At 37.7% G+C, this 144,179-nt stretch overlaps 7 protein-coding genes, 1 long non-coding RNA gene and 1 other non-coding gene across 11 annotated transcripts; 1 reads left to right on the top strand and 8 right to left on the bottom strand.

Annotated features, from left to right (window-relative positions):
• Positions 1 to 624: 624 nt before the first annotated feature.
• On the bottom strand, positions 625 to 750 carry LOC140613654 (small nucleolar RNA SNORA18). The gene has a single exon (XR_012014556.1). It is a non-coding gene; the product is annotated as a small nucleolar RNA SNORA18 (small nucleolar RNA).
• Positions 751 to 3,049: 2,299 nt separating this feature from the next.
• On the bottom strand, positions 3,050 to 3,982 carry LOC140613359 (olfactory receptor 4C16-like). The gene has a single exon (XM_072791890.1). The coding sequence runs from the start codon at positions 3,980 to 3,982 to the stop codon at positions 3,050 to 3,052; it is 933 nt and encodes a 310-aa protein (XP_072647991.1).
• A 16,999-nt stretch (positions 3,983 to 20,981) lies between these two features.
• Positions 20,982 to 36,081, bottom strand: LOC140613358 (uncharacterized). The gene is made up of 3 exons (XR_012014473.1): positions 35,886 to 36,081; positions 34,318 to 34,399; positions 20,982 to 23,370 (listed from the first exon to the last, which is right to left on the bottom strand). It is a non-coding gene; the product is annotated as an uncharacterized lncRNA (long non-coding RNA).
• Positions 23,755 to 24,680, top strand: LOC140613564 (olfactory receptor 4C6-like). The gene is given in 2 exon segments (XM_072792014.1): positions 23,755 to 24,193; positions 24,196 to 24,680. Coding segments are annotated over 2 exon segments (924 nt in total).
• On the bottom strand, positions 32,059 to 33,017 carry LOC140613357 (olfactory receptor 4C11-like). Its single transcript, XM_072791889.1, has one exon. The coding sequence runs from the start codon at positions 33,015 to 33,017 to the stop codon at positions 32,103 to 32,105; it is 915 nt and encodes a 304-aa protein (XP_072647990.1). The 3' UTR covers positions 32,059 to 32,102.
• A 14,381-nt stretch (positions 36,082 to 50,462) lies between the features above and the next one.
• LOC140613356 (olfactory receptor 4C11-like) lies at positions 50,463 to 51,377 on the bottom strand. Its single transcript, XM_072791888.1, has one exon. The coding sequence runs from the start codon at positions 51,375 to 51,377 to the stop codon at positions 50,463 to 50,465; it is 915 nt and encodes a 304-aa protein (XP_072647989.1).
• A 1,619-nt stretch (positions 51,378 to 52,996) lies between these two features.
• Positions 52,997 to 139,519, bottom strand: LOC140613355 (olfactory receptor 4C11-like). Of its 3 annotated transcripts, none has more exons than XR_012014472.1 (3): positions 139,135 to 139,515; positions 54,564 to 54,718; positions 52,997 to 53,078 (listed from the first exon to the last, which is right to left on the bottom strand). XR_012014472.1 is itself a non-coding variant. In XM_072791887.1 (2 exons), the coding sequence occupies exon 2, from the start codon at positions 135,457 to 135,459 to the stop codon at positions 134,545 to 134,547; it is 915 nt and encodes a 304-aa protein (XP_072647988.1). In that variant the 5' UTR covers positions 135,460 to 135,500; positions 139,135 to 139,519; the 3' UTR covers positions 134,453 to 134,544. The 3 variants fall into 3 exon arrangements, 1 of the variants encoding a protein (XP_072647988.1); XR_012014471.1 differs by lacking the exon at positions 139,135 to 139,515 and adding an exon at positions 74,933 to 75,032; XM_072791887.1 differs by lacking the exons at positions 52,997 to 53,078; positions 54,564 to 54,718 and adding an exon at positions 134,453 to 135,500 and having other exon boundaries at positions 139,135 to 139,519.
• LOC140613353 (olfactory receptor 4C11-like) lies at positions 69,261 to 70,293 on the bottom strand. Its single transcript, XM_072791886.1, has one exon. The coding sequence runs from the start codon at positions 70,291 to 70,293 to the stop codon at positions 69,379 to 69,381; it is 915 nt and encodes a 304-aa protein (XP_072647987.1). The 3' UTR covers positions 69,261 to 69,378.
• Positions 98,494 to 99,408, bottom strand: LOC140613352 (olfactory receptor 4C11-like). The gene has a single exon (XM_072791885.1). It carries the CDS (start codon positions 99,406 to 99,408, stop codon positions 98,494 to 98,496), a length of 915 nt encoding a protein of 304 aa, XP_072647986.1.
• Positions 139,520 to 144,179: the final 4,660 nt, after the last annotated feature.

Genomic DNA, 144,179 nt, shown 5'->3' with positions numbered 1-144,179 from the left:
AGTAAATGGAAGTTATTCCATTCTTCAATACAGGTGGAGAAGTGTTTAAAAGCATTTGTAATAAAGATGTTTCTGGGGCCCCTGGGTGGTTCAGTTGGTTAAACGTCTGTCTTCAGCTCAGATCATGATCCCAGGGTGCTGGGATTGAGCCCCATGTCAGGCTCCCTGCTCAGTGGAGAGTATGCTTCTCCCTCTACCACTCCCCCTGCTTGTGTGCTCTCTATCAAATAAATAGAAATCTTTTAAAAAATTTAAAAATTTAATAAAGAAGATTCTAAGAATGCTAAAAAGCAAAAATTAAAAATAATATATGCGTGCATGCATATATACCCTATATTCAATCCTCAGTTGTCATGTCAAGCTGTGATTCTGTTAGTTGGGCTTATTATTTCTCCATTTGAAAATGGACACACTGATGACTTCCTGAGAGCATATTTTTCTACCTAGAAACTTTGGGATCTAATTTCTTTAAGTAATTTACTTTAGGACTCTCTGAGTATGAATTGAGTTTAAATCATATTCACTCCTAAACTAGCACATCCAAGAATAAAACAGAATTTGAGGACATGCTAATACCTAAGATTAAAATAAAAAGCACTATTAGGTCTTTCATACTTTTGGTAGCTCTGTCTTATAGTTCTATTCAAAAGATCTAATAGTTCTGTGAGTAAAGTGAACAACATAGTTATTTGATGATGCATCTCCAGTAATGTAGGTCTGCAGAAAAAGCCAATTGGGATAGACCTCAACTCTAAACTTCTATTCTACTACACTGTAATAATACACACCCCCCAATAGGAAGTGTTCCCCTAGGTCACACTTGTACATAGTGGCCATAGATTCCTGATTCTCTTATGTATGACATATCCTCCTAGAGCAAGACTGGACTTTCCTGCTTGGCCTTCCTTGTGACTTGTACCTAGTTACATGTTTGGAAGCAAAGAAGGGTATAGGAGGAAGCTCATGAGAAAACCAAATATCATTGTCTGACTTGTTCAAAGGAGGTAATCACAAGGTGTCTAAGCAAGGGAAGACTGTTATTGTCCTCTTTCAAGGGAGAGGGACCTACTTACGACAACCAAGAAGATGTAAGATCATCTGTGAGTTCAGAGTTCTCCCTCTTCCCCACACAAATGTGTCTCCTTTACATATCAGAGTCCTAATCTGTATCAAAATTCTGACTTCAGAAAGAAAATCCTGGTGAAGTTGCATATTCTATCACCTTTGCAGTTCCACTATCTTTATTAAAAAATTCTGAACTGGAATTAGATCATAATTTCTGTTGGCAAAAGACACGGTGACAGCAGCCTTGGGAATTCCATATTGGAAGCATGTCCAGAAGACATGTTGGATAGTGTTTCTGGGGAGGTACCTAAATTAGATCCAACATACTCCCCTTTTCATATATGCCTTGTCTTGAAATTGAAGAGGACTTCAAATAAAACGCTGCCAACTGAGATTTACTGAAGTGCGACCATTGCAAGAGGAAAATCAGCAGCTATTATCATTGATAAACTGCTTGAGATGAATAAATTCTGAATCTGAAAAAAAAAGTGATCTATATATGTCACTAGTGTTCATTGTGGAATTGACAGTATTTCTTTCCCAAGCAGTACAGAGAATAGATGATTTTTTTTTTCAAGCTAAGTTCTTTTTTTCTTTTTAAATTTTTATTTTATGTAGACTCCACACCAAACATGGGGCTTGAACTCAGCTCTGAGATCAAGAGTCACATGCTCTACCAAATGAGCCAGTCAGGTGCTCCTCAAGCTAAGAAGTTCTGAGGTTCCTGGTACGAAAAAGTTAATACAGATTTCATAATTTTAACATAATTTAGTAATTTGTAAATAAAAATAAGTACAAAATAAAAATACTCATGTTAAATTTTCTATATGGATAAAAATACAAATAAGAAAACAAACTGAAATCAGAAAGATTCTTAGTGATCACGTATTTCAATACCATGATGTTGATGGATGATAACAAAGGGTGATATCCCTCTTTACTGCATAAATGCAGTTTTAATCCAATAAATTTCTCATGTTACCCTCTTTTCTAGATTATATTAAAACTCACTAAGACAATTCATATCTACAATTTAACTATTTCCGTTTCAAAGCCTAAAAAGAGTCCTCTGAGTTCTAACATTCTTAATCAGTTATTATATTCAAATTCCCCATTTCAGCAATTGGTTGCTGGTATGCTTTACCTCTAGCCCTCATGAATATATCTACTTAATTTGGGCCATCTATGCTTCAATCATAATAACCCAATAGTATAATTTTTTTTTATAACTTGTATGACCTAAGAAAAACTTAAAGCTTCCTCCAAGTTAGGAGTGATCAATGTAGAAGCAAAAAGTAGTTTTTACAAAAAGAATAATATGAGTACTACCCCAACTCTCAGAACCTTCCTAAGGTAAAAAGATTCCTTCAAAAGGGTGATATTCACAATATGTTCTAGAAGGATATAAATAAATGAGAAGAATTTGATGTATAACTCCAAAAACAGAAGGGAGATTGCTTAGATTATAGATTGTCCCTTAAAATATGAAGGTTTTACAATTATTTGAATCTGGTGCTTTCTGCTCAATCACAAAAAAAAAACATCCAAGTTGACAGTCCATGATCAAATATGATATGACTGAAGTGTCTAATACAAAGGAAGCCATTTGAAAGAGGAAAAGCCAGCCAGGCTGTGGATACAAGCATACAAAAGTGTAACTATAAAGAGAATACCAGAAGTCAACATGAAAAAGGGCAGGGAAAACACTAAATTAAGACTACAGTGATACTAGGCAGGCAAGAGGAGACACAGTAGTGAACATCTAAAGCACTTGTCATGACATGGCTGTTTGTACCTGATGCTGTCTCTTCCTCTGCTCCCTAGGCTGCATGAAACTGACTCAACACTAACCGGTTTATATGTTCATTCTTGAAGAAATGAATTCTCAAGCCCCCAGATTATGCTAACACCACAATAAAAAGATAACATTCTCTGTGGACTTCTAGGCAAATCCAAACTGTGAAGAAAAATTTGAAACTCCTATTCATCTTTTGTCATCTGAAATCAACTTCTTCCTCCATAACTTCTTCATGGCATTTTTCACTTCTGCATTCCTAAGTGTGTAAATCAGAGGATTGATCAAAGGTGTTCCAAGTGTATAAAATACAGCTATCATCTTATCCATGGGAAAGGTGGTTGCAGGGCGTGTGTATAGAAATATGCAAGGACCAAAGAACAAGACGACTACAATGATGTGGGAGATGCAGGTGGAGAGGGCTTTCCTCCTCCCTTCAGCACTGTGATTTCTCAGAGAATACAAGATGACAACATAGGAGCACATCAGCATGACAAAACTCAGTGTACAAATGGCCCCACTATTGGATACCAACAGTAGATTGATCACATAGGTATCTGCACAGGCAAGTTTCAACAAGGGCTGCAAGTCACAAAGATAGTGATCGATCACATTGGGACCACAGAAAGGTAAACTCAGGGCCAGAAAAATCTGAGCTAAAGAATGCACACAGGACCCCACCCAGGCAATAGCCACCAGCACAGCACAGACCTGTCGACTCATGATGGTTGTGTAGTGCAGGGGCTTACAGATGGCCACATAGCGGTCAGCAGCCATGAGGATAAGGATGAAGATCTCCAGGCAGCCAAAGAAGTGGAATGAAAAGACTTGTATCATGCACTCCCTGAAAGAGATTGTGGCCCTTTTCAAAAGTGCATCAACAATCATTCTAGGGGCTATGGAAGTACAGAAGCAGGTGTCAGACAAGGATAGGTGGAAAAGGAAGAAGTACATTGGACTCCCTAGTGTCTGGCTGGTCTTGATAGTAGTAATAATCAGAAAGTTACCCAGCAATGTCCCCAAATAGAAAAACAAAAAAGTGACAAACACTATTTTTTTTCTAACAGGATCCTGGGTCAATCCAAGCAGAATGAACTCAGTCACATTATTATTCAGGTGCATGATTTCACGAATGAGGAGAAGGTTGAGTGTGAAGTTACTGATCTGTAAAAAATAAAGGAATTAATTCATGGTGTGATATGTGGTTTTATGGAATATTTTAAGAAAAATAAATATTTCTCATCATGGATGTATTAGGGATACTTTCCTACAAGTCACTTCAACCATTCATTTGTCCCTCTGTTTATTTATTTTATTTTTTTAAAGATTTTATTTATTTATTCATGAGAGACTCAGAGAAAAGGCAGAGACATTGGCAGAGGGAGAAGCAGGCTCCTCGCAGGGAGCCCGATGTGGGACTCGATCCCAGAACAGGGGGATCACACGCTGAGCCAAAGGCAGATGCTCAACTGCTGAGCCACCCAGGCATTCCTGTTCCTCTATTTATAATGACCATTTCATAGGGTCATTATGAGTCTCAACAAGTTTATGAAGATTATATTCTCCTAAGGCCCTCTTCAGATACAATCTTGTAGCATTTAAATGATTCTGATTAATTTTGACAATTTAATGAATATAAAGCTAAAAGATATGGCTCCATTTTATTATCAACTTCATTATTTCTTCATATTTAATAAACCTTTGGGCCCGTGTTTTGATGGGGTATTACTTGGCATTTTGGTTATATTTAACTGCCCTTGGAGGTTCATGATATAAACGTAAAATCACACCTCATTTTGCCCCATAAATACTGACTTCTTTATGCATATATTTATCACCATATATTTGTTATACATATTAAAGAGAATGTTTATTTTTATAAATGTATAATATGACTTTCTTCACTGAACACCTGCTCCCAGATATTACGGCTTGAAAAGAGGAACAGGAAATACTGATAACTTATTCTTTTTTAAGATTTTATTTACTTATTCACAAGATGCATAGAGACAGAGAGACAGAGACATAGGCAGAGGGAGAAGCAGGCTCCCTGCAGGGAGTCCAGTGTGGGACTGGATCCCAGGACTCCGGGATCATGACCTGAGACGAAGGCAAACACTCAACCACTGAGCTACCCAGTGCCCCTTATAACTTCTAAATAATATTCTATTTCCTTCAAACATATTTATGATATTTAGTATTTGACATAAACTAATGTAGATAAGTGAATGAATGTTCTTTGATAGTTGATAATATCTCAAATATTGCATTTCTAATTTTCTCCTTCCCATTTCTGAAAAGCACTCCTTAGGAGACCCAAAATCCCTGACGTTACATACAAATGAAAAGGAAGTATTATTACTCAATAGCTCATGTTTTCAGTAATCCAAATTTTAGTTTAAGCACTTTGATTCTGAGCTCATTTGGGGAGATACCACCAGGCAGTTCATGTAGGACAAATCATGATTGTAATCCCCAATAGGGTTTTTATTTTCCAGGTACCAAAAAAATCCCACATGCTTGTAACAGCAGATTCAGAAGAGGTGAGCAGGTACAGTTTTAGACAAGAGGAATAGTAAATAGTCAGAACTGACTTCATTCCAGGGCACCTGTGTGGCTCAGCGGTTGAGCATCTGCCTTTGGCTCAGGTTATGATCCTGGGGTTCCGGGATCCAGTCCTACACTGGGCTTCCTGCAGGGAGCCTGTTTCTCCCCCTGCCTATGTCTCTGCCTCTCTCTGTGTATCTCTCATGAGTAAATAAATAAAATCTTAAAAAAAAAAAAAAAAAAAGAACTTCATTCCATTTGTTTTCTATCCTGGCAAAGTCAATAATCATTCAGCATTGAAATTTCACTCCTTTCAAATGAAGATTTCCTTTTTCAAATCTGAAAAATAAACGATTACCACTGAGTTCACTTCCAAAAACAAAATATTTTCTCCCGACCTTTCTTCTCAAAGATCTGTGTTGAGAGGGACACTGCATGCAAATAAAAGTATAAACTCAAATGTGATGATATATTGAAATACAATTTGGAAGACTAACTTATTCCATTGTGTTCCTTCCCAAACTCATCATACCTTCAATATCTGTCTTGAAAGTTGTGTCCGTAGCACAGATAGACTAAACAGACAGAAAATTTCCCTTATATATACTTTACTCTCCCTCGGTAAAGTTTCTTCTCCCCAGCATACTTGAAATGTACCTTATCTTCCTCCAAAACAAAAACCACTCTTGGGAAAGTGTCTAATGATGTTATTTACTTTAGAATTCCAGTTTGTTGTTGTTTTTTAAATCTCATTCAAATGTGTAATCTTTGGCAAAGATTTTAAACCACAAAAAAAAAAATGAGTCTTGGTGTCATAATCAGTACAATAAGCTCATTCTTTCCTTATTCATTCAAAAGAGTGATCCACTGTAAAATATTCGTACTTGAAAAATATAGCCTATGACTGTAACCACTCTTTCAAGTGTGTGGTTTCGGTTTGTATGTTATCAATCCCTTTAGACTGTCCATTTATAAAACAAAATTATTTACACATGTGGACATATATTTTTAAATAAATTAAGAAGCATAAATATATATGGTTTCATTAACTTGTTAATAACAATGATTCCTCATCAAATACTTAACCATCAGCTTAATCCTTAATCTCCTTCCGACCAGGAATATCATTTCATTTCTACCTACTTCAATTGTCTCAAAACTTCAGGACCCAAATTCTAAGAACCTTCCTCTGGAGATCTTCAGTAATTATTTTGTGATAAAAGAAATCCGCCCCACCCCCACCCCTTGTTCTCCAATGACATCCTTTATAGTTTTTCTTATAATATTACATTCTATGCTTAAAGTCAATTACATGAGTGCTTTGTTTAACTTCTTTTTTGGAATAAGAATCTTTGAAAACTATTTATTCTCAAGATTTTATTCTCCACAGATCCAACCCCAATGCCTTGTACCATGTAGATACTTAGCATTTTTAAATTACATTTTCTCAATTATCTCTTAACATATAATATTTATCTGATTGTTTTATTAATATTCTGATTATAAAACACATCCACATCATTAGTCTACAGTGGCCTTCTAACTGTTGTCTATAGCAGCCAGACAAACATGCTCCCAATTTATAAATCCGGGAAGTAAGCTGAGATCAATTTTCAACAATGTAGTAAACATGGAATAGATGTTGTATTCTGAAGAGCACCACACAGCCATGTCAGATTGTGAGACTCTGACATCCATAAAAAATGATCATCTTAAACATTAACATTTTTTACATGAATCCTTAATTCACAAAGAATGCAAGGAAAGCCTTGATATTTTTCATATCTTCCTGCAACTGAGGCATGTTTTTGCCCATGTCTTTGTGGATGACCATATGTCCATTTTTTCCAAAGACACATCAACATCTTTCATCTGGTTCTCCAAGGAATCTGATACAAAGGTGAGATGCAATGACCTGGAGACAAATAGCACTAGTAAAATAGCTAGTCTTCTAATAAGTACTGTACCTACCTAGACTTTTCAAACAAGTTTAGCCAACTTTTGAATGGTTCAATTTGTCAGCAGAGTAATGAACAAATTGCATGTTGCGTTTGGAGATAAAAAGAGGAGCTGAAAGAAAAACACAGAAAAAAAAGTGGAGGATAGATGAAGGTGGAATAAAAAGTATCAAGCGGATCATTCTGACCTAAAAATCTGTTTTACTGCAACAGCCATGGTGAGAACCACTGCTTTCCCTGAGGACTTTCTTCAACTAGCCAACCTTCCTTGATTCGGTTACACTACATTTCTAACTTTGAGAGAATCCCTACACTCATTTCTATGCAAAATCCACCATTCTCTGTGGAAAGGTTAATAGACTGCCCCCAGATTCTTTACCCTTAAAAGCCCAAATTGAAGAAGGATTAAAAAAGAAACCCTCCAACATATATGGTGCATTACCTTTCATTTTCATAATACTGCATTGTCTCCACATCGCCATGTTTCCTCTGAACTTTTCATGAGAAGTAGTTATTCAGGTCTCGGACTAAATCTCAGATGTGTGTCAACTGCAAATTAAATTCTTATGATATTATTTTGGAAACATGTGAAGAACACTAATTCCATATTGGAGTTAGTTGCACAACTTTCTATTTACTTTTTAGATTTATTTATTTGTTTATTTTAGAAAGAAAGAGAGAGAAAGCAGGGGAGGGGAGAGGCAGAGGGAGAGAAAGAAAGAGAATCTCAAGAAAACTCCCCACTGAGCATGGAGCCCAAAGTAGGGCTTGATTCCAGGACCCTGACATCACAACCTGAGCTGAAATCAAAGGTCAGTTGCTCAACAGACTGAGACACCCAGACACTTCACAACTTTCTATCTAAAACTGTCACTTAGAGATGGGATAGCTGGTATTCTCCAAAAGCTGTCAAGGTCACTGCCTCAATTGACCTTTTCTCTAATTTCTCACCAGCCATAAATAAGCTATTCTAACTTTTGATGTCCAGACTGAGGACTTATCCTCCTCAGCTACCTTATGGGAAAAGCATTTGTGAACTTTTCTACAATCAACCACCTCAAGAAACTATAACAAACCTTAGGACATGAAACTCATCCTCCTATCTCCACACAACAATGGGAAGCCACACAAAGGCTTTCACATGCCTGGTACTCATAAAATACTTGCTGAGTTCAAAGATTACTTTATTCCCAAACTTATATTTCATTTTATTTCTTTACTATATTAACAGTAAATTAAAAAAATATTCTCTTTTTTTCTGTTCCCTTCTCAGACGAAGTGGAAGGAATAGTCACAAGATATATGGAAATATATTTTTAAATCTGTTGGATTATTCTATAATGATGCCTCAAGTACAAAGATGTGAGCAATCTGTCACTTACCTGTCAGAACACTACATGTAAGTTAGTGCCAAATAGTTCCAACCCTTTTTGAAAGCAGCCTTCCCATAGATCACCAGAAAAAAATGTCCATTCTGCATCCCAGAGAGGATATTTTAAGACATAATGAAATAAAATATTACCACCCTAGAGAATATGATTCCCTAAAGTTTTCCCTTCTTTGTTAATCAGAAACATCTCAGATGTTGTAATACATTTAACTTTTGATTCACTCATTTAGCCCATAGTAGAATAAGTTAGCCCTCCTCAGACTCAGGAACCAAATACACATAAGAGTTTGGTGATATTAGGTGCCTCAGGCTGACCAAAGATACAGAGAAAAAAAAAAAGGAAAATACAAATGAATAGTGCTAGAGAACAGGAAGAAGAAAAATCTATCCTTGGCAAAAGAGAATCTGAGCCTCCAAGAAATTACTCTGATCCCACTCAATGTCCTAAGTTGCCCTTCTGCTCTTTAGGAAACAAGCTTCTCTATATCTAATAATTTATTCAAAAGTACAATCTAGGGAAGACAGTATGGTGTCCTAAAACTAGAGGTTCTGTTTTGTGTGCTATAGCCAACCCCCACCAAAGAACCAGAGATCTGGAGCAAGTGATTTGAGTATTAGTATGTATACCGAAAAATATCTCATATTTTTTCAAATACATTTCCATTTGTTTTGCTAACTAATATTAGTACAAAGATACTTGTTAAGGAATTCATTTTATTGAAATAATTTTATTTCACCAAATATTTATTAAATGTCTTTTATATACTACCTTTTATCATTTTATATAAGTCATATCTTTTCACTTACATAACTATTTTATGAAGTAGGTGTTAACAATGAAATTTCACATGAAAAATACTTAAAATTCACAGAAGTTAAGCAGCTTGTCAGGATGCACATCTATTAAGTTCAGCATGGAGATCTGTATCAATAATTCTCTTTTTTTCATCATTTTTCCTCAGTATATATATTTTCCTGACAGTAGCCTAAGTTGAAAACCAGGAAGTACTAGAAAATGATGATGAAGGAAATTTCTAATGGCTAGTATTGGTATCTAGGTTGAGGAGTTTAGGATTAATAACAAAGCAATAAGATTAGTTTGAACACAGGTAGGTAGCCATATAATATATGAGTGAAAATTTTCAGTAAGCACTTGGATTTTTCTTAAGTATAAATTTCAAGATAGGAATGTAAAACTAGATTTTGATATTACTGCTTGTAAATGATAAATTAAATCAAGAAATTGGGTAAGGTCACCCTGCACAACCAAAAAAAAAAAAAAAAAAAGGTAGGTAGTATGGAGAAGTGAGGCAACAATAAAATATAAGGTTACATCAACATATAAAAGAATGCCTGAAAACTCTTAAGAAGCATGTTCAAAGATCATGAGTAAAATCACAAGAGGACGATGACTTGGAATCCAAAGGAAGAGACTTTCAGCATGAAAGCACCTAAGCACTAATGCCTAAAATTCAGATGTATACAAATTCTGATTGAAACGCTCAGTCTTAGAAAATTAAAAATAGGAAAATGTTGCATGAGAACCAGAAACCAAGAATTCTGATTTTATTCCTCAATTCTTTGTAAGTTCCATAAGTTTAAATACTCATTCAGGGTGTGGATCACCACTATCTTATTTTTTACCATATCTACTAGCAAGCATTTACAAACAGCAGTTCATATTGTGCATTAAATTACCTGTTGGTTACTAAGTGAATGAATGAATTAAATAAGTAAACCAAATTGAAAAAAAGAATTTGAGTGATAATTTATAATTACTTCTGAAAAATTACCCACATGATGATAGATGAAATAAGTTGAAGACATTCTTTCTGAACTGCTCTAAATCTACTAATTTAGAAAGACAGCAGATAGAAGTGAGGTCAGGTCTTGGGAAACAACTAGGAGTCCCTTCATTGATGTGCCTCAGTAGCATTTAGGATCAATAGCACTGAGACATTGGATCCCACTGATGATCAAAAAGGGCCTTGAAACTGTCAGGTTATCCTCATAATAGAGTGTGATATTTTTCATAAAGTGGTGTAGAATGTAGCATCAATAAGGAGGACCTTTGATGGACATTTGCTGTTTGGAAGAAACATATCTAACACTTCAGCAGATACACCTTTCCTGCCTCACAAAGATGCTAAAGATGAACTATAAAATCTGTCTTAATGAGCCCTGATTGATTTGAAATCAGAAGTTATGAGTAGTGTTATGCCCCAAAGGTGAGAATATGACACCTATGCTGATCAGAAAGCATTTCCCCCAGTTGCAATGATTAGGTCAGGGATCTATTAGCAAATGAGATACAAACTTAAAATTTTTGTTTGGACTCTTGAAGAAAAGCATTATTTTTTTTCCTAAAGGAGTTTCTGGAGTAGAGACCTGGAACTCTTGCTATAAGTAGAAAGACCCTGATCTAAAATGGAGCTAACACAAAAGGAAGAAGAGCCACCAGGCAAGCAGAAGAAACTCATTCTTATCATAAAATTTTAACTGTAGAATCCAGTCATTTCCAACTGTTTTACCATCTTTTACTTTATTCATTTTCTATTATTCTCTTACATTTATTTAAATAATATACTTGTAAACTTAAACCTATCCCAAAAATAAAATACTACCAATAATTAAATCCATTTTAGCCCCTTCCTTATCTTGTTTGCTGCTTCACCCAAAGGAAATCAACATTCTGAATTTTGAATGTATAATTACCTTGCTTCCTAAAAATAAAATATCTTTATCATATAAACACTTGTTCGGTTTGCCTAGTTTTGAATTTTAAAGAATTTAGCAGACTATATGCAGACTTCTGGGAATTGCTGCTATTTTTTCATTCAACATTATATATGTTACAAAGTTTTATATTGGCTTTTGAATTTAGTTGTAAATTCATTTTTGCTAACCTAACATTCTCTATTGTATGATTATTTCAAAATGTGTTTACCCATTATCCTGTCAATGAATATTTAAGTACTATGAACAATAACTGTGAACATTTATAAACATGTCTCCTATGAGTGTAACTGGTAGTTTGCAGGATGTGGAAATATTCAGCTTTACAAGACAATACCATACATTTCCACAAGCAGTCCAGGAAATGCAGTTGACCTATGTGCCAAAAAATATTCTAGTCTCTTTATAAACAGATCTAATACCTCCACTTGATGAGCAAAGAATTAAGTTTTAAAATGTTCTACTTTGCTGTTGTTTTAATTAAAAACATGGATAAACTTGTAATCCACAAAACAATTGGGTCTATAGGTTTTACTGTCAATTTAAAAATGTGAATTGTTCACAATGTAATGGGGTAGATGGTAGCTATATTTGTGGTGAACACAGCATAATGTATAAAATTGTCAAATCACTAAGTTGTACACCTGAAATTAACATTGTGTGTCAACTCACCCAAATTTTTAAAATGCCAATACTTAGCTACTTTATGTGTGTCATATTTAGAATAAAATTTTGGAGCACTAAAATAGACTGATGTCATGTGAATGGAAGAGAGTTTCTTTGAAGCAGAAAATTTCCCCTTACTAAATATTATTAAAATAGGTGATCTAGAAAGTTATATTTGAGGTATATGAATGTGTTTCCATTAACAAGAAGCATATGTATGAAAATATTTTCAGCCATTCCTACAGCCTATATTATTTTAAGATGACTCACAGAGGTTAGGAGAAGCATGGTAATGAATCAGAGAATTGCATGTTATCATAAAGTTCTTTGTTATCTAGAATTATAGCCTAGGCTCAAAAGCCTAGTCAAGTAGAATAAGATCTTCTGTTTGAAAAATGATAATGAAATACCATCTTTACTGTCTCATTGATAGGGTACAGAGTTCTGTAAATAAATGAACGTCCAGAACCTAAGTGGACCTGGTACCTTCTAACAGACCACCTGCAGGTATTTTATTTAGCCTGTAAAGAACTTCTTAAAAGTGAAAAATTCAAAACTATAGCTTAATTAAAGTAGATTTACTTTCAGCCTATTTCATAATTTAAAAACCCAATTTGAAGATGTAGTGGAGGGAGATGAATAGGTGAAGCCCAGAGGATCTTTAGGGCAGTAGAACTATCCACACATACTATGATGATGGGTACATGTCATTATTATCCATTTGCCCAAACCTACAGAATGCACAAGAGTGAACCCTAAGGTAAACTACGGACCATGGGTGATTATGATTTGTCAATGTCAATTCAATTACAACAAACATATGACTCTGGTAAGGGGACGCTGATAATGAGGAGGCTGTTCTTATGGGGCAGGCAATACATGAGAAATTTCTGTGCCTTCCTTTTTAAATTTTGCTATGAATATAAATGTGCTCTAAAAAATAGTCTTTAATAAAATGATTTACTAGCTGCCATATAGACTTTTATACACATACACCAGTTCTTTTTTTTTTCCATAAGGTGTAATTTATTGGGGTCATGATCTATCCTGAGGCTATGACAGTATGTATTCTTTAGGTTAGCCTTACTTACGGATCCCTTGGAACTCCAGCCCCTGCCTTTGGCTCATGACACAGGAAAGGAAAAATGGATTCCCTGAGGTATACAGCAAACTGTGGTCAATATCTCCTTCCAACATGGTCTCTTGGTCTCCAAGGCTGATGCAATGCTTTAATTATCAGAATGATTTGTGCCAAAACCACTTCCACACTAACAGGCACTTTTGTTGATCAACTCCCCAGTGACAACTTCTTCTAGAAGCCAATGGTTTCTTGGCAAGAAGCTTTGGAGCCAAATCCTACTATTGAACTGCTGAAAAGACTCCTACTAGCAGGCCCCAATTCCCCCAACATAATAAAAGATTCTCTGAAGACATTACATCAGCCACCTTGAATGGTGCTTCTGTCTCCAATGCTCTGCCCAGTCATGAATGGCAACTGAGGCCTCCTGTCTTTCTCCCTATTCGTGAGCTCATGCCAACTCCCTTCATTTACATGGAACATCTTCCTAAAATCACTCTTCTCCTGCTTCCTGTCACTCAGAACGTGGGCACAATGCCATTTACACATTCAAGACTTGTATGATCCATTGAAGTGTCCACTGTTTACACACATGGCACCTAAGTGTACCTTGATAATGTGTAGACCATTGTTTCTCAAAATTGCAGAAGACTTTTAAATAGGGATGCTCTGAAGCTCAGCTTCAGCCTTGATATTCAGCCACAATAATTTATTCGTTTAGATTTCAGCATTTGAAGGGCTGAAGAGACAAAGGCTTGCATCAGTGCCATTTCTGATTGTCTCTGCCCTTTAGGGCTATGACTGCATAGGTTACTGCTGTCTTCAATCTACATAATGGTACCACTACAGATTAGTCATGGCATTCATATTCACTGCTGGTATGCAAATATTTACTCTCAAATGTTAATGAACATTTTAAGTGGAACTTGGAGAAAATACCTCATCTGTTGTTTTTTTTTCACTTCAGTTTTCTTTCAGATGTGAAATATTTTGGATGTGATTTGGATAATCATTCTTTTAATATTAATAATTAGAGTACTAATGTCTTTCCCAAAATGTGAGCACACTCATGAGAGCCACAGCTGCAACTGATAACAAATCATTTCAGGAACAGGCACAAATAGAATCACAAAGCAAATTAAATTACACAAGTTCTTTTTCCATTTTTTTAACCTAAATCCTCATTGATAAAGGAATTCTATTTTTTATTCTTGCCTCAAATTTATTAGCAAAATTATCTAATATGGCTAGCACAGTCTGGTAATATTTAAATTATGATACTCAATTATGAAATGTTTAAGTCTCTTAAAGAATGAAATTTATCTTTCAAAAATATTTTTACTTTTTTCTTTGGCTTGGATATTGGTAGAGAATGAGGACCATTGCAAAGGGTCTTGAGGAATTCCTCCAATGAGATATTGAAGAAAGTTTCCTGAATAGGGCAGAAAGGAGGAAAAGAAAGAAATGTTAAGATAAAGAATATTGAGTCAAGTTAGAAACACAGTCTTTGAAAGGAAGGAAAATCTGCGTTTCATGAAACCATCTGGGAATGGTAAATGCTCTAAATACCACTTCTGGTACCCACAAAGATCTCCAAAATAATCTCTCAGGATGGCTTCCCAGCAGGGCATGCTACAACAGAAACTGACCCATTGTTCCCAGCTACTAAAAGAAAACTGGAGAACTAACAATTGCTAAGATTTTTATTCTTGCTGTGTTTTGACAAATTTGGAGCATAAAAGGTATAATAAATAAATTCTCAAACACATTGGATCATGAGAAGCTGAGCTCTTCTGAGAACATAAGACTGGATTTTCTCATTCATATCTTTCCACAAACGCTCCTAAGATTAGAAAAGATTCCCCAAATATAAAGCACAGGTCCGGGATCCCTGGGTGGCGCAGCGGTTTGGCGCCTGCCTTTGGCCCAGGGCGTGATCCTGGAGACCCGGGATCGAATCCCACGTCGGGCTCCCGGTGCATGGAGCCTGCTTCTCCCTCTGCCTGTGTCTCTGCCTCTCTCTCTCTCTCTGTGACTATCATAAATAAATGTAAAAATAAATAAATAAAGTACAGGTCCTTCTTTTCCTTGTAATTTTAAGAAAATTATCATTTTTACTGTTTTTTTCTTCTCATTTCTCCTCAATCCTTAAATTCCCTTATTCTTATTTTATTAGGATAGACACTTACTTAATGTTAGTCTTATTAGGAGTCTTAATCTGCTTAATCTTATTAGGAAAGCCTCTCACTTCCAACTTCCCTTGCATCATTATTAGAAAAGCCTTCTCTACCACAGAGCTGCAGCACACTTTTGCCATAATTTTCTTTACTACACCAACAAGTATCTTCTATTTAAATTTTTAACTATTTTTATTTTCCATGGCATAAAGAATATTTTTCCAGGTAGCTACACACACACTTGTCTTAACAATCTTTTTAATCACTCATTTGTTCCCAGTAATTTAAATATCACATTAACCTTATTCCAAAAGCTGATGCCTATTCAAAGATTCATGTTCAGCTTCAGTAATTAGTCTATTCCAATGCTCTTACCACACATTTGTAATTATTTGTAGCTGGGTGCTATATTTTATTTGAGAGACTTTTCCCCCAATTTTTTGTTCAAATTACCCACCTGTGTTTTGCATATTTATTTTTCAAGAGGAACCAGTTTGTCTAGTTAAAAATATATATGATTAGTGGTTTTACTGGAAAGCTCTTTAATGTGTAGGTTAACTCATGGAGAGTTGAGATTTTTAGGATGTTGTGCATCTTTAGGACATTAGGCAGAATTAGAGAAAGCAATCTCTGGCACACACACAGGACCTGAAATAGTTTGGGTTTCCCAACCATCAAACTATAAAACTTCATAATTCATAAAGCACCAGATAAAGTATTCAAAAGTTCATTGCCTCAATAGGGAAGAAACATTCATCATGGACTAAACACTGTTCTGGTCTTATTTAACAAAGTTCAAAAACAGTTATAGAAATGCAAAATATCCAGCAACCAAGGTTAAAGTCATAATGTCTAAGATGCAATAAAAAATTATGAAGCACGTAAAGAGGCAGGAATACATCATCCATAATATGAGGGGATAAACGATCCAACTCTCCCACACAGAAACACACACACACACACACACACACACACAAAATGACAATGATTATAGATTTAATAAATGAGTACATTAAAATTATTATTATCACTGCATTAAATATTTTCAAGAAAGTAGAGAAAAGATTGCATATGGTAAGTAGAGACATGGAAAACACAAAAAAGACCCAAGTTAAAATTCCAGTGATTAATAATATAATAACTGATATGAGAATAACAGATTAACAGATCGGACACTGCAGCAAAAAAGGTTAGTAAACTTGAAGACATAACCATAGAAACTATCAAATAGAAACTATCAAAGTGAAAACAAAGGAAAAAGGGACTGAAAAACAAATACATAGAGCATCCATGAGCTAAAAAAGAACTTCAAATAGCCTAATGTATGGATAATCGGAATCTTCAAACAGCAGGATGGGAGAAAGAACAGAAAACAGAAATGATGGCCATATTATTTCCGAATTTAATGAAAACTACAAATTCACAGATCCATATCATACAAGGCACAAAATCATGAAGTACACCACACTACGATATACATCATTAGAAATTGGTCAAAAACACTGATAAAGTGAAAATGCTAAAAGTAGCCACAAGAAAAGACACTCTCTGTACAGCAGAATAAAGATAAAAATCACAGCAAACTTCTCACCAGAAACATGGTAAATCAGTGGAGCAGAAGAGAATAGAGCAACATCATTAAAATACTCAAACAAAAATTGTCCACCTAGAATCCAATCCTCACTAAAAACATCTTTAACAACAAAGCTGAAGTAAAGACTTTCAGGATGCACAAAATTCAAGAAATTCATCAGCACTTAGCCATTGCTACAAGGAGAATTAAGGAAATTCTAGTGGGCAGTTAAATCCGACCAACTGGGAATTCAGATCTGAAAAATGTGAAGACCAACAGAAGTGGTAAATGTACATGCAAATACAAATAATAAGATATCTGTATCAGCAAAACCCACACAACTAATTTTTTCACTCTAGAATGTGAGTTTTGTCACAAATAAGAAAATTTCCATTTTCTTGGAATGAAGTTTATACTTTCTCATCCAGGTACCACATGTTAAGAACCTAAATTTAAATGTCCTCTTGATATAGCCACAACTTGCTTTCTAAATCCTCTGAACGTTAAGAGGCTTCCCATAAAACGGCCCCAAATCATGCTAAAAAGCTGAATGTGGTACAATTATTAAACTCTTCTGGGGCTGTGAGAAATGTCAGAAATGTATCAAAAATGTTCTCAACTTCAAAAAAGAACCAGGAGATTTTAAAGATGGTTCTATATTGTAATAATTCTCCTTTGTCAGGTATCTATGAACTTAGATGACCTCCTGCCCTGAGATTGGAAAAAGTCATCCAAAGAGCAGAAGCATAATGAGCCAGCCCTTTAGTCCTGGAATTGTATGCTTTAGGGGGAAATGAAACTGTATAAGTGACTTGAATAATCTATCCTATGAAAACTGATTTGAACAACATTTATAATAATAGATATGATGAAGTGGAAGGCTCTTGCTGATTATAAAAGTAGCTACACATATCTGGGATAAAATCGGCAATTGATGACACTCTCCAGATTGCAGCTGGGTAGGAATACCAGAGTTTACATCGGGCTTGCTGCCAGCTTTGAGGTGTTTTAAAATCTGTCTGAAGAAGAGGCCAAATAGACCATTTACAGGACTAAATGATCTTAACTAGTTAACTCTTAACTAAAGCACATCAATGTTCATTTCTTTCAGGGAAAAATAGACAAGATTCTAAACCTTGAGGAAAAAGGAAAGGCTAATTACTCAAAAAAATTGACATTTTTTTAAGGGGGAGAACTTGTCCCACCCGTGGACAGATAAGCTAAGCCAATGTTATGATAAGTCCCAGATAAAGAACTGCTTTCCAGGACAATTTCCTAAACAGATAAAGGAAAAAGCTACATACCACCCTGTTCAGATGAGGGCAACCTGGTTTGACGGTAATTTCTGTGGCTTCTACAACCCTTTGGTTAATTTGACTCTTACGCAAGAGTTCCACAAGGTGGCGCCCAAGTCAAGTAGTAGGTTTAAATTCGGGCTCCAAATTTCACCTAATCCTAAAGGATTTGCACTTTGTCCACTCAGTTTCCTATTTACCGTGGTTTCTTGATTGTCTTTCTACTTTGCAGGTCACCTTTCATACTCCTGTTGATTCTGCTTTTTCTCTGACTTCTAAGGTTGTAGGTCCTAGGTCCTCTTTTCCTCTGTCAATACACACTGCTTCAATAAATGTACCCAATCCCATGGCTCTAAATGTTACCTAGCTGCTGACTATTCACACTTACATCTGCATCCCAGATCACGCTTCCTAATTCCACACCTGTATATCTAATCGCCTGTCCAAATCTCTACTTTGTTGTCTAATAAAATCTCAAATTCAAGAGGTAAAAAAAAGGAAAAAAAAATGAACTCCTGATTCCTCAGCCACTCACTGTTCCCCACCCTCCCACCATCATCATGCTCCTCTCTCAGAGTCTTTGTCTTCTCAAGTGATGGCAAGTCCATTCCAGCAAATTCTCCTGTCAAGCTCTTTAAATCACTCTTCGCTTTTCTCTTCATACCTTACATCCAATCAGATACAGAATTCTGCTAGTTCAATGTTTTGCGTACTAAAATATAGTTCTATTTGGTGTGTAAGTTCTTATAGATAATTTTTGTTAATTAAACTTCAATTACACCTTCAGTCATTAGAAAGCAATTTGACTTGTAGGCCACCTGCGTGGCTCAGTCAGGTAAGCATCTGGGTATTTCAGCTCAGGTCATTATCTCAGGGTCATTGGATCCAGCCTCATATCCTAGGAGATGAGCATGGAGCTTCCTTAAGATTCTTTCTCTTTTCTTCTCCCTCTGCTTCTCCACATCCCACATTCTCTCTCTTCCTCTTTCATTCTCTCTCTTTCTCTCTCTCTCCCTCCCAAAATTTGAAAAAAATAGTACTCTGACTTACTAGTAGGAAAATTATGGCAAAGTTGTCATCACACTTCATCACCTGTAACTTTTAGCAATAATGTTCCTCCATGAAAATGCAAAATACACACCAGAGAAACGTGTAAAGATTCTCTGAATATGATAGTTTATGTTAAATTTTCAATATAGCTTTCTTTTCCCAAAAACTTGTGCATCCTTCAATCTTCCTCCCTCTTTGAATCAGTTGAAGATCTGTTAACTCTAGAGCTCAACATTCCCACTGCTGGGCTACTGCAGTTCTAAGGACTGCCTTGCTTATTCAATTTTTGAACAACTACACTTGCTTCCAAAAAGGCTAATTCCTGGAGAATATTACACACAATGCTTAACTACTAAAAATGACAAAAATTGCCATTTTTGCTGAAATTTAGAAGTAGTGGAAATTTGAATAATAATAAAAGACTCTTGGCTGCTTTTTGACATCTGATAGCCAGGTCCTGCCTGGAAGGCTGAAATATACTCAAGGACAAGGGTCAGGAAAAATACTGAAAAAATACCATTTTATCCAAGACATAGTATTTAAGTAATATCAAAACTAGTCAATGGGAGTCTGATTGAAAGGCACCAAGAACTCAGCGAGGGAGGTGCTAAAATGGTTATGAATGAGGCCGCAAAATTAAAAATTGGTAACAGTAAATTGGCAAATAATTGGACCAAGGAGGTAATGTAAGTCAGGTTGACTTCTCATGGTAGAGAATCTTGACAGGATAGACCTTCTTTTAAAGAACCAAGTCTTGCTTTCCACTTATGTAGTGGAGTTGCTCAAGGATGCCAATTGCCATTGACTAACTTCTTGAGATTTAAAAAGTGATTATGCCAAAGGGAGAGAAAAATGCCTGTTGAGAAGCATATGGCTCTGTTGGATGATAACACCTGTGGCCACTCTGGAACTCTGATACAGATCACCGTGCAGAAACAAATAATTAGATAGTTCCTACTGATATAGACTTCTGCTCTGGAGCAGAATGTTGGTCTGGCCCATGTGAGGTTCTTGTCTCCCAGGGGACACCCTATTATTATAGTGGATGGGTGCAAATTCACTAGGTCAGGGATTAGCACCTCCATCAGTGGAGGACCAGACTCAGGGGATGAAACTAGCATGATATAGTCTGTGGCATAACACCTGTGCTCAAACAGGCACTTTGCGCTCCTATAGCCCAGTCCATCGCCAAAAGGAGAACATTAATTTCATAATGTAACTTCCAAGAAGATGAATGAGAGCCTTTTCTATTCGATCTAAGAATACAATCAATTAGCATTTAAAAAGACACCTGAATAATTTGGTAAACAGTGGAGTTGGATATCTTACAGCAATCATCCTTAATTGGAGGGAATGTAAATCCCTTGGTAAACCAGAAGGGCTATTCCCTTCTCAGGAACATGAATACTTAAGTCTTTACTGTTTTAAATCTCTCTCTGAGAGCAATAAAAATCCTAGTTCTTCAAATTTGATCAAGATGTAATAATTGGATGACTTTTTCCTTGTTTATGTTCCTTGTGGTGCTTGACCCCACAGTCAGAAAAAACAAGTTAGAAAAATTTCACCTGGTTCTTGGACTCTCTGAAGTTACTTCACATGACCAAATCTTGAGTCTGGTAAGATCTTGGGTGAAATGAACTTAGAGTCTGTATTTACATGACTTTCCTTTTTTTAATTTCCTTTTTGTTCTAAGTTCAATTTGCTAACATATAACACCCAGTGCTCATCTCATCAAGTCAGAGCAAATGATAGGTATTCGTACAACTTTCCATTCTTGACCAAATGTAAAAACTCCATTCTACAAATCACCTCTATGATTTGGTTAATCACTCTATTATTTGGTTTAAGTATTTCATATGTAGATTTTAATTATTGCATAGAATTATGCCTTAGAAATTATTTTTGAAATATAACATTAATTAAACTAATTACATAGAATAAGTCATCACATACCTATTACTTTTGAAGTATGTCAATAATTTACGCTTGATACCTGTTTGCTTATCTACTCATGAGGTGGGAAACCTGAGTTCTAACTTGAGTTAGATTATTTAGCTTGATGTAATTTTGTGTGCTTTTGAGGACATTTTTCAAAACTAAATGAATGTTATACACAACTGATGAATTATTGAAAAGTACCTCTGAAACAAATTTATAAAAAAGAAAACTAAATGATGTCTACTTAGAAATGAGAATTGGTAAATAAAATGTGTAGATTTCTAAAAAGTGCCCAAAGGCAACAAGGGATGGATAATGTATCTACAAAGATTTACTAGGAAATTCCTTGATGAACTCTTTACCAATTTAACTTCTCACTTTCCTCCCTTCTTTCCTTCCTTCCTTCTCTATCATCTATCTCCCTTTCTCCTTCCCTCTGCCTGCTTTCTCTCTGTCCCTTCTCTTATCCTGTGGGTATGCATCTGTGTTTCTCTTGTACTAATTGTGCTACTGCAGAAATTGAGGCTTTACAGATGCTGAGATCATTAAGCCAGCAAGTGACATGGCTGTGACTTAGTGGTAGGTTTGCTGCATCTGGATCCAGTGACATCCCCCTGCAAAGAGAAAGGCGCTGCAGAAAGAAATGCTAGAAATCTGACAGGAAGCAGAGGGGATGACAGTGGAATAAAGTGAGAAAAACAGAGAAATAAAGTTAAATCAGTAAGGGGCTTGCTGGTGACAGGATTGAATGTTAGGTCAAAAATTCAATTCCGCATTATATCAATAGGGAGCCACGCAAGCTCCAAGCCATAAGATAGATGGAGCATTAAATATTACTTAGAAAAATGAGTTTCAGCTTTTTTACATGAAATGAATCACTTCTCTAAAAATCCCTACCCAGAGGCCTAAACAATCAATGCAATTGAGAAATGGATGCTTTGTTTGAAGAGGACTGAGTTGTTACTTCTCTAATGAGCCATCCTTGTACTGCAAATGAGGACCCTGGGACCCAGAGGTGCCAGCTATATGCCCCAGTAGCACACCACATTAGTGACACAGCCTGAATAAAGCCCGCTTCTCATTTCCTGACTCTGGAGTCAGGGTTCCTTGTAATTCACCATGGTCCTTACAAGTTCTTGGGTCATGAGGGAGAGGCTGAGGTTAAATGGTGGGAATAAAGGACATTTGCATGGTCTGCCCTGGAAGATCTGCATTTTATGTATGGGGTGGGATGGGAGTGAGGCTGCTGAATCATAACAATGAATTCTCAGCCTTCCCAAGGTGGTATAGTCCACTATCAATTGAAGCTGCGCTCCAGAAAATTCCTAAGATAGGCCAGTCACCCTCTGCTTAAAAGTTCCAAGTACTAACACAAAGCATGTTTTCACAGTAGCATTTCTTCTGGGTTGCAATAGTAACTCTCTTGAAACATCACATCATCAGCTCTCTTCTGCAGTGGTAGAACAGAGGAGTTCACAGTTTGAGCTGTGTGATCAAAAGGCCAGTCCACAGCACACTAGTTATATATTCTTTTGGGAGGGGTATGCTTGATATTTTTTAAACTTTATCATATCTAATTTCAATCAATTAACATACAATGTACTATTGGTTTCAGAGGTAGAGATCTGTGACTTATCAGTCTTATACAATACCTAGTGCTCATTACATCATGTGCCCTCCTTAATGTCCATCACCCAGTTACCCCATCCCCCCACTCCCTCCCTTACGGTGACGCTCAGTTTTTCTATGCTTAAGAGTCTCTTATGGTTTGTTTTCCTCTCTGATTTCATCTTGTTTTATTTATTCCTCTCTTCCCCTGTGATCTTCTGTTTTGTTATTTAAAATCCATATGAGTGAGATCATATAATTGTCTTTCTCTGATTGTCTTATTTCACTTAGAATAACATCCTCTAGTTCAATCCACATCATTACAAAATGGAAAGATTTCATTTTTTATTGCTGAGTAGTATTCCATTGTATGGAGATACCACATCTTCTTCATCCATTCATCTGGGGTCTTTCCATAATTTGGATATGGTGGACATTGGTGCTATAAACATTAGTTTAGTTAGTTTCCTAAACTCGAAGTTCTGCTCCATCATCTGTAAAAAAAAAAAAAAAAAAAAAAAAAAAAAGTCACTCATAGTATTATTCCAGTACTCAGAGTAGGGTAGGTGCTCAAAAAAGTTAGCTAGTAATATTAATAAAGGAAGGAAAACTATATTTCACTTGGAAGAACAATTAAAAGAAAGAGGAGAAATGTCCTGGGAGAAGCTAGCATTAATGAAGTGTCTACCTTTTAAGCTCTTTATTTAATATATTATTAAGATCCAAATTCTTTAATGGTGAAGAGATGAATAAAGATGAATAACACAGTCTGTGAGGTCCTGGAAAGACATGAGGCCAAATAATCATTACTTAAATATCACTTGTTGCTTTTTTAGGTTTTCCAGATCTCCAATGGAGCCCGTATCAGCACCTAATATATGGAGAATCCAAAAAATGTGACTGAATTCATTCTTTTGGGCATTACAGAGAACCCAGAGCTGCGGAAAATGCTCTCTGCTGTGTTTCTAATCATGTATGTGTCCACGGTTTTGGGAAACCTAGTAATTGTGGTAACTGTGATCACAAGTCAGAGTCTGAGATCACCTATGTATTTTTTCCTTACTTTCTTATCCCTTTTGGATGTTACCTACTCTTCTGTCATTGCCCCCAAGATGATTGTGGACTCCCTCTCCAAGAGCACTGTCATCTCCTTAGAAGGTTGCATGGCGCAGCTCTTTGCAGAGCATTTCTTTGGTGGTGTGGGGATCATCCTTCTCATCGTGATGGCCTATGACCGCTACGTGGCCATCTGTAAGCCCCTGCACTACTCGACCATCATGAGCCCTCGGATGTGCTGCCTGCTGCTGGGAGGGGCCTGGGTGGGGGATTTATCCATGCAGCAATACAGCTTCTCTTCATGTATCAAATACCCTTCTGTGGCCCCAATGTCATTGATCATTTTATATGCGATTTGTTTCCCTTGTTGAAACTGGCCTGCATGGACACCCACACCCTGGGTCTCCTAGTCATCCTCAACAGTGGGGTGATGTGTATGACCATCTTCCTTATTCTCATTGCCTCCTACGTGGTCATCCTCTGCTCTCTGAAGTCTTGCAGCTCTGAAGGGCGGCGCAAAGCCTTCTCCACCTGTGGCTCCCACCTCACCGTGGTTGTCTTGTTCTTTGTGCCATGCATTTTCCTGTACGTGCGGCCTGTGGCCACCTACCCCATTGACAAGGCAATGGCTGTGTCTGATTCCATCATCACACCCATGTTAAATCCCTTGATCTACACCCTGAGGAATTCAGAGGTGAAAAATGCCATGAGGAAACTGGGGAAACAAAGGAGTTTTGTTGGCAAGTGATGGTCATGCTAAGACATCATGTTTCCCATTAAGGGAGATTCTTTCTGAAAGGTGAGAGAAATAAGCTATTCATCACCACTACAGCATAGAGAGTTTTGAAAAATATAAACCTGGTTGGGGCCCCTCGGTGGCTCAGTCAGTTAAATACCTGCCTTTTGCTCAGGTCATGATCCCAGGGTCCTTGCTCAGTGATTCTCCCTCTCCTTTTCCCTCTGGGGAGAAGGGTTCGTGCTTGTTCTCATTCTCTCTCTCATATATATAAGTAGAATCTTTTAAAAGTGTATATCTGTTTGGGGCACCTAAGTGACACAGTCTGTTAAGCATCTGACTCTTGATTTAGGTTCAGATCACAATCTCAGTGTCCTGGATTAAGACCCTCATCAGGCTTCAGGCTCAGGGGAGAGACTGCTTGAGAGCTCTCACCTTCTGCTTCTGCCCCTCCTCCTTTCACCCTTGCATATTCTCTCTCTCTCTCTTTCAAATAAATAAATAAGTCTTTAAAAATATGTAAACCTGCTTTGTGATTTAGGATTTAAGGATTATGGACTTGTTAAAGGATCATAATACTTTACTGCTTTATACACTTCCTTGGCTTCCCATTGCCTTTGGAAACATCTGGACTTTGTGGTAAAATTCCCTGATTGATCTTCCTACTGCCTCTAAGTCTCCCACCCCATCTGGCGCACCTCACTTACTCCTTTACTGTGCATCAGCAGGTGTTGGCTATTTTCATCTGCCCCCAGAGCTCTTTGCGACTTTCTCACCTCGGTGCTTTTGCTTTTCTCTTTCTGAAAGCAAGTCCCATCTTCTTCAATTGGTTGCTTCCTCATAACCTATAGTCTTGGAAAAGAAATTAACTGGCCTTACCTCAGAGAGCTTCCCCCATGATTCTTTTAAAGACTTTTTCACTCTTTACAAAATTCCCTATGTCAAGATCATCTTTATTTTCTTTATAAAAATAATTACAAGTATGATTACTTTTGCATAATCATTTAAGTTTTGCTCCTTGCCTTCTCTCTAATATACCAGACATCCTGACAGATAGACTTTTGTCTTATTTATGCTTGGCATCTGTTAGATTTCCATAAAGATCTGTTGAATGATTATAGAATGCAAGAGACTTTTCTCCCTAAAAAACTAGCCTAATTTGGATGGTGAGATGAAAAAAGGAGACGATCAAAAAATATCAAAAATAAACAAGCAGGAAAGATGCTATATTTTGTCCAATGTTTTTTTGTTTTTGTTGTTTTGCATCAATTGAGAGGATCATGTGGTTCTTGTCTTTTCTTTTATCAATGTGATGTATCACACTGACTGATTTGCAGATGTCGAACCACCCTTGCAGCCCAGGAATAAATCCCACTTGGTCTTGGAGAATAATCCTTTTAATGTACTGTTGGAACCTATGGCTAGTATTTTTGTGAGAGTTTTGACATTCATGCTCCAAAGGCATGAATGAAGCAAAAGCAAAAATGAACTATTGTTACTTCATCAACATAACAAGGTTTTGCACAACAAAGAAAATAGTCAATTGGGATCCCTGGATGGCGCAGTGGTTTGGCGCCTGCCTTTGGCCCAGGGCGCGATCCTGGAGACCCAGGATCGAATCCCACATCAGGCTCCCGGTGCATGGAGCCTGCTTCTCCCTCTGCCTGTGTCTTTGCCTCTCTCTCTCTCTCTCTGTGTGTGACTATCATAAATAATAAAAAAAAAGAAAATAGTCTAATAAAACTAAAAGGCAATCTGCAGAATGGGAGAAGATATTTATAAATGACAAATAAAGGGCTAGTATCCAAGATGTATAAAGAACTTTCAAAAGCAACACCCAAAAAACAAACAATCATGATAAGAAATGGTCAGAAGACATGAACAGACATTTCTCCAAAGAAGGCATACAAATGGCCAACAGATATATGAAAAAATGTTCAATGTCACTTGGCATCAGGGAAATACAAATCAAAACCACAATGAGTTACCATCTCCTATCAATCAGAACAACTAAAATTAATGTCAGGAAACAACAAATGTTGGCAAGGATACAGAGAAAGGAGAATTCTCTCAAAGTGTTGGTGGGAATGAAAGCTCGTGCAGCCACTCTGGAAAGCACTACCGAGGATCCTCCAGAAGTTAAAAATAGAGCTATCTGGTGACCTAGCAACTTCACTAATATTTACCCCAAAGGAAAAATGTAGTGATCCAAAGGAGTGCCTGTAACCCAATGTTTATAGCAATAATGTCCACAATAGCCAAACTGTGGAAAGAGCCAGACATCCACCCACAGATGAATGAATAAAGAAGATCTGATTTTATATATATATAAAACCATATATAACTATAAAATATATATATTATAATATATAACACCATATATATTATTTATATATAAATATAATGGAATATTACTCAGGTATTAGAAAAAATGAAATATAATTTACATTGATGTGGATAGAACTGGAGGATATTATACTGAATGAAATAAGTTAATCAGAGAAAGACAATTATCATATGGTTTCACTCATATGAGGAATATAGAACTAGCACAGAGGATCACAGGGGAAGGAAGAGAAAACAGAATGGGAAGAAATCAGAGAGGGAAGCAAACCACGAGAGACTCTTACCTACAAGAAAGAAACTGAAGGTTACTGGAGAGGAAGTGGATGGGAAGATGGGATAATTGGATGACAGGAATTAAGAAGGGCATGTGATATGATAAGCACTAGGTTTTATAGGTAACTGATGGATTACTGAATTCTACATCTGAAAATAATGCACAGTTTCTGGGCTAATTAAATTTAAATAAAACAAACAAACAGAAGAGACAGAGTGAAAATGAGAATGGAATCAGTAGAAATAGAGGGCTCTGGTTATTTTATAGAGGGTACCTCATAATATGCAGACAGAGAAGGATTCTATCAGCAGTTAACATTTCAGCTTATTTTAAATTCTTTTGAGATTTTTGGAGGAAAAGTGCTAAAACATATCAATCAATATGTTTAATGATGATGAGCACCAATAAATAACAAAAATGATCAGGTTTGGAAACAGCCATGTGAGGATTAGTGAGGCGAAAATTCTAGAAAAAGAGACTAATGCAGAACTACTGTGATTTTTCCAAGGAACCATGAAAGACCAGGAGCATAATGGTCCAGATTGAGAGTGGCAAGAAGCAAGTAATACACACCTGTGTACCTCAGATTATGTAGTGCCGAGACCACTAAATCTCCCTGAAGCTGCAAAGAACATAAATGTTGTTATTATCTTTTAAAAATGACCCAGACTCAAAAATTCTTCAGGAATGGTGACTGACTCTCACTTTTGTACTATAGAGGAGTTAGGGAATAGGATTGAAAAGTACTTGATAAGGGGCAAAGAACTAATGTTATATTAGCTTTAGGTTTATGATTCTTACTCTCTTTTTAAAAAGATTTTATTTAAAAAAATAAAAAATAAAATAAAAGATTTTATTTATTCATGAGAGAAACAAAGAGAGAGGCAGAGCCATAGCCAGATGGAGAGGCAGGCTCCCCATGGGGAGTCTGATATGGACTCAAACCTGGGATCCAAGCATCATGACCCAAGTCAAAGGCAGATGCTCAACCACTGAGCCACCCAGGTACCCCTGATTCTATTAATGAGAGCTTTTTATGACTGTGGCATCCTATAATTGAGGGTCAACTACCAGTTTGTTCACATCTCTTCATAGATGATTAAATTAGTCTCAGGAAACAGCATGCCTCCATTGATCTTAAATACATTTTAGCAGATAAGGCCTGAAATATTTTACATATTCTGCTTTCCAACACAATCCTTAGTTTGCTGATTACTGCTACCAGAATTTTCTAATAATCTTATTATATTGTTTTAAAAAAGACTAATTCCAGGAGGCTAACATGGGATTTGACAATATTTTTCTGAATTATAATTAAAGCACAGGAAGCTAAAAGTAAATGAGTTTAACGTGAAAAAGGGTATGTTCCAGAAACTTAAAGAAAATGTCACAGTTAATTCTAAGAGAGATCCTTTAAATTCAGGAATAAGGCCACCTTTTAAAACTGCCATTATTATATAATTTATTGAGTTTTAATGCCCAGTTCTCAACCTCATATACTTATTTGAATCAGGAAGATAATAAAAATTGAATAAAGCCAAACTATGGAAAAACATTTAAGAACAATTTTAAGACCTTTGCTCCCCGTAGAAAAGGAGCAAATCTTGACCGCTTTAAAAGCCAGGACTAAACTCTGGTGTGTCGTTGCCTAATGAGGGGCACATATCCAAATTTGTCCCAAACTCAACTTTTCAAGAGAAATCAGGTATTCATATTTAATATGTATTTTAATGATTTGAATATACTGATGACCGATTACACTTATAAAATCTTTTATGCTAAACAATAATCTTTGGATTAAACAAATTTACAGTTTTTCAGGTAAATTTGGTCTAGCAGCCTGTCACTTTGGAAAGTTTGTATCAACCAATGAAATAAGAGGAAAAGGAAATATAGTAGTCAGAACCAAACACAAGTCATTGTTGGCTGATGTATTCATCTAGTTTGCCAAACCAAGACAATCAACTGAGAGATTACAGTGTTTATTAAAAGAGCTCACTCAAAAATCAGCATAATAATACTTCTAAATGTAAGTATAATAGACAAATATAAAACAAAATAAATCTTCTTCACAATAACAATAAAATTAAGAGATGCAACAGAAATGTGAACAGTCTTCATGAAGAACACTAAACCTCATCACAAAAGACATGTTAAAACTGAGTCAGGTGAATTACACAATTTGAGATGGAAGTAACTCACAAGTTAAAGTTGTTAATTTTTCCCAATTAATTGACATACTGAGTGAATTTCTAAACAAAATCTCTGGAGGAGATTTGCATGGAAATGGAGGGAATTATTCTAAACTCCACATGTTTAAATATATAGAAGAAAAGACTCAAAGATTTTGGAGAGGATGAGGAGAAGAACCAAGTGCAAATATGTCATAAAGCTATAGTAATTTTTCAAATCGAGTATGCTCACAGAATAAACAAATATATTAAGAGGACAGAGTATCATGCAAAGAAATTCAACCATATATATATTTGGTAATTTAATATAGGATTAGGTTGAAAGTATTAACATGAAAATAAATTATATTAAGAGAAATGACTATCAATTTGGGAAAAAAAGTTAAAACGTATATCAAAAACTCAATAAAAAGCATTCCCAACAGGAGTCGATGTGTATGGGAGACATTAAAAACATAGGGGGAAAGGATGCAGAATAAGATAAAAATACATTTTAAATCGAGTTACAGCAGGAATGGGGACATGGGAGATGGGATGCAGGGAAAGTGTACTCATTTCTTTTATTCATAACTCATAATTATTTTTAATAATATAAAAACAAACCCGATTCAAACAAATGTAGTGTTTTAAATTTCTGGACGTAATGCAGTCACTGAACTTCCCCTTTGCTGAAAGTAGCTAGATGCTGCACAAAATACTGGGCACATCGTATTCAGTTTTGGATAACTGGCAACATACTCCTGGGACCCCTTACAAAAAGGAGACAGATCAGGTGAGTGCTAGGACAGACTCAGGCTGACCAAGAGACCTCCAACCCCTTGTAGAGGTGAGGAGAACGGCAAAAGGCTCCCCTCACCCTTGACATCACAAAATGGTTTTCTAAGAGCTCTCTTGGATCTTGAATGAATTAATTTTCTCTTTTTTCCCCCTGAACACTCAAGGATTGATTTTCAGACTTCCTTTCCTTTCTCCTCTTCCAATACTTGGAGTGATTCCTTGTCCCCTTTCCTCATGACTACTTCCTCATGTCAATCCCCACCCAATTCACTTTGAAGTATTCCCCATTGGCAGATACGGTTTAATTATACCAATTTGTTCATGAAAATGTATCTTTTCTGTGAGTGCAAACAAATATTTCTCTAATGTCCTCATTTGTTACCTGATAAATGTCCTCTTTGGGACTTAAATAACTAGTCCAGCACCACCTCCTATATAAGAATACTAAGCATCTTTGGTGAGACATGATAATATTGGCAGAAACTTCTCACATACTTATGAAATTCATTGTATTCTTTTCTCATTAGCTTATATCAATTAAAGTAATACTTCCTGGTGCCAATTTGATGGGAATTATAAACTTAGGTACTGAAAGAGTATCACATGACAGTGCTTGATTATAGATTATGATGTGGTGGTGGTGGTGGCAGGTGTGTATTATACATATCAGTTGGGTGATCTTCAAAGGTGAAAATATGTATTTTAAAACATTCTCATATAAAAACAAAAGACCATAATTGAAAAGCACTAAAAGGGTCTTTCCAATCCTGGGTTCACCCAAAGAATCTGGATTTTAATTTTTTGGACGCTAAGGACACACCACCTGTCAATGAAAAAAGCACTTTTTCCTAACACCTGAAAAAACATGGCAGTCAAGGAAGTTAACCTACACTAATTCAATGATATAAACATCCTAGGAAACTTTATTTTTTCCCTGTGTGCTCATATACCTGGAATTAATTCTCAAAATATAAGAAAAGTTCCCATTTTTCTTTCCTGTTTCTTGCTCTTCAACATGCGTTGTTCTTTAGCCTCCTTCTCCAATTTAGCCTCCCTTCTGTTTATTTCCTTCTTCATATTTCTGCTGCCAACCCCCCCAACCCCGCCTCTTCCCTCTCCCTCGTGAAGAGTAATGGGAAGGACCTTGCCTATGGCAGCTGACTGGCTGATACCACCAATCACAGTCCAGTATTAGACTTTCCTTCTTTCACCACTCACAGAACTTTGAGAAGTTCTCCAGACACAGTACAGGTTTTCAATGAGATATCAAGCTTTTCTTGGAAGTTGAAGATCCCTCCGTGTGGATTCCCCAGTGAGGCAAAGTCAGGCACAGATTCCAGAGCAGAATTCTCTTAGAAAGCCATCTCCAAATCCCAGGTCGTCAAGACAGTCACCTACACTCTCTAAGTTCCAGGTCCATATGGGTTAGCTCTTATGACCACATTCATAAAAATAGACTACAATTTAAATAAAGAATTGGTGTGTGTTCACACACACAATCATTCTGTCACTAATTAGTACATTTTTTTTTCTGAAGACAAATTGGTCCAGGAAACTAAATTATCATGTGAATATGACCAGATGTCAATACCACTCAACTAAGGGCCAGGATGAGTTGCTCAAAATGGTTTTCGACTATATAAATAACCTTATTCTAAGCAATCCGTTCAGAATAAGGAGTCTACATATTTATTAATATGAAAATAAATATAAAAAGTATTGGTTAAAATTACTTAATTGGATTTCATCCCAAAAGGAATATTTTATCTTTTCTGTTCATGAAGCAAAACCAAGGTGTTAAGGAAGTATACAATAGAATCCCTGAATATCACGTATCAACATAAATCATACTTTGCTACACCATAACTTTTTCATGGCATTTTTCACTTCCGCATTCCTCAGTGTATAGATCAGAGGGTTGAGCAAGGGTGCCCCAATGGTATAAAACACAGCCACCACCTTGTCTACTGGAAATGTGGTTGCTGGGCGTGTATATATGAATATACATGGGCCAAAAAATAGGACAACCACAATAAAATGGGAGGTGCAGGTCGAAAGGGCTTTTCGCCTTCCTTCTGCACTGTAGTTTCTCAGAGAGTACAAGATGATAACATAGGAGATAAGCAGGATTATGAAACTCACCGTGCATATGGCTCCACTGTTAGAAACAACTAGCAAATTTATTACATAAGTGTCCATGCAAGCAAGTTTCAACAAGGGCTGCAAGTCACAGAAATAGTGATCAATCACATTGGGACCACAGAAAGGCAATCTCGAAGCCAGGAAAATTTGTGCTGAAGAGTGGATACAGGATCCCACCCAACCCAGAATCACCAGCACACTGCAGACATGCCTGTTCATGATGGTTGTGTATCGCAAGGGCTTACAAATGGCTACATAGCGATCAAAAGCCATGAGGATCAGCACGAAGATTTCCATGCATCCAAAGAAGTGGGCTGAAAAGACTTGAGTCATGCACTCATTGTAGGAAATGGTCTTCCTCTGAGAAATGGCATCCACAATCAATCTGGGGGCAATGGTTGTAGAGAGGCAAGCATCAGTAAAAGACAGGTAAAATAGGAAGAAGTACATGGGACTCCCAAGGGTCCTGCTTCTTTTAATAGTCACTACAATGAGAAAGTTTCCCAACAGTGTGGCAAGGTAAAACATCAAGAAGACCCCAAATACTGCTTTCTGTTTTCTTGGATCCTGTGTCAAGCCAAACAGAATGAATTCATTCACAGTGCTATTCATCACCATTTTGTTGGTTGCAGGTAAGGTGACCTTGATAAGACCCTAAGCTGCAAAGCGAAGAAGAAGTCACATTATGGAGAGATCAGTAGGTTGAACTCTGTATTCCTCATCTGCTCCATGTTACTCCAACTTCCTTTAATTTCCTATGAATCTTTGTAAATCTGCAGAAGTCCATGCCTTTCCAAGATCAATCTATTGATTCAGAAACTAACCCAATTGGATCAAAGCCTTTGCATTTGGAGAATAAAAAGTCAATATCCTTCAAAATTTTTGAATTCTACAAAGATTGAAAATGGCAGAAATTGTACTTTCCTGGGCAAATGAATTAGCTGCCTTAACATTTAGCCTTAATCTGAAAAATTGAAATCTGTCTACACTAGAGATTTCATGTGGGAAAGTCATAGTGGAAAAACATGGAAAAGCAAGTTTTCCTTCCAGCCAAAGCCATGAAAACCAGGATATGAAATTGGAATATATTTCTGTGGTCAAATATAAAATTTGGAGACATACAAATTTAGCCCAACTGGAATTTGAGCCTATCTATAATAAAGTGCCCACCTCCTAAGAAGTGAGAGTTGCACTGAAAACATTCATCTTTGTATCTGCTGCACTGAGAAACAGTGGAAAGCATACAAGTACATCCGTTGTGGCCCCAACAAAGCAAATCAGTGGTGGCTTCAGATCTGTCACTTGCTCTCTCACAGAAGGACCAGAATTGCTCACTCTCAGTTGTTTCTCTGGGAGTGGATGAAGGGGGCTGTGTAGCAAAATTACACACCTCTCGTCGGCTTTAATAGGATCATTTTGTCATTGCTCCTTACGCTTTTGTTGTTATTGTTAAGATTTATTATTTTTAGAATAGTGTTAGATTCATATCAAAACTGAGAGAAAGGCACAAAGAGTCCCCATATAGCTCTGCCCCCACAAAATATCACCCCTGCCATTATCAACACTTCTGCCAGGATGGCACACTTGTCACAACTGATGAGCCAACCATAACCCACCATCAGCAACCAGAGGCAGAGTTAACCTTAGGTCCACTCTTCCTGTGGTACAATCTACGGATTTAAATAAATGCTAAGGACATGCATTCATCATTATAATATCATACAGAGCATTTTCACTACCCTAAAAGCAGAATCATTTAGATTCCCAGAATATAGAAAATAATAATTCTTTTCACATAGTGTCTAATATTCATTAAATTCTGAATAAAACCTCTTACATCATTTTGTTGGGAAAAATAGCAGATTGAATGAGATACCCATATGAATTTGCACTGTGAGAATTATTAGTTCATACATACCAAAAAATCAAGCTGGTATTTCACAAAGATCAGTATTACAAATGGCCAATCCCAGTATTCATTAAGTGGACACTCCATGTTTCTAAACAGAAAGAAAGGACACAATTTCAGATATTCTCTCTTGTCCTCATCCTCTATCCTCTACTTCTTTTTATTGCTTTGCTATATCTTGTAAAGGACAGTATAAAAATATGATGAATCATGAAAATGATAAAATGGTTACTATGGCTTTCTAATGCATTAGCTGAAATACTCACCATGAGTTTGAAAGCCCTCAAACACTGCCATAACCTTGCCGACCACTTTCCTTTCCCGCTTCTGGGCATGTGTGCTCCAACCACACCTGTTATTACTATCCTTCATAAATATACCCACATACCATCTCATTCACTAAATTTTCAGGATTTCTTAGTGACAAAGACCTTCCTCTCACTGTGCACACAGAACCCAGTTCAGATGCCATCTTCTCAGAAAACCTTCTTGCTAACGACTTTCCAATGGTAAAAACTGTGTGTGTGTGTGTGTGTGTGTGTGTCTGTGTGTCTGTGTGTAGTGAATCTATCCTTAATTATAGCCTTCTTCATTTTTGTTTTAATATCTGTGTTCATTTGATTTTATGTTCCATAAAGCAAGCTCATTTTGTTCTATTTGGGTAATTCAGGATAGGCTGGCAGGCAATTTACTGGAGATCAGTCAAAAAGAAACCAGTACCAGAACGCTAGCCTTTGTGCTCCATGGCAACCTCTCCTTCTTGGACACTCCACTCACTACTGCCATGAGAAGCATCAGACACCAGCCACTCGAGTAGAGCCAGCATAAAGCCAGAAACCATACATACGTAAGGAACAAAACCATGGACACATCCAGTACATGTCCTGACTAGCAAATGGATGGAAAATCCTGATGAGTCAGAAAAAAAAAAAAGAGAGAGAGAGACCAGCATTTATATTTATACTTAAATGTAAATACACAGTGCAAGGCTGAGCAAAGAATTTTGCAAGGGACAAAGGAGCACTTCATCCTAGGATTTCACTAGAGTTTTCTTCTCATTCCTCCACTCTGGAGAACATCTCTCACTCCAACACCAGAAAGAAAATGTAATTCTTAGGTATCAGTGGGTTTGGGCAGCCAACATTACAGTCATTAATATCAGAGCAAGGAGTATCATAGTGCCATAGAATCGTGGTAACAACACTTTCTATGAATACTGATTGCCATGGTCAGTATACAGCCTTTCCTTTTCCTGACCTTAAGCTTTGCAAGTAAGAAATCCACCTGTGTAGGATACTATTCCTCTACACCCTTCAATGTACCCCTCATTCGATAAGAATTGGTCCTGAGACAGTGCTGCATCAAGGACAGTGAAAGGCAGAAACCCTGACATATCAGAATCTTCTCATTACTGAGAGAAATAAGCTTCCTGGCACGTCATGCTTCTCAAAGATTGAAAGAATTACATAATGGCAACTATCAGAAACTTCAGTACTGAATGGGAATCAAGAGAATGAATGTAGTTTACTAAAAAAAAAAAAAAAAAAAAAGTAAATTACTTGGGTTTTTAAACTTACCCTATTTCTTGTACAGAAGGAGATGAGATCCAATAGAGAGCCCATAGTTTTTTCTCTTGCAAATCTGATTTATCTTGAAGATGAATCATATGCAGTGTGTTTGAAACATGTAATCTGTACTTCGAATACTTCTACTCAGCTTTCCACTGCAGGATCTATGTGGAGAGAAGATACACCACAGGTAGCCAATCTTTCCTAGAGGCTTGGGTTAGAGTCTTCAATGAGGTCTGTAATATCAGCAGAACATTTCTTATTTCTACTGTTAGAACTTTCTAGAATATAAAGGAATTATTCCCACAATCCTATGATAGAAAAATCTCTAAAGGCAGCTCTATGCCCAAAACAATTCCTTGGCAGAGCGTATGGATTAAACATTTGTTCGTCCTCCAATAGATATCCAATAGATATATAGAGATTTCATAGAAGTTCACAAATACCCAGCCTTTGGAGGAATAAGGGCTGTGCCCTTCCCACCCAACCCCAGAGGATTTGCTCTACAAACTACTTAGCTCAGTCCCTCCTGGATCAATGCAAACCACGGGGCCAAGTAATCCCAGACAGGCTATCATCTGACAGATCCTGTCCACAGAATCCATCTCTCCTCCTAGACTCCCAAAGGGACCCATCCCATTTCAGTGACCAACTGCTCCACTGGTGTCCCTGGTCTAAGGAGAAAGTATGCCTTTCAAGTCACAATGAAGTAGAGACTAATAAAAGTTCCCAAAGACTTTTCTCTTTAAGTGAAATCTTTTCTAACAGCACACGAACCTCTGAGCCCAGGTACATTTTCCAACACATGTGATATGATTGAGTTTTATTTTCATAATAAACGTCTCTATGACTTTGAGCAACCTCTTAACTTCTCTCATTTTCCTATCTGTAATGATAGTAAAATGATACTGTAGATATAATAATTATTTTCAATCTTAATAATACTGGTAAAATATAATTACGGTGAAAACTACTAATTACGATTTCTATAATTTCTATAATACTTTGAAGTTATTCAGGCAAATGTAAAGAAAAGATAGAAAATTGGAATTGAAAATGCTTTTACTGATTTTTTGTTTGTTTTTAAAGCAACTTAAGGAGGAATGCCTTCCTGCTTCAGTGGTTGAGCATCTCCTCTGGCTCAGGATGTGATCCCAGGGTGCCAGATTTTCTCCCACATCTGGCTCCCTGTAAGGACCTGCTTCTCCTTCTTCCTGTATCTCTGCCTCTTTCACTATGTGTCTCTAATGAATAAATAAATAAAATATTAAAAAAATAAAGCCGCGTAAGTTATAATTTACCTACAAAACATGCACATATTTTTGATTGAACAATTCTATACATTATCGGTGCTCAACACGACAGGTGTTCTCTCAATTACATTCACCCTTTTATCCTAACTGCCCACCTTCCCTCTGGTAACCACCATTTTATTCTCCATATTTTAAGAATCTGAGTTTTTTTGTTTGTGACCTTTTTTCTTTGCTCATTTGTCTTCTTTCTGAAATCTACATAGATAGTAGTGAATTCATATGGTATTTGTCTTAGTCTGTCTGAATTTCACTTATGTTTAGACTGACTCAATCCATTCATGTTGTTGCAAAAATATATTTGGATAAATAATAGTGGAATTACTGGATCACATGGCAATTCTATTTTTCTATTTTTCATTTTTGAGGAACTTCCATCCTGATTTCTACAGTGGCCGCACCAGTTTATATTCCCACCAGAGGGTATGAGGGTACATTTTATTCCACATCCTTGCCAACACTCTTTATTTCTTGTTTTTTTTTTCTTTTTATTTTAGTCATTCTGACTGGTGTGAAGTGACATCCCACTGTGATTTTGATTTTCATTTCCCTGATGATGAGTGACATTGAACATCTTTTCATGTGTTAAATTGTTATTTCTCTATCTTCTTAGAAAAATGTCTATTCAGGTTCTCTGTCCATTTTTTAAGTAAGATTTTTAGTCTTTGTGGTGGTGAGTTATGTACATTCTTTACATCTTTTAGATATTAACACCTTAACATTTTCATCTGTCTCCATGAATATTTTGATTTCCCGTTTGATTATTTGTTTGACCTATTTAATGTTTAGGAGTAGGATTCTTTGCTTCATGTATTTGTGTTCTTTCTAGATTTCTTCTTGTGAGTACTTCAACTTTTATACGACTGTGACCAAAAACGGTGTGTAATATGATTTCAGACTTTTTTATTTTGTTAAGTCTTGTTTGTTTTGTACCCTAATTGAGATCTATTCAAGATAATGTCCCCTGTGAACTTGAAAAGAATGTCTTCTGCTCTATTGGGATATAATGTTCTGAATATCTTAGGCCCATTTGGTCAAATATGTCATTCAAAGCCACTCTTTCTAGTTTATTTCTTTTTTTTGTCTGGATGATCTGTCTATTGGTGGAGCTGAGGTATAAGAATTCCCTACTGTTATTGCAGTACTGCAAATTTCTTCTTTTGTGCCTGTTAGTAGTTGTTTAATTCATTTAGGTGAAAACATGTGTGGTCCCAGTAATTGCAATAGTTATATCCTTTTGTTGAACTCACTTCAGAACTAAGACACGGAGAGGTGGAAAGAGACAGGCTGGAAAAACATTTACCATGCAAATAGAAGCAAAAGGAAAGCTAAGGCAGAAATACTAATATCAGACAAAATAGGTGAGTCATGTCTCGTCTCTTCTCTGATCAAAGTTCTCCAATGGTGCTCCACTTCATTTCATCAAAAAGGAAGACATGTAATGCAACCTACAAGGCTCTATGTGATCTAGACCCAACAATTCCTCTTTGATCTCACCTAGTACTCTCAAGGATCCCATCTCATTAGCCTCATACCCTCCAAGACATTACTGTAGTGTATATCCACATGACTGACTCCTTCACCACCTTCAAGTATTTATTCCAAAGTGATGTCTGCCATGAAGACTTCTGTGACCACCTATTTAAAGCTGCAGAATGGGGAGAGACTTAACATGGCAGAGGAGTAGGGGACCTTCATCTTCTCTCGTCTCTGGAAATCAGCTGGATACCTAACAAATCATACCGAACAACTGCAAAATCAACTGGCGATCTGAGAAAAAGTTGCTACAATTCTACAAATAGAAAAATAACCACTTTTTGCAATGGAGGGTGTATAGAGAAATGAATCTGAGGCCATCTATCAGAGAATAAACCATGGGCATTGAAGCCTCCATTATTCAAGTACCAGATGATGGTGTAAGCAGTGGAGTGCAAAATTGGGACTTTTACAAGTTTGCCTGAAGGGTGGTCAGGAGGTGAAGAAAGACAGAATCCTGGGTTTGACAGCATGGTCTCAGGATTCCTGGCATCACAAAAAGAATGGGGGTACCAGAGTGCAGCAGAGTGTTCCCAGGCACTGGGGCAGAGTACCTTATTGCAGACAGTCAGCCCAGGACCAACATTCAACTCAGTCTTGCCATAAACAGGGAACGTCAGCAAGGTAGGGTGACTGCTCTCTGCGGAGGGGCCCAGAAAGTGACAGAAACACTGAGAGGCCCCCACTTCTCCAGGAGGTGTATTACTGCTGAGTGCCACAGAAGTCTTTAAAACTTGGATTCTTGAAACGAGATCACATGCACTGGGTCACAGGCTGGTTTAGCACTGAATGTGAACTGAAACCAGGGGGATAAGAGTGATAGACTGCTTTTACCTGAGCACTCACTGAAGAATAAGGGACATGAACTTTCAGCGTGAGGGCTGGAGATGGAGGTGCAGCTCTGATTTTCCTTCTCAACCCCTATAATGGTACGGAAAGCCTTAAGGCAACAAAAGTCACATAGAGAAATCTGGAGCTGTATATTTAGCCTGGCTCCCTGCAAAGGGCAGAGCAATAAAATCCACGACAAGAAACCTGAGAGTCACTGCACCAGGCACCTCGCCCAGAAGATCTGCAGGGACATCTGCTAAGACCAAGGTAACCAATGATAGAGAACTGCCAAACTCCAGCACTAGGGGAAAATAGTATATAGAATTTAAGGTTTTTTCTCATATTTCTTCACTCTTTCACATTAATCTTTTTGTTGCTTTTCAAATAATTTCTTATTTTATCAACTCTTTTAAAGTCTCTTTGATTTTCATTTTATAGTTCTATTTTAACCGGTCATTGAATCCAATTAATTGTTTTGATTATATATAAATTTGCCTTTCTTTACAATTTGAGATCTAATTTCTTCAAAGGAGCCAACCAAAATACACCCAGGATCTAGTGTAGCGCTCCGTCTGTTCAGAATTTGGTTATATTCTCTCTCTTTCTTTAATTATTTTTCTTTTTTTTAAGATTTTATTTTATTTACTCATGAGAGATACAGAGCAAGTGAGACAGAGGCAGAGGGAGAAGGGGCTCCACGCAGGGAGCCCGATGTGGGACTCGATCTGGTCTCCAGGATCAGTCCCCGGGCTGCAGGCAGAGTTAAACCGCTGTGCCACCGGGGCTGCCCATCTTTAATTCTTTTTCTGTTGCTTCTGATTTTTTTCATGTATATTTCTCTGGAATCACTGTTGCCATTTTAGTATTTTGTTCTCTTTCATGTTCTTCTATGGTCAGAATGACAATACAGAAGAACTCACTTCAAAAGAGTACACAAGGCAGTATTCACTGCCAAGGACCTAATCAGTAGAGATAGAAGCAACATGTTGGAAGTAGATTCAGAATAAAAATTATAAAGATACTACCTGGGCTGAAAAAAAGCGTAGAAGACACTAGAGAGTCCCTTTCTGGCAAAATAAAAGAACTAAAATCTAAGGAGGTCAAAACTAAAAAGGCTACTATTCCTGAGATGCAATAAAAAATGGAGGCTCTAACTGCTGGGGAAAAAATGAGATGGAAGAGAGGATGAGTGATATAGAAAACAAATTGAGAAGAATAAGAAAACTGAAGTTAAAAAAAAAGAGATAAACAACTACGGAATCACAAGGGAAAAATTTGAGAGATAAGTGATACCATAAGATGAAACAATATTAGCATAATTGGGGTCCCAAAAGAAGAGGAAAAAGTAAGAGAGAAAGTGGGGAAGAAGGTATATAAAAGCATATTATAGCTGAAAATTCTTCTAATCTGAGGAAGGAGACAGGCATTCAGATTCAGAAGGAACAAAGGATCCCCCTCAAAATCAATACAAAAGTAGTCTAACACCTCAACATATAACAGTGGAGCTTGCAAATTTCAGAGACAGAGAGAAAACTCTGAAAGCAGCTCAGGACAAGAGGTCCTGAATCTATGAGGGTAGGAAAATAAGAGTCCCACTGTCTTATCCACAGAGACCTAGAAGGCTGGAAAGGACTGGCATGATATATTCAGGATGCTAAATGAAAACAGTATGCAGACAAGGATACTATATCCAGCAAGGCTGTCATTCAGAATAGGAGAGATAAAGAGATCCAGGAAAAAGAGAAACTGAAAGAACTTGTGATCACTAAACCAGCCCACCAGGAAATATTAAAGAGGATCCTGGAAGTGAAAAGAGAGCCCAAAAGTAACATAAACCAGAAATGAACAGAGATAATATACAGAAATAGTGACTTTACAGGTCAAGCAATGACAATGGATTCGTATCGCTCAATGTTCACTCTAAATATGAATGGGATAAATACTAGAATCATAAGTCATAGGTTCAATTTGGATAAAAAAAAAGCATGACACTTTGATATGTCGTCTACAATCGGCACAATTTAGACCGAAAGACACTTCCAGATCAAAAGCGAGGAGGACGAGAACCATCTATCATGCTAGTGGACATAAAACAAAAACAAAAACAAAAACGTTTAGGGGAATCTTTATAACAGACACATTAGTTTCTAACCTGAAGACAGTCATAAGAGATGAGGAAGGACAATGTATCATAATTAAGTGGTCCATCAAACAAGAAGAATTAAAACTGCAATTATTTAGACTCTAATAGAGGAGCAGCCAAATATATAAAGCAAATAACAACAGAATTAAGAAACACTTTGACAATAATACAGTAATAGTGGGCATCTTTAACACAACATTCACAAAAATGCACAGATCATCAAAGCAGAATTTCAGTAAGGAAACAAGGGCTTTGAATGACACACTGGTCCAGACGGACATTACAGACATATTCAGAGCATGCCTTCCTAAAGCAAAAGACTACATATTCTTCTTGAGTGAATACAGATCATTTTCCATTATCGATCGCAGCTGAATCAAAAATCAGGTCTCAACTGAATTCAAAAGATTGGGATTATTCCCTGCAATTTTTCTGACTATAATGATTGGAATTTTGAACTCAATCACAACAGGAAATTTAGGAGGGACAAAATTCATTCGGGTTAAAGCATCCTACTAAAGAATGAATGGGTCAAAGAAGAAACTAAAGAAGAATCTTTAAATATTCATGAAATGAAATAAAAGGAAAACACAACAGTTCAGATGAAGCAAAGGCAGTCTTAAGAGAGAAGTATACAGTGATACAAGCTGTTCTCAACACAGGAAAGGTCTCAACTACACAACTTAACCTTACACCTAAAGGAGCTAAATGTCGCAAGAGAAGAGAAATAATAAAGATTATAGCAGAAATTGATGAAATACAAACTAAAAGAACAGTAGACTAGAACAACAAAACTAGAAGCTGGTTACTTTGAAAGAATTAATAAGATCAAGAAACCACTAGACTGACCTATCAAAAACAAAAGATCAAGGACCTGAATAAATAAAACCATAAATGAAGAGGTGAGATCACTACCAACACCAAGGAAATACAAACAATTTCATAGATTGCTATGTGCAATTATATGCCAACCAATTAGGCAATCTAGAAGAAATGAAAGCATTCCTGGAAACACATGACCTACCAAAACTGAAGCAAGAAGAAATAGAAAGCCTGAACAGAATCAAAACCAGCAAAGACATTGAAGCAATAATCAAAGATCACCTAACAAACTACAACTCAAGACCAGATGACTTCCTAGGGGAATTCTACCAAACATTTAGGGAAGAACTAATACCTATTTTTGGAAGCTATATCAAAAAAATAGAAATGGAAGGAATACTTCCAAACTTATTCTATAAGACCAGCATTACCTTGATCTCAAAACCAGACAAAGATTCCACCAAAAGGAAAAATACAGAACAATATCCCGAATAAACAAGGATGCAAAAATTCTCAGGAGACAGCCATTAGGATCCAAAAGCACATCAAAAGGATTAATCACCATGACCAAGTGGGATTTCTTTCTGGGCTTCAAGGGTGGTTCAACATCTACAAATCAATCAGAGTGACACATCCATTAATAAAAGAAAGGATGAGAGCCACAGGATCCTCTCAGTTGATGCAGAAAAAGCATTCGACAAAATACAGCATCCTTTCCTGATTAAAACTCTCCAGAGTGTAGGGATATAGGGAGCTTATCTCAATATCATAAAAGCTCTATATATACATATAAAAATAAAACACACAAACAACAACCCACAGAGAATATCATTCTCAATCAATGGTCAGGAACACAGCAGGGATACCGACTCACCACTGCTGTTCAAAATAGTACGAGACATTTTAACCTCAGCAAGGAGACAAAAAAGAGAAAAAGAGGAATAAAAGGCATCCAAATCAGCAAAGAAGCCATCGAACTCTCACTCTTTACAGATGACATGATACTATATGTGGAAAATCCAAAAGACTCCACTCAAATATTGCTAGATCTCATATAAGTATTCAGCAACATGGCAGCATATGAAATCATTGCACAGAAATAAGTTGCCTTTCTATACAGTAACAGTAAGACTGAAGAAAGTGACATTACGGGATTAATCCTATTGACGATTGCACCAAAAATCAAAAATACCTACGAACAAACCTAACCAAAGTGGTAAAAAAAGATCTGTACTCTGAAAACATAGAATACGTATTAAAGAAATTAAAGAAATGAAGGGTGACAGAATTTATTGGAAAAAAATACCATGCTCATGACTGGAACAACAAATACTGTGAAAATGTCTATGCTACCCAGAGCAATCTACACATTCAATGCAATCTCTATCAAAGTATAATCGGTAGTTTTCACTGAGCTGGAACTAATAATCCTAGATTTGTATGGAACCAGAACAGACCCCAGGTAGACTGAGGAAAGTTGAAAAAGAAAACTAAAACTGGTGGCATCACAATTCTGGACCTCAAGCTGTATTACAAAGCTGTAAGCATCAGAGAATATGCTCCTGGCACAAAAGCAAACACAGAGATCAATAGAATAGAGGTCCCAGAAATGAACCCTCATCATGATGGTCCACTAATATTCAAATCTTCAACAAACCAGGGAGGAATATCCAATGGAAAATAGTCTCTTCAACAAATGGTGTGGGATAATTGGACAGCCACATTGCAGAAGAATGGAACTGGATCATTTTCTTATACCAACACAAAAAGTGACCCAAAAGTTGGTGATAGACCTGTGAGACAAGAATCCATCAAAGTCCTAGAGGAGGGCACATGCTGAAACATCTTTCACCTCAGCCACAGCAACTTCTTGCTAGACACAGCTCTCCAGGCAAGGGAAAGAAAAGCAAAAATGAACTATCTGGATTCATCAAGATATAAAGCTTTCGCAAAGGAAAGGAAATAGTCAACAAAAAGAAAAGGCAACCTACAGAATAGAGAAGATATTTGCAAATGATGTATCAGGCTAGTATTCAAGATCTCCTAAGAAACTTATTTAACTCAATACCCCCCAAAACATTGCTGTCAGGAAATAAAAGAGTTGAGCAGACGTTTCTCAAAGTAGACCTACAAATGGCCAACAGACACATGAAAAATGCTCCACATGCCTTGACATCAGGGAAATACAACTCAAAACCACAATGAGATACCATCTCACACCAGTCAGAATGGCTAAAATTGACAAGTCAGGAAACGACAAATGTCGGTGAGGATGCAGAGAAAGAGGACGCTCTCACAATACTAGTGAGCATGCATGCTGATGCAGCCACTCTGGAAAACAGTATGGAGGTCCCCAAGAGGTTGAAAATAGAGCTACCCTACAATGCAGCAATTGAACTACTAGGAATTTACTCCAAAGATACAAATATATGGAATCAAAGGACCACCTGTACCCCAATGTTCACAGCAGGAATATGCAAGATAGACAGACTGTGGAAAGGTCCCGATGTCCAACCACAGATGAATGCATAAAGATGTGGTGGATAATACAATGGACTATTATGCAGCCATCAGAAGGATTAAGCCTTACCATTTACATCAACATGGATGGAATCAGAGGATATGATTCTGAGAAAAAGAAGTCAATTAGAGGAAAAAAAAATCATATGGTTTCACTCATGTGTGGAATTTAAGAAACAAAACAGAGGATCATGGAAAAGGGGAGGGAAATTGAAATAGGATGAAATCAGAGAGGGAGACATATGAGAGACTCTTAACTATGTGAAAGAAACTGAGGGCTGCTGGAGAGGAGATTGGTGGTGGAATGCGGTAACCAGATTGCAGGCTTTAAGGAGGACACATGAGGTGATAAGTACTGGGTATTATAGCAACTGATGAATTACTAAATTCTACATCTGAAATTAATGATATAATATATCAACGATAATTAAATTTAAATGAAGCAAACAAAAGACAGGTAGTGATCATTAGAACATAATCATTGGAAGCAGAGGGGTCCGGTTATTCTATGGAGGGTACCTCATCCTGGGAAGGAGGAGAAAGATTCTATCAGCAGATAATGTTTCAACTGTGTTTGAATTTTCTTCAGATTTCATGAGGGTAATTGCAGAAACATATCAATCAATATTTTAATGATGATAAGAACCAATAAATAACAAAAAGGATCAGGTGGAAATAGCCATGTGAAAATTACTGGGGTGAAAATTCTAGAAAGGGAGACTCTAATACAGCACTCCTGGGGTATATTCAAGGAGCTGTGAAAGACCAGGAACATAATGGTCCAGGAAGAGAGTTGCAAGAAGCAAGAACAGAAATACACACAGGGTCAGACTATAGTGCTGAGACCACTAACTGTTCCTCAAACCACAAAGAATATGAATGTTGTTATTGTCTCTTAAAAATGACACAGACTCCAAAATTTTCAGGAGCAATGACTCACTTTTGTGCTATAAGGAGTTGGGGGAATAGTTGTGAAAAGATTTTGCAGCTAGCTTCTATTTGTCCTTTAAGTTTTGATCGTAGAAGGAACTTTACAAATGCGTTAGAAAACATTTCACCATAAAATACTTCTCTTAGCTTTATATTTTACAATTTCTATTGTGTTCAATACAGAAGAAAAAGTCCATACCGTATGATGACCTTCATCTTACAAAAACCCTTAGGATGATCTTTATTTTATTATGATCCCATAGTACAAACACTGGGAAGGACCTCAGAATGAGGTCCATGTCTTTATATCTGTGAAATGTATAAGGTTTTAGAACTTGATAAAGGTCAATCAAATAAATAATGTCATGCTAGATTTACTTTATGTTTCTCATTCTATTATTGAGAACTCATGAGACTGTGCCATCCTATAATTAGTAGTCAGGTAACAGCATGCCTCTATCTCTCAGTAAATACATTTTAGCAGACAAGGCCTGGAATTTTTTTACGTATTCTGCTTTCCAACACAATCCTAAGTTTGCTGATTTCTGTTGCCAGGATTTCCTGATAATCAACTTCTATTAATAAAACAAAAAGAACTATTTCTGAGATGCCAACATGGGATTTTCTAACATTTAGTCTGGATTATAATTAAATTAATTACAGCAAACTGAAAGTAAAATGAGTCTCGTTAACTTGATCAAAGAATATGTTCCAGAAGTCTAAAGGAAGTGTTACCTTTAATTTTAAGAGAGTTCCATTAAATTCAGGAACAAGATAAGGCCACCTTTTATAGCTGTCATTATTATGTACTGCACTGGCTTTTAATACCAGGTCCTTAACCCCATATTCTAACAGAGATCAAAAGATTTAAAACATTGAATGAAGCCACACTGTGCAAAGATATTTAAGAAGGATTTTAAGCCCTTACACCCTATAGAAATGGAACAAATCTTTTCCCCTTTAGAGTCTACCAGGACTAAGTTCTTGTGTGTGGTTGCCTAATGAGGGGCATATATCCAAATTTGTCCCTCACCCAGATTTTTAAGAGAAATAAGGCACCCATATTTCATATGCATGTTAATTATTTGAATATACTGATGACCTATTATAAAATCTTATGTTAAACAATTTTTGGATTAAACAAATTTGCAAATTTTCAGGTAAATTCAGTCTAGCAGCCTGTCACTTTGGAAATTCTGTTTCAAACAATGAATGGAAAAGGAAATAAAGTAGTTGAAGCAACACAAAACAACACAAGTCATTACTGGCTGATGTTTTCATCTACTTCTCCAAACCAAGACAATCAGCTTGCAGATTAAACTACTTATTAAAAGAGCTTACTCGAAAACCAGCATAATAATACTTCCAAATGTAAGTATAATAGACAATTATAAAATGGAATAAATCTCCACTAGAATAAAAATAAAATTATGAGATGTAACAGAAACATGAATAGTCTTATCGAAGAACAATAAAACTAAACAAAAAGAAATACAACAACTGAATCAGCTAAATTATACAATTTGGAAGTGAATGAACTGCCTCTTTAAAGTTGTTCATTTTTCCCAATTAATTGACACACTGAGTGAATTCCTAAACATAATTACTGAAGATGATTTGCATGGAAACGGAGTAAAAGATTCTAAAGTACATATGGTTGAATGTATAGAAGAATCAAGGATTTTTGGGGATAGAGGGAGAAGAACCAAGTGCAAATATATCATAAAGCTGTAGTATGATATCAAATTGAGTATGCCCACAGAATAAACAAATATGTTAAGAGGACAGAGAGTATCATGCAAACAAATTCAACAATATAAATTTGGTAATTTAATATAGAATGAGGTTGAAAGTATCAACATGAAAATAAATTATAATAAGATAAATGACTATCAATTTGGAAAAAAGGTTAGAAAGTATGTCAAAAACTCAATAAGGGCAGTCCCGGCAGCTCAGTGGTTGAGCGGTGCCTTCAGCCCAGGGCCTGATCCTGGAGACCAAGGATGGAGTCCCACGTCGGGCTCCTTGCACAGAGCCCACTTCTCCCTCTGCCTGTGTCTCTGCCTCTCTCTCTCTCTCTCTCTCTCTCTCTTTCTCTCATGAATGAATAAAATCTTTAAAAAAAAAGATAAAAATGCATTAGTTACAGCAGGAATCGGGACATGGGAGATGGAATGGAAGGAGAGTGCACTAGTTTCCTTTTTTCATAGCTCATAATTATTTTTAATAATGTAAAAACAAACCCGATTCAAAGAAAATGTAGTGTTTTAAATTTCTGGACATAATGCAGTCACTGAACTTCCCCTTTGCTGAAAGTAGCTAGAAGCTGCACAAAATACTGGAAACATCGTTTTCACTATTGGATGACTGGCAACATACTCCTGGGACCCTTTAGGGAAAGGAGACAGATCAGGGGAGTGCTAGGACAGCCTCAGGCTAACCAAGAAGCCTCCAACTCCTTGTAGAGGTGAGGAGAACTGCAAATGGCTCCCCTCACCCTTGACATCACAAAAACGGTTCTCTAAGAGCTCTCTTGGATCTTTAATGAATTCCTTTTCTTTTTTTAACCCCTGAACATTCAAGGATTGATTTTCAGACTTCCTTTCCTTTCTCCCCTTCCAATGCTTAGAGTGATTCCTTGTCCCCTTTCCTCATGACTACTTCCTCATGTCAATCCCCACCCAATTCACTTTGAAATCTTCCCCATTGGCAGATACAGTTTAATTATACCAATTTGTTCATGAAAATGTATCTTTTATGTGAGTGCAAACAAATATTTCTCTAATGTCCTCATTCATTCTCTGATAAATGTCCTCATCGGGTCTTAAGTCTTTAGTCCAACACCACTTCCTATGTAAGAATACTGGGCATCTTTGGCGGGACAGGATAACATTGTGCTTCCATTGGCAGAAACTTTTCACATACTTATGAAATTCATTTCATTCTTTTCTCATTAGCCTATATCAATTAAAGTAATACTTCCTGGTGCCGTTTTGTTGGGTATTATAAACTCAGGTACTGAAAGAGCATCACATGGAAGTGCTTGATTATAGGTTATGATGTGGCAGTGGTGGTGGCAGGTATGTATTATACATATCAGTTGGGTTATCTTCAAAGGTGAAAATGTATATTTTAAAACATTCTCATATAAAAACAAAAGACAAAAATTGAAATGAACTAAAACAGACTTTTCAATCATGAGTTCTCCAAAATAATCTGAATTATGATTTTTCAACATATTAGGGCAGAAAGAAACCTTTTTTTTTTTTCCTGATACCCAAACAAAAACTCTTGGCAGTCAAGGGAGGTAAGCTACATTAAGTCAAGATGTAGAGATACTGAGACTTCGCTTTTTTTTTTTTCCTGCAAATGTCCATGCATCCAGAATTGATTCTCAAAATATAAGAAAGGCAAAGCTTCTGCTCTCCAACGTGGACAAATTTCCCACTTTTCCTTGCCCTTTTCTTGCTTTTCACCTTGCCTCCCTTCTCCCCTTTATCCTCCCTTCTGTGTATTTCTTTCTGCATATTCCTGCTGTCAAACCCCCTCACTGTCTCTTCTTTCTCCCTTGTGAAGAGCAATGGGAACGACCCCCGAAAAGGCAGCTGAGGGGCTGATACCACCCATCACTGCCAAGTATAAGATTCTCCTTCTCTCACCACTCACAGAATTTTGAGAAAATTTCGAGTCACAGTACAGGTTTTCACCAATATTTAAGCTTTTATTAGAGGTTGAGGGTCCCTCCATGTAGATTCCTCAGTGAGGCAAGCTCAAGTATAGATTCCAGAGCAGAATTTCTTAGAACACCTTCTCCAAATGCCAGGTTGTCAAGACAGCCCCCTACATTAAGTTCCAGTTACATATGGATTAACACCTTGACCACATTCATTACGCTAGAATAAAACTTAGACAAAGAATTGGTGTGTGCTCACACACACAATCATTCTCTCACTAGTTAATGCTTTCCTTCTGAAGGCAAATTGATCCAGGAAGCTAAATTATCATGTTATTCACATATTCATCTTGACTATGACCAGATGTCAAAACCTTTCAACTAAGGTCTATGATAGGTTTTTCTTTCTTTCTTTCTTTCTTTTTTTTATTTATGATAGTCACACACACACAGAGAGAGAGAGAGAGGCAGAGACACACGCAGAGGGAGAAGCAGGCTCCATGCACCAGGAGCCCGACGTGGGACTCGATTCCGGGTGTCCAGGATCACGCCCTGGGCCAAAGGCGGGCGCTAAACTGCCAAGACATCCAGAGATCCCCAAGTAATCTTATTCTAATGCAATCCTCTCAGAATAAGGAGTCTTTATATTTATTACTATTTAATAATATAAATACAATTAAATATACAAAAAAGCATGATTACAAATACTAATTGGTTTTAATCCTGAAGGAAAAATTTTTTATCTTTCCTGTCCATGAAGGAAAACCAAACTGTTAAGGAAATATACATTAGAATCCCTGAATATCATGCATCAGCAGAAGTCACACTTTGCTACACCATAACTTTTTCATGGCATTTTTCACTTCCGCATTCCTCAGTGTATAGATCAGAGGGTTCAGCAAGGGTGTCCCAAAGGTATAAAACACTGCCACCACCTTGTCTACTGGAAATGTGGTTGCCGGGCGTGTATACATGAATATACATGGGCCAAAAAATAGGACAACCACAATAAAATGGGAGGTGCAGGTCGAAAGGGCTTTTCGCCTTCCTTCTGCACTGTAGTTTCTCAGAGAGTACAAGATGATAACATAGGAGATAAGCAGAATTATGAAACTCACCGTGCATATGGCTCCACTGTTAGAAACAACTAGCAAATTTATTACATAAGTGTCCATGCAAGCAAGTTTCAACAAGGGCTGCAAGTCACAGAAATAGTGATCAATCACATTGGGACCACAGAAAGGCAATCTCGAAGCCAGGAAAATTTGTGCTGAAGAGTGGATACAGGATCCCACCCAACCCAGAATCACCAGCACACTGCAGACATGCCTGTTCATGATGGTTGTGTATCGCAAGGGCTTACAAATGGCTACATAGCGATCAAAAGCCATGAGGATCAGCACGAAGATTTCCATGCATCCAAAGAAGTGGGCTGAAAAGACTTGAGTCATGCACTCATTGTAGGAAATGGTCTTCCTCTGAGAAATGGCATCCACAATCAATCTGGGGGCAATGGTTGTAGAGAGGCAAGCATCAGTAAAAGACAGGTAAAATAGGAAGAAGTACATGGGACTCCCAAGGGTCCTGCTTCTTTTAATAGTCACTACAATGAGAAAGTTTCCCAACAGTGTGGCAAGGTAAAACATCAAGAAGACCCCAAATACTGCTTTCTGTTTTCTTGGATCCTGTGTCAAGCCAAACAGAATGAATTCATTCACAGTGCTATTCATCACCATTTTGTTGGTTGCAGGTAAGGTGACCTTGATAAGACCCTAAGCTGCAAAGCGAAGAAGAAGTCACATTATGGAGAGATCAGTAGGTTGAACTCTGTATTCCTCATCTGCTCCATGTTACTCCAACTTCCTTTAATTTCCTATGAATCTTTGTAAATCTGCAGAAGTCCATGCCTTTCCAAGATCAATCTATTGATTCAGAAACTAACCCAATTGGATCAAAGCCTTTGCATTTGGAGAATAAAAAGTCAATATCCTTCAAAATTTTTGAATTCTACAAAGATTGAAAATGGCAGAAATTGTACTTTCCTGGGCAAATGAATTAGCTGCCTTAACATTTAGCCTTAATCTGAAAAATTGAAATCTGTCTACACTAGAGATTTCATGTGGGAAAGTCATAGTGGAAAAACATGGAAAAGCAAGTTTTCCTTCCAGCCAAAGCCATGAAAACCAGGATATGAAATTGGAATATATTTCTGTGGTCAAATATAAAATTTGGAGACACCATTTGCTTCAACGTGGATGGAACTGGAGGGTATTATGCTGAGTGAAGTAAGTCAGTCGGAGAAGGACAAACATTATATGTTCTCATTCATTTGGGGAATATAAATAATAGTGAAAGGGAATATAAGGGAAGGGAGAAGAAATGTGTGGGAAATATCAGAAAGGGAGACAGAACGTAAAGACTGCTAACTCTGGGAAACGAACTAGGGGTGGTAGAAGGGGAGGAGGGCGGGGGGTGGGAGTGAATGGGTGACGGGCACTGGGTGTTATTCTGTATGTTAGTAAATTGAACACCAATAAAAAAAAAAATTTGGAGACATACAAATTTAGCCCAACTGGAATTTGAGCCTATCTATAATAAAGTGCCCACCTCCTAAGAAGTGAGAGTTGCACTGAAAACATTCATCTTTGTATCTGCTGCACTGAGAAACAGTGGAAAGCATACAAGTACATCCGTTGTGGCCCCAACAAAGCAAATCAGTGGTGGCTTCAGATCTGTCACTTGCTCTCTCACAGAAGGACCAGAATTGCTCACTCTCAGTTGTTTCTCTGGGAGTGGATGAAGGGGGCTGTGTAGCAAAATTACACACCTCTCGTCGGCTTTAATAGGATCATTTTGTCATTGCTCCTTACGCTTTTGTTGTTATTGTTAAGATTTATTATTTTTAGAATAGTGTTAGATTCATATCAAAACTGAGAGAAAGGCACAAAGAGTCCCCATATAGCTCTGCCCCCACAAAATATCACCCCTGCCATTATCAACACTTCTGCCAGGATGGCACACTTGTCACAACTGATGAGCCAACCATAACCCACCATCAGCAACCAGAGGCAGAGTTAACCTTAGGTCCACTCTTCCTGTGGTACAATCTACGGATTTAAATAAATGCTAAGGACATGCATTCATCATTATAATATCATACAGAGCATTTTCACTACCCTAAAAGCAGAATCATTTAGATTCCCAGAATATAGAAAATAATAATTCTTTTCACATAGTGTCTAATATTCATTAAATTCTGAATAAAACCTCTTACATCATTTTGTTGGGAAAAATAGCAGATTGAATGAGATACCCATATGAATTTGCACTGTGAGAATTATTAGTTCATACATACCAAAAAATCAAGCTGGTATTTCACAAAGATCAGTATTACAAATGGCCAATCCCAGTATTCATTAAGTGGACACTCCATGTTTCTAAACAGAAAGAAAGGACACAATTTCAGATATTCTCTCTTGTCCTCATCCTCTATCCTCTACTTCTTTTTATTGCTTTGCTATATCTTGTAAAGGACAGTATAAAAATATGATGAATCATGAAAATGATAAAATGGTTACTATGGCTTTCTAATGCATTAGCTGAAATACTCACCATGAGTTTGAAAGCCCTCAAACACTGCCATAACCTTGCCGACCACTTTCCTTTCCCGCTTCTGGGCATGTGTGCTCCAACCACACCTGTTATTACTATCCTTCATAAATATACCCACATACCATCTCATTCACTAAATTTTCAGGATTTCTTAGTGACAAAGACCTTCCTCTCACTGTGCACACAGAACCCAGTTCAGATGCCATCTTCTCAGAAAACCTTCTTGCTAACGACTTTCCAATGGTAAAAACTGTGTGTGTGTGTGTGTGTGTGTGTGTCTGTGTGTCTGTGTGTAGTGAATCTATCCTTAATTATAGCCTTCTTCATTTTTGTTTTAATATCTGTGTTCATTTGATTTTATGTTCCATAAAGCAAGCTCATTTTGTTCTATTTGGGTAATTCAGGATAGGCTGGCAGGCAATTTACTGGAGATCAGTCAAAAAGAAACCAGTACCAGAACGCTAGCCTTTGTGCTCCATGGCAACCTCTCCTTCTTGGACACTCCACTCACTACTGCCATGAGAAGCATCAGACACCAGCCACTCGAGTAGAGCCAGCATAAAGCCAGAAACCATACATACGTAAGGAACAAAACCATGGACACATCCAGTACATGTCCTGACTAGCAAATGGATGGAAAATCCTGATGAGTCAGAAAAAAAAAAAAGAGAGAGAGAGACCAGCATTTATATTTATACTTAAATGTAAATACACAGTGCAAGGCTGAGCAAAGAATTTTGCAAGGGACAAAGGAGCACTTCATCCTAGGATTTCACTAGAGTTTTCTTCTCATTCCTCCACTCTGGAGAACATCTCTCACTCCAACACCAGAAAGAAAATGTAATTCTTAGGTATCAGTGGGTTTGGGCAGCCAACATTACAGTCATTAATATCAGAGCAAGGAGTATCATAGTGCCATAGAATCGTGGTAACAACACTTTCTATGAATACTGATTGCCATGGTCAGTATACAGCCTTTCCTTTTCCTGACCTTAAGCTTTGCAAGTAAGAAATCCACCTGTGTAGGATACTATTCCTCTACACCCTTCAATGTACCCCTCATTCGATAAGAATTGGTCCTGAGACAGTGCTGCATCAAGGACAGTGAAAGGCAGAAACCCTGACATATCAGAATCTTCTCATTACTGAGAGAAATAAGCTTCCTGGCACGTCATGCTTCTCAAAGATTGAAAGAATTACATAATGGCAACTATCAGAAACTTCAGTACTGAATGGGAATCAAGAGAATGAATGTAGTTTACTAAAAAAAAAAAAAAAAAAAAGTAAATTACTTGGGTTTTTAAACTTACCCTATTTCTTGTACAGAAGGAGATGAGATCCAATAGAGAGCCCATAGTTTTTTCTCTTGCAAATCTGATTTATCTTGAAGATGAATCATATGCAGTGTGTTTGAAACATGTAATCTGTACTTCGAATACTTCTACTCAGCTTTCCACTGCAGGATCTATGTGGAGAGAAGATACACCACAGGTAGCCAATCTTTCCTAGAGGCTTGGGTTAGAGTCTTCAATGAGGTCTGTAATATCAGCAGAACATTTCTTATTTCTACTGTTAGAACTTTCTAGAATATAAAGGAATTATTCCCACAATCCTATGATAGAAAAATCTCTAAAGGCAGCTCTATGCCCAAAACAATTCCTTGGCAGAGCGTATGGATTAAACATTTGTTCGTCCTCCAATAGATATCCAATAGATATATAGAGATTTCATAGAAGTTCACAAATACCCAGCCTTTGGAGGAATAAGGGCTGTGCCCTTCCCACCCAACCCCAGAGGATTTGCTCTACAAACTACTTAGCTCAGTCCCTCCTGGATCAATGCAAACCACGGGGCCAAGTAATCCCAGACAGGCTATCATCTGACAGATCCTGTCCACAGAATCCATCTCTCCTCCTAGACTCCCAAAGGGACCCATCCCATTTCAGTGACCAACTGCTCCACTGGTGTCCCTGGTCTAAGGAGAAAGTATGCCTTTCAAGTCACAATGAAGTAGAGACTAATAAAAGTTCCCAAAGACTTTTCTCTTTAAGTGAAATCTTTTCTAACAGCACACGAACCTCTGAGCCCAGGTACATTTTCCAACACATGTGATATGATTGAGTTTTATTTTCATAATAAACGTCTCTATGACTTTGAGCAACCTCTTAACTTCTCTCATTTTCCTATCTGTAATGATAGTAAAATGATACTGTAGATATAATAATTATTTTCAATCTTAATAATACTGGTAAAATATAATTACGGTGAAAACTACTAATTACGATTTCTATAATTTCTATAATACTTTGAAGTTATTCAGGCAAATGTAAAGAAAAGATAGAAAATTGGAATTGAAAATGCTTTTACTGATTTTTTGTTTGTTTTTAAAGCAACTTAAGGAGGAATGCCTTCCTGCTTCAGTGGTTGAGCATCTCCTCTGGCTCAGGATGTGATCCCAGGGTGCCAGATTTTCTCCCACATCTGGCTCCCTGTAAGGACCTGCTTCTCCTTCTTCCTGTATCTCTGCCTCTTTCACTATGTGTCTCTAATGAATAAATAAATAAAATATTAAAAAAATAAAGCCGCGTAAGTTATAATTTACCTACAAAACATGCACATATTTTTGATTGAACAATTCTATACATTATCGGTGCTCAACACGACAGGTGTTCTCTCAATTACATTCACCCTTTTATCCTAACTGCCCACCTTCCCTCTGGTAACCACCATTTTATTCTCCATATTTTAAGAATCTGAGTTTTTTTGTTTGTGACCTTTTTTCTTTGCTCATTTGTCTTCTTTCTGAAATCTACATAGATAGTAGTGAATTCATATGGTATTTGTCTTAGTCTGTCTGAATTTCACTTATGTTTAGACTGACTCAATCCATTCATGTTGTTGCAAAAATATATTTGGATAAATAATAGTGGAATTACTGGATCACATGGCAATTCTATTTTTCTATTTTTCATTTTTGAGGAACTTCCATCCTGATTTCTACAGTGGCCGCACCAGTTTATATTCCCACCAGAGGGTATGAGGGTACATTTTATTCCACATCCTTGCCAACACTCTTTATTTCTTGTTTTTTTTTTCTTTTTATTTTAGTCATTCTGACTGGTGTGAAGTGACATCCCACTGTGATTTTGATTTTCATTTCCCTGATGATGAGTGACATTGAACATCTTTTCATGTGTTAAATTGTTATTTCTCTATCTTCTTAGAAAAATGTCTATTCAGGTTCTCTGTCCATTTTTTAAGTAAGATTTTTAGTCTTTGTGGTGGTGAGTTATGTACATTCTTTACATCTTTTAGATATTAACACCTTAACATTTTCATCTGTCTCCATGAATATTTTGATTTCCCGTTTGATTATTTGTTTGACCTATTTAATGTTTAGGAGTAGGATTCTTTGCTTCATGTATTTGTGTTCTTTCTAGATTTCTTCTTGTGAGTACTTCAACTTTTATACGACTGTGACCAAAAACGGTGTGTAATATGATTTCAGACTTTTTTATTTTGTTAAGTCTTGTTTGTTTTGTACCCTAATTGAGATCTATTCAAGATAATGTCCCCTGTGAACTTGAAAAGAATGTCTTCTGCTCTATTGGGATATAATGTTCTGAATATCTTAGGCCCATTTGGTCAAATATGTCATTCAAAGCCACTCTTTCTAGTTTATTTCTTTTTTTTGTCTGGATGATCTGTCTATTGGTGGAGCTGAGGTATAAGAATTCCCTACTGTTATTGCAGTACTGCAAATTTCTTCTTTTGTGCCTGTTAGTAGTTGTTTAATTCATTTAGGTGAAAACATGTGTGGTCCCAGTAATTGCAATAGTTATATCCTTTTGTTGAACTCACTTCAGAACTAAGACACGGAGAGGTGGAAAGAGACAGGCTGGAAAAACATTTACCATGCAAATAGAAGCAAAAGGAAAGCTAAGGCAGAAATACTAATATCAGACAAAATAGGTGAGTCATGTCTCGTCTCTTCTCTGATCAAAGTTCTCCAATGGTGCTCCACTTCATTTCATCAAAAAGGAAGACATGTAATGCAACCTACAAGGCTCTATGTGATCTAGACCCAACAATTCCTCTTTGATCTCACCTAGTACTCTCAAGGATCCCATCTCATTAGCCTCATACCCTCCAAGACATTACTGTAGTGTATATCCACATGACTGACTCCTTCACCACCTTCAAGTATTTATTCCAAAGTGATGTCTGCCATGAAGACTTCTGTGACCACCTATTTAAAGCTGCAGAATGGGGAGAGACTTAACATGGCAGAGGAGTAGGGGACCTTCATCTTCTCTCGTCTCTGGAAATCAGCTGGATACCTAACAAATCATACCGAACAACTGCAAAATCAACTGGCGATCTGAGAAAAAGTTGCTACAATTCTACAAATAGAAAAATAACCACTTTTTGCAATGGAGGGTGTATAGAGAAATGAATCTGAGGCCATCTATCAGAGAATAAACCATGGGCATTGAAGCCTCCATTATTCAAGTACCAGATGATGGTGTAAGCAGTGGAGTGCAAAATTGGGACTTTTACAAGTTTGCCTGAAGGGTGGTCAGGAGGTGAAGAAAGACAGAATCCTGGGTTTGACAGCATGGTCTCAGGATTCCTGGCATCACAAAAAGAATGGGGGTACCAGAGTGCAGCAGAGTGTTCCCAGGCACTGGGGCAGAGTACCTTATTGCAGACAGTCAGCCCAGGACCAACATTCAACTCAGTCTTGCCATAAACAGGGAACGTCAGCAAGGTAGGGTGACTGCTCTCTGCGGAGGGGCCCAGAAAGTGACAGAAACACTGAGAGGCCCCCACTTCTCCAGGAGGTGTATTACTGCTGAGTGCCACAGAAGTCTTTAAAACTTGGATTCTTGAAACGAGATCACATGCACTGGGTCACAGGCTGGTTTAGCACTGAATGTGAACTGAAACCAGGGGGATAAGAGTGATAGACTGCTTTTACCTGAGCACTCACTGAAGAATAAGGGACATGAACTTTCAGCGTGAGGGCTGGAGATGGAGGTGCAGCTCTGATTTTCCTTCTCAACCCCTATAATGGTACGGAAAGCCTTAAGGCAACAAAAGTCACATAGAGAAATCTGGAGCTGTATATTTAGCCTGGCTCCCTGCAAAGGGCAGAGCAATAAAATCCACGACAAGAAACCTGAGAGTCACTGCACCAGGCACCTCGCCCAGAAGATCTGCAGGGACATCTGCTAAGACCAAGGTAACCAATGATAGAGAACTGCCAAACTCCAGCACTAGGGGAAAATAGTATATAGAATTTAAGGTTTTTTCTCATATTTCTTCACTCTTTCACATTAATCTTTTTGTTGCTTTTCAAATAATTTCTTATTTTATCAACTCTTTTAAAGTCTCTTTGATTTTCATTTTATAGTTCTATTTTAACCGGTCATTGAATCCAATTAATTGTTTTGATTATATATAAATTTGCCTTTCTTTACAATTTGAGATCTAATTTCTTCAAAGGAGCCAACCAAAATACACCCAGGATCTAGTGTAGCGCTCCGTCTGTTCAGAATTTGGTTATATTCTCTCTCTTTCTTTAATTATTTTTCTTTTTTTTAAGATTTTATTTTATTTACTCATGAGAGATACAGAGCAAGTGAGACAGAGGCAGAGGGAGAAGGGGCTCCACGCAGGGAGCCCGATGTGGGACTCGATCTGGTCTCCAGGATCAGTCCCCGGGCTGCAGGCAGAGTTAAACCGCTGTGCCACCGGGGCTGCCCATCTTTAATTCTTTTTCTGTTGCTTCTGATTTTTTTCATGTATATTTCTCTGGAATCACTGTTGCCATTTTAGTATTTTGTTCTCTTTCATGTTCTTCTATGGTCAGAATGACAATACAGAAGAACTCACTTCAAAAGAGTACACAAGGCAGTATTCACTGCCAAGGACCTAATCAGTAGAGATAGAAGCAACATGTTGGAAGTAGATTCAGAATAAAAATTATAAAGATACTACCTGGGCTGAAAAAAAGCGTAGAAGACACTAGAGAGTCCCTTTCTGGCAAAATAAAAGAACTAAAATCTAAGGAGGTCAAAACTAAAAAGGCTACTATTCCTGAGATGCAATAAAAAATGGAGGCTCTAACTGCTGGGGAAAAAATGAGATGGAAGAGAGGATGAGTGATATAGAAAACAAATTGAGAAGAATAAGAAAACTGAAGTTAAAAAAAAAGAGATAAACAACTACGGAATCACAAGGGAAAAATTTGAGAGATAAGTGATACCATAAGATGAAACAATATTAGCATAATTGGGGTCCCAAAAGAAGAGGAAAAAGTAAGAGAGAAAGTGGGGAAGAAGGTATATAAAAGCATATTATAGCTGAAAATTCTTCTAATCTGAGGAAGGAGACAGGCATTCAGATTCAGAAGGAACAAAGGATCCCCCTCAAAATCAATACAAAAGTAGTCTAACACCTCAACATATAACAGTGGAGCTTGCAAATTTCAGAGACAGAGAGAAAACTCTGAAAGCAGCTCAGGACAAGAGGTCCTGAATCTATGAGGGTAGGAAAATAAGAGTCCCACTGTCTTATCCACAGAGACCTAGAAGGCTGGAAAGGACTGGCATGATATATTCAGGATGCTAAATGAAAACAGTATGCAGACAAGGATACTATATCCAGCAAGGCTGTCATTCAGAATAGGAGAGATAAAGAGATCCAGGAAAAAGAGAAACTGAAAGAACTTGTGATCACTAAACCAGCCCACCAGGAAATATTAAAGAGGATCCTGGAAGTGAAAAGAGAGCCCAAAAGTAACATAAACCAGAAATGAACAGAGATAATATACAGAAATAGTGACTTTACAGGTCAAGCAATGACAATGGATTCGTATCGCTCAATGTTCACTCTAAATATGAATGGGATAAATACTAGAATCATAAGTCATAGGTTCAATTTGGATAAAAAAAAAGCATGACACTTTGATATGTCGTCTACAATCGGCACAATTTAGACCGAAAGACACTTCCAGATCAAAAGCGAGGAGGACGAGAACCATCTATCATGCTAGTGGACATAAAACAAAAACAAAAACAAAAACGTTTAGGGGAATCTTTATAACAGACACATTAGTTTCTAACCTGAAGACAGTCATAAGAGATGAGGAAGGACAATGTATCATAATTAAGTGGTCCATCAAACAAGAAGAATTAAAACTGCAATTATTTAGACTCTAATAGAGGAGCAGCCAAATATATAAAGCAAATAACAACAGAATTAAGAAACACTTTGACAATAATACAGTAATAGTGGGCATCTTTAACACAACATTCACAAAAATGCACAGATCATCAAAGCAGAATTTCAGTAAGGAAACAAGGGCTTTGAATGACACACTGGTCCAGACGGACATTACAGACATATTCAGAGCATGCCTTCCTAAAGCAAAAGACTACATATTCTTCTTGAGTGAATACAGATCATTTTCCATTATCGATCGCAGCTGAATCAAAAATCAGGTCTCAACTGAATTCAAAAGATTGGGATTATTCCCTGCAATTTTTCTGACTATAATGATTGGAATTTTGAACTCAATCACAACAGGAAATTTAGGAGGGACAAAATTCATTCGGGTTAAAGCATCCTACTAAAGAATGAATGGGTCAAAGAAGAAACTAAAGAAAAATCTTTAAAAATTCATGAAATGAAATAAAAGGAAAACACAACAGTTCAGATGAAGCAAAGGCAGTCTTAAGAGAGAAGTATACAGTGATACAAGCTGTTCTCAACACAGGAAAGGTCTCAACTACACAACTTAACCTTACACCTAAAGGAGCTAAATGTCGCAAGAGAAGAGAAATAATAAAGATTATAGCAGAAATTGATGAAATACAAACTAAAAGAACAGTAGACTAGAACAACAAAACTAGAAGCTGGTTACTTTGAAAGAATTAATAAGATCAAGAAACCACTAGACTGACCTATCAAAAACAAAAGATCAAGGACCTGAATAAATAAAACCATAAATGAAGAGGTGAGATCACTACCAACACCAAGGAAATACAAACAATTTCATAGATTGCTATGTGCAATTATATGCCAACCAATTAGGCAATCTAGAAGAAATGAAAGCATTCCTGGAAACACATGACCTACCAAAACTGAAGCAAGAAGAAATAGAAAGCCTGAACAGAATCAAAACCAGCAAAGACATTGAAGCAATAATCAAAGATCACCTAACAAACTACAACTCAAGACCAGATGACTTCCTAGGGGAATTCTACCAAACATTTAGGGAAGAACTAATACCTATTTTTGGAAGCTATATCAAAAAAATAGAAATGGAAGGAATACTTCCAAACTTATTCTATAAGACCAGCATTACCTTGATCTCAAAACCAGACAAAGATTCCACCAAAAGGAAAAATACAGAACAATATCCCGAATAAACAAGGATGCAAAAATTCTCAGGAGACAGCCATTAGGATCCAAAAGCACATCAAAAGGATTAATCACCATGACCAAGTGGGATTTCTTTCTGGGCTTCAAGGGTGGTTCAACATCTACAAATCAATCAGAGTGACACATCCATTAATAAAAGAAAGGATGAGAGCCACAGGATCCTCTCAGTTGATGCAGAAAAAGCATTCGACAAAATACAGCATCCTTTCCTGATTAAAACTCTCCAGAGTGTAGGGATATAGGGAGCTTATCTCAATATCATAAAAGCTCTATATATACATATAAAAATAAAACACACAAACAACAACCCACAGAGAATATCATTCTCAATCAATGGTCAGGAACACAGCAGGGATACCGACTCACCACTGCTGTTCAAAATAGTACGAGACATTTTAACCTCAGCAAGGAGACAAAAAAGAGAAAAAGAGGAATAAAAGGCATCCAAATCAGCAAAGAAGCCATCGAACTCTCACTCTTTACAGATGACATGATACTATATGTGGAAAATCCAAAAGACTCCACTCAAATATTGCTAGATCTCATATAAGTATTCAGCAACATGGCAGCATATGAAATCATTGCACAGAAATAAGTTGCCTTTCTATACAGTAACAGTAAGACTGAAGAAAGTGACATTACGGGATTAATCCTATTGACGATTGCACCAAAAATCAAAAATACCTACGAACAAACCTAACCAAAGTGGTAAAAAAAGATCTGTACTCTGAAAACATAGAATACGTATTAAAGAAATTAAAGAAATGAAGGGTGACAGAATTTATTGGAAAAAAATACCATGCTCATGACTGGAACAACAAATACTGTGAAAATGTCTATGCTACCCAGAGCAATCTACACATTCAATGCAATCTCTATCAAAGTATAATCGGTAGTTTTCACTGAGCTGGAACTAATAATCCTAGATTTGTATGGAACCAGAACAGACCCCAGGTAGACTGAGGAAAGTTGAAAAAGAAAACTAAAACTGGTGGCATCACAATTCTGGACCTCAAGCTGTATTACAAAGCTGTAAGCATCAGAGAATATGCTCCTGGCACAAAAGCAAACACAGAGATCAATAGAATAGAGGTCCCAGAAATGAACCCTCATCATGATGGTCCACTAATATTCAAATCTTCAACAAACCAGGGAGGAATATCCAATGGAAAATAGTCTCTTCAACAAATGGTGTGGGATAATTGGACAGCCACATTGCAGAAGAATGGAACTGGATCATTTTCTTATACCAACACAAAAAGTGACCCAAAAGTTGGTGATAGACCTGTGAGACAAGAATCCATCAAAGTCCTAGAGGAGGGCACATGCTGAAACATCTTTCACCTCAGCCACAGCAACTTCTTGCTAGACACAGCTCTCCAGGCAAGGGAAAGAAAAGCAAAAATGAACTATCTGGATTCATCAAGATATAAAGCTTTCGCAAAGGAAAGGAAATAGTCAACAAAAAGAAAAGGCAACCTACAGAATAGAGAAGATATTTGCAAATGATGTATCAGGCTAGTATTCAAGATCTCCTAAGAAACTTATTTAACTCAATACCCCCCAAAACATTGCTGTCAGGAAATAAAAGAGTTGAGCAGACGTTTCTCAAAGTAGACCTACAAATGGCCAACAGACACATGAAAAATGCTCCACATGCCTTGACATCAGGGAAATACAACTCAAAACCACAATGAGATACCATCTCACACCAGTCAGAATGGCTAAAATTGACAAGTCAGGAAACGACAAATGTCGGTGAGGATGCAGAGAAAGAGGACGCTCTCACAATACTAGTGAGCATGCATGCTGATGCAGCCACTCTGGAAAACAGTATGGAGGTCCCCAAGAGGTTGAAAATAGAGCTACCCTACAATGCAGCAATTGAACTACTAGGAATTTACTCCAAAGATACAAATATATGGAATCAAAGGACCACCTGTACCCCAATGTTCACAGCAGGAATATGCAAGATAGACAGACTGTGGAAAGGTCCCGATGTCCAACCACAGATGAATGCATAAAGATGTGGTGGATAATACAATGGACTATTATGCAGCCATCAGAAGGATTAAGCCTTACCATTTACATCAACATGGATGGAATCAGAGGATATGATTCTGAGAAAAAGAAGTCAATTAGAGGAAAAAAAAATCATATGGTTTCACTCATGTGTGGAATTTAAGAAACAAAACAGAGGATCATGGAAAAGGGGAGGGAAATTGAAATAGGATGAAATCAGAGAGGGAGACATATGAGAGACTCTTAACTATGTGAAAGAAACTGAGGGCTGCTGGAGAGGAGATTGGTGGTGGAATGCGGTAACCAGATTGCAGGCTTTAAGGAGGACACATGAGGTGATAAGTACTGGGTATTATAGCAACTGATGAATTACTAAATTCTACATCTGAAATTAATGATATAATATATCAACGATAATTAAATTTAAATGAAGCAAACAAAAGACAGGTAGTGATCATTAGAACATAATCATTGGAAGCAGAGGGGTCCGGTTATTCTATGGAGGGTACCTCATCCTGGGAAGGAGGAGAAAGATTCTATCAGCAGATAATGTTTCAACTGTGTTTGAATTTTCTTCAGATTTCATGAGGGTAATTGCAGAAACATATCAATCAATATTTTAATGATGATAAGAACCAATAAATAACAAAAAGGATCAGGTGGAAATAGCCATGTGAAAATTACTGGGGTGAAAATTCTAGAAAGGGAGACTCTAATACAGCACTCCTGGGGTATATTCAAGGAGCTGTGAAAGACCAGGAACATAATGGTCCAGGAAGAGAGTTGCAAGAAGCAAGAACAGAAATACACACAGGGTCAGACTATAGTGCTGAGACCACTAACTGTTCCTCAAACCACAAAGAATATGAATGTTGTTATTGTCTCTTAAAAATGACACAGACTCCAAAATTTTCAGGAGCAATGACTCACTTTTGTGCTATAAGGAGTTGGGGGAATAGTTGTGAAAAGATTTTGCAGCTAGCTTCTATTTGTCCTTTAAGTTTTGATCGTAGAAGGAACTTTACAAATGCGTTAGAAAACATTTCACCATAAAATACTTCTCTTAGCTTTATATTTTACAATTTCTATTGTGTTCAATACAGAAGAAAAAGTCCATACCGTATGATGACCTTCATCTTACAAAAACCCTTAGGATGATCTTTATTTTATTATGATCCCATAGTACAAACACTGGGAAGGACCTCAGAATGAGGTCCATGTCTTTATATCTGTGAAATGTATAAGGTTTTAGAACTTGATAAAGGTCAATCAAATAAATAATGTCATGCTAGATTTACTTTATGTTTCTCATTCTATTATTGAGAACTCATGAGACTGTGCCATCCTATAATTAGTAGTCAGGTAACAGCATGCCTCTATCTCTCAGTAAATACATTTTAGCAGACAAGGCCTGGAATTTTTTTACGTATTCTGCTTTCCAACACAATCCTAAGTTTGCTGATTTCTGTTGCCAGGATTTCCTGATAATCAACTTCTATTAATAAAACAAAAAGAACTATTTCTGAGATGCCAACATGGGATTTTCTAACATTTAGTCTGGATTATAATTAAATTAATTACAGCAAACTGAAAGTAAAATGAGTCTCGTTAACTTGATCAAAGAATATGTTCCAGAAGTCTAAAGGAAGTGTTACCTTTAATTTTAAGAGAGTTCCATTAAATTCAGGAACAAGATAAGGCCACCTTTTATAGCTGTCATTATTATGTACTGCACTGGCTTTTAATACCAGGTCCTTAACCCCATATTCTAACAGAGATCAAAAGATTTAAAACATTGAATGAAGCCACACTGTGCAAAGATATTTAAGAAGGATTTTAAGCCCTTACACCCTATAGAAATGGAACAAATCTTTTCCCCTTTAGAGTCTACCAGGACTAAGTTCTTGTGTGTGGTTGCCTAATGAGGGGCATATATCCAAATTTGTCCCTCACCCAGATTTTTAAGAGAAATAAGGCACCCATATTTCATATGCATGTTAATTATTTGAATATACTGATGACCTATTATAAAATCTTATGTTAAACAATTTTTGGATTAAACAAATTTGCAAATTTTCAGGTAAATTCAGTCTAGCAGCCTGTCACTTTGGAAATTCTGTTTCAAACAATGAATGGAAAAGGAAATAAAGTAGTTGAAGCAACACAAAACAACACAAGTCATTACTGGCTGATGTTTTCATCTACTTCTCCAAACCAAGACAATCAGCTTGCAGATTAAACTACTTATTAAAAGAGCTTACTCGAAAACCAGCATAATAATACTTCCAAATGTAAGTATAATAGACAATTATAAAATGGAATAAATCTCCACTAGAATAAAAATAAAATTATGAGATGTAACAGAAACATGAATAGTCTTATCGAAGAACAATAAAACTAAACAAAAAGAAATACAACAACTGAATCAGCTAAATTATACAATTTGGAAGTGAATGAACTGCCTCTTTAAAGTTGTTCATTTTTCCCAATTAATTGACACACTGAGTGAATTCCTAAACATAATTACTGAAGATGATTTGCATGGAAACGGAGTAAAAGATTCTAAAGTACATATGGTTGAATGTATAGAAGAATCAAGGATTTTTGGGGATAGAGGGAGAAGAACCAAGTGCAAATATATCATAAAGCTGTAGTATGATATCAAATTGAGTATGCCCACAGAATAAACAAATATGTTAAGAGGACAGAGAGTATCATGCAAACAAATTCAACAATATAAATTTGGTAATTTAATATAGAATGAGGTTGAAAGTATCAACATGAAAATAAATTATAATAAGATAAATGACTATCAATTTGGAAAAAAGGTTAGAAAGTATGTCAAAAACTCAATAAGGGCAGTCCCGGCAGCTCAGTGGTTGAGCGGTGCCTTCAGCCCAGGGCCTGATCCTGGAGACCAAGGATGGAGTCCCACGTCGGGCTCCTTGCACAGAGCCCACTTCTCCCTCTGCCTGTGTCTCTGCCTCTCTCTCTCTCTCTCTCTCTCTCTCTTTCTCTCATGAATGAATAAAATCTTTAAAAAAAAAGATAAAAATGCATTAGTTACAGCAGGAATCGGGACATGGGAGATGGAATGGAAGGAGAGTGCACTAGTTTCCTTTTTTCATAGCTCATAATTATTTTTAATAATGTAAAAACAAACCCGATTCAAAGAAAATGTAGTGTTTTAAATTTCTGGACATAATGCAGTCACTGAACTTCCCCTTTGCTGAAAGTAGCTAGAAGCTGCACAAAATACTGGAAACATCGTTTTCACTATTGGATGACTGGCAACATACTCCTGGGACCCTTTAGGGAAAGGAGACAGATCAGGGGAGTGCTAGGACAGCCTCAGGCTAACCAAGAAGCCTCCAACTCCTTGTAGAGGTGAGGAGAACTGCAAATGGCTCCCCTCACCCTTGACATCACAAAAACGGTTCTCTAAGAGCTCTCTTGGATCTTTAATGAATTCCTTTTCTTTTTTTAACCCCTGAACATTCAAGGATTGATTTTCAGACTTCCTTTCCTTTCTCCCCTTCCAATGCTTAGAGTGATTCCTTGTCCCCTTTCCTCATGACTACTTCCTCATGTCAATCCCCACCCAATTCACTTTGAAATCTTCCCCATTGGCAGATACAGTTTAATTATACCAATTTGTTCATGAAAATGTATCTTTTATGTGAGTGCAAACAAATATTTCTCTAATGTCCTCATTCATTCTCTGATAAATGTCCTCATCGGGTCTTAAGTCTTTAGTCCAACACCACTTCCTATGTAAGAATACTGGGCATCTTTGGCGGGACAGGATAACATTGTGCTTCCATTGGCAGAAACTTTTCACATACTTATGAAATTCATTTCATTCTTTTCTCATTAGCCTATATCAATTAAAGTAATACTTCCTGGTGCCGTTTTGTTGGGTATTATAAACTCAGGTACTGAAAGAGCATCACATGGAAGTGCTTGATTATAGGTTATGATGTGGCAGTGGTGGTGGCAGGTATGTATTATACATATCAGTTGGGTTATCTTCAAAGGTGAAAATGTATATTTTAAAACATTCTCATATAAAAACAAAAGACAAAAATTGAAATGAACTAAAACAGACTTTTCAATCATGAGTTCTCCAAAATAATCTGAATTTTGATTTTTCAGACATATTAGGGCAGAAAGAAACCTTTTTTTTTTTTTTTTTTCCTGATACCCAAACAAAAACTCTTGGCAGTCAAGGGAGGTAAGCTACATTAAGTCAAGATGTAGAGATACTGAGACTTCGCTTTTTTTTTTTTTTCCTGCAAATGTCCATGCATCCAGAATTGATTCTCAAAATATAAGAAAGGCAAAGCTTCTGCTCTCCAACGTGGACAAATTTCCCACTTTTCCTTGCCCTTTTCTTGCTTTTCACCTTGCCTCCCTTCTCCCCTTTATCCTCCCTTCTGTGTATTTCTTTCTGCATATTCCTGCTGTCAAATCCCCTCACTGTCTCTTCTTTCTCCCTTGTGAAGAGCAATGGGAACGACCCCCGAAAAGGCAGCTGAGGGGCTGATACCACCCATCACTGCCAAGTATAAGATTCTCTTTCTCTCACCACTCACAGAATTTTGAGAAAATTTCGAGTCACAGTACAGGTTTTCACCAATATTTAAGCTTTTATTAGAGGTTGAGGGTCCCTCCATGTAGATTCCTCAGTGAGGCAAGCTCAAGTATAGATTCCAGAGCAGAATTTCTTAGAACACCTTCTCCAAATGCCAGGTTGTCAAGACAGCCCCCTACATTAAGTTCCAGTTACATATGGATTAACACCTTGACCACATTCATTACGCTAGAATAAAACTTAGACAAAGAATTGGTGTGTGCTCACACACACAATCATTCTCTCACTAGTTAATGCTTTCCTTCTGAAGGCAAATTGATCCAGGAAGCTAAATTATCATGTTATTCACATATTCATCTTGACTATGACGAGATGTCAAAACCTTTCAACTAAGGTCTATGATAGGTTTTTCTTTCTTTCTTTTTTTTTTTTATTTATTTATGATAGTCACACACACAGAGAGAGAGAGAGAGAGGCAGAGACACACGCAGAGGGAGAAGCAGGCTCCATGCACCGGGAGCCCGACGTGGGACTCGATTCCGGGTGCCCAGGATCGCGCCCTGGGCCAAAGGCAGGCGCCAAGCTGCTGCGCCACCCACAGATCCCAATGATAGGTTTTTCAAGGTGGTTTGGACTTCAAGTAATCCTATTCTTTTTTTTTATTAGATTTTTTATTTATTCATGAGAGACAGAGAGAGGGCGAGGGCGCAGAGACCCAGACAGTGAGAGAAGCAGGCTCCATGCGGGGAGCCCAATGTGGGACTCGATCCCGGATCTCCAGGATCACACCCTGGGTCAAAGGCGGGCGCTAAACTGCCAAGACATCCAGAGATCCCCAAGTAATCTTATTCTAATGCAATCCTCTCAGAATAAGGAGTCTTTATATTTATTACTATTTATTAATATTAATACAATTAAATATACAAAAAGCATGATTACAAATACTAATTGGTTTTAATCCTGAAGGAAAAATTTTTTATCTTTCCTGTCCATGAAGGAAAACCAAACTGTTAAGGAAATATACATTAGAATCCCTGAATATCATGTATCAGCAGAAGTCACCCTTTGCTACACCATAACTTTTTCATGGCATTTTTCACTTCCGCATTCCTCAGTGTATAGATCAGAGGGTTCAGCAAGGGTGTCCCAATGGTATAAAACACTGCCACCACCTTGTCTACTGGAAATGTGGTTGCCGGGCGTGTATACATGAATATACATGGGCCAAAAAATAGGACAACCACAATAAAATGGGAGGTGCAGGTTGAAAGGGCTTTTCGCCTTCCTTCTGCACTGTGGTTTCTCAGAGAGTACAAGATGACAACATAGGAGATAAGCAAGATTATGAAACTCACCAAGCATATGGCTCCACTATTAGTAACAACTAGCAAATTTATTACATAAGTGTCCATGCAAGCAAGTTTCAACAAGGGCTGCAAATCACAGAAATAGTGATCAATCACATTGGGACCACAGAAAGGCAATCTCGAAGCCAGGAAAATTTGTGCTGAAGAGTGGATACAGGATCCCACCCAACCCAGAATCACCAGCACACTGCAGACATGCCTGTTCATGATGGTTGTGTATCGCAAGGGCTTACAAATGGCTACATAGCGATCAAAAGCCATCAGGATCAGCACGAAGATTTCCATGCATCCAAAGAAGTGGGCTGAAAAGACCTGAGTCATGCACTCCTTGTAGGAAATGGTCTTCTGCTGGGAAATGGCATCCACAATCAATCTGGGGGCAATGGTTGTAGAGAAGCAGGCATCAGCAAAGGACAGGTAAAATAGGAAGAAGTACATGGGACTCCCAAGAGTCCTGCTTCTTTTAATAGTCACTACAATGAGAAAGTTTCCCAACAGTGTGGCAAGGTAAAGCATTAAGAAGACCCCAAATATTGCTTTCTGTTTTCTTGGATCCTGTGTCAAGCCAAGCAGAATGAATTCATTCACGCTGCTATTCATTGACATAGTAGTTTGCAGGTTAAGTGAACTTGATAAAAGCTTAATCTGCAAAAGAAGAAAAGATGTGACATCTTGGGGAGATCATTGGGCTGACCTCTCAATTCCTTATTTTTGCTCTGTTAACCTCCAATTTTTTTAATCCCTGTGAATCTTTGTAAATCTGCAAAAGTCCAAGCCTCTCCCCGATATCTGTATTGATTCAAAAACTAACCCAATTGGATCAAAGCCTTTGCATTTGGGTAATAAAATGTCAATATCCTTTAAAAATTTTGATTCCTACCAAGTTTGAAAATGGCAGAACTTGTACTTTCCTTGGTCAGGTGCCTTCACTGCCTTGAAACTTGGCCTTCAGGCAGCCAGGGTGGCTCAGTGGTTTAGCGCTGCCTTCAGCCTGGGGCATGATCCTGGAAACCCAGGATCAAGTCCTATGTCAGGCTCCCAGCATGGAGCCTGCCTCTTCCTCTGCCTGTGTCTCTGCCACTTGCTCTCTATCTCTCTCTCTCATTAATAAATAAATAAAATCTTAAAACAAAAAAAGAATTTGGCCTTCACCTGAAAATTTATGTCTAATAGTCGCCCTACTTTACCTTGAGTTTCCTTAAGAATGAAAAAAAGATTTTTATGATCATGTATACACACATCTAGTTCATGTATTTTTCATTTTATCTATGTTCTCCGAAATCTGAAAAACACTATTCCGATATTATTTAGCACTCATTATGTTGGAGAAACGTCCTGAAGAAAATATCCTCAGTTGAGTTCACTGTTTTTGGGGTCCCTGACTTCATCTCTGAGCCTATCAGTATCTTGGATGAAATATCCTTTACAAAAACTTATTTTGACAGTCTTTAACCTCTTGTGTTCTATGTCACCTTCACTGATAATCATATTTGATAACAAAGGCCTGGAAAACTTTGAGGTTTGTCATAATTGAGGAAATTTCCTGTTTACCCTCTTTACTGTTCTATTAAACTGATGTCATCGAGAATCTCTGCATATGAATTCAATGTGGAAGAAAAATCTTAATGATGTCTATATTCTAAACAGTGTTTTTACACATATATGTTCCTTTTTGACCCTGAGTTGCCTTATTTCTAAAAATACCATTTGAAGAAAATTCGATAATTAAATATACTATGTTATGATTTTTCTGTTTGAAGTTCTTGTCCATAGCATATATAGTTTGTCACTAAAATCATTGTATGCCATTGTGTGTTCTGATTTTGACTTGGAATTATTATAACACTTCTTCCCATGTTACTATATTTTCCATGGTTCAATTGTTCATTTCATAACCGACATTGTAAAATTTTTCTAAATGGTATTTATTTGACCCTTTGTCCACCGAGATAGTGCTGTTGCTTTCAATTTTCATTCTCACAAACAACAATTCAGAGTAATTTTACAATCATGATATTGCTGCCCCAAATGCTTGATATTGTCATTGCTATTGGTAATTATTAAAAGGTTCTTCAATATTTTGTGTCCATTTATTAACTATATTTTATTTTCAAAAAATTCATGATATCATTAATTCTTCAAAGTACACAGAGGAATGAGAGAAGAAAATTACACTCTGTCTCAAAATTATTGACTCTATGATCCTACTCTCCAGAAATGACTATTTTTATGTGTTTTTTAAACATTCTAACAATATACTTGTATATGTGTATCTCTTTTGTATATACAAGTATGCCAATATTTCAAGGTTGATGATATTCCAAAAAAGCTGAAGAACATGCAAACACAAGTTATTTTGTGACATTATCTTATTACCTCACTGGGATAATAGTAAATAACTATATTTTATTATGTGCATATACCTTTTTATCATAAGCCACATTTAACAGTTTTACTGCATTTTTTAAAAAGATTTTTATTTATTTGTTCATGAGAGACACAGAGGCAGAGAATTAGGCAGAGGGAGAAGTAGGCTCCATGCAAGGAGCCCGACGTGGGACCGGATTCGGGGTCTCCAGGATCAGGCCCTGGGCAGAAGGTGGCGCCAAAACAACGAGCCACCTGGTATGCCCAGTTTTACTGCATTTTATATTTAATGATTGACCACCTGAGAATTTTTCATCTTTTGTCAGTTTATATTTTGCAGTCTTGATATTTTATCTGGAAAGGCTATTAATCTAGCAAAACATTACATTTTCTGGTCAAGAACACAGGTGCTAGATCCCTATGTCTTGAGTTCAAATCCTAGTTCCACTATATACTGGTTTGGGAAAGTCACTTTGAGCATAATCATGGTACCTAGGTAGATAAAATGAGAAAAATACCTGGCTTTTAGTGAGTAAGAACTATTAATTGCCACCTCTGCTTCTTTCACTCTCATGATTTTACTTTTACTGTGTTTCTGGGGCTTTTTCCCTTTTCCTGTTTTAATTTAGCCAATTTTCCTATTTTAATTTAGCTTACTTCCAAAACATTTTAAAATTATACTATCTACTCACTTCTCTCATAATCCTACAATAATCTTTTCTTTTAAGTATTGACTCACAAATATCTGGAGTTATTGTAAAGAATGGGAAAAATATTCCACTGCTCTTAATATTTTGAGAGTTAAGATAAATATAGTTGAGATCATTCATTATGTAAGGCACACTATCATTGATATTAGAAGAATACAAAGAGAAAAGAGAGAAGATTACAAATTTCTAAAGAATAGCTTAGGAGTGAAAAATTCAGAATTATGTTAACAGGTGAATCATAACTTTAACTGAAGAAAGACATTCTAAATTAGGTTTCCTAAGATGCAGATATTCTAAAGCAGGGCAGGAGGTAGGTTAGCACAGCGATAGTGCTTAGAAACCGAAGTCACACAGCGTAGATTTGTACCCCACCCAACTGCCCACTATGGTGAGATATGTAACAAGTCCCTTGATATCTCTGTGCTTCATTTTCTTCACCTGTAAACATTAAGAGCAAAGCAACCTACTTTTTAGGGTTTCTATGAAGGCTAAATAATTCAGTATGTACAAAGCATGGGAGATAGAGGTCTGTGCACCTGCAATTGCAATCGTTGCTTTCATTAGGATTATTAGTATCAATTTTCCATTATGATGATTAGTATCAACTTTCAAAGATATTAATCTACCTTGTTTATTTACCCATAAAAGAGATGCACAACTGTTTTGCACACTAATGTTCTGAATGCCAGACTTGTCACAATTGATTAGACATAATCACCATAACACCATCATCAATGAGAGGCCAGAGTTAACCCTAGGGTTCACTCTTCTTGTGGTACATTCTATGGATTTGGGTAAATGTTAAGGACATGCATCCATCATTATAATATCATACAGAGCATTTCCACTGGCCTAAAAGCAGAATCATGTTAGATTCACGAAACATAGAAGATAATTTTTTTCATGTACTGTCTAATATTCATTAAATTCTTAATAAGATGTCTCACGGTAGGGCAGCCCTAGTAGCTCAGCTGTTTAGCACCACCTTTAGTCCAGGGTGTGATCCTGGAGACCTGGGATTGAGTCCAACGTTGGGCTCCCTGCATGGAGCCAGCTTCTCCCTCTGCCTGTGTCCCTGCTTCTATCTCTCTCTGTCTCTTATGAATAAATAAATAAAATCTTTAAAAAAAAGTCTCACACTATTTTGTTGAGGAAAACATCAATTTGATTTTGGTACCTATATGAGTTTGCATTGTGAAAGTTATCATCTCATATGTACCACAAAATCTTCTTGGTATTTCACAAACATCAGAACTACAAATGGCCAATCCTAGATTTTTTTTAAAGATTTTATTCATTTACTCATGAGAGACTCAGAGAGAGAGGCATAGACACAGGCAGAGGGAGAAGCAGGCTCCACGCAGGGAGTTTGACATGGAATGGATTTCAGGTCTCCAGAATCACGCTGGGGGCCTAAGGCAGGTGCTACACCGCTGAGCCACCTGGGCTGCCCATAATCTCAGAATTCTTTAAATGGACCATCCATGTTGCTAAACAGAAAGAAAGGACACAATTTCAGATATTCTCTCTTCTCCTCATCCTGCATCCTCTACCTCATTTTATCACCTTGCTATAACTTGAAATGGAATAGCACATTCTAAAAATATAGAGAACCATGAATATAATAAAATGGTTACTATGGTTTTCTAATGCAAAGGCTGAAATACTCACCATAACTTTGAAAGCCCTCCAACGCTGTGCCATAATCTTGCTCACCACATATCCTCCCGTGCCTCTGGGCATGTATGCTTCAGTCATGCCTGACATTGCTGTCCTTAATAAATATGCCTCCACACCATCTCATTCACTAAATTTTCACTATTTCTTAGTTATAAAGGACTTCCTCTGATTAGACCTCCACTCTGTATTGCTAACTGTGCACACTGTACTCAGTTCAGATGCCATCTGCGAAGCAAAACCTTCCAGGTGTTACAGAAAACCTTCTTGCTAATGACCTTCCAGTGGGAAGTGTGTGTGAGTGTGTGTGTGTGTGTGTGTGTGCGTCCTGAATCAAACAATCCTTAATTATCGTCGCTTTTCATTTTTGTTTTAATATCTTTGTTCATCTATTATTTATCTCATAAGGCAAGTTCAAGTGTTCTATTTTGGGAAAATCAAGTTAGGCTGGCAGGCAGTTTAGCAGAGACAAGTAACAAAGAAACCAGTACCTCTAGCCTTTGTGCTCCATGGCAACCTCTCCTTCTTGGACACTCCACCTCCTACTGCCATGAGAATCATCATTCCTCAGCCACTTGAGTGGAGCCAGCATAAAGCCAGAAACCATAAATAGGTTAGGAACAAAAAAATGGACATATCCAGTACATGTCCTGACTTGCAATCAGATGGAAAATTCTGATAAGTCAGAAAAAAAAGAGACGGGCATTTATATTTATACTTAAATGTAAATATACAGTGCAAGGGTGAGCAAAGAATCTTGCTAGGGACCAAAGAGGGCTTCATCCTAGCATTTCACTAGCGTTTTCTTCCTGTTCCTCCACTCTGTAGATCATTCCTTACTCCAACATCAAAACGAAAATGTAATTCTTAGGTATCAGGGGTTTGGCAGCCAACATTACCATCAACATATCGGAACAAGGAGTATCATAGTGCCATAGTATCGTGCTAACAACACTCTCTAAGAATACTGACTGCTGTGGTCAGTATACAGCCTTTACTTTTGTTGGCCTTAAACCTTGCAAGTAAGAAACCCACCTGTGTAGGATACTATACCTCTACACCCTTCAATGTACACCTCATTCAATAAGAGTTGGTCCTGAGACAGTGTTGCATCAAGAACAGTGAAAGGAAAAAGCCTGACACATCAGAATCTTTTCATCACTGAGAGAAATGCTTCTGGCACTTCATGCTTTTCAAAAATTTAGAGAATTACATAATGGCAACTGCCAGTAATCCAGTGCTGAATGGTGATCGAGAAAAGAACATTGCATAGTTGGCTTGAAAACTTACCATAATTTTTGCACAGAAATAGACGAGATCCAATAGAGAGCCCATAGTTTTTGCTCTTGAAAATCTGATTTATTTTGAAGATGAATCATGTGCAGTGTGTTTGCAACATGTAAACTGTCCTTCAAATGTATCTTCTTGGCTTTCCCTTGCAGGATCCATGGGGAGAGAAGATACACCATAGGTAGCCCTAATCTTTCCTGGAGACTTGGGTTAGAATCTTCAATAAGGTCTGTAATTATCACAGAAAGTTTCTTATATCTACTGTTAGAATTTTCTAGAATATAAATGTATAATTCCCACTATTCTATGATAGAAACATCTCTAAAGCCAGCTCTCGTACCCCAAAACAATTCCTTGGCAGAGCAAGTGGACTAACATTTCTTCTTCCTACACCTGATATATATAGACAATTCATAGAAGTTCACAAATACCCAGCCTTTGGAGGGATAAGAGCTCTGCCCTTCCCCCCCAATCCCAAAGGATATGCTCTTAAACTACTAAGCTCAGTCACTCCTGGATCACTGCAAACCATGGTGCCAAGTAATCCCAGAGAAGGTTGTCAAGAGGCAGATTCTTCCCACAGAGTCCTTCTCCCCTCCAAGACTCTGAAGGGACCCATCTCATTTCTGTTACCAACTGCTCCACTGGTGCCCTTAGGAGAAAGTATTCCTTCAAGTCACACTGAAGTATAGGCTAAAATTCCAAAGGCTTTACTCTTTACATTGAATGTTTTCTAACAACACACAAAACTCTGAGCACAGGTGCACATTCCAACACATGTGATATGACTGTATTCTAGCTTCATGATTCATGTCTCTGTGAATTTAAGCAACTTTCTTCACTTCTCCCAATTTCCTATTCTAGAAAATGTTACTGTATATATAATAATTATTATCCATCTTAATAATACTGATATAATCTAATACTTGAAAATGAGTAATTAAAATTTCTACAATTTCTATAATATATGGAAGTTATTAACTCAGCAACAAAGCAGAAGAGAAAGTGGAAATGAACACCAATAAAAAATAAATTTATAAAAACTAAAGAAAATACTTTAAAAGATTTTTTTGTTTCAAAAGCAACTAAAGTTATACATTACATACAATAAAATGCACATTTTTTTTGTCTGACAATTCTATACATTGCTTAGTGCTCACCATAACAGGTGTACTCTCAATTCCCTTCACCCTATTCACCCATCTGGCCAACTTCCCTTTGGCAACCGCCTTTTTATTCTCAGTATTTAAGAATATGAGTTTTTTGGTCTCCTTTTTTCTTTCCATTTGTTTTCCTCTTAAATCTACATATGAGTGAATTCACATGATATTTGTCTTTCTTTGTCCGAGTTATTCACTTATATTAGACCCCCAAACTCCATCCATATCATTGCTAAATCATTTTGAAAAAATCCAATAGTGGAGTTACTGGATCATATCATATTTATTTTTCATTTTTGAGAAAACTCCACCATGCTTCCACAGTGGCTGCACCAGGTTACATTCCCACCAGCAGTGTATGAGGGTTCATTTTATTCAAAGTCTTTGCAACACTCCTTATTTCTTGTTTTTTGAATTTTAGCCATTCTGACAGGCATGAGGTGACATCTCATTGTGGTTTTGATTTGCATTTCCCTGATGATGAATGATGTTGAACATCTTTTGATTTGTTGACTTGTTATTTATGTGTCTTCTTGGAAAAAATGTCTATTCGGGTTCTCTGACCATTTTTAAGTCAGATTTTCAGTCTTTGTGGTGGTGAGTTTTATACATTCTTTACGTCTTTTAGATATTAACCCCGTATCATTTTCATCTGTCTCCATGTATATTTTTATTTCTTGTCTGATTGTTTAGTTCACCTGTTCATTGTTCAGGAGCAGGTTATATAGCCTCCATGTATTTGTGTTCTTTCTAGGTTTCTTCTTGTAAGTACTTATAGTTTCATACCACTGGGAACAAAAAAGGTATATAATATGATTTCAATCTTTTTTAGTTTCTTAAGGCTTTTTTGCTTGTAGCCTATGTGATCTATTCAAGAGAATGTCCCAGTGAACCAGAAAAGAAACTATCTTCTGTTGCATTAGGATATAATGTTCTGAAAATAAATGTTAGGTCCATTTGGTCACATGTGTCCTTCAAGCCACTCTTTTCTTTTTGATATTTTGTCTGGATATCTCTCTATTGATATAATTGAGAAGTTAGAATTCACTACTACTGTAGTACTATCAATTCCTTCCTTTTGTCTGTTAATAGTTGTTTTATGTAATTAGATGCACCCATGTTGGTACATAATATTTAAAATTATTATATACAATTTTTTATTGTTGGACTCCCTTGAGACCTAAGACACACATAGGTGAAAAGAGAAGGGATGAAAAAACATTTACCATGCAAATAGAAGCAAAAGGAAAGCTAAGGATGAAATACTAGTATCAGACAAAATAGGGGAGTCATGTCTCGTCTCTTCTCTGATCAAAGTTCTCCAATGGTGCTCCACTTCATTTCATCTAAAGGGAAGACATGTAATGCAACCTACAAGGCTCTATGTGATCTAGACCCAACAATCCCCTTTCATCTCACCTAGTACTCTCAAGGATCCCATCTCATTAGCCTCATACCCTCCAAGACATTACTGTGGTGTATATCCACATGGCTGACACCTTCACTCTCTTCAAGTATTTATTCCAATGTGATGTCTTCCGTGAAGACTACTTTGACCACCTATTTAAAGCTGCAGAATGGGGTGAGACTTAACATGGCAGAGGAGTAGGGGATCTTCATCATCTCTCGTCTCTGGAAATCAGCTGGATACTTAACAAATCATACCAAACAACTGCAAAATCAACTGGCGATCTGAGAAAAAGTTGCTACAATTCTACAAATAGAAAAACATCACTTTGAGCAATGCAGGGTGTATAGAGAAATGAATCTGAGGCCATCTATCAGAGGATAAACCATGGGCATTGAAGCCTCCATTATTCAAGTACCAGATGATGGTGTAAGCAGTGGAGTGCAAAATTGGGACTTTTACAAGTTTGCCTGAAGGGTGATCAGGAGGTGAAGAAAGATGGAATACTGGGTTTGACAGCAAGGTCTCAAGATTCCTGGCATCACAAAAAGAATGGGGGTACCAGAGTGCAGCAGAGTGTTCCGAGGCATTGGGGCAGAGTACCTCATTGCAAACAGTCAGCCCAAGACCAACATTCAACTCAGTCTTGCCATAAACAGGGAACGTCAGCAAGGTGCGGTGACTGCTCCCTGCGGAGGGGCCCAGAAAGTGACAGAAACACTGAGAGGCCCCCACTTCTCCAGGAGGTGTATTATTGCTGAGTGCCACATAAGTCTTTAAAACTTGGATTCCTGAAATTGGATTACATGCACTGGGTCACAGGCTGGGTTAGCACTGAATGTGAACTGAAACCAGAGAAATAGCAGTGATTGACTGCTTTTCCCTGAGCACTCACTGAAGAGTAGGGGACATGAACTTTCAGCGTGAGGGCTAGATGTGGGGGTGCACCTCTGATTTTCCTTCTTATCTCCCATAACGGTACAAAAAGCCTTAAGGCAACAAAAGTCACATAGAGCAATCTGGAGCTGTATATTTAGCCTGGCTCCCTGCAAAAGGCAGTGCAATACAGTCCAGGGCAAAGACACGTGAGAGTCACTGCACCAGGCACCCAGAAGATCCAAAAGGACATCTGCTAAGACTGAGGTTATCGATGATAGAGAACTGCCAAACTCCAGCACTAGAGGAAAATAGTATATAGAATTTAAGGGTTTTTCTCATGTTTCTTCACTCTTTTACATTAATCTTTTGTTGGTTTTTAAATAATTTCTTATTTTATCAACTCTTTTTAAAGTCTTTTTAATTTTCATTTTATAGTTCTATTTTATCCTGTCAATGAATTTAATTAATTGTTTTGATTATATATAAGTTTGCCTTTCTTTACAATTTTGGGTTCTAGTTTCTTCAGAGAAGCAGGCCAAAATACACCGAAGATCTAGTGTTGTGCTCCGTATGTTCAGCATCTTGTTATATTCTCTCTCTTTCTTTAATTATTTTACTGTTGCTTCTGATTTGTTTCACGTATGTTCCTCTGGAATCACTGTTGCATTTTAGTATTTTGTTCTCTTTCATCTCTTCCTATCTGGTCAGAATGACAAAACAGAAGAACCCACTTCAAAAAAGAGTACACAAGGCAGTATTCACTGCCAAAAATTTAATAAGTAGGGATAGAAGCAACATGTTGGAACTTGATTCAGAATAAAAATTATAAAGATACTACATAGACTGAAAAAAGCATATAAGATACTAGAGCGTTCTTTCTGGCAAAATAAAAGAACTAAAATCTAAGGAGTTCAAAAATTAAAAGGCTATTCCTGAGATGCAATAAAAAATGGAGGCTCTAACTACTAAGAAATATGAGACAGAAGAGAGGATCAGTGATTAGAAAAGAAATTGAGAAGAATAAGAAAATGAAGTAAAAAGAGAGATAAACAACTACAGGATCACAAGGGAAAAATCTGAGAGATAAGTCAAAACATAATATGAAACAATATTAGCATAATTGAGGTCCCAAAAGAAGAGGAAAAAGTAAGAGAGAAAGTGGGAAAATAGGTATACATGAGCATATTATAGCTGAAAATTCCTCTAATTTGAGGAAGGAGACAGGCATTCTGATTCAGAAGGAACAAAGTATCCCCCTCAAAATCAATACAAAAGTAGGCTAACACCCCAACATATAACAGTGAAGCTTGTAAATTTCAGAGACAAAGAAAAATTTCTGAGAGCCTCTCAGGACAAGAGGTCCTGAACCTATGAGGGTAGGAAAAAAAAGACTCCCAGAAATCTTATCCACAGAGACCTGGAAGGCCCCATAGTACTGGCATGATATATTCAGGGTGCTAAATGAAAACAGTATGCAGCCAAGGATACTATATCCAACAAGCCTGTCATTAAGAATAGAGGGAGAAATAAAGAGCTTCAGGAAAAAGAGAAACTAAAAGAACTTGTGATCACTAAACCAGCCCACCAAGAAATATTAGAGGATCCTGGAAGTGAAAAGAGACCCCAAGGTAACATAAACCAGAAATGAACAGAGATAATATTCAGAAATAATGACTTTACATGTTAAAAAATGACAATGGATTCGTATCGCTCAATTTTCACTCTAAATATGAATGGGCTAAATACTAGAATCAAAAGTCATAGGTTCAATTTGGATATCTACAATCGGCACAATTTAGACCGAAAGACACTTCCAGATCAAAAGCGAGGAGGAAGAGAACCATTTATCTGGACATAAAAAAAAAAAAAAAACTTTAGGAGGCAATCTTTATATCAGACACATTAGTTTCTAACCTGAAGACTATCATAAGAGATGAGGAAGGACAATGTATCATAATTAAGTGGTCCATCAAACAAGAAGAATTAAAACTGCAATTATTTAGACTCTAATAGAGGAGCACCCAAATATATAAAGCAAATAACAACAGAATTAAGAAACACTTTGACAATAATACAGTAATAGTGGGCATCTTTAACACAACATTCACAAAAATGCACAGATCATCAAAGCAGAATTTCAGTAAGGAAACAAGGGCTTTGAATGACACACTGGTCCAGACGGACATTACAGACATATTCAGAGCATGCCTTCCTAAAGCAAAAGACTACATATTCTTCTTGAGTGAATACAGATCATTTTCCATTATCGATCACAGCTGAATCAAAAATCAGGTCTCAACTGAATTCAAAAGATTGGGATTAATCCCTGCAATTTTTCTGACTATAATGATTGGAATTTTGAACTCAATCACAACAGGAAATTTAGGAGGGACAAAATTCATTCGGGTTAAAGCATCCTACTAAAGAATGAATGGGTCAAAGAAGAAACTAAAGAAAAATCTTTAAAAATCCATGAAATGAAATAAAAGGAAAAAACACAACAGTTCAGATGAAGCAAAGGCAGTCTGAAGAGAGAAGTATACAGTGATACAAGCTGTTCTCAACACAGGAAAAGTCTCAACTACACAACTTAACCTTACACCTAAAGGAGCTAAATGTCGCAAGAGAAGAGAAATAATAAAGATTATAGCAGAAATTGATGAAATACAAACTAAAAGAACAGTAGACTAGAACAACAAAACTAGGAGCTGGTTACTTTGAAAGAATTAATAAGATCAATAAACCACTAGACTGACCTATCAAAAACAAAAGATCAAGGACCTGAATAAATAAAACCATAAATGAAAGAGGTGAGATCACTACCAACACCAAGGAAATACAAACAATTTCATAGATTGCTATGTGCAATTATATGCCAACCAATTAGGCAATCTAGAAGAAATGAAAGCATTCCTGGAAACACATGACCTACAAAAACTGAAGCAAGAAGAAATAGAAAGCCTGAACAGAATCAAAACCAGTAAAGACATTGAAGCAATAATCAAAGATCACCTAACAAACTAGAACTATAGACCAGATGACTTCCTAGGGGAATTCTACCAAACATTTAGGGAAGAATTAATACCTATTTTTGGAAGCTATATCAAAAAATGTAAATGGAAGGAATACTTCCAAACTTATTCTATAAGACCAGCATTACCTTGATCCCAAAACCAAAAGGAAAAATACAGAACAACATCCCGAATAAACAAGTATGCAAAAATTCTCAGGAGAGAGCCAATAGGATCCAAAAGTACATTAAAAGGATTAATCACCATGACCAAGTGGGATTTCTTTCTGGGCTTCAAGGGTGGTTCAACATCTACAAATCAATCAGAGTGGTACATCACGTTAATAAAAGAAAGGATGAAAAAAAAAAAAGGATGACAACCATATGATCCTCTCAGTTGATGCAGAAAAAGTATTCGACAAAATACAGCATCCTTTCCTGATTAAAACTCTCCAGAGTGTAGGGATACAGGGAACTTTTCTCAATATCATAAAAGCTGTATATATATATATATATATATATATATATATATATATATATATATATACAAACAACAACCCACAGAAAATATCATTCTCAATCAATGGTCAGTAACACAGCAGGGATACCGACTCACCACTGTTGTTCAAAATAGAACGAGACAACTTAACCTCAGCACGTTGACAAAAAGGAAAAAACAGGAATAAAAGGCATCCAAATCAGCAAAGAAGTCATCAAACTCTCACTCTTTACAGATGACATGATATTATATGTGGAAAATCCAAAAGACTCCACTCAAATATTGCTATATCTCATATAAATATTCAGCACATGGCAGCATATGAAATCAATGCTCAGAAATAAGTTGCCTTTCTATACAGTAACAGTAAGACTGAAGACAGTGACATTAAGGGATTAATCCTATTGACTATTGCACCAAAAATCAAAAATACCTACGAACAAACCTAACCAAAGTGGTAAAAAAAGATCTGTACTCTGAAAACTTAGAATACTTAAAATAAATTAAAGATGACAGAATTTATTGGAAAAAAGTTCCATGCTCATGATTGGAAGAACAAATATTGTGAAAATGTCTATGCTACCCAGAGCAATCTACACGTTCAATGCAACAACAAACCAGGGAGGAATATCCAATGGAAAATAGACAGTCTCTTCAACAAATCGTGAGGGATAATTGGACAGCCACATTGCAGAAGAATGGAACTGGATCATTTTCTTATACCAACACAAAAAGTGACCCAAAAGTTGGTGATAGACCTGTGAGACAAGAATCCATCAAAGTCCTAGAGGAGGGCACATGCTGAAACATCTTTCACCTCAGCCACAGCAACTTCTTGCTAGACACAGCTCTCCAGGCAACGGAAAGAAAAGCAAAAATGAACTATCTGGATTCATCAAGATATAAAGCTTTCACAAAGGAAAGGAAATAGTCAACAAAAAGAAAAGGCAACCTACAGAATACGGAAGATATTTGCAAATGATGCATCAGGCTAGTATTCAAGATCTCTAAAGAAAATTATTTAACTCCACACCCCAAAAACATTGCTGTCAGGAAATAAAAGAGTTGAACAGACGTTTCTCAAAGTAGACCTACAAATGGCCAACAGACACATGAAAAATGCTCCACATGCCTTGACATCAGGGAAATACAACTCAAAACCACAATGAGATACCATCTCACACCAGTCAGAATGGCTAAAATTGACAAGTCAGGAAACGACAAATGTCGGTGAGGATGCAGAGAAAGAGGACCCTCTCACAATACTAGTGAGCATGCATGCTGATGCAGCCACTCTGGAAAACAGTATGGAGGTCCCCAAGAGGTTGAAAATAGAGCTACCCTACAATGCAGCAATTGAACTACTAGCAATTTACTCCAAAGATACAAATATATGGATTCAAGGACCACCTGTACCCCAATGTTCACAGCAGGAATATGCAAGATAGACAGACTGTGGAAAGGTCCCGATGTCCAACCACAGATGAATGGATAAAGATGTGGTGGATAATACAATGGACTATTATGCAGCCATCAGAAGGATTAAGCCTTACCATTTACATCAACATGGATGGAATCAGAGGATATGATTCTGAGAGAAAGAAGTCAATTAGAGGAAAAAAAATATCATACGGTTTCACTCATGTGTGGAATTTAAGAAACAAAACAGGATCATGGAAAAGGGGAGGGAAATTGAAATAGGATGAAATCAGAGAGGGAGACAAATTACGAGAGACGCTTAATATGTGAAAGAAACTGAGGGTTGCTGGAGAGGAGATTGGTGGTGGAATGCGGTAACCAGTTGACAGGCTTTAAGGAGGACACATGAGGTGATAAGTACTGGGTATTATAGCAACTGATGAATTACTAAATTCTACATCTGACTAATGATATAATATATCAACGATAATTAAATTTAAACGAAGCAAACAAAAGACAGGTAGTGATCATTAGAACATAATCATTGGAAGCAGAGGGGTCTGGTTATTCTATGGAGGGTACCTCATCCTGGGAAGGAGGAGAAAGATTCTATTTGCAGGTAGTGTTTCAACTGTGTTTGAATTTTCTTCAGATTTCCTGAGGGTAATTGCAGAAACATATAAATCAATACCTTTAATGATGATAAGAACCAATAAATAACAAAAAAGATCAGGTGGAAATAGCCATGTGAAAATTACTGGGGTTAAAATTCTAGAAAAGGAGACTCTAATGCAGCACTCCTGGGGTATATTCAAGGAGCTGTGAAGGACCAGGAACATAATGGTCCAGGTAGAGAGTTGCAAGTAGCATCAGACTAGTGCTGAGGCCACTAACTCTCCCTGAAATCACAAAGAATATGAATGTTGTTATTGTCTCTTAAAAATGACAGAGTCCAGAATTTTCAGGAGCACTGACTCACTTTTGTGCTATAAAGAGTTGGAATAGTTGTGAAAGGGTTTTACAGCTAGCTTCTGTTTGTCCTTTATGTTTTGATTGTGAAGGAAATTTACAAATGCATTAGAAAACATTTCACCATTAAACACTTCTCTTAGCTTTATATTTTACAATTTTTATCATGTTCAATACAGAAGAAAAAGTCCATAACCGTATGATGACCTTCATCTTACAAAAACCCTTAGGATGATCTTTATTATGATCCCATAGTACAAACACTGGGAAGGACCTCAGAATGAGGTCCATGTCTTTACATCTGTGAAACATGCAAGGTTTTAGAACTTGATAAAGGTCGAAGGCTGGCCGGGGCAAGATGGTGGAGTAGCAGGGTCCCCACGTCACCTGTCCCCACCAACTTACCTATATAACTTTCAAATCATCTTGAAAACCTACAAATTCGAACTCAGATTTATAAAGATAAGAGCTGGAACGGTACAGAGAGAAGAGTTTGCACTTCTAACAAAGTAGGAAGGCGGAAAAAAAATAAATAAAAAACAATCCAGTAAGGGAGAGGCCCCCACAAGAGCACGGCTAAGGGGGGCTGGGAAAGCCTCCAGGACAAGAAAGCCCAGCCCCAGAGAAGCAGGAACATTCAATATCCGCACCAGAATCTTCCTGGACTGAAGGCGCTCGCAGGGAACTTGAGCAGGATCCCAGGAGGGGCAGGAGACTTCCAGTCTCCCAGAGTCACTAACAGAGGAGGGGTGCCCAGGGGAGGATGCCCTGCATACCTCGGTCCATCTTGGTTAAGGGATGGAATGCACCTGGCGGGGCCTCGGGAGCAGCTCAGGTGGTGGCTCCGGGCATAGGGGGCTGTGCCCTGCTGTCATCCGGGCCATGGCCCTGGAGTGGGATTCCAGCAGCACATGCCCTTGATCACAGAGCATCAGGGGACACAGACCAGGACCCTGCACTCCCCCCGTCATAGGTGGAGGCGGGGAAGGCACAGGACCGCAAGGACGCCCCGGCTGCCAACACCCACGAGCTGTCTGTGCCCCAATCCCGCCCTCAGTTACATCCAGGCCAATGTGTACTGGGATGCTACAGAAGTTACTTCAGGATCTGACTCCAGAGCTGCAAGCCTGGCCGCCGCCAGTGGTGTTCTTCCTGGTATCATCCTGTTCCTGGGAGGGGTGGGGCCGCAAGGGAACAGGGGCCTCACAGGATAAACAGCTCCCACTGATCCATGCACCTGTCAGGGGACGGGGCATCTATCTCAGGTACACACACCTGAGAATCAGCACAGCAGACCACTCCCCCAGAAGTCCAGCTGGAAGGACAAGGAAAGAGCAAATTCTTGCCTGATCAACAATGGAAAGTTCGAGGGGAAGTGGAGCGATTTACAGTATATAGAACCAGAGGAAACCCCTCCTTGGTTTTTTTGTTTGTTTTGTTTGTTTTGTTGTATTTTTCTTCCTTTTTCCACTACAACTCATTTAGCCACTCTGCACTGAGCAAAACGACTAGAAAGAACTCACCACAAAAGAAAGAATCAGAAACAGTTCTCTCTGCCAGAGTTACAGAATTTGGATTAAAATACGATGTCATAAAGGCAATTCAGAAGCACAATTATAAAGCTACTGGTGGCTCAAGAAAAAAGCATAAAGGATTCAAGAGACATCATGACAGCAGAATTTAGATCTAATCAAGCCAAAATTAAAAATCAATTAAATGAGATGCAATCCAAATTGGAGATCCTAATGATGAGGGTTAATGAGGTAGAAGAACAGGTGAGTGACATAGAATACAAGTTGATGGCAAGGAAGGAAGCTGAGGCAAAATGAGAAAAACAATTAAAAGACCATGAGGAAAGGTTAAGGGAAATAAATAACAGCCTCAGAAGGAAAAATCTACATATAATTGGGGTTTCAGAAAGCACCAAAAGGGACAGAGGACCAGAAAGCATATTTGAACTAATACTGGCTGAGAACTTCTCTAATTTGGGGAAGGAAACAGGCATTCAGATCCAGGAGATAGAGAGATTTCCCCCCCTTTAATCAATAAAAACTGTTCAAAACCTAGACATTTAATAGTGAAACTTGCAAATTCCAAAGATAAAAAGAAAATACTTAAAGCACCAAGAGACAAGAGATCCCTTACTTATATGTGGAGAAATATTAGATGAACAGCAGACCTCTCCACAGAGACCTGGCAGGCAGAAAGGGCTGGCAGGATATGTTCAGGGTCCTAAATGAGAAGAACATGCAGCGAAGAATACTTTATCCAGCAAGGTTCTCATTCAGAACAGAAAGAGAGATAAAGAGCTTCCAAGATAGGCAGAAACTGAAAGAATACCAAACCAGCTCTCCAAGAAATACTAAGGGGGACTCTGTAAAAGAAAGAGGATGCCCAAAGAAATAATCCACAAAAATGGGGAATGAATAGGTATTATGATGACACTAAACTCATACCTTTCAATAGTACCTCTGAACGTGAATAGGCTTAATGATTGCATCAAAAGATGCAGGGTTTCACACTGGATAACAAAGAAAGACCCATCTATTTGCTGTCTACAAGAGATTCATTTTAGACATAAGGACACCTCCAGCATGAAAATTAAAGGTTGGAGAACTATTTACCATTCAAATGGTCCTCAAAAGAAAGCAGGGGTAGCAATCCTCATATCAGATAAATTAATCTTTATTCCAAAGACTGTAGCAAGGGATGAGGAGAGACACTATATTATACTTCAATGATCTATCCAACAAGAGGAACTAACAGTCATAAATATTTATGCCTTTAATGTGGGAGCTACCAAGTAGATCAATCAATTAATAACCAAAGTTAAGACATTCTTAGATAAAAATACATTTAAACTGGGAGACGTCAACATGGCACTTTCTGTAAATGACAGACCTTCTAAGCACAACATCTCCAAAAAAACAAGAGCTTTAAATGGTACACTGGACCAGATGGATTTCACAAATATTTACAGAACTTTACATCCAAACACAACTGAATACACAATTTTCTTAAGTGCACATGGAACTTTCCCGAGAATAGACCACATACTAGGTCACAAATCAGGTCTCAACTGATACCAAAAGATAAGAATTGTCCCCTGCATATTTTCAGACCATAATGCTTTGAAAGTTGTACTCAATCACAAGAAGAAATTTGGAAGAAATGCAAACACGTGGAGCTTAAAGACCATCCTGCTAAAAGATGACAGGGTCAACCAGGAAACTAGAGAAGAATTTACAAGATTCATGGAAACTAATGAGCATGAAGATACAACCATTCAAAATCTTTGGGATACACCAAAAAGAGTCCTGAGAGGGAAATACATTGCAATACAAACATCCCTCAAAAAACTGGAAAAAACTCAAATACACAAGCTAACCTTGCATCGAAAGGAACTGGAGAAAGAGCAGTAAATCATACCTACACCAAGCAGAAGAAGAGAGTTAATAAAGATTTGAGCAGAACTCAAAGAAATAGAGACCAGAAGAACTGTGGAACAGATCAACCAAACCAGGACTTGGTTCTTTGAAAGAATTGATATATAGATAAATCATTGCCAGCCTTATTAAAAAGAAAAGAGAAGAGACTCTAATTAATAAAATCATGAATGAGAAAGTAGAGGTCAAAACCAATACCAAGGAAACACAAATGATTTTTAAAACATTATGACCAGCTATACGCCAATAAAATATGCATTCTAGAAAAATGGACACATTTCTGGAAAACCACAAACTACCAAAACTGGAACAGGAAGAAATAGAAAACCTGAACAGGCCGATAACCAGAAAGGAAATTGAAGCAGTCATCAAAAACCTCCCAAGATACAAAATTCCATGGCCAGATGGCTTCCCAGGGGAATTCCATCAAATGTTTAAAGAAGTAAAAATACCTATTCTACTAAAGGTATTCTGAAAGATAGAAAGGGACGGAAAATTTTCAAACTTGTTTTATGAGGCCACCATCACCTTATTTCCAAAACCAGACAAAGACCCCCCCAAAAAAGGAGAATTATAGTCCAATATCCCTGATGAACACAGATGCAAAAATTATCAACTAATTACTAGCCAATAGGATCCAATACATTAGTACATTAAGAAGATTATTCACAATGACCAGTAGGATTTAGGCTGGTTCAACACTCATAAAACAATCAACATGATAAATCATATCAACAAGAAAAAAACAAGAACTATATGATTGTCTAAATAGATGCAGAGAAAGCATTTGACACAATACAGCATCCTTTCCTGATCAAAAGTTCTGAGTGTAGGGATGGAATGAACATTCCTCAGCATCTTAAAAGCCATCTACAAAAAGCCCACAGCAAATATCATTCTCAATGGGGAAGCACTGGGAGGCTTTCTCCTAAGATCAGGAACATGACAAGGATGACGTCTGTCACCAGCAGTATTCAACATAGTACTAGAATTCCTAGCCTCAGCAATCAGGCAACAAAAAAGAAATAAAAGGTATTGAAATTGGCAGAGAAGAAGTCAAACTCTACCTCTCTGCAGATGACATGATACTGTACAGAGAAAACTCAAAAGACTCCACCCCAAGATTGCTACAACTCATACAGCAATTCAGCAGTGTGGCCCGATTCAAAAACAATACCCATAAATCAGTGGCATTTCTATACAGTAATAATGAGACTGAAGAAAGATAAATTAAGGAGTCAATCCCATTTACAATTGCACCCAAAAGCATAAGATACCTAGGAATAAACCTACCAAAAGGTAAAGCATCTATACCCAGAAACTACAGAACACTTCTGAAAGAAATTGAGGAAGACACAAAGAGAAGGAAAAATATTCCATGTTCATGGGTTGGAAGAATTAATATTGTGAAAATGTCAAAGCTACCCAGGGTAATTTACACATTCAATGCAATCCCTATCAAAATACCATGGACTTTCTTCAGAGAGTTGGAACAATTCATCTTAAGATTTGTGTGGAATCATAAAAGTCCCCGAATTGCCAGGGGAATACTGAAAAACAAAACCAGAGCCGAGGACATCACAATGCCGATTTCATGTTGTATTACAATGCTGTGATCTTCAAGACAGTGTGGTGCTGGTACAAAAACAGACACATAGATCAATGTAACAGAATAGAGAACCCAGAAATGGGCCCTCAACTCTATGGTCAACTAATAATTGACAAAGCAGGAAAGACTATCCACTGGTAAAAACACAGTCTCTTCGATAAATGGTGCTGGGAAAATTGGACATCCACATGCAGAAGAATGAAACTGGACCCTTATTTTACACCACATACAAGGATAAACTCAAAATAGATGAAAGAACTAACTGTGAGAAAAGATTCCATCCTAATCCTAGAGAAGAACACAGACAACACCTTTTTGAACTTGGCCACAACTTTTGCAAGATACATCTATGAAGGCAAGAGAAACAAAAGCAAAAATGAATTATTGGGACTTCATCAAGATAAAAGGCTTCTGTACAGCAAAACAAACGGACAATAAAACTAAAAGACAACCTACAGAATGGGAAAAGATATTTGCAAATGACTTATCAGATAAAGAACTAGTATCCAAGATCTATAAACAACTATTAAACTCAACAGCGAGAAACAAACAATCCAATCATGAAATGGGCAAAAGACATGAACAGAAATCTCACAGAGGAAGACATAAACATGGCCAACAAGCACATGAGAAAATGCTCTGCATCACTTGCCTTCAGGGAAATACAAATCAAAACCACAATGAGTGAGAATGGGAAAAATTAACAAGACAGGAAACAACATATGTTGGAGAGGATGTGGAGAAAGGGGAACCCTCTTGCACTGTTGGTGGGAATGTGAACTGATACAGCCAGTCTGGAAAACCGTGTGGAGGTTCCTCAAAGAGATAAAAATAGAACCTGAGACCCAGCAATTGCACTGCTGGGGATTTACCACAAAGATACAGATGCAGTGAAATGCTAGAATACCTGCACCGCAATGTTTAGAGCAGCAATGTCCACAATAGCCAAACTGTCGAAGGGGCCTCTGTGTCCATTGAAAGATGAATGGATAAAGACGTGGTCTATGTATACACTGGAATATTACTCAGCCATTAGAAACCACAAATACCCACCATTTGCTTCAATGTGAATGGAATGGAGGGTTTTATGCTGAGTGAAGTAAGTCAGGTGGAGAAGGACAAACATTATATGGTCTCATTCATTTGGGAATATAAAAAATAGTGAAAGGGAATACAGAGGAAAGGACAGAAAATGAGTGGGAAATATCAGAGAGGGAGACCGAACATGAGATACTCCTTGCTCTGGGAGAAGAACAAGGGGTAGTGGAAGGGGAGGTGGGTGGGGGGATGGGGAGACTGGGTGATGGGCACAGAGAGGGGGCACTTGACAGGATGAGTACTGGGTATTATGTTATATGATGGCATATCGAACTCCAATAAAAATATACACAAAAAAAGAACTTGACAAAGGTCAATCAATAGTGTCATGCTAGATTTACTTTATGTTTCTCATTCTATTATTGAGAGTTTTGTGGGACTCTGTCATCCTATAGTTAGTTCTCAGGTAACAGCGTGCCTCTATCTCTCAGTTAATAATATTTTGGCAAACAAGGCCTGGAAATTTTTTATGTATTCTGCTTTCCAACACAATCCTAAGCTTGCTGATTTCTGTTACCAGGATTTCCTGATAATCAAATTCCATTATTAAATCAAAAAAGGACTATCTGAGATGCCAACATGGGATTTGCTAACATTTAGTCTCAATTACAATTAAACTACAGAAACTAAAAGTAAAATGAGTCTCTTTAACTTGATCAAAGAATATGTACCAGAAGTCTAAAGGAATTGTCACCTTTAATTTCAAGAGAGTTCCATTAAATTCAGGAATAAGATAAGGCCACCTTTTATAGCTGCCATTATCATGTACTGCACTGACTTAATGCCAGGTCCTCAACCCCATATACTTACAGAGATCAGGAAGATTTAAAAGATTGAATGAGGTCAAACTGTACAAAGAGATTTAAGAAGAAATTTAAGCCCTTTGCACCTTGTAGAAATGGAACAAATCTTTTCCCCTTTAGATTCTACGAGGACTAAGCTCTTGTATGTGGTTGCCTAATGAGGGGCATATATCCAAATTTGTCCTTCACCCAGGTTTTCAAGAGAAATTAGGCATTCACATCTTATGTGCATATTAATGATTTGAAATATTGATTACCTATTATAAAATCTTATGTTAAACAATTTTTGGACTAAACAAATTTACAAATTTTCAGGCAAATTCAGTCTAGCAGCCTGTCTTTCGAAATTCTGTGTCAAACAATGAATAATAGGAAAAGGGAATAATGTAGTTTGTAGGAAGCAAACACGAAACAACAGACGTCCTTACTGTCTGATGTGTTCATCTACTTCCCCAAACCAAGACAATCAACTGGCAGATTAAACTACTTATTAAAAGAGCTTACTCAAAAACCACCATTATAATACTTCCAAATGTAAGTATAATAGACAATTATAAAATGGAAAAAATCTCCGCCAGAATAAAATACAATTATGAGATGTAACAGAAACATGAATGGTCTTCATTGAAGAACACTAAACCTAATCAAAAAGAAATACAGCTGAATCAGATGAATCACACAATTTGGAAGTGAAGGAACTCCCCTTTTAAAGTCGTTAATTTTTCCCAATTATGTGACACTCTGAGTCAATTCCTAAACATAATCACTGAAGGTTATTTGCATGGAGATGGAGTAAATGATCCTAAAGTGCACATGGTTGAATGTATAGAAGAACCAAGGATTTGGGGTGGTAGAGGGAGAAGAACCAAGTGCAAATATATCATAATGCTATATTATGATATCAAATCGGGTATGCCCATAGGATAAACAAATATGTTAAGAGGACAGAGTATCATGCAAACAAATTCAACAATATATATTTGGTAATTAAATATAGAATGAGGTTGAAAGTATTAACATGAATATAAATTATAATAAGATAAATGACTATCAATTTGGAAAAAAAAGTTAGAAAGTATGTCAAAAACTCAATAAAAAGAATTCCTCCAGGAGTCTATGTGTATGGGAGACATTAAAAACATAGAGAAAAAGGATGCAGAATAAGATAAAAATGCATTCGGCAGCCCAAGTGGCTCAGGGGTTTAGCACCGCCTTCAGCCCAGGGCGTGATCCTGGAGACCTGGGATTGAAGCCCAAAACGGTGAGTATTTGTCGTTTCTAATGGCTGAGTAACATTCCATTGTATACATAAAACACATCTTCTTTATTCATTCATCTTTAGATGGACACCGAGGCTTCTTCTACAGTTTGGCTATTGTGGACATTGCTGCTATAAACATCGGGGGGCAGGTGTCCCGGCGTTTCATTGCATCTGTATCTTTGGGGCAAATCCCCAACAGTGCAATTGCTGGGTCATAGGGCAGGTCTATTTTTAACTCTTTGAGGAACCTCCATACAGTTTTCCAGAGTGGCTGCATCAGTTCACATTCCTACCAACAGTGTAAGAGGGTTCCCTTTTCTCCACATCCTCTCCAACATCTGTGGTTTCCTGTCTTGTTAATTTTCCCCATTCTCACTGGTGTGAGGTGGTATCTCATTGTGGTCTTGATTTGTATTTCCCTGATGGCAAGTGATGCGGAGCATTTTCTCATGTGCATGTTGGCCATGTCTATGTCTTCCTCTGTGAGATTTCTGATCATGTCTTTTGCCCATTTCATGATTGGATTATTTGTTTCTTTGCTGTTGAGTTTAATAAATTCTTTATAGATCTTGGAAACTAGCCCTTTATCTGATAGGTCATTTGCATTTATAATAAGATAAATGACTATCAATTTGGAAAAAAAAGTTAGAAACTTTTTTTTCTCCAGAATGGGAGAAGATATTCTGGTTGTCTTTTAGTTTTGTTCACTGTATCCTTTGCTGTGCAAAAGCTTCTTATCTTGATGAAGTCCCAATAGTTCATTTTTGCTTTTGTTTCTTTTGTCTTCGTGGATGTATCTTGCAAGAAGTTACTGTGGCCGAGTTCAAAAAGGGTGTTGCCAGTGTTCTCCTCTAGGATTTTGATGGAATCTTGTCTCACATTTAGATCTTTCATCCATTTTGAGTTTATCTTTGTGTATGGTGCAAGAGAGTGGTCTAGTTTCATTCTTCTGCATGTGGATGTCCAATTTTCCCAGCACCATTTATTGAAGAGACTGTCTTTCTTCCAGTGGATAGTCTTTCCTCCTTTATCGAATATTAGTTGACCATAAAGTTGAGGGTCCACTTCTGGGTTCTCTATTCTGTTCCATTGATCTATGTGTCTGTTTTTGTGCCAGTACCACACTGTCTTGATGACCAATAGAAGGGAAGGGAGAAGAAATGGGTAGGAATTATCAGAAAGGGAGACAAAACATAAAGACTCCTAACTCTGGGAAACGAACTAGGGGTGGTAGAAGGGGAGGAGGGCGGGGGGTGCGGGTGACTGGGTGACGGGCACTGAGGGGGGCACTTGACGGGATGAGCACTGGGTGTTATTCTGTATGTTGGCAAATTGAACACCAATAAAAAATAAATTTATTATAAAAAAATGAATCCCACGACGGGCTCCCTGCATGGAGACTGCTTCTCCCTCTGCCTGTGTCTCTGCGTCTCTCTCTCCCTCTCATAAATAAAATCTTTAAAAAAAATGCATTAGTTACGGCAGGAATGGGGACATGAGAGATGGATTTCAAGGAGAGTGCACTCGTTTCCTTTCTTCTTAGTCATAATTATTTTTAATAATATAAAAACAGACACAATTCAAAGAAAATGTGGTATTCTAAATTACTGGACATAATGCAGTCACTGGACATCCCCTTTGCTGAAAGTAACTAGAAGCTGCATAAAATACAGGAAGCATCGTTTTCAGTTTTGGATGATTAGCAACATACTCCTGGGACCTCTTAGGGAAAGGAGACAGATCAGGTGAGTTCTAGGACAGCCTCAGCCTAACCAAGAAGCCTCTGCCTCTTGTAGAGGTGAGGAGAACTGCAAATGGCTCCCCTCATCCTTGACATCACAAAACAGTTCTCTAAGAGCTCTCTGGATCTTTAATGAATTCATTTTCTCTTTTTTCCCCCTGAACACTCAAGGTTTGATTTTCAAACTTCCTTTCTTTTCTCCCCTTCCAATGCTTGGAGTGATTCCTTGTCCCCTCTCCTCATGACTATTTCCTCATGTCAATCCTCACCCAATTCACTTTGAAATCTTCCCCATTGGCAGATACAGTTTAATTATACCAATTTGTTCATGAAAATGTATCTTTTCTGTGAGTACAAATAAAAATTTCTCATGTCCTCATTCGTTCTCTGATAAATGTCCTCATTGGGTGTTAAGTATTTTGTCCATCACCACTTCCTATGTAAGAATACTAAGCACATTTGGTGGGATAGGATAATATTGTGTTCCGTTGGCAGAAACTTTTCACATACTTATGAAGTTCGTTGTATTCCTTTCTCATTAGCCCAATTCAATTAAAGTAGTACTTCCTGGTGCCAATTTGTTGGGTATTATAAACTCAGATACTGAAAGAGCATCACACGGCAGTGCTTGCTTATAGATTATGATGTGGCAGTGGTGGCGGCAGGTGTGTATTGTACGTATCAGTTGGGTTATCTTCAAAAGTGAAAATATGTATTTTAGAACATTCTTGTATAAAAACAAAAGACATAAATTGAAATGAGCTAAAACAGACTTTCCAATCTTGGTTTTCCCAAATAATCTGAATTTTGATATTTCAGACATATTAGGACCAAATAAAGCTTTTTTCTGATACCCAAGCAAACAAATATGGCAGTCAAGGGAGGTAAGCTACATTAAGTCAAGATGTAGAGATACTGAGATTTCACGTCTTTTTCTTTTTTTAAATAATAAATTTATTTTTTATTGGTGTTCAATTTGCCAACATACAGAATAACACACAGTGCTCATCCCATCAAGTGCCCCCCTCAGTGCCCGTCACCCAGTCACCCCCAGTCCCCGCCCTCCTCCCCTTCCACCACATCTAGTTCGTTTCCCAGAGTTAGGAGTCTTTATGTTGTGTCTCCCTTTCTGATATTTCCCACACATTTCTTCTCCCTTCCCTTATATTCCCTTTCACTATTATTTATATTCCCCAAATGAATGAGAACATATAATGTTTGTCCTTCTCCGATTGACTCATTTCACTCAGCATAATACCCTCCAGTTCCATCCACGTTGAAGTAAATGGTGGGTATTTGTCATTTCTAATGGCTGAGTAATATTCCATTGTATACATATACCACATATTCTTCATCCATTCATCTTTCGATGGACACTGAGGCTCCTTCCACAGTTTGGCTATTGTGGCCATTGCTGCTATAAACTTCGGGGTGCAGGTGTCCTGGCGTTTCATTGCATCTGTATCTTAGGGGTAAATCCCCAACAGTGCAATTGCTGGGTCGTAGGGCAGGTCTATTTTTAACTCTTTGAGGAACCTCCACACAGTTTTCCAGAGTGGCTGCACCAGTTCCCATTCCTGGGAGAGGGGCCTGTTGTGCTGATTTTCAGGTGTTAGCACTTGGGGGAGCTGCTCAGCCCCCTGCCTGGTGCAGGGCTCAGTGAGTAATGTTTATCCTGTTTATCCGGTGAGGCCACCTGTGTGGCTTAGTGGGGGTCGTTTACCCCGTGAGGCACCTGGAGGAACAACCCCAGTGGCGGCGGCCAGCTCTGCAGCCCTGGATTCAGCCCCCGTAGTAACTCCGGAGCTCTCCATCTGCAGGGCCTGGAGGCTCCGGGGCGGGGCCGCTGATCTGCTCAGCTCCGGGCAGGAGTGTCCTCGCTGTCCTGGGCCCTCCCGGCCTTTGCCTGTCCCGGGGGGAGGCCGGATCGTGGGCTGTGTCCCGGCGCCCTGTGCTCCGGGGCCTGCGCTGTTGGATTCGCGCTCCCGCCCGCAGCCCCCTCAGCGCAGCAGCCCCCGAGCCCCTCCGAGCTGCTCCCGCCCCGAGCCCCTCCTAGCTGCTCCGGGTCCCGCCGTGCGCGCAGCAGCCCTTAGGGAGCTCGGCGCACTCTCCCGGGCGCAGGTGTCTGTTAGTGTCCCAGGGAGCCCGAGGGCATCCCCGCCCTCCTGGGTCCTGCTCCACCTCCCTGCGAGCCCCTTTCCACCCGGGAAGGTCGGTGCAGCTCCTGCTTCGCCGGGATGGGGCTCTCCTGTCCTGGGGACACTCGCCCCGGCCTCAGCCCGGCTCCTCGCGGGCCCCTCCCCCTTGGAGGCCTTTTGTTTCTTTCTTTATTTTTTCCCCGTCTTCCTACCTTGATAGAAGCGCGAACTCTTCTCACTGTAGCATTCCAGCTGTTCTCTCTTTAGATCTCAGGCCGAATTCATAGATTTTCAGGATGATTTGAAGGTTATCTAGGTAATTTGGTGGGGACAGGTGACTGGGGACCCTACTCTTCTGCCATCTTGTCCTTCCTCACTTCACTTCTTTTTCCTGCAAATGTCCATACATCCAGAATTGATTCTCAAAATGTAAGAAAGGCAAAGCTTCTGCTCTCCATCTTGAACAAAGTTCCCACTTTTCTTTGGCCTTTTCTTGCTTTTCACCATGCCTCCCTTCTCCCCTTTATCCTCCCTTCTGTGTATTTCTTTCTGCATATTCCTGATGCCAAATCCCTTCACTGACTCTTTCTGTCTTGTGAAGAGTAATGGGAAGGACCCGCCAAAGGGCAGCTGAGTGGATGATAACACCCATCACTGCCAAGTGCAGGATTCTCCTTATCTCACCATTCACAGAACTTTGAGAAATTCTCCAGTCACAATACATATTTTCACCAATATTTAAGCTTTTATTAGAGGTTGAGGGTTCCTCCATGTAGATTCCCCAATAAGACAAGTTCAGGCACAGATTCCAGAGCAGAATTCTCTTAGAACGCCTTCTCCAAATGACAGGTTGTCAAGACAGCCACCTACATTAAGTCCCAGTTACATACGGATTAACACCTTGACCACGTTCATTACATCTAGAATAAAACCTAGACACAGAATTAGTGTGTGCTCACACACACATTCTCTAACTAGTTAGTGCATTTCCTTCTGAAAGCAAATTGAATCAGGAAGCTAAATTTTCATGTGAATATGACCAGATGTCAATAGCATTCAACTAAGTCTATGATAGGTTTTTCAAAGTGCTTTGGGCTATTAGTAATCCTATTTTAATGCAATCCTCTCAGAATAAGGAGTCTATATATTTATTACTATTTATTAATAATAATACAATAAAATATACAAAAAGCATGATTTAAAAATTACTAATTGATTGAATTCTCCAAAGAAAAATATTTTATCTTTCTTGTTCATGAAGGAAAAGCAACCTTTTAAGGAAATATACATTAGGATCCCTGAATATCATGTATCGACAGAAGTCATACTTTGCTACACCATAACATTTTCATTGCAATTTTCACTTCTGCATTCCTCAGTGTGTAGATCAGAGGGTTCAGCAAGGGTGTCCCAATGGTATAAAACACTGCCACCACCTTGTCTACTGGAAATGTGGTTGCTGGGCGTGTATAAATGAATATACATGGGCCAAAACATAAGACAACCACAATAAAATGGGAAGTGCAGGTTGAAAGGGCTTTTCGCCTTCCTTCTGCACTGTAGTTTCTCAGAGAGTACAAGATGATAACATAGGAGATAAGCAAGATTATGAAACTCACCATGCATATGGCTCCACTGTTAGTAACAACTAGCAAATTTATTACATAAGTGTCCATGCAAGCAAGTTTCAACAAGGGCTGCAAGTCACAGAAATAGTGATCAATCATATTGGGACCACAGAAAGGCAATTTCAAAGCCAGGACAATTTGTGCCGAAGAGTGGATACAGGATCCCACCCAGCCCAGAGTCACCAGCACACTGCAGACATGCCTGTTCATGATGGTTGTGTATCGCAAGGGCTTACAAATAGCTACATAGCGATCAAAAGCCATGAGGATCAGCACGAAGATTCCCATGCAAGCAAAGAAGTGGACTGCAAAGACCTGAGTCATGCACTCATTGTAGGAAATAGTCTTCTGCTGGGAAATGGCATCCACAATCAACCTGGGGGCAATGGTTGTAGAAAAGCAGGCATCAGCAAAGGACAGGTAAAATAGGAAGAAGTACATGGGACTCCCAAGGGTCCTGCTTCTTTTAATAGTCACTACAATGAGAAAGTTTCCCAACAGTGTGGCAAGGTAAAACATCAAGAAGACCCCAAATATTGCTTTCTGTTTTCTTGGATCCTGTGTCAAGCCAAGCAAAATGAATTCATTCACACTGCTGTTCATTGACATAGTAGTTTGCAGGTAAGGTGAACTTGATAAAAGCTTAATCTGCAAAAGAAGAAAAGATGTGACATCTTGGGGAGATCATTGGGCTGACCTCTCAATTCCTTATTTTTGTTCCATGTTACCTCCAACTTCCTTTAATTCCTACGAATCCTTGTAAATCTGCAGAAGTCCAAGCCTCTCCCAGATCTATGTATTGATTTAGAAACTAACCCAATTGAATCAAAGCCTCTGCATTGGACAATAAAAAATCAATATCCTTTAAAAATTTTGATTCCTACCAAGATTGAAAATGGCAGAACTTGTACTTTCCTTGGTCAGGTGCCTTAACTGCCTTGAAATTTGGCCTTCATCTGAAAATTTATACCAATAGTGCCCCACTTTCACTTTACCTTGAGTTTCCCAAAGAATGAAAATATATTTTTTTATGATCACATATACACGCATCTAGTTCATGTATTATACATTTTATCTATGTGCTTTGAAATCTGAAAAACACTATTCCAATAATATTTAGCACTCCTAGTTTTGGAGAAACCTCCTGAAGAAAATATCCTCAGTTGAGTTCACTGATTTGGGGTCCCTGACTTTATCTCTGAACCTATCAGTATCTTGGATGAAATATCCTTTACAAAAATCTATTTCGACAGTCTTTTACCTCTTGCGTTCTATGTCACCTTCACTGATAGTCATTTGATAAAAAAGGCCTGGAGAACTTTGAGGTTTGTAATAATTGAGGAAATTTCCTGTTTACCCTCTTTACTATTCTAAAACTGAAGTCATTCAGGATCTCTGCATATGGATTCAATGTGGCATAAAATTCCTAACTATGTCTATACTCTAAATAGTGCTTTTACACATATATATTACTATGTACCCTGAATTCTCTTATTTCTAAAAATACCATTTGAAGAAAATTCTATTATTCAATATACTATGTTATGACTTTTCTGTTCAAGTTCTTGTTCATAGCATATATAGTTAGTCATTGAAATCATTGCATGCCATTTTGTGTTCTGATTTTGACTTGGAATGATTATAACACTTTTTCACATGTTACTATATTTTCCATGGTTCAATTGTTCCTTTAATAACTGACATTGTAAAATTTTTCTAAGTGGTGTTTATTTGACCCTTTGTCAACTGAGATATTGCTGTTGCTTTCAATTTTCATTCGCACAAACAACAATTCAGAGTAATTTTACAATCATGATATTGCTGCCCCAAATGCTTGATATTGCCATGGCTATTGGTAATGATTAAAAGGTTCTTCAATATTTTGTGTCCATTTATTAACTATATTTTATTTTCAAAAATTCATGATATCATTAATTCTTCAAAGTACACAGAGGAATGAGAAAAGAAAATTACAATCTGTCTCAAAATTATTGACTCTGTGATTCGACTCTCCAGAAATGACTATTTTTGTTTTTTATGTGTTTTCTTTTAAACATTATAACAGTATACTTCTTTATGTGTATCTCTTTTGTATATACAAGTATGGTCAATATTTCAAGGTTGATGATATTCAAAAAAAGCTGATGAACATGCAAACACAAGTTATTTTGTGACATATCTTATTACCTCACTGGCATAATAGTAAATAATTATATTTTATTATGTGCATATACCTTTTTATCATAAACCACATTTAACAGTTTTACTGCATTTTTCAAAAATGTTTTTATTTATTTATTCATGAGAGACACAGAAGCAGAGAAGTAGGCAGAGGGAGAAACAGTCTCCATGCAGGGAGCCCGACATGAGACTCGATCCTGGGTCTCCAGGATCAGGCCCTGGGCAGAAGATGCGCCAAACCACGGAGCCACCCGGGCTGCCCAGTTTTACTGTACTTATTATGTAAAGATTGCCCATCTGAGAATTTTTCATCTTTTGTCAGTTTATATTTTGCAGTCTTGATATTTTATCTGGGATAACTATTAATCTAGCAAAACATTACATTTCGTGGCCAAGAACACAGGTGCTAGATTCAGATGTCTTAAGTTCAAATCTTAGTTCCACTATATACTATTTTAAGAAAGCCACTTGAGCATAATCATGGTACGTAGGTAGATAAAATAAGAAAAATACCCAGCTCGTAGTGAGTAAGAACTATACCTCTGCTTCTTTCACTATCATGATTTTACTTTTTCTCTGTTTCTGGGGCTCTTTCCCTTTTTCTGTAATCTGATCTTCCAATTTTCCCATTTTATTTTAGCCTACTTCCAAAACATTTTAAAATTATACTATCTACTCACTTCTCTCATAACCCTACAGTAATCTTTTTTTTTTTGAGTACTGACTCACAAATATCTGGAGTTATTGTAAAGAATGGGAAAAATATTCCACTGCTCTTAATAATTTGAGTTTTAAGATAAATATAGTTGAAATCATTCATTATGTAAGGCACTCTATCATTGGTATTAGAAGAATACAAAGAGACAAGACACAAGACTACAAATTTCTAAAGAATACTTTGGGAAGTAAAAAATTCAAAATTATGTTAACAGATGAATCATAACTTTAACTGAAGAAAGACATTCTAAATTCAGTTTCCTGAGATGCAGATATTCTAAAGCAGAGCAGGGAGGTGGGTTAGCACAGCGATAATGCTTAGAGACCAAAGCCACACAGCCTAGATTTGTGGCCCACTCAACTGCCCACTATGGTGAGATATGTAACAAGTCCCTTTATATCTCTGGGCTTTATTTTCTTCACCTGTAAATATTAAGAGCAAAGCAACCTACTTTTTAGGGTTTCTATGAAGGCTAAATAATTCAGAATGTACAAAGAATGGGAGATGGAGGTCTGTGCACCTGCATTTGCAAACGTTATTTTCATATTAGGATCACGCCAGGGGGTCTAAGGCAGGTGCTACAACGCTGAGCCACCCGGGCTGCCCATAATCTCAGAATTCTTTAAATGGACCATCCATGTTTCTAAACAGAAAGAAAGGACACAATTTCAGATATTCCCTCTTCTCCTCATCCTGCATCCTCTACCTCTTTTTATCACCTTGTTATAACTTGAAGTGGAATAGCACATTCTAAAAATATAAAAAAACATGAATATAATAAAATGGTTACTGTGGTTTTCTAATGCAATGGCTGAAATACTCACCATGACATTTAAAGCCCTCCAACGCTGGGCAATTATCTTGCTTACCACATTTCCTCCCATGCCTCTGGGCATGTATGCTTCAGCCATGCTTGTCATTGCTGTCCTTCATATATATGCCTCCATACCATCTCATTCACTAAATTTTCACTATTTCTTAGTTATAAAGGCCTTCCTCTGATTAGACCTCCACTCTGCATTGCTAACTGTGCACACTGTACTCAGTTCAGATGCCATCTGCGAAGCAATCCTTCCAGGATTTAAAGAAAACCTTCTTGCTAATGACCTTCCAGTGGGAAGTGTGTGTGAGTGTGTGTGTGTGTGTGTGTGTGCATCCTGAATCAAACAATCCTTAATTATCGTCGCTTTTCATTTTTGTTTTCATATTTTTGTTCATCTATTATTTATCTCATTTTTGTGTGTGTGTGTGTGTTTTTTTTTAATTTATTTTTTATTGGTGTTCAATTTACTAACATACAGAATAACCCCCAGTGCCCGTCACCCATTCACTCTATTATTTATCTCATAAGGCAAGTTCAAGTGTTCTATTTTGGGAAAATCAAGTTAGGCTGGCAGGCAGTTTAGCAGAGACAAGTAACAAATTCTGTAAAAATCTTTTACAGATTTTTACAGAATTCTAGCTTCAAGTAACAAAGAAACCAGTACCTCTAGCCTTTGTGCTCCATGGCAACCTCTCCTTCTTGGACACTCCACCTCCTATTGCCATGAGAATCATCATTTCTCAGCCACTTGAATGGAACCAGCATAAAGCCAGAAACCATAAATAGGTTAGGAACAAAACCACGGACATATCCAGTATATGTCCTGACTTGCAATCAGATGGAAAATTCTGATAAGTCAGGAAAAAAAGAGACCAGCATTTATATTTATACTTAAATGTAAATACACAGTGCAAGGGTGAGCAAAGAATCTTGATAGGGACCAAAGAGGGCTTCATCCTAGCATTTCACTAGCGTTTTCTTCTCGTTCCTCCACTCTGTAGATCATCCTTTACTCCAACATCAGAAGCAAAATGTAATTATTAGGTATCAGGGGGTTTAGGCAGCTAACATTACCATCATTAATATCAGAACAAGGAGTATCATAGTGCCGTAGAATCTCTAAGAATACTGACTGCTGTGGTCAGTATACAGCCTTTACTTTTGCTGGCCTTAAACCTTGCAAGTAAGAAACCCACCTGTGTAGTATACTATACCTTTACACCCTTCAATGTACCCCTCATTCAATAAGAGTTGGTCCTGAGACAGTGCTGCATCAAGAACAGTGAAAGGCAAAAACCCTGACATATCAGAATCTTTTCATCACTGACAGAAATGCTTCTGGAACTTCATGCTTTTCAAAGATTTAGAGAATTACGTAATGGCAACTGCCAGTAATCAAATGCTGAATGGTGATTGAGAAAAAGAACATAGTATAGTTGGCTCTAAAACTTACCATAATTCTTGCACAGAAATAGATGAGATCCAATAGAGAGCCCATAGTTTTTGCTCTTGCAACTCCTATTTATTTTGAAGATGAATCATGTGCAATATGTTTGCAACATGTAAACTGTACTTGAAGTACATCTAGTTGGTTTCCCTTGCAGGATCCATGGGGAGAGAAGATACACCATAGGTAGCCCTAATCTTTCCTAGATGCTTGGGTTAAACACTACAATAAGGTCTGTAATTATGAACAGAACATTTCTTATATCTACTGTTAGAATATTCTAGAATATAAAGGTATAATTCCCACTATTCTATGATAGAAACATCTCTAAAGCCGACTCTAGTACCTCAAAACAATTCCTTGGCAGATTACGTGGACTAACATTTCCTCTTCCTCCACCAGATATATATAGACAATTCATAGAAGTTCACAAATACCCAGCCTTTGGAAGGATAAGAGCTCTGCCCTTCCCCCCCAATCCCAAAGGATATGCTCTATAAACTACTAAGCTCAGCTACTCCTGGACCACTGCAAACCATGGTGCCAAGTAATCCCAGACAAGGCTGTCAAGACGTAGATTCTTCCCACAGAGTCCTTCTCCTTTCCAAGACTCTGTAGGGACACATCTCATTTCTGTTACCAACTGATCCACTGGTGCCCTAAGGAGAAAGTATTCCTTCAAGTCACACTGAAGTATAGGCTACAAATTCCCAAAGGCTTTACTTTTTTACTTAAAAATCTTTTACAGATTTTTACTCTGCATCTTTTCTAACAGCACAGAAAGATCTGAGCACAGGTGCACATTCCAACACATGTGATATGACTGAATTCTAGCTTCATGATCCATGTCTTGATGAATTTAATCAAGTTTCTTTACTTCTCCCAATTTCCTATTCTAGAAAATGTTACTGTATATATAATTATTATTATCAATATTAATGATACGGATATGATATAAACACAGTGAAACCGAGTAATTAAAATTTCTATAATTTCTATAATATATGGAAGTTATTAACTCAGTAACTAAAGCTGAAGAGAAAGTGGAAATGAAAATAAAAGATTTTTTGTTTCAAAAGCAACTTAAGTTATAGATTACATACAATAAAATGCACATTTTTTGTTTGAACAATTCTACACATTGCTTAGTGCTCACCATAACAGGTGAACAGGTGTATTCTCAATCCCCTTCACCCTATTCACCCATCTGGCCACCTCCCCTTTGGCAACCACCTGTTTATTCTCAATATTTAAGAGTTTGAGTTTTTTTGGTCTCCTTTTTTCTTTTTCATTTGTTTTCTTTCTTAAATATACACATGAATGAATTCATATGATATTTGCCCATCTCTGTCTGAGTTATTCACTTAGTATTAGACTCCCAAACTCCATCCATGTCATTGCAAAAATTATTTTGGTAAGTATCCTATAGTGGAATTACTGGATCATATCATATCTATTTTTCATTTTTGAGGAAACTCCATCATGCTTCCACAGTGAGTGCACCAGTTTACATTCCCACCAGCAGTGTATAAGGGTTCATTTTATATCAAGTCTTTGCAACACACCTTATTTCTTTTTTTTTTAATTGTAGCCATTCTGACAGGCATGAGGTGACATCTCATTGTGGTTTTGATTTCCATTTCCCTGATGATGAATGATGTTGAACATCTTTTGATGCGTTGACTTGTTATTTTTATGTCTTCTTGAATATGTCTATTCAGGTCTCTGTCCATTTCTAAGTCAGATTTTAGTCTTTGTGGTAGTGAGTTATATCTTTTATATATAACTAACTTCATGTTTTAGGAGTGGGCTATTTTGCCTCCATGTATTTGTGTTCTTTCTAGATTTTTTCTCGTAAGTACTTATAGTTTCATACTACTGTGATCCAAAAGGAAGTTTGCCGGAGGAGGGGGCAAGATGGTGGAAGAGTAGGGTCCCCAAGTCACCTGTCCCCACCAAATTACCTAGATAACTTTGAAATCATCCTGAAAACCTATGAATTCGGCATTTAAAGAGATTTAAAGAGAGAACAGCTGGAATGCTACAGTGAGAAGAGTTCACGCTTCTATCAAGGTCAGAAGATGGAAAAAAAAATAAAGAAATAAGAAAGCATCAAAGGGGGAGAGGCCCCGAAGAGCAGGGCTAAGGCCATGGCGAGAGCACCCAGGACAGGAAAGCCCAGGCCCAGAGAAGCAAGAGCTTCACCAACCTCCCCGATTGAAAGGCGCTCGCAGAGAGTTGAAGCAGGACCTCAGGAGGGCGGGGATGCCCTCACGCTCCCAGGGGCGCTAACAGAGCACCTGCGCCCCGGGGAGAGCGCACCACACTCCACGGCTGAGCTCCCTAAAGGGCTACAACCTGCGCCCAGCGGGCCCCGGGAGCGGCTTCAGCGGCTGCATGTAGTGGGCTGCGCCCGCCCGGAGCCCAGGGCGCTGGGGGACACAGCCCAAGATCTGGCGCTCCCCCGGGGACAGGCAGAAGCCAGGAGGACACAGGACAGCAAGGACACTCCTGCCGCCAGCCCCGAGCTGTGCTAATCAGCGGCCCCGCTCCGGAGCATCCAGGCCCCTGCAGACTGAGAGCTGCAGTTGTTCCTGTGGGAGCTGACTCCTGGGCTGGAGAGCTGGTGCCGCCGCTGTTGCTGTTCCTCCTGGGGCTTCACCGGATAAACAACCCCCACTGAGCCTCAGTGGCCTCACAGGATAAACAACTCCCACTGAGCCCTACACCAGGCTCAGCTGAGTAGCTCCCCCAGGTACTCACACCTGAGAATTAGAACAGCAGGCCCCTGCCCCAGAAGACCAGCTGGACAGACAGGGGAAAAGCAAGTTATTGACCAAGCAGCACTGGAAAGTTCCAGGGTAAGTTGAGGGATTTACAGTACATAGAAACAGAGGATACTCCCCCTTGTTTTTTGTTTTCTGTTTGTCCCCCCCCTTTTTTTATTCTTCTTTTTTTTTCTTTATTTTCTTCTCTATTTTTTCTCCTTTTTCCAGTACAACTTGTTTTTGGCCACTCTGCACTGAGCAAAATGACTAGAAGGAAAAACTCACCTCAAAAGAAAGAATCAGAAACAGACCTCTCTCCCACAGAGTTACAAAATTTGGATTACAATTCAATGTCAGAAAGCCAATTCAGAAGCACTATTATAAAGCTACTGATGGCTCTAGAAAAAAGCATAAAGGATTCAAGAGACTTCATGACTGCAAAATTTAGATCTAATCAGGCAGAAATTAAAAATCAATTAAATGAGATGCCATCCAAACTGGAGGTCCTAATGACAAGGGTTAACAAGGTAGAAGAACAAGTGAGTGACATAGAAGACAAGTTGGTGGCAAGGAGGGAAACTGAGGAAAAAAGAGAGAAACAATTAAAAGATCATGAGGATAGGTTAAGGGAAATAAATGACAGCCTCAGAAGGAAAAATCTACATTTAATTGGGGTTCCCGAGGGCGCCGAAAGGGACAGAGGTGCAGAATATGTATTTGAACAAATCATAGCTGAGAACTTTCCTAACCTGGGAAGGGAAACAGACATTCAGATCCGGGAAATAGAGAGATCCCCCCCAGAAAATCAATAAAAACCACTCAACATCTCAAACATTTAATAGTGAAATTTGCAAATTCCAAAGATAAAGAGAAGATTCTTAAAGCAGCAAGAGACAAGAAATCTCTAACTTTTATGGGGAGACATATTAGATTAACAGAAGACCTCTCAACAGAGACCTGGCAGGTCAGAAAGGGCGGGCAGGGTATATTCAGGATCCTAAATGAAAAGAATCTGCAGCCACAAATACTTTATCCACCAAAGCTCTCATTCCGAATGGAAAGAGAGATAAAGAGCTTCCAAGATAGGCAGAAACTGAAAGAATATGTGACCACCAAGCCAGCTCTGCAAGAAATACTGAGGGGGATTCTGTAATAGAAAGAGGAAGTCCAAGGGAACAACCCACAAAAACAGGGACTGAGTAGGTATCATGATGACACTAAATTCATATCTTTCAATAATAACTCTGAATGTGACCCCATCAAAAGATGCAGGCTTTCAGACTGGATAACAAAGCAAGACCCATCTATATGCTGTCTACAAGAGACTCATTTTAGACATAAGGACACCTCTAGCCTGAAAATCAAAGGTTGGAGAACCATTTACCATTCAAATGGTCCTCAAAAGAAAGCAGGGTAACCATCCTTATATCAGATAAATTAAGTTTATCCCAAAGACTGTAGTAAGAGATGAAGAGGGACACTATATCATACTTAAATGATCTATCCAACAAGAGGACCTAACAATCATCAATATTTATGCCCTGAATGTGGGAGCTGCCAAGTATATCAATCAATTAATAACCAAAGTTAAGACATACTTAGATAATAATACATTTATACTTGGTGATTTGAATGTAGGGCTTTCAACAATCAACAGTTATTCTAAACACAGCATCTCCAAAGACACAAGAGCTTTAAATGATACACTGGACCAGATGGATTTCATAGATATCTACAGAACTTTACATCCAAAATCAACTGAATACACATTCTTCCCAAGTGCACATGGAACTTTTCCCAGAATATACCACATACTGGGTCACAAATCAGGACTTAACTGATACCAACAGATTGGGGTCATCCCCTGCATATTTTCAGACCATAATGCATAGAAACTAGAACTAAATCACAAAATAAATTTGGAAGGATTTCAAACACAAGGAGGTTAAGGACCATCTTGCTAAAAGATGAAAGGGTCAACCAGGAAATTAAGGAAGAATTAAAAAAGATTCATGGAAACTAATGAGAATGAAGATACAACCATTCAAAATCTTTGGGATACAGCAAAAGCAGTCCTGAGGGGGAAATACATTGCAATACAAGCATCCATCCAAAAACTGGAAAGAAGTCAAATACAAAAGCCAACCTTGCACCTAATGGAGCTGGAGAATAAACAGCAAATAGATCCTACACCCAGCAGAAGAAGAGAATTAATAAATATTCGAGCAGAACAGAATGAAATAGAGACCAGAAGAACTGTAGAACAGATAAACAAAACCAGGAGTTGGTTCTTTGAAAGAATTAAGCAGATAGATAAACCATTAGCCAGCCTTATTAAAAAGAAAAAAGACTCAAATTAATAAAATCATGAATGAGAAAGGAGAGATCACAACCAATACCAAGGAAATACAAATGATCTTAAAAACTTATTGTGAGCAGCTTTAGACCAATAAATTTAAGGAGTCTAGAAGAAATGGACGCATTTCTGGAAAACCACAAACTGCCAAAACTGGAACAGGAAGAAATAGAAAACCTGAACAGGCCTATAACCAGGGAGGAAATTGAAGCAGTCATCAAAAACCTCCCAAGATACAAAAGTCCAGGGCCAGGTGGCTTCCCAGGGTAATTCTATCAAACTTTTAAAGAAGAAACCATACCTATTCTACTAAAGCTGCTCAGAAAGATAGAAAGAGATGGAGTCCTTCCAAACTCATTCTATGAGGCCAGCATCACCTTAATTCCAAAACCAGACAAAGGCCACACAAAAGAGGAAAATTATAGACGAATATCCCTGATGAACATGTATGCAAAAATTCTCAACAAGATACTAGCCAATAGGAACGAACAATACATTAAGAAGATTATTCACCATGACCATGTGGGATTTATCCCCGGGAAGCAAGGCTGGCTCAACAATCATATAGCAATCAATGTGATAGATCATATCAACGAGAGGAAAAAAAATGATCCTCTCAATATATGCAGAGAAAGCATTCAACAAAATACAGCATCCATTCCTGATCAAAACTCTTCAGAATGTAGGGATAGAGGGAACATTCCTCAGCATCTTAAAATCCATCTATGGAAAGCCCACAGCAAATATCAGTCATATTGGGGAAACACTGGGAGCCTTTCCCCTAAGATCAGGAACAAGACAGGGATGTCCACTCTCACCACTGCTATCCACCATAGTACTGGAAGTCCTAGCCTCAGCAATCAGACAACAAAAAGAAATAAAAGACATTCAAACTGGCCAAAAAAGAAGTCAAACTCTCTCACTTCACCGATGACATGATACTGTATGTAGAAAACGCAAAAGATTCCACCCAACATTGCTAGAACTCATAGAGCAATTTGGCAGTGTGGCAGTATATAAAATCAATGCCCAGAAGTCAGTGACATTTCTATACACTAACAATGAGACGGAAGAAAGATAAATTAAGGAGTCAATCCCATTTACAATTGCACCCAAATGCATAAGATACCTAAGAATAAACCTAACCAAAGAGGTAAAGGATATATACCCTAAAAACTATAGAACACTTCTGAAAGAAATTGAGGAAGACACAAAGAGATGGAGAAATATCCCATGCTCGTGGATTGGAAGAATTAATACTGTGAAAATGTCAATGTTACCCAGGGCAACTTACACGTTTAATGCAATCCCTATCAAAATACCATAGACTTTCTTCAGAGAGTTAGAACAAATTATTTTAAGATTTGTGTGGAATCAGAAAAGACCCCGAATAGTCAGGGAAATTTTAAAAAAAGAAAACCGGATCAGGGGGCATCACAATGCCAGATTTCAGGCTGTACTACAAAGCTGTGGTCATAAAGACAGTGTGGTATTGCACAAAAACAGACACATAGATCAATGCAACAGAACAGAGAATCCAGAAGTGGACCCTCAACTTTATGGTCAACTAATATTCAACAAAGCAGGAAAGACTATGCACTGGAAAAAAAAAGACACTCTCTTCAATAAATGGTACTGGGACAATTGCACAATCATATGCAGAAGAATGAAGCTAGACCATTCTCTTACACCATACACAAAGATAAACTCAAAATGGATGAAAGATCTAACTGTGAGACAAGATTACATCAAATTCCTAAAGGAGAACACTGGCAACACCCTTTTTGAACTTGGCTACAGTAACTTCTTGCAAGATACATCCATGAAGGCATAAGAAACAAAGGAAAAATGAATTATTGAGACTTCATCAAGATAAGAAAATTTTGCACAGCAAATGAAACAGTCAATAAAATTAAAAGACAGCCTGCAGAATGGGAGAAGATATTTGCAAATGACATATCAGATAAAGGACTAGTATCCAAGATCTATAAAGAACTTACTAAACTCAACAGCAAAGAAACAAATAATCCAATCATGAAATGGGCAAAAGACATGAACAGAAATCTCACAGACGAAGACAGACATGGCCAACAAGCATATGAGAAAATGCTCCGCATCACTTGCCATCAGGGAAATACAAATCAAAACCACAATGAGATCCCACCTCACACTAGAGAATGGGGAAATTAGCAAGACAGGAAACAACAAATGTTGGAGAGGATGTGGAGAAAGGGGAACCCTCTTGCACTGTTGGTGGGAATGTGAACTGGTGCAGCCACTGTGGAAAACTATATGGAGGTTCCTCAAAGAATTAAAAATAGATCTGCCCTAGTCCCAGCAATTGCACTGCTGGGTATTTTCCACAAAGATACAGATGCAATGAAATGCTGGGACACCTGCACGCTGATGTTTCTAGCAGCAATGTCCACAATAGCCAAACTGTGGAAGGAGCCTTGGTGTCCCTCGAAAGATGAATGGATAAAGAAGATGTGGTTTACGTATACAATGGAATATTACTCAGCCATTAGTAACGACAAATACCCACCATTTGCTTCGACGTGGATGGAACTGGAGGGTATTATGCTGAGTGAAATAAGTCAATCAGAGAAGGACAAACATTTTATGGTCTCATTCATTTGGGGAATATAAAAAATAGTGAAAGGCGGGCTTGGGGGGGCACTTGATGGGATGAGCACTGGGTGTTATTCTGTATGTTGGCAAATTGAACACCAATAAAAAATAAATGTATTATTTAAAAAATAGTGAAAGGGAATAAAGAGGAAAGCAGAAAAATGAGTGGGAAATATCAGAAAGGGAGACAGAACATGAAAGACTCCTAACTCTGGGAAACGAGCTAGGGGTGGTGGAAGGGGAGGTGGGTGCGTGGTGGGGTTGACTGGATTGCAGGCACTGAGGTGGGCACTTGATAGGATGAGCACTGGATGTTATTCTCTATGTTGGCAATTTGAACACCAATAAAAAATAAATTTTTAAAAAAAGAAGCAAGATGTTGGAACTAGATCAAAATAATAACTATAAAGATACTAGCTAGGCTTGGAAAAAGCACAGGAGACACTAGAGAATCCCTTTCTGGCATAATAGAATAAGTAAAGTCCAAGTCAAAACCAAAATGGTGATTACTGAGATGCAATAAAATGTTGGGTCTCTAATTGCTAGGATAAATGAGACAGAAGAGATAAACAGTTAATGATGAAGAATACCAAAACTGAGGGGGGAAAAGAGATAAACAACTGCTAGATCACAAGGGGAGAATTTGAGAGAAAAGGGATACCATAAGGTGAAAGAATACAAGCATAATTGGAATCCAATAGAAGAGGAAATGCATGAGAAAGCAGGAAATAGGGTATATATGGGCATATTATAACTGGAAACTTCACTAAGTTTGGGAAGGAAACAGGCATTCAAGTCCAGACAGAACAGAGAATCTCCCTCAAAATCAATGAAAGTAGGCCAACACCTCAACATATAACAATGAAGCCTGCAAATTTCTGAGACAAAGAGAAAATCCTGAAAGCAGCTCGGGACAAGAGGTCCTAAACCTATGAGGGTAAAAACATAAGCCTGGCAGCAGTCCTATACACAGAGACCTATCAGGCTAGAAAGGACTGGCATGATATATTCAAGGTGCTAAATGAAGACAGTATGTATCCAAGGATACTATATCCAGCAAGGCTGTCATTCAGAATTGAAGGAGAAATAAAGAGCTCCAGAACAAAGAAAAACTAAAAGGATTTGTGATCACTAAACCAACCCGGCAAGAGTGAAAATAGAGCCCAAAAGTAACATAAACCAGACATGAACAGAGACAATATACAGAAATGTCACTTTACAGGTACTACAATGGCACTAAATTCATATCATTCAATAGTCACTCAGAATGTAAATGAGCTAAATGCTCTGATCAAAAGTTACAGGAATCAGATTGAATTAAAAAGCAAGACTTACTTATATGTCACCTACAGGAGACTCATTGTAGAGCCAACAACACCTCCAGATCAAAAGTGAGGAGGAAGAGAACCATCTATCATGCTAATGGATATCAAAAAAAGTTAAAATTGGAGTAGAAATCTGTATATCAGACACATTAGATTTTAAACCAAAGACTGTAATAAGAGATGAGGAAAGACATTATATCATAATTTAGAGGTCTATCCAACAAGAACTAACAATTATGAATATTTCACCTCTAATATGGGAGCGCCCAAATATATGAAACAATTAATAACAAAATTAAAGAAACACATTGATAAAAATACAATAATAGTAGAGATCTCTAACTCCACACTCACAACAATTATAGAACATCTAAGCAGAAGATCACCAAGGAAACAAGAGCTTTGATTGAATCACTGGATCAGATGGACTTCACAGACCTGTTCAGAGCATGCCATTCTAAAGCAAGAAACTACATATTCTTTCTGAGTTCACATGGAACATTTTCCAGAATAGATCACATACTCAGCCAAAAGCCAGGTCTCAACTGGTACCCAAAGATTATTCCCTGAACTACTTCTGACCATAATGATTTGAATTTTGAACTCAATAACAAGAGGAAATTTAGAAGGAACGATATTCATCAGGGTTAAAGAGCACATAGTTTACTAAAGAATGAGTGGGCCAACCAGGAATTTAAAGAATTTAAATCTTCATGGTAGCAAATGAAAATGAAAACACAACAGTTCAGAACCTTTGAGATGCAGCAAAGGCAGTCTTAAGAGGGAAGCACATAGCAATGCAAGCTTTCTCAAAATGGAAAAGTTGCAAATACACAATCTAACCTTATACCAAAAGAAGCTGGAGAAAGAACAGCAAATAGAGTATAAATTCAGCAGGAGAACAGATTTAAGAACAATTAGAGTAGAAATCGATGAAATACAATCAAAGGAACAGTAGAACGGAGATCTCAAAGGATCTCAAAGGAACAGATCAATAAAACTAGTAGCTGAGCTTTGAAAATTAATAAGATCAATAAACCACTAGACTGATATACCAAAAAGAAAAAAGAAAGGATCTTTATTTTTAAAAAATCATAAATGAAAGAGGTGAGATCACAAACAACACCAAATAAATACAAGCAATTCTAAAAGAATATTATGTGCAATTATATGCCAACCAATTAGGCAATCTAGAAGAAATTGAAGAACTCCTAGAAACATATGACCTACCAAAACTGAAACCGAAAGAAAGAGAAAGCCTGAACGGAAACATAACCGGCAAAGGAATTGAAGAAATAATGAAAAACACCTAACAAACTAGAGTTCAAGACCAGGTGACTTCATAGGGGAAATTCTACCAGAAATTTAAAGAAGAATTTATACTTATTCTTTTGAAGCTATATCAAAAATTAGAAATGGAAGGAACACATCCAAACTCATAGTATGAAGCCACCATTACCTTGATCACAAAATCAGACAAAGACTCCACCAAAAGGAAAGGTAAAGAACAATATCCCTGAAAAACATGGATGCAAAAATTTTCATCAAAATAGAGCCAATAGGGTCTGAAAAGGTAATTAAAAGAATTAATCGGGAGGTCTGGGTGGCTTAGAGATTAAGCGTCTGCCTTCAGCTCAGGGCTGATCCTGGAGTCCCAGGATCGAGTCCCACATCGGGCTCCCTACATGGATCCTACTTTTCCCTCTGCCTGTGTGTCTGCTCTCTCTCTCTCTCTCTCTCTCTCTCTCTCTCTCTCTCTCCCCCCTCTCTCTCTCATAAATAAATAAAAAAAATATTTGAAAAAAAAAAAGAATTAATCACCATGACCAAGTGGGATTCATTTCCTGGGCTTCAAGGATGGTTCAACATCTGCAAATTAATCAATGTGATACACTGCATTAATAAAAGAAAGAATGACAAACATATGATCCTCTCAATTGACGAAGGAAAAGCATCTGACAAAATACAGCATCCTTTCCTGATTAAAACTCTCCACAGTGTAGGGATACAGGGAACTTATCTCAATATCATAAAATCCATACACAAAAAAAAAAACCCACAGAGAATATCATTCTCAATGGTCAAGAACACAGCAGGGATGCCCAAGTCACCACTGCTGTTCAAAACAGTGCAAGACATTTTAACCTCAGCAAGCAGGCAACAAAAAAGAAATAAAAGGCATCCAAATCAGCAATGAAGTCATAAACTCTCACTCTTCACAGGTGATAGGATACTGTATATGTATATACTGTATATACCAAAAGATCCCACTCAAAAATTGCTAGATCAGTAGCAACGTGGCAAGTGTTCAGCAACGTGGCAAGATATAAAATCAATGCACAGAATTAAGTTACATTTCTATACACTAACAATGAGATTGAAGAAAGTGATATTACAGAATTAATCCCATTGACAATTGCACCAAAAATCAAAAATACCTATGAGCAAACCTAACCAAAGTGGTAAAGGATCTGACTTTAAAACTATAGAATATTTATTACAGAAACTAAAGATGACAGAATTTATTGGAAAAAAGTCTGTGCTCATGATTGGAAGAACAAATATTGTGAAAATGTCTATGCTACCCAGAGCAATCTACACATTCAATGCAATCTCTATCAAAATATAATCAGTAGTTTTCACTGAGCTGGACGAATAATCCTAAATTTGTATGGAACCAGAAAAGACCCCAAGTAGCTAGAGGAAGTTGAAAAAGAAAACCCCAAAGCTGGTGGCATCACAATTCTGGACCTCAAGCTATATTACAAAGCTATAAGCATCAAGAGAATATGATACTGGCACAAAAACAAACACATTGATCAATAGAATAGAGGATCCAAAAATTAACCCCCATCTCTAAGGTCAACTAATCCTCAACAAAGCAGGAAAGAATATCCAATGGAAAATAGTCTCTTCAACAAATGGTGTGGGAAAATTGGACAGCCAAATACAGAAGAATGGAAATGGACCACTTTCTTACAAGAATACAAAGATAACCCAAAAGTTGTTGATAGACCTGTGAGACAAGAATCCATCAAAGTCCTACAGGAGAACATAGGCAGAAAACTCTTTCACCTCGACCATAGCAACTCCTTGCTAGACACAGCTCTAGAGGCAAGGGAAAGAAAAGCAAAAATGAACTATTGGGACTTCATCAAGATAAAGAACTTTTAAACAGCAAAGGAAATAGTCAACAAAATGAAAAGACAACCTACAGAATGGGGAAGGCATTTGCAAATGATGTATCAGGCTAGTTCAAGATCTCTGAAGAACCTATTAAACTCAACATCCCAAAAACAATCGTGTCAAGAAATGGGCAGAAGACATGAACAGACATTTCCCCAAAGACATACAAATGACCAACAGGCACATGAAAAAATGCTCCACATCTCTTGGCATCAGGGAAATACAACTCAAAACCATAATAAGAAACCATCTCACACCCGTCAGAATGGTTAAAATTAACAAGTCAGGAAACAACAAATGTTGGTGAAGATGCAGAGACAGGAGAACCCTCTCACATGCTCTACTAGTGAGTATGCTAGCTGATGCAGCCACTCCAGAAAACAGTATGGAGGTTCCCCAAGAAGTTGAAAATAGAGCTACCCTACGACCCAGATACTGCACTACTAGATATTTATCCCAAAGATACAAATGTAGTGAACCAAAGGAGCACCTGCACCCCAATCGCCCGAATGTGCACAATAGACAAATTGTGGAAAGAGCCAGATGTCCATCCATAGATAAATGGATAAAGATGTGGTGGATAATACAATGGACTATTACTCAGCCTGCAGAAGATTGAAACCTTTTCATTTACCTTGACATGGATGGAATAGGAGGGTGTAGTTAATGTTCAAGAAAATAATTCAGTTAGAGAAAACAATTAGCATATGGTTTCACTCATATGTGGAATTTAAGAAACAAAACAGAGGATCATGGAAAAGGGAAGGGAAATTTATATAGGAATAGATTAAAGATGGCAAACTATGAGAGACTCTTAACTATGTGAAAGAAACAGGGTTCCTGGAGAGGAGGTTGGTGGGGGAATGAGGTAACTGGACTACTGACTTTAAGGAGTGCACATGAGGTGATAAGTACTGGGTATTATAGCAACTGATGAATTCTAAATTCCTCATCTGAAAATAATGATGTACTATATCAGGGCTAAGTAAATTTAAATGAAGTAAAAAGACAAACAGTGATCATTAGACATAATCATTGGAAATAGAGGGCTCTGGTTATTTTATGGATGGTACTTCTTATTGGGTAGGAGGAGAAAGGTTCTATTATCAGGCAACATTTCAGCTGTGTTTGAACCCCATTGAGCTTTTCTGAGGGAAACTGCTGAAATATATTGATCCATATCTTTGAAGATGATGAGCACCAATAAATAACAAAAATGATCAGGAGGAAACGGCCATGTGAAGATTAGTGGGGTGAAGATTCTAGAAAGGGAGACTCTAATGCAGCACTCCTGTGGTATATTCAAGGAGCTGTGAAAGACCAGGAATGTAATAGTAGAGAGAGACAAGAAGCAAGATCAGAAATACACACAAGGTCAGGTTATGTAGTGCCAAGACCACTAACCCTCCCTGAAGCCACAAAAAGCATGAATGTTGTCATTGTATCTTAAAAATGACCCAGATTCAATGGTTTTCAGCTACCTCGAATTTCACTTTCATGCTGCGGAGAGAGGAGTTACAGAAAGAGGTGTGAGAACTTTTGCTGCTAGCTTCTATTTGTTCTTTAAGCTTTGATTGTAGAAGGAAACTTACAAAAGCATTCGAAAATATTTCATGGCAAAGTATTCCTTTTATATTTTACCTTTTTGTTCTATGTACCAATACAGAAAAAAAAAATCCATAACAGTATAGTCTTTCATAAACCCTTAGGATTATCTTTATTTTAGTCTAATCCCATACTATATACACCAGGAAGACCTCAGAATGAGGTCCATATCTTTATATCTGCGTAATATGTAAAGTTTTAGAAATCTGCAAAGGTCAATCAAAGAAATAGTGTAATAGTAGATTTAGTTTATGTTTCCTATTCTAATATTGAGAGCTTTGCGTGACTGAGCCATCCTATAATTAATTCTCAGGTAACAGCATGCCTCCATTTCTCATTAAATACATTTTAGCAGACAGGGCCTAGAAATCCTTTACATGTTCTGTTTTCCAGCACAATCCTTGGTTTGCTGATTTCTGTTGCCATGATTTCCTGATAATCAAATTATATTATTAAAACAAAAAGAACTATTTCTGAGATTCCAACATGCGATTTGCTAACATTTAGTCTGAATTATAATTAAACCACAGCAAACTAAAAGTAAAATGAGTTTCTTTACCTGGATCAAAGGATATGCTCCAGAAGCCTAAAGGAAATGTTACCTTTAATTCTAGAGAATTCCATTAAATTCAGGAATTAGATAAGGCCACCTTTTATAGCTGCCATTATTATGTAATGCACTGACTTTTAATGCTAGGTCCTCAACTCCATATACTCCCAGAGATCAGGAAGTAATTAATGAAGCCAAACTGTGAAAAGACATTTAAGAAGGAATTGAAGAAGACCTTTTCTCCCCATTGAAAGGGAGCAAATCCTGTCCCCAATAAGAGTCTGTCAAGACTAAGCTCTGGTGTGTTGCTGCCTAATGAGGAGCATATATCCAAATTTGTCCCATACTATGCTTTTCAAGAGAAATCAGGCAATCATATTTTTTTCCTTTTTTTTTATTGGTGTTCAATTTACCAACATACAGAATAACCCCCACTGCCCGTCACCCAATCATGTTTTTATACATTTTAATGATTTTAATATACTGATGACCGATTATATTTATAAAATCTTATACTAAACAAAAAATTTTGGATTAAACAAATTTAAAGTTTTCAGGTAAATTCAGCCTAGCAGCTTGTCATTTTGGAAATTCTGTGTCAAACAACGAAATAAGAGGAAAAGGAAATGAAGCAGTCAGAGGCAAACATGAAACAACACAAGTCATTATTGGCTGGTGTGTCCATCTAGTAAACCAAACCAATACAAACAACTTGCAGATTATACTATTTATTAAAAACCAAACCAATACAAACAACTTGCAGATTATACTATTTATTAAAAACCAAACCAATACAAACAACTTGCAGATTATACTATTTATTAAAAGAGTTAAGTCAAAAATTAGCATAACAATAATATTTCTATTTTTTATATTCCCCAAATGAATGAGATCATATAATGTTTGTCCTTCTCCGATTGACTTATTTCACTCAGCATAATACCCTCCAGTTCCATCCACGTCGAAGCAAATGGTGGGTATTCGTCATTTCTAATGGCTGAGGAATATTCCTTTGTATACATAGACCACATCTTCTTTATCCATTCATCTTTCGATGGACATTTTAGTTTATCTGATATAAGGATGGCTACCCCTGCTTTCTTTTGAGGACCATTTGAATGGTAAATGGTTCTCCAACCTTTTATTTTCAGGCTGTAGGTGTCCTTCTGTCTAAAATGAGTCTCTTGTAGACAGCAAATAGATGGGTCCTGATTTTTTATCCAGTCTGACACCCTGTGCCTTTTGATGGTGTCATTCAGCCCATTCACGTTCAGCATTAATATTGAAAGATATGAGTTTAGTGTCATCATGATATCTATTCAGTCCCTTGTTTTTGTGGATTGTTCCATTGGACTTCTTGAGAAGAAGAGTCTCTCCTCTTCTCAAGTCTCTTGAGAGTCCCCCTTAAAATTTCTTGCAGAGCTGGTTTGGAGGTCACATATTCTTTCAATTCCTGCCTTTTTGAAAGCTCTTTATCTCTCCTTCCATTCTGGATGAGAGCCTTGCGGGATAAAGTATTCTTGGTTGCATGTTTTCTCATTTAGGACCCTGAATATATCCTGCCAGCCCTTTCTGGCCTGCCAGGTCTCTGTGGAGAGGTCTGCTGTTACCCTAATACTCCTCCCCATAAAAGTCAGGGATTTCTTGTCTCTTGCTGCTTTAAGGATTCTCTCTTTATCTTTGGAATTTGCAAGCTTAACTATTAAATATCGAGGTGTTGAGAGGTTTTTATTGATTTTAGGGGGGATGTCTCTATTTCCTAGTTCTGAATGCCTGTTTCCCTTCCCAGATTAGGAAAGTTTTCAGCTATGATTTGTTCAAATACATATTTTGGCCCTCTGTCCCTTTCGGCGCCCTCGGGAACCCCAATTAAATGTAGGTTTTTCTTCCTCAGGCTGTCGTTTCTTTCCCTTAATATATCCTCATGGTCTCTTAATTGTTTGTCTCTTTTTTCCTAAGTTTCCATCCTTGCCATGAACTTGTCTTCTATGTCACTCACTCGTCCTTCCACTTCGTTAACCCTCGTAGTTAGGACTTCTAGTTTGGATAGCATCTCATTCAATTGATTTTTAATTTCTGCCTGATTGGATCTAAATTCTGCAGGCATGAAGTCTCTTGAGTCCTTGATGCTTTTTTCTAGAGCCACCAGTAGCTGTATAATAGTGCTTCTGAATTGGCTTTCTGACATTGAATTGTAATCCAGATTTTGTAACTGTGGGAGAGAGGACTGTTTCTGATTCTTTCTTTTGAGGTGAGGTTTTCCTTCTAGTCATTTTGCTCAGTGCAGAGTGGCCAAAAACAAGTTGTATTGGGAAAAGGAGAAAAAGAGAGGAGAGAAAGAAGGGAAGAAAAGAGAAAAAGAAAAAAGGAAGAAAAAAGAAGGAAAAGAGAAAGAAAAAGAAAGAAAGGAAAAAAGGGGTGAGGGAAGCAAACAGAAATAAAAAAAAAACATGGGGGAGTATCCTCTGATTCTGTATACTGTAAGTCCCTTGACTTCCCGTGGAAGTTTCCAGTGCTGCTTGGTCAATAATTTGTTTTTCCCCTGTCCGTCTAGCTGGTCTTCTGGGAGAGGGGCCTGTTGTGTTGATTTTCAGGTGTTAGCACTTGGGGGAGCTGCTCAGCCCCCTGCCTGGTGCAGGGCTCAGTGAGTAATGTTTATCCTATTTATCCAGTGAGGCCACTGTGAGGCTCTGTGGGGGTTATTTACCCTGGGAGGCCCCAGGAGGAACAACCACAGTGGCGGCGGCCAGCTCTGGAGCCCTGGAGTCAGTTCTTGCAGTAACTTCGGAGCTCTCTGCACGGCCTGGAGGCTCCGGGGGGCAGGGCCGCTGATCTGCTCAGCTCGGGGCAGAAGCATCCTCGCTGTCCTGGGCCCTCCTGGCCTCTGCCTGTCCCGGGGGGAGGCGGGATCCTGGGCTGTGTCCCGGCGCCCTGTGCTCCGGGGCCTGCGCTGTTGGATTCTCACTCCCGCCCCGCAGCCCCCTCCGCGGAGCCGCTGCCCAAGCCCCTCCGAGCTGCTCCGGGTCACACCGTGCGGGCTGCAGCCCTTTAGGGAGCTTGGCGCACTCTCCCTGGGGCACAGGTGTCTGTTAGTGTCCCAGGGAGCATGAGGGCATCCCCGCCCTCCTGGGTCCTGCTCTAACTCCCACAGGCACCTTTCTGCCCGGGAAGGTTGGTGAAGCTCCTGCTTCTCCTGGACGGGGCTCTCCTGTCCTGGGGTCACTTGCCCCGGCCTCAGCCCGGCTCCTCGTGGGGCCCCCTCCCCCTTGGAGGCCTTTTGTTTCTTTATTTCTTTTTTTCCCGTCTTCCTACCTTGATGGAAGCATGAACTATTCTCACTGTAGCATTCCAGCTGTTCACTCTTTAAATCTCAGGCCGAATTCGTAGATTTTCAGGATGATTTGAAGGCTATCTAGGTAATTTGGTGGGAACAGGTGACTTGGGGACCCTACTCTTCCACCATCTTGCCCCTCCACGCCCCTGTCCATTCTTTAAGTAAGATTTTTAGTCTTTGTGGTGGTGAGTTATGTACATTCTTTACGTCTTTTAGATATTAACACCTTATCATTTTCATCTGTCTCCATGAATATTTTGATTTCTTGTTTGATGATTTGGTTGACCTACTTATTGATTAGGAGCAGGATTCTTTGCTTCATGTATTTGTGTTCTTTCTAGTTTTCTTCTTGTGAGTGCTTCCACTTTTATACGACTGTGGCCATAAAAAGGTGTATAATATGATTTCAGACTTTTTAAATTTGTTAAGTGTTGTTTGTTTTCTGGCCTAAATGAGATCTATTCAAGATAATGTGCCCTGTGAACTTGAAAATAATGTGTCTTCTGCTGCATTGGGATATAATGTTCTGAGTATCTTAGGCCCATTTGGTCAAATATGTCATTCAAAGCCACTCTTTTCTAGTTGATTTATTGTCTGGATGATCTGTCTACTGATGGAGGTCGGGTGTAAGAATTCCCTCCTGTTATTGCATTACTGGCAATTTCTCCTTGTGTGCCTGTTAGAGGTTGTTTAATTCATTTAGGTGAAAACATGTGTGGTCCCAATAATTATAATGGTTATATCCTTTTGTTGAACTCACTTCAGACCTAAGACATGCAGAGGTGGAAAGAGAAGGGATGAAAAAACATTTACCATGCAAATAGAAGCAAAAGGAAAGCTAAGGCAGAAATACTAATATCAGACAAAATAGGTAAGTCATGTCTCGTCTCTTCTCTGTTCAAAGTTCTCCAATGGAGCTCCACTTCACTTCATCAAAAGGGAAGTCATGTAATGCAAACTACAAGGCTCTATGTAATCTAGACACAACAATCCCTCTTTGATCTCATCTAGTACTCTCTAGGATCCCATCTCTTCGGCCTCATACCCTCCCAGACATTACTGTAGTGTATATCCACATGGCTGACTCCTTAACCATCTTAAAGTATTTATTCCAATGTGATGTCTGCCATGAAAACTTCTCTGACCACCTATTGAAAGCTGCAGAATGGGGAGAGACTTAACATGGCAGAGTAGTAGGGGACCTTTATCTTCTCTGGTCTCTGGAAATCAGCGGGATACTTAACAAATCACACTGAACAACTGCAAATCAACTGGGGATCTGAGAAAAAGTTGCTACAATTCTACAAATAGAAAAACAACCACTTTTGCAATGGAGGGTATATAGAGAAATGAATCTGAGGCCATCTATCAGAAGATAAACCATGGGCTTTGAAGCCTCCATTATAAAAGTACCAAAAAATGGTGTAAGCAGTGGAGTGAAAAATTAAGATTTTTAAAGTCGCTTGAAGGGTGGTCAGGAGGTGAAGAAAGACAGAATCCTGGGTTTGACAGCATGGTCTCAGGATTCCTGGCATCACAAAAAGAACGGGGGTACCAGAGTGCAGCAGAGTGTTCCCAGGCATTGGGGCAGAGTATCTCATTGCAAACAGTCAGCCCAAAAGCCAACATTCAACTCAGTCTTGCCATAAACAGGGAACTTCAGCAAGGTGCGGTGACTGCTCTCTGAGGAGGGGCCCAGAAAGTGACAGAAACACTGAGAAGCCCCCACTTCTCCAGGAGGTGTATTATTGCTGTGTGCCACAGAAGTCTTTAAAACGTGTATTCTTGAAACGGGATCACGTGCACTGGGTCACAGTCTGGTTTAGCACTGAATGTGAACTGAAACCAGGGAGATAAGAGTGATTGGCTGCTTTTCCCTGAGCACTCACTGAAGAGTAGGGGACATGAACTTTCAGCGTGAGGGCTGGAAATGGAGGTGCAGCTCTGATTTTCCTTCTCATCCCCCATACCGGTACAGAAAGCCTTAAGGCAACAAAAGTCACGTAGAGCAATCTGGGGCTGTATATTTAGCCAAGCTCCCTGCAAAAGGAAGTGCAATACAATCCAGGGCAAAGACACCTGAGAGTCACTGCACTAGGCACCTCACCCAGAAGATCTGCAAGTCATGTGCTAAGACCAAGGAAACCAATGATACAGAACTGCCAAACTCCAGCAGTAGGGTAAAATAGTATACAGAATTTAAGGGTTTTTCTCATGTTTCTACACTCTTTCACATTAATCTTTTTGTTTGCTTTTCAAATAATTTATTTTATTAACTCTTTGTAAAGTCTTTTTAATTTTCATTTTATAGTTCTATTTTATCCAGTCACTGAATTTAATTAATTGGGTTTTTTTATTTTTATAAATTTATTTTTTTATTGGTGTTCAATTTGCAAACATATAGAATAACCCCCAGTGCTCATCCCATCATGCGCCCACCTCAGTGCCCAACACCCAGTCATTCCCACCCCCCGCCCACCTCCCATTCCATCACCCCTAGATCTTTTCCCAGAGATAGGAGTCTTTCATGTTGTTTTGATTATATGTAAGTTTGCCTTTCTTTACAATTCTGGCATCTAGTTTCTTCAGGGAAGCAGACCAAAATACACCCAGGATCTAGTGTTGTGTTCCGTCTGTTCAGCATTTGGTTATGTTCTCTCTCTTTCTTTAATTATTTATCTGTTGCTTCTGATTTGTTTCGTGTATATTTCTCTGGAATCACTGTTGCCATTTTAGTATTTTGTTCTCTTTCATTTATTCTTCTCTGGTCAGAATGACAATACAGAAAACTCACTTCAAAAAGAGTACAGAAGGCAATATTCACTGCTAAGGACCTAATCAGTAGGGATAGAAGCAACATGTTGGAACTAGATTCTGAATAAAAATTATAAAGATACTACCTGGGCTGAGAAAAGCATATAAGACACAGAGAGTCCCTTTCTGGCAAAATAAAAGAACTAAAATCTGAGGAGGTCAAAAATAAAAGGGCAATTCCTGAGATGCAATAAAAAATGGAGGCTCTAACTGCTAAGAAAAATGAGACAGAAGAGAGGATCTCTGATATAGAAAACAAATTGAGAAAAATAAGAAAACTGAAGTAAAACAACAACAAAAAAAAACAGAGATAAACAACCTCTTGATCACAGGGGAAAAATATGAGAGATAAGTGATAACATAAGATGACACAATATTAGCATAATAGGGTCCGAAAGAAGAGGAAAAAGTAGAGAAAGTGGGAAAGAAGGTATACATGAGCATATTATAGCTGAAAATTCCTCTAATCTGAGGAAGGAGACAGGCATTCAGATTCAGAAGGAACAAAGGATCCCCCTCAAAATCAATACAAAAGTAGGCTAACACCTCAACATATAACAGTGAAGCTTGCAAATTTCAGAGACAAAGAGAAAATTCTGAAAGCAGCTCAGGACAAGAGGTCCTGAACCTATGAGGGTAGAAAAATAAGACTCCCAGCAGACTTATCCACAGATACCTGGAAGGCCAGATAGGACTGGCATGATATATTCAGGGTGCTAAATGAAAACAGTATGCAGACAAGGATACTATATCCAGCAAGTCTGTCATTCAGAATAGAAGGAGGGATAAAGAGAAACAGGAAAAAGAGAAACCAAAATAATTTGTTATTAAACCAGCCCACCAAGAAATATTAAAGAGCATCCTGGAAGCGAAAAGAGAGCCCAAAAGTAACATAAACCAGAAATGAACAGAGATAATATTCAGAAACAATGACTTTACAGGTCAAACAAGGACAATGGATTCATATAGCTCAATGTTCACTCTAAATATAATTGGGCTAAATACTAGAATCAAAAGTCATAGGTTCAATTTGGATAAAAAAAGCATGACACTTTGATATGTCGTCTACAAGCAGCAGAATTTAGACCAAAAGACACTTCCAGATCCAAAGTGAGGAGGAAGAGAACCATCTATCATTCTAGTGGACATTAAAAAAAAAAAAGTTAAGGTGGAAATCTTTATATCAGACACATTAGATTCTAACCTGAAGACTGTCATAAGAGATGAGGAAGGACAATATAATTAATAATTAATAAATAAGTTGTCTATCAAACAAGTAGAACAAACAATTGCAAATATTTAGCCTCTAATAGAGGAGCAGCCAAATATATAAAGCAAATAACAACAGAATTAAGAAACACTTTGACAATAATACAGTAATAGTAGGGATCTTTAACACAACATTCACAAAAATGCACAGATCATCAAAGCAGAATTTCAGTAAGGAAACAAGAGCTTTGAATGACACACTTGACCAGACAGACACTACAGACATATTCTGAGCATGCCTTCCTAAAGCAAAAGACCACATATTCTTCTTGAGTGAGCATGGAACATTTTCCATAATCTAACACAGCTCAGTCAAAAATCATGTCTCAACAGATTCCAAAAGATTGGGTTATTCCCTGCAATTTTTCTGACTACAATGATTGGAATTTTGAACTCAATCACAACAGGAAATTTAGGAGGGACAAAATTCATTCAGGTTAAAGCATCCTACTAAAGAATGAATGGGTCAAACAAGAAACTAAAGAAGAATCTTTAAATATTCATGAAATGAAATAAAAGAAAAACACAACAGTTCAGATGAAGCAAAGGCAGTCTTAAGAGAGAAGTATACAGTGATACAAGCTGTTCTCAACACAGGAAAAGTCTCAACTACACAACTTAACCTTACACCTAAAGGAGCTAAATGTCGCAAGAGAAGAGAAATAATAAAGATTATAGCAGAAATTGATGAAATACAAACTAAAAGAACAGTAGACTAGAACAACAAAACTAGGAGCTGGTTACTTTGAAAGAATTAATAAGATCAATAAACCACTAGACTGACCTATCAAAAACAAAAGATCAAGGACCTGAATAAATAAAACTATAAATGAAAGAGGTGAGATCACTACCAACACCAAGGAAATACAAACAATTTCATAGATTGTTATGTGCAATTATATGCCAACCAATTAGGCAATCTAGAAGAAATGGAAGCATTCCTAGAAACACATGACTTACCAAAACTGAAGCAAGAAGAAATAGAAAGCCTGAACAGAATCAAAACCAGCAAAGAAATTGAAGCAATAATCAAAGATCACCTAACAAACTACAACTCAAGACCAAATGATTCCTAGGGGAATTCTACCAAATATTTAAAGAGAATTAATACCTATTTTTGGAAGCTATATCAAAAAATAGAAATGGAAGGAATACTTCCAAACATTCTATAAGACCAGCATTACCTTGATCCCAAAACCAGACAAAGACTCCACCAAAAGGAAAAATACAGAACAATATCCCCAGTAAACAAGGATGTAAAAAATTCTCAGGAGAGAGCCAATAGGATCCAAAAGCACATTGAAAGTATTAATCACCATGATCAAGTGGGATTTCTTTCTGGGCTTCAAGGGTGGTTCAACATCTACAAATAAATCATAGTGATACATCGCATTAATAAAAGAAAGGATGACAACCATACAATCCTCTCAGTTGATGCAGAAAAAGCATTTGACAAAATACAGCATCCTTTCCTGATTAAAACTCTCCACAGTGTAGGGATACAGGGAACTTATCTCAATATCATTAAAGCTGTATACAAAAAAAAAAAAAAAACCCACAGACAATACCATTTTCAATGGTCAGGAACAAGCAGGGATACCGACTCACCACTGTTGTTCAAAATAGTACGAGACATTTTAACCTCAGCAAGGAGACAAAAAAAGAAAAAAAAAGGAATAAAAGGCTCCAAATCAGCAAAGAAGCCATCGAACTCTAACTCTTTACAGATGACATGATACTATACGTAGAAAACCCAAAAGACTCCACTCAAATATTGCTAGATCTCATATTCAGCAACGTGGCAGCATATGAAATCAATGCTCAGAAATAAGTTGCAGTTCTATACAGGAAGACTGAAGAAAGTGGCATTAAGGGATTAATCCCATTGACGATTGCACCAAAACTCAAAAATACCTATTGAAAACCTAACCAAAGTGGTAAAAAAGTTCTCTACTCTGAAAACAATAAAATACTTATGAAAGAAATTAAAGATGAATGAATTTATTGGAAAAAAGTCTGTGCTCATGATTGGAAGAACAAGTATTGTGAAAATGTCTATGCTACCCAGAGCAATCTACACATTCAATGCAATCGCTATCAAACTATAATCAGTAGTTTTAAACGAGCTGGAACTAATAATCATAGATTTGTATGAAACTAGAAAAAAAACCCAGGTAACCTGAGGAAATTTGCAAAAGAAAACCAAAACTGGTGGCATCACAATTCTGGACCTCAAGCTATATTACAAAGCTGTAAGCATCAGAGAACATACTCCTGGCACAGAAGCGAACACATAGATCAATAGAATAGAGGATCCAGAAATGAATCCTCATCATTATGGTCCACTAATATTCAAATCTTCAACAAACCAGGGAGGAATATCCAATGGAAAATAGTGTCTTCAACAAATGATTGGAAAGCCACATTGCAGAAGAATGGAACTGGATCATTTTCTTATACCAACACAAAAAGTAACCCAAAAGTTTTTGATAGACCTGTGAGACAAGAATCCATCAAAGTCCTAGAGGAGGGCACATGCTGAAACATCTTTCACCTCAGCCACAGCAACTTCTTGCTAGACACAGCTCTCCAGGCAAGGGAAAGAAAAGCAAAAATGAACTATCTGGACTTCATCAAGATATAAAGCTTTCACAAAGGAAAGGAAATAGTCAACAAAAAGAAAAGGCAACCTACAGAATACGGAAGATATTTGCAAATGATGTATCAGGCTAGTATTCAAGATCTCTGAAGAACTTACTTAACTCAATACCCCCAAAAACATTGCTGTCAGGAAATAGAAGAGTTGAACGGACATTTCTTAAAGTAGACCTACAAATGGCCAACAGACACATGAAAAATACTCCACATGCCTTGACATCAGGGAAATGCAACTCAAAACCACAATGAGATACCATCTCACACCAGTCAAAATGGCTAAAATTGACAAGTCAGGAAACAACGAATGTCGGTGAGGATGCAGAGAAAGAGGACCCTCTCACAATACTAGTGAGCATGCATGATGATGCAGTCACTCTGGAAAACAATATGGAGGTTCCCCAAGAGTTTGAAAATAGAGCTACCCTACAACACAGCAATTGAACTACTAGCAATTTACTCCAAAGATACAATTGTATTGAATCAAAGGACCACCTGCAGCCCAATGTTCACAGCAGGAATATGCAAGATAGACAGACTGTATAAAGAGCCAGATGTCCATCCACAGATGAATGGATAAAGATGTGGTGGATAATACAATGGACTATTATGCAGCCATCAGAAGGATTAAGCCTTACTATTTACATCAATATGGATGGAATCAAAGGATATGATTCTGAGAAAAAGAAGTCAATTAGAGAAAAATTATCATATGGTTTCACTCATGCGTGGAATTTAAGAAACAAAACAGAGGATCATGGAAAAGGGGAGGGAAATTGAAATAGGATGAAATCAGAGAGGGAGACATATGAAAGACTCTTAACTATGTGAAAGAAACTGAGGGCTGCTGGAGAGGAGATTGGTGGGGTAATGGGGTAAGCGGATGACAGGCTTTAAGAAGGACACATGAGGTCATAAGTACTGGGTATTATAGCAACTGATGAATTACTAAATTCTACATCTGAAACTAATGATATACTATATCAATGATAATTAAATTTAAATGAAGCAAACAAAAGACAGATAGAGATCATTAGAACATAATCATTGGAAGTAGAGGTCCAGTTTTTCTACGGTGGGTACCTCTTCCTGGGCAGGAGGAGAAAGTTTCTATTAGCAGCTAACGTTTCAACTGTGTTTGAATTCTCTTCAGATTTCCTGAGGGAAATTGCTGAAACATATCAATCAATATGTTTAATGATGATTAGAACCAATAAATAACAAAAAAGATCAGGTGGAAATACCCATGTGAAAATTACTGGGGTGAAAATTCTAGAAAGGGAGACTCTAATGCAGCACTCCTGGGGTATAATCAAGGAGCTGTGACAGACCAGGAACATAATGGTCCAGGTAGAGAGTTGCAAGAAGCAAGAACAAAAATACACACAGGGTCAGACTATATAGTGCTGAGACCACTGACTCTCCCTGAAACCACAAAGTATATGAATGTTGTTATTGTCTCTTAAAAATGACACAGACTCCAAAATTTTCAGGAGCACTCACTCACTTTTGTGCTATAAGGAGTTGGGGGAATAGTTGTGAAAAGATTTTGCAGCTAGCTTCTATTTGTCCTTTAAGTTTTGATCGTAGAAGGAACTTTACAAATGCATTAGAAAACATTTCACCATAAAATACTTCTCTTAGCTTTATATTTTACAATTTCTATCATGTTCAATACAGAAGAAAAAGTCCATAACCGTATCTTGACCTGCATCTTAGAGAAACTCTTAGGATGATTTTTATTTTATTATGGTCCCATGATACAAACACTGGGAAGGACCTCAGAATGAGGTCCATGTCTTTATATCTGTGAAATATATAAGGTTTTAGAACTTGATAAAGGTCAATCAAATAAATAATGTCATGCTAGACTTACTTTATGTTTCTCATTCTATTATTGAGAACTCATGAGACTGTGCCATCCTATAATTAGTAGTCAGGTAACAGCATGCCTCTATCTCTCAGTAAATACATTTTAGCAGACAAGGCCTGGAATTTTTTTACGTATTCTGCTTTCCAACACAATCCTAAGTTTGCTGATTTCTGTTGCCAGGATTTCCTGATAATCAACTTCTATTAATAAAACAAAAAGAACTATTTCTGAGATGCCAACATGGGATTTTCTAACATTTAGTCTGAATTATAATTAAACTACAGCAAACTAAAAGTAAAATGAGTCTCGTTAACTTGATCAAGGAATATGTTCCAGAAGTCTAAAGGAAATGTTACCTTTAATTTTAAAAGAGTTCCATTAAATTCAGGAACAAGATAAGGCCACCTTTTATAGCTGTCATTATTATGTACTGCACTGGCTTTTAATACCAGGTCCTTAACCGTATATACTAACAGAGATCAAAAGATTTAAAACATTGAATGAAGCCAAACTGTGCAAAGATATTTAAGATTTTAAGCCCTTTGCACACTGTACAAATGGAACAAATCTTTTCCCCTTTAGAGTCTACCAGGACTAAGCTCTTGTGTGTGGTTGCCTAATGAGGGGCATATATCCAAATTTGTCCCTCACCCAGGTTTTCAAGAGAAATTAGGCATTCATATTTTATATGCATGTTAATTATTTGAATATACTGATGACCTATTATAAAATCTTATGTTAAACAATTTTTGGATTAAACAAATTTGCAAATTTTCAGGTAAATTCAGTCTAGCAGCCTGTCACTTTGGAAATTCTGTGTCAAACAATGAATAATAGGAAAAGGAAAATAAGTAGTTGAAGCAACACAAAACAACACAAGTCATTATTGGCTGATATGTTCATCTACTTCCCCAAACCAAGACAATCAGCTTGCAGATTAAACTACTTATTAAAAGAGCTTACTCAAAAGCCAGCATAATAATACTTCCAAATGTAAATATAATAGACAATTATAAAATGGAATAAATCTCCACCAGAATAAAAATAAAATTATGAGATGTAACAGAAATATGAATAGTCTTCATTGAAGAACACTAAACCTAGTAAAAAAAAATACAACAATTGAATCAGATGACTTATACAATTTGGAAGTGAAGGAACTCCCTTTTTAAAGTTGTTTATTTTTCCCAGAGTTAGCAGTCTTTACGTTCTGTCTCCCCAGTTAATTGGCACACTGAGTGAATTCCTAAACATAATTGCTGAAGGTGATTTGCATGGAAACGGAGTAAATGATTCTAAAGTACATATGGTTGAATGTATAGAAGAATCAAGGATTTTGGAGCGTAGAGGGAGAAGAACCAAGTGCAAATATATCTAAAGCTATATTATGATATCTAATTGGGTATGTCCACAGAATAAACAAATAGGTTTAGAGGACAGAGAGTATCATGCAAACAAATTCAACAATATATATTTGGTAATTTAATATAGAATGAAGTTGAAAGTATTTAAGTATTAAAAATAAATTTTAATAAGATAAATGACTATCAATTTGGAAAAAAGCTTTGAAAGTATGTCAAAACTCAGTAAGGGCAGCCCCAGCGGCTCAGCGGTTTAAGGGGCCTTCAGCCCAGGGCCTGATCCTGGAAACTCAGGATGGAGTCCCAAGTCCAGCTCCCTGCATGGAGCCTGCTTCTCCCTCCACCTGTTTATCTGCTTCTCTCTCTGTGTATCTCTCATTAATAAATAAATTTTTAAAAAATCTTTAAAAAACTAAATAAAAAACATTCCTGCAGGACTCCATGTGTATGGGAGACATTAAAAACATAGAGGAAAAGGATGTAGAATAAAACAAAAATGCATTGGGCAGCCTGGGTGGCTTAGCGGTTTAGTGCCTTCAGCCCAGGGTGTGACTTGGAGACATGGGATCGAATCCCACGTCAAGGCTCCCTGCAGGGAGCCCGCTTCTCCCTCTGCCTGTGTCTCTGCCTCTCTCTCTCTCTCTCTCTCTCTCTCTCTCTCTTTGTCTCTCATGAATAAATAAAATCTTTTTTTAAAAAAAGATAAAAATCAATTAGTTACAGCAGGAATGGGGACATGGGAGATGGAATGCAAGGAGAGTACACTCGTTTCCTTTTTTCATAGCTCATAATTATTTTTAATAATATAAAAACAAACCTGATTCATAGAAAATGTAGTGTTTTAAATTTCTGGACATAATGCAGTCACTGAACTTCCCCTTTGCTGAAAGTAACTAGAAGATGCACAAAATACAGGAAACATCGTTTTCAGTTTTGGTTGACTGGTAACATACTTCTGGGACACTTAAGGGAAAGGAGATAGATCAGGCGAGTTCTAGGACAGCTTCTGGCTGACCAAGAAGTCTCCAACCCCTTGTAGAGGTGAGGAGAACTGCAAAAGGCTCCCCTCACCTCCGACATCACAAGAAGGTTTCTAAGAGCTCTCTTAGATCTTTAATGAATTCCTTTTCTCTTTTTTCCCCCTGAACACTCAAGAATTGATTTTTCAGACTTCTTTTCCTTTCTCCCCTTCCAATGCTTGGAGTGATTCCTTGTCCCCTTTCCTCATGACTACTTCCTCATGTCAATCCCCACTCAATTCACTTTGAAATCTTCCCCATTGGCAGATATGGTTTAATTATACCAATTTGTTCATGAAAATGTATCTTTTCTGGGAGTGCAAACAAATATTTCTCTAATGTCCTCTTTCATTCTCTGATAAATGTCCTCTTTGGGTCTTAAGTATTTAGTCCACCACCACTTTCTATGTAAGAATACTGGGCATCTTTGGTGGCACAGGATAACATTGTGCTTCCATTGGCAGAAACTTTTCACATACTTATGAAGTTAATTTCATTCTTTTCTCATTAGCTTATATCAATTAAAGTAATACTTCCTATTGCCTATTTCATGGGTATTATAAACTCAGGTACTGAAAGAGCATCATATGACAGTGCTTGATTACAGATTATGATGTGGTGGTGGTGGTGGCAGGTGTGTATTATATATATATATCAGTTGGGTGATCTTCAAAAGTGAAAATATGTATTTTAAAACATTCTCATAAAAAACAAAAGACCAAAATTGAAATGAAGTAAAACAGACTTTCCAATCTTAGTTCTCCCAAATAATCTGAATTTTGATTTTTCAGACATATTAGGACCAAAAGAAAGCTTTTTTTCTAATACCCAAACAAACAAACATGGCAGTCAAGGGAGGTAAGCTCACTTCTTTCTCCCGTATGTAAAGCATGGGAAAACCCCCACAAAAGGCCACTGAGTGGCTGATACCACCCATTGCTGCCAAATACAAGATTCTCCTTCTCTCACCACTCACAGAATTTTGAAAAATTCTCCAGTCACAGTACAGGTTTTCACCAATATTTAAGCTTTTATTAGAGGTTGAGGGTGCCTCCATGTAGATTTCCCAGTGAGGCAAGCCTCAAACACAGACTCCAGAGCAGAATTCTCTTAGAACACCTTCTCCAAATGCCAGGTTGTCAGGACAGCCACCTACATTAAGTTCCAGTTACATATGGATTAACACCATGACCACATTCATTACCTCTAAAATAAAATATAGACGAAGAATTGGTGTGTGCTCACACACACAATCATTCTCTCACTAGTTTGTGCTTTTCTTCTGAAAGCAAATTGATCCAGGAAGGTAAATTATCATGTGAATATTATTCACATATTCATCCTGACTATGACCAGATGTCAAAACCTTTCATGTAAGGTCTATGATAGGTTTTTCAAAGTGGTTTGGATTTAAGTAATCCTATTCTTTAAAAAAAATTTTTTTATTTATTCATGAGAGACAGAGAGAGGGTGTGTGGGGCAGAGACACAGGCAGTGAGAGAAGTAGGCTCCATGCAGGGAGCCTGACATGGGACTCGATCCCAGGTCTCCAGGATCACACCCTGGCCAAAGGCAGGCACTAAACTACTGAGCCATCCAGGGATCCCCAAGTAATCTTATTCTAATGCAATGCTCTCAGAATAAGGAGTCTATATATTTATTACTATTTACTGATATTAATACAATAAAATATACAAAAAGGATGATTAAAAATTACAAATTGGCTTTATTCCCCAAAGAAAAATATTCTATCTCTCCTGTCCCTGAAGGAAAACCAACCTGTTAAGGAAATATATATTAGGATCCCTGAATATCTTGTATCAGCAGAAGTCACAATTTGCTACACCATAACTTTTTCATGGCATTTTTCACTTCCGCATTCCTCAGTGTATAGATCAGAGGGTTCAGCAAGGGTGCCCCAATGGTATAAAACACTGCCACCACCTTGTCTACTGGAAATGTGGTTGCTGGGCGTGTATACATGAATATACATGGACCAAAAAATAGGACAACCACAATAAAATGGGAGGTGCAGGTCGAAAGGGCTTTTCGCTTTCCTTCTGCACTGTAGTTTCTCAGAGAGTACAAGATGATAACATAGGAGATAAGCAGGATTATGAAACTCACCGTGCATATGGCTCCACTGTTAGAAACAACTAGCAAATTTATTACATAAGTGTCCATGCAAGCAAGTTTCAGCAAGGGCTGCAAGTCACAGAAATAGTGATCAATCATATTGGGAACACAGAAAGGCAATCTCAAAGCCAGGACAATTTGTGCCGAAGAGTGGATACAGGATCCCACCCAACCCAGAATCACCAGTACACTGCAGACATGCCTGTTCAGGATGGTTGTGTAACGCAAGGGCTTACAAATGGCTACATAGCGATCAAAAGCCATCAGGATCAGCACGAAGATTTCCATGCATCCAAAGAAGTGGGCTGAAAAGACCTGAGTCATGCACTCATTGTAGGAAATAGTCTTCTGCTGGGAAATGGCATCCACAATCAACCTGGGAGCTGTGGTTGTAGAGAAGCAGGCATCAGCAAAGGACAGGTAAAATAGGAAGAAGTACATGGGACTCCCAAGGGTCCTGCTTCTTTTAATAGTCACTACAATGAGAAAGTTTCCCAACAGTGTGGCAAGGTAAAACATCAAGAAGACCCCAAATATTGCTTTCTGTTTTCTTGGATCCTGTGTCAAGCCAAACAGAATGAATTCATTCACACTGCTGTTCATCGCCATAGTAGTATCTATAGGTAGGGTGAACTTGATAAGACCTTAATCTGCAAAAGAAGAAAAGAAGTAACATCTTGGGGAGATCATTGGGCTGACCTCCGAATTCCTTATTTTTGCTCTGTTACCTCCAATTTCTTTAATCCTTGTGAATCTTTGTAAATCTGCAGAAGTCCAAGCCTCTCCCAGATCTATATATTAAGTCAGAAACTAACCAAAATGGATCAAAGCCTTTGCATTTGGATAATAAAAAGTCAATATCCTTTAAATATTTTGATTCCTACCAAGATTGAAAATGGCAAAACTTGTACTTTCCTTGGTCAGGTGCCTTAACTGCCTTGAAATTTGGCCTCCAGGCAGCCCTGGTGGCTCAGCAGTTTAGCGCCACCTTCAGCCCAGGGCCTGATCCTGGAAACACAGGATCAAGTCCTAAGTCGGGCTCCCTGCATGGAGCCTGCTTCTCCTTAGGCCTGTGTCTCTGCAGCTCTCTCACTCTCTCTCATTAATAAATAAATAAAATCCTTAAAAAAAATAAATTTGGCCTTCATTTGAAAATTTACGTCTAAGAGTTTCCCTGCTTTACCTTGAGTTTCCCTAAAATGAAAAAAGATTTTTATGATCACATATATACACATCTAGTTCACATTTTATGCATTTTATCTATGTGCATTGAAATCTGAAAAACACTATTCCGATATTATTTAGCACTCATACTGTTGGAGGACCCTCCTGAAGAAAATATCCTCAGTTGAGTTCACTGATTTTTGGGTCTCTGACTTCATCTCTGAGCTTATCAGTATCTTGGATAAAATATCCTTTACAAAAATCTACTTTGACAAGTCTTTTACCTCTTGTGTTTTATGTCACATTCACTGATAGTCGTTGATAACAAAAGCCTGGAGAACTTTGAGGTTTGTCATAATTGAGGAAATTTCCTGTTTACCATCTTTACTGTTCTATTAAACTGATGTCCTCGAGAATCTCTGCATATGGATTCAATGTGGTAGAAAAATCTTAATGATGTCTATAACCTAAACAGTGTTTTTACACATATATGGTCCTTTTTACCCTGAATTGTCTTATTTCTAAAAATACCATTTGAAGAAAATTCCATTATTCAATATACATGTTATGATTTTTCTGTTTCAAGTTCTTGTTCATAGCATATATAGTTTGTCATTGAAATCATTGTATGCCAAGTGTGTTCTGATTTTGACTTGGAATTATTATCACACTTCTTCCCATGTTACTATATTTTCCATGGATAAATTGTTCATTTATAACTGACATTGTAAAATTTTTCTAAGTGGTATTTATTTGACCCTTTGTCAATCGAGATATTCCTGTTGTTTTAATTTTCATTCTTAAAACAATTCAGAATAATTTTACAATCATGATATTGCTGCCCCAAATGCTTGATGTTGTCATTGCTATTGGTAATTATTAAAAGGTTCTTCAATATTTTGTGTTCATTTATTAACTATATTTTATTGTCAAACAATTCATATCATTAATTCTTCAAAGGACACAGAGGAATGAGAGAATAAATTTATAATCAGTCTCAAAATTATTGACTTTATGATCCTACTCTCCAGAAATGACTATTTTTGGTTTTTATGTGTAATTTTTAAACATTATAACAGTATACTTCTTTATGTGTATCTCTTTTGTATATACAAGTATGGCCAATATTTCAAGGTTGATGATATTCCAAAAAGCTGATAAACATGCAAACACAATTTATTTTGTGACATTATCTTATTACCTCACTGGGATAATAGTAAATAACTATATTTTATTATGTGCATATACCTTTTTGTCATACACCACATTTAACAGTTTTATTGCATTTTTAAAAAGATTTTACTTATTTATTCATGAGAGACACAGAAGCAGAGATGTAGGCAGAGGGAGAAACAGGCTCCATGCAGGGAGCCCGACGTGGGACTCGATCTTGGGTCTCCAGGATCAGGCTCTGGGCTGAAGGCAATGCCAAACCGCAGAGCCACCCGGGCTGCCCAGTTTTACTGCATTTTTTATGTAAAGATTGCCCATCTGAGAATTTTTCATCTTTTGTCAGTTTATATTTTGCAGTCTTGATATTTTATCTGGGATGGCTATTAATCTAGCAAAACATTACATTTCCTGGGCAAGAACACAGATGCTAGATTCAGATGTCTTGAGTTCAAATCCTAGTTCCACTATATACTAGTTTGGGAAAGACACGTTGAACATAATCATGGTACCTAGGTAGAAAATGAGAAAAGATCTGGCTCATAGTGAGTAAGAAGGATTAAGTGCCAACCTCTGCTTCTTTCACTATTATGATTTTACTTTTTCTTCATGTCTGGGGCTTTTTCCCTTTTCCTGTAATCCAATCTGCCAATTTGCCCATTTTAATTTAGCCTACTTCCAAAACATTTTTAAATTATACTATCTACTCACTTCTGTCATAATCCTACAATAATCTTTTCTTTTGAGTATTGACTCACAAATATCTGGAGTTATTGTAAAAAAATGGGAAAAATATTCCACTGCTCTTAATAGTTTGAGTTTTAAGATAAATATAGTTGAGATCATTCATTATGTAAGGCACACTATCATTGATATTAGAAGAATACAAAGAGAAAAGAGACAAGATTACAAATTTCTAAAGAATAGTTTGGGAGTGAAAAATTCAGAATTATGTTAACAGATGAATCATAACTTTAACTGAAGAAAGACATTCTATATTATGTTTCCTGAGATGCAGATATTCTAAAGCAGAGCATGGAGGTGGTTTAGCACAGTGATAGCGCTTAGAAACCGAAGCCACACAGCCTAGATTTGTACCCCACCCAACTGCCCACTATGGTGAGATATGTAACAAGTCCCTTGATATCTCTTTGCTTCATTTTCTTCACCTGTAAACATTAAGAGCAAAGCAACCTACTTCTTAGGGTTTCTATGCAGGCTAAATAATTCAGTATGTACAAAGCATGGGAGATAGAGGTCTGTGCACCTGCAATTGCGATCGTTGCTTTCATTAGGATAATTAGTATCAATTTTCCATTATGATGATTAGTATCAACTTTCAAGGATATTAATCTACCTTGTTCATTTACCCATAAAACAGATGCACAATTGTTTTACACACTGCTAGACTTATCACAATTGATTAGCCAACCATAACACACCATCATCAATGAGAGGCCAGAGTTAACCCTAGGGTTCACTCTTTGTGTGCTACATTCTATGGATTTGGGTAAATGTTAGGGACATACATCCATCATTATAATATCATACAGCGCATTTCTACTGCCCTAAAATAGAATCATTTTGGATTTCCAAAACAGAAGATAATTCTTTTCACATAGTGTCTAATATTCATTAAATTCTAAATAAAATGTCTCACGCTATTTTTATTGAAGGAAAACAGAAATTTGAGTTAGATATCTATATGAATTTGCATTATGAGAATTATCAGTTCATATGTACCACAAAATCTGGTTGGTATTTCATAAACATCAGTACTACAAATGGCCAATCTTAGAATTCTTTAAATGGACCATCCATGTTTCTAAATGAACACCATAAAAATAAATTTATAAAAAAATAAAATAAATAAATAAAAGTAAAAATATGATGAACCATGAATATGATAAAATGGTTACGGTTTTCTAATGCAATGCCTGAAATACTCACCAGGACTTTGAAAGCCCTCCAACGCTGTGCCATAATATTCCTCACCACATTTCCTCCCATGCCTCTGGGCATGTAGGCTCCAGCCATGCCTGACGTTGCTGTCCTTCATAAAAATATTACTCCACACCATCTCATTCACTAAATTTTCACTATTTCTTAGTTATAAAGGCCTTCCTCTGATTAGACGTTCACTCTGCATTGCTAACTGTGCACGCTGTACTCAGTTCAGATGCCATCTCTGAAGCAAAACCTTCCAGGTTTTAAAGAAAACCTTCTGGCTAATGACTTTCCAATGGGAATGTGCGTGTGTGTGTGTGTGTGTCTGTGTCTGTGTGTCTGTGTGTGAATGTTTGCATACTAAGTCACACGATCCTTAAATGTTGTCTCTTTTCATTTTTTTATTTTTTTAATTCATTTTTTATTGGTGTTCAATTTGCCAACATATAGAATAACACCTAGTGCTCATCCCATCAAGTGTCCCCATCAGTGCCTGTCACCCAGTCTCCCCCACCCCCTGCCCACCTCCCCATCCACCACGCCTAGTTCATTTCCCAGAGTTAGGAGTCTCTCATGTTCTGTATCCCTCCCTGATATTTCCCACTCATTTTTTCTCCTTTCCCCTTTATTCCCTTTCACTATTTCTTATATTCCCCAAATGAATGAGACCATATAATGTTTGTCGATCCCATAAGGCAAGTACAAGTGTTCTATTTTGGGCAAATCAAGTTAGGCGGGCAGGCAGTTTAGCAGAGAGAAGAAACAAAGAAACCAGTACCTCTAGCCTTTGTGCTCCAAGGCAACCTCTCCTTCTTGGACACTCCACCTCCCACTGCCATGAGAATCATCATTCCTCAGCCACTTGAGTGGAGCCAGCATAAGGCAGAAACCATAAATATGTTAAGAACAAAACCATGGACATATCCAGTACATGTCCTGACTAGCAAATGGATGGAAAATTCTGATGAGTCAGAAAAAAAAGAGACCAGCATTTATATTTATACTTAAATGTAAATGCACAGTGCAAGGCTGAGCAAAGAATCTTGCCAAGGACAAAAGAGTGCTTCATCCTAGGATTTCACTAGCTTTCTTCTCATTTTTCCACTCTGTAGATCATCCCTTACTCCAACATCAGAAAGAAAATGTAATTCTTAGGTGTCAGTGGGTTTGGGCAGCCAACATTACCATCATTAATAGCAGAACAAGGAGTATCATAGTGCCATAGAATCGTGCTAACAATACTCTCTAAGAATACTGATTGCCGTGGTCAGTATACATCCTTTCCTTTTCCTGGCCTTAAACCTTGCAAGTAAGAAATCCACCTGTGTAGGATACTATACCTCTACACCCTTCAATGTACCCCTCATTCAATAAGAGTTGCTCCTGAGACAGTGCCTCATCAAGGACAGTGAAAGGCAAAAACCCTGACACATCAGAATCTTTTCATCACTGACAGAAATGCTTCTGGAACTACATGCTTCTCAGAGATTTAGAGAATTACATAATGGCAACTGCCAGTAATCCAGTGCTGAATGGTGATTGAGAAAAAGAACATAGTATAGTTGGCTTGAAAACTTACCATAATTCTTGTACAGAAGTAGATGAGATCCAATAGAGAGCTCATAGTTTTTGCTCTTGCAAATCTGATTTATTTTGAAGATGAATCATGTGCAGTGTGTTTGCAACATGTAAACTGTACTTCAAGTACATCTACTTGACTTTCCATTGCAGGATCCATGGGGAGAGAAGATACACCATAGGTAGCCAATCTTTCCTGGAGGCTTGGGTTAGACTCTTTAATAAGGTCTGTAATTATGAGCAGAAAGTTTCTTATATCTACTGTTAGAATTTTCTAGAATATAAAGAACAATATAAAGGTCCCACCATTCTATGATAGAAACATCTCTAAAGCCAGCTCTAGTACCCCAAAACTATTCCTTGGCAGGGCACATGGACTAACATTTCCTCTTCCTCCACCAGATATATATAGACAATTCATAGAAGTTCACAAATACCCAAACTGGAGGGATAAGAACTCTGTTCTTTCCCCCCAACCCCAAAGGATATGCTCTTTAAACTACTTAGCTCAGTCACTCCTGGACTACTGCAAACCATGGTCCCAAGTAATACAGACAAGGCTGTCAAGAGGCAGATTCTTCCCACAGAGTCCTTCTCCCCTCCAAGACTCTGAAGTGACCCATCTCATTTCTGTTACCAACTGTTCCACTGGTGTCTCTGTTCTAAGGAGAAAGTATTCCTTCAAGTCACACTGAAGTATAGACTAAAATTCCAAAGGCTTTACTCTATATATTGAAACTTTTCTAATAGCACACAAAACTCTGAGCAGAGGTGCACATTCCAACACATGTAATATGACTGAATTCTAGCTTCATGATTCATGTCTCTGTGAATTTAAGCAACTTTCTTCACTTCTCCCAATTTTCTATTCTAGAAAATGTTACTGTATATTTAATAATTATTATCCATCTTAATGATACTGATAGAATATAAATACTTGAAAACAAGTAATTAAAATTTCTATAATTTCTATAGTATGTGGAAGTTATTAACTCAGTAACTAAAGCAGAAGAGAAAGTGGAAATGAAAATAAAAGATATTTTTGTTTCGAAAGCTACTTAAGTTGTAGATTACATACAATAAAATGCACATTTTTTTGTCTGAACAATTCTATACATTCCTTAGTGCTCACCATAAGAGGTGTACTCTCAATCCCCTTCACCCTATTCACCCATCTGGCCAACTTCCCTTTGGCAACCACCTTTTTATTCTCAGTATTTAAGAATATGAGTTTTTTGGTCTCCTTTTTTCTTTTCCATTTGTTTTCTTTCTTAAATCTACATATGAGTAAATTCACATGATATCTGTCTTTCTCTATCCGAGTTATGCACTTAGTTTTAGACCCCCAAACTCCATCCATGTCATTGCAAAAATTATTTTCATAAAAATCCAATAGTGGAATTACTGGATCATATCATATCTATTTTTCATTTTTGAGGAAGCTCCATCATGCTTCCACAGTGACTGCACCAGGTTACATTCCCACCAGCAGTGTATGAGGGTTCATTTTATTCCAAGTCTTTGCAATACTCCTTATTTCTTGTTTTTTGAATTTTAGCTATTCTGACAGGTATGAGGTGACATCTCATTGTGGTTTTGATTTGCATTTCCCTGATGATGAATGATGTTGAACATCTTTTGATGTGTTCACTTGTTATTTTTATGTTCTTGGAAAAATGTCTATTCGGGTTCCCTGACCATTTTTAAGTCAGATTTTTAGTCTTTGTAGTGGTGAGTTATATACATTCTTTACATCTTTTATTAACCCCTTATCATTTTCATCTGTCTCCATGTATATTTTTATTTCTTGTCTGATTGTTTACTTCACCTGTTCATTATCTAGGAGCGGGTTATATAGCCTCCATGTATTTCTGTTCTTTCTAGGTTTCTTCTTGTAAGTACTTATAGTTTATACCACTGTGATCAAAAAAGGTGTATAATATGATTTCAATCTTTTTTTAATTTCTTAAGGCTTTTTTGCTTGTAGCCTAATATGCTATCTATTCAAGAGAATGTCCCAGTGACCCAGAAAAGAATCTGTCTTCTGCTGCATTAGAATATAATGTTCTGAAAATAATTGTAGGTCTATTTGGTCACATGTGTCCTTCAAGCCACCCTTTTTTGTTGATTTTTTTTGTCTGGATGATCTATTGATATAATGAGGGGTTAGAATTCCCTACTATTGTATTACTATCAATTTCTTCCTTTTTTTGTAAATAGTTGTTTTATGTATTTAGAAGCACCCATGTTGGTATGTAACATTTATATTATTATATACTATTTTAGATTGTTGGACTCCCTTCAGACCTAAAGACATACAGAGATTGAAATAGAAGGGACGTAAAAACATTTACCATGCAAATAGAAGCAAAAGGAAAGCTAAGGCAGAAATACTAATATCAGACAAAAAAGGTGAGTCATGTCTCGTCTCTTCTCTGATCAAAGTTCTCCAATGGTGCTCCACTTCATTTCATCAAAAGGGAAGTCATGTAATGCAAACTACAAAGCTCTATGTGATCTAGACCCAGCAATTCTTCTTTGATCTCACCTAGTACTCTCTAGGATCCATCTCATTAACCTCATACCCTCCAAGACATTACTGTGGTGTATATCCACATGGCTGACACCTTCACCCTCTTCAAGTATTTATTCCAACGTGATGTCTACCGTGAAGACTACTCTGACCACCTATTTAATGCTGCAGAATGGGGAGAGACTTAACGTGGCAGAGGAGTAGGGTACCTTCATCTTCTCTCGTCTCTAGAAATCAGCTGGATACCTAACAAATCATACCGAACAAAAGCAAAATCAACTGGCGATCTGAGAAAAAGTTGCTACAGTCCTACAAATAGAAAAACAACCATTTTTGCAATGGAGAGTGTATAGAAAAATGAATCTGAGGCCGTCTATCAGAAGATAAACCATGGGCATTGAAGCCTCCATTATCCAAGTACCAGAAAATGGTGTAAGCAGTGGAGTGCAAAATTGGGACTTTTACAAGTTTGCCTGAAGGGTGGTCAGGAGGTGAAGAAAGACGGAATCCAAGGTTTCACACCATGGTCTCAGGATTCCTGGCATCACAAAAAGAATGGGGGTACCAGAGTGCAGCAGAGTGTTCCCAGGCATTGGGGCGGAATATCTCATTGCAATCAGTCAGCCCAAGAGCCAACATTCAACTCAGTCTGGCTATAAACAGGGAACGTCAGCAAGGTGGGGTGACTGCTCTCTGGGGAGGGGCCCAGAAAGTGACAGAAACACTGAGAGGCCCCCACTTCTCCAGGAGGTGTATTATTGCTGTATGCCACAGAAGTCTTTAAAACATGTATTCTTGAAATGGGATCGTGTACACTGGGTCACAGGCTAGTTTAGCACTGAATGTGAACTGAAACCAGGGAGATAACAGTGATTGACTTATTTTCCCTGAGCAATCACTGAAGAGTAGGGGACATGAACTTTCAGTGTGAGGGCTG

This window comes from Canis lupus, chromosome 21 (genome assembly GCF_048164855.1).
Source record: "Canis lupus baileyi chromosome 21, mCanLup2.hap1, whole genome shotgun sequence".
Classification (NCBI taxonomy): Eukaryota; Metazoa; Chordata; class Mammalia; order Carnivora; family Canidae; genus Canis; species Canis lupus.
Note: the sequence above shows the minus strand (reverse complement) of the source record. Positions and strands in the feature narration are given on the sequence as shown.

What these genes read in the sequence shown, in the direction of transcription:
- LOC140613359 (XM_072791890.1), bottom strand. Translation starts at nt 3,982, where the DNA reads ATGCACCTGAATAATAATGTGACTGAGTTCATTCTGCTTGGATTGACC.
- LOC140613357 (XM_072791889.1), bottom strand. Translation starts at nt 33,017, where the DNA reads ATGGTGATGAATAGCACTGTGAATGAATTCATTCTGTTTGGCTTGACA.
- LOC140613356 (XM_072791888.1), bottom strand. Translation starts at nt 51,377, where the DNA reads ATGGTGATGAATAGCACTGTGAATGAATTCATTCTGTTTGGCTTGACA.
- LOC140613353 (XM_072791886.1), bottom strand. Translation starts at nt 70,293, where the DNA reads ATGTCAATGAATAGCAGCGTGAATGAATTCATTCTGCTTGGCTTGACA.
- LOC140613352 (XM_072791885.1), bottom strand. Translation starts at nt 99,408, where the DNA reads ATGTCAATGAACAGCAGTGTGAATGAATTCATTTTGCTTGGCTTGACA.
- LOC140613355 (XM_072791887.1), bottom strand. Translation starts at nt 135,459, where the DNA reads ATGGCGATGAACAGCAGTGTGAATGAATTCATTCTGTTTGGCTTGACA.